The 121,896-nt window shown below is 38.9% G+C and overlaps 4 protein-coding genes across 7 annotated transcripts; 2 read left to right on the top strand and 2 right to left on the bottom strand.

Annotated features, from left to right (window-relative positions):
• Nucleotides 1-2,288: 2,288 nt before the first annotated feature.
• On the top strand, nt 2,289-8,998 carry LOC126767806 (serine protease grass-like). The gene is made up of 5 exons (XM_050485448.1): nt 2,289-2,789; nt 3,146-3,306; nt 7,672-7,997; nt 8,056-8,249; nt 8,336-8,998. Exons 1-5 carry the CDS (start codon nt 2,726-2,728, stop codon nt 8,758-8,760), a joined length of 1,170 nt encoding a protein of 389 aa, XP_050341405.1. The 5' UTR covers nt 2,289-2,725; the 3' UTR covers nt 8,761-8,998.
• A 1,306-nt stretch (nt 8,999-10,304) lies between these two features.
• LOC126767805 (pickpocket protein 19) lies at nt 10,305-13,395 on the top strand. 3 transcript variants are annotated; one of them, XR_007669159.1, is made up of 9 exons: nt 10,305-10,864; nt 10,934-11,047; nt 11,107-11,323; nt 11,379-11,509; nt 11,931-12,319; nt 12,376-12,526; nt 12,620-12,726; nt 12,812-12,986; nt 13,045-13,395. XR_007669159.1 is itself a non-coding variant. In XM_050485446.1 (8 exons), the coding sequence occupies exons 1-8, from the start codon at nt 10,833-10,835 to the stop codon at nt 12,925-12,927; spliced, it is 1,257 nt and encodes a 418-aa protein (XP_050341403.1). In that variant the 5' UTR covers nt 10,305-10,832; the 3' UTR covers nt 12,928-13,395. The 3 variants fall into 3 exon arrangements, 2 of the variants coding, with proteins under 2 accessions (XP_050341403.1, XP_050341404.1); XM_050485446.1 differs by having other exon boundaries at nt 12,812-13,395; XM_050485447.1 differs by having other exon boundaries at nt 10,306-10,868; nt 12,812-13,395.
• A 37-nt stretch (nt 13,396-13,432) lies between these two features.
• LOC126767808 (serine palmitoyltransferase small subunit A) lies at nt 13,433-14,925 on the bottom strand. The gene is made up of 2 exons (XM_050485450.1): nt 14,622-14,925; nt 13,433-14,039 (listed from the first exon to the last, which is right to left on the bottom strand). Exons 1-2 carry the CDS (start codon nt 14,719-14,721, stop codon nt 13,876-13,878), a joined length of 264 nt encoding a protein of 87 aa, XP_050341407.1. The 5' UTR covers nt 14,722-14,925; the 3' UTR covers nt 13,433-13,875.
• Nucleotides 14,926-15,477: 552 nt separating this feature from the next.
• Nucleotides 15,478-112,956, bottom strand: LOC126767798 (protein serrate). 2 transcript variants are annotated; one of them, XM_050485434.1, is made up of 17 exons: nt 112,417-112,956; nt 105,468-106,406; nt 87,037-87,154; nt 86,726-86,907; nt 57,843-57,897; nt 56,190-56,505; nt 43,495-43,628; nt 42,660-42,835; nt 38,552-39,053; nt 30,951-31,529; nt 30,496-30,623; nt 24,537-24,684; nt 24,294-24,419; nt 22,789-22,884; nt 17,984-18,355; nt 17,326-17,921; nt 15,478-17,253 (listed from the first exon to the last, which is right to left on the bottom strand). In XM_050485434.1, the coding sequence occupies exons 2-17, from the start codon at nt 105,564-105,566 to the stop codon at nt 16,450-16,452; spliced, it is 4,431 nt and encodes a 1,476-aa protein (XP_050341391.1). In that variant the 5' UTR covers nt 105,567-106,406; nt 112,417-112,956; the 3' UTR covers nt 15,478-16,449. The 2 variants fall into 2 exon arrangements, with proteins under 2 accessions (XP_050341391.1, XP_050341392.1); XM_050485435.1 differs by having other exon boundaries at nt 112,840-112,956.
• Between the last annotated feature and the right edge of the window lie 8,940 nt (nt 112,957-121,896).

Below are 121,896 nucleotides of genomic sequence, written 5' to 3'. Positions count from 1 at the left end.
CAAGTTAACAGCATAAATTAACGGCATGTTGCCGGAGCAACTGTGGGAATAACGCAACGTATGCCACCCACCCAGCAAGCCGACTCTCGCTTAAATCACCGGTTAATTAGCCAAGAGCGCCAGCGGTGATTTCTGTTAAAGTTCCTATGAGTTTCTTAAGGCCGAATTGATGTTGTCGTTAGATCGTTAGATGAAGATCTGAATGAGTAGACGAGCACAGATTTTCATAGAACTTTCTCACGGAATTGCGAATTGTTTCGTAATTTCAAATTTTGCGTTAAAACTACATGACTAGAGAGCGTTGGTACTTTTTAGTGGATGCGTCAGAAATTAAGTGCCATGCAATCTAGTTAAATTACGGTAAATTGTGATTTCTATTTTACGACGCTTCTTTCGGTAATATCCAAAATCCCCAGCAAACCAGATTGAAATTGCGGTTTTAATTGATGTGAAATCATGCGATATTAATCAAATCAAAACATCAAATTAACGGTTATTTTTACTTATTTATTGCGCTCTAAATAAGTCGAGACAAACTTCGAGTCAGTTTTTGGCAAGCCTTCATCCACAAATCCTAGGAGTGCATTCACTTATTCCATAAATGCATTTTGCACATGTGGGCGTGTGTGTTTGTGTATGACACATGTAAATCCCCTGAAAACTTTTCTTTATTAACATAACAATGCAAATTTTACGACTTCTTTTCTTCTTCTTCTTTATTCTTGCAAGAGAAGATGTACAGGTAGAGATTTACTCTCTACTCATATGTACATACATATGTAACTATATGCGATGACAACAATTGCAAATGAGTAAATGGAGAGCACGGTTTTAAGTTAAAGTATATTCTCTCAGTATTGGAAATCTTCAAGCCAAACAAAAATTTTGAGCTAACGCTCTAAGTCAAAAGCGCCCGTGAGAACTTTTTACATAAAAGGCAAAATCAACCAATCCAAGCCAAAGTAAATCAATCTTAGTTCGTTCATCAAAATTTATTTATATACAAAAAGAAAAATATATAAGGACGTTAATAACCGGTTGTTATTTTTATTTTTGGTATTTTCACTTACAAAACAAACACTTGAGTATAGATTTTGTACCACTTGCTAGGACTCTGGGTCAGAGTGCGGGAAAACCAAGTCGGCAGAGATGATTACATGCACTAAAAAATGAAGACTCAAGTATAATAAACATAAACATGCAGACGCAGGTTGAAGGCGCTTTGATCCATGTTTCCAAATAGGGGTCGATAGCACCCAGCAGTATATTAGACTTTATCAATATGCTTAGGGCTAGATGAGTCTTTGTGATTTAGGAGAGGGCACAATAGATTTAAGGTCGCCGTGCATTCTTCGTTTATCAATCTAATGACAAACATAGAGAACATAACAGTTATTCCCGTTCCGGTCCCCGAAATATACCGAAGACTTTATTTGCAAATACAATGAAAACTTTACAACTTTTTTGGCTATGATGTGATGTGTCGCTCCTTGTCCCTAGCATTCATGTTATTACTTTAAACGTCCAGACATTTTAACCGAGATATGCCGTGGTTAACTAGAAGGAATAAGAGGGTATTATCCATAACCGTCGAGAATTAAAGGCTTATATTTTTTATAACCGTTAGTATATGTTTTGTTAGTATATGTTTATATATATGGTATACCATAGATATCTACCATATTGACTGAGTGTGAGCCTTGAATGTGGGAGCTTCATTCAGTGATTTTGAGTTCACAAAAGTACTTGAAACGCGTTCGGTTTCACGTTCGTGCATTGCTTCTTACCTTTATCGTTATTTCTTATGCAAATCCTTTCAATGTATTCGAGCTTCGGGTAGTCGGGACTTGTTGGAATCTTACATACTTATTGTAGAATTCCAACAAGTGCGCCATTATATAGGAATATGTATTCAAAATCTGTAAACTTTTAAAACCGTTCTTGAAGAATTCGTTTTTTTTATTTATTTCCCGCCCAAAAGTATACTAAATTAATAATAAATTTGCTATAAAGAGTGGTATATGCTAAATAGTGTTAATAAAATATTTTTTTCAAAAATTTAGGAAGTATTTATTATTAATTTTTCTTGCTTAAATTAATCATATTAAATATTTCTGCTTGTTTTGGAAGTACGCTCAAGTTTCCCATCACTGTCGGCAGCGCACTGCAACCTGCTATCAGCAGCTGCAGCGCCGCCGATCCGCCTAATTGAGAGTGAGCGCTTAGAAGAGCGCCGATGTGCGTCGCCGCTTTCAGTTTACTATAAAAGTGCGACTTGAGACGCTGCCAATCTCAAACGCAAAGCAGGCTCGATCATCTCTCAACACAATAGATTCCAAAGTCAGAGCTAGAACAGCTTACAAGCTTCAATTAGCACTAACTAAGCTTAGTTCTTATTGGAACGTCTAGTGAACGCGTCGCACTTCCGCGTGCCTGCAATGAGAGTTTAAGAACATAACAAATTGAAAAAGTTGTGTCGTAAGGAAAGTTATACTTGTGATACTGATCTGCCTTGCACAGTAGTGAATATGCCATAAATGCCAATAAAATTAAGAAATTGCAGACAATAAGAGTAGTGGCGCGTCTTAAAATCTCCTTTAAGTGTGAACTCACGTTCTATTAGCAAGAATCGAGATATATGCACATATACATACATACAGACACTCGCATGCGCTTGTCTCATAAATTTCGAGGAAATTGATTAAGTGAAATACAACAAAGAAAAATGCATTACAACAAAATGTTTGGGCTGCTTTTAGTCGCCACATTGCTGCAGGCGGCGAGCGGACGTAAGTTTTCAAACAAATTCTATATACAAACATATGTATGTACGTACATATGTGCTTTTGTAGCGGTCAGTGCAAGGCAAATCACCCTTGAACATAATCACTGACAAACTGCATTTAATAATAAAAACAAAAAATTAAAATAAATAAATAATAAAAGCTTTGCATTCAAGAAACCTGTCAATGTTGCAGCTAACGAATTTCTCTTCTACTTTCACGCTCAACACAACGCTCCTACACACACACACACGCGCACGCAAACCGGCACTTGACGAACTCGTCGCTGATAATATCTGCGCAAACAATAATCAAACAAACACACACGCACACACATATACCACATGCATAAATAACAACAGAATTTTATTATTCCTGTTTGACACCTTATAACACATACGGACGCTGCGTGCCGATCAAAAAATGTGGCTTCTTCCAGAAACTCTTCGCGCAGTACGGTCTTTCATTGCCACAAAACTATGCAGCGGAATTACTAAGGGCACGTTGTCAAGGCGGACCGGAGGTACGTATAAATACCCTTTGCTGTTCTACGTTAGGGATCGAGAGTGTTTACCGGTTACCATATTAAGCGGTAACTCGTTGCGTCTTTTGATATCGCGCAATCGTGAGCTTCTGTTATGAATTGAATTTTATTAGGTTATGTAATAATAACTGTAATACTAGGAAACATTAAGTTACGAATAGAGAATGACATAATCTAAGTTTAAGTCGAAATAAACGCGTGGCGAAGGAATCAGTTGATGTTTTAACGTATGCGTTGTCTTTGGAGCTCTGATATGGATAAAAGTGTTTCACTGTAGCGCAGAGAACAGAAACAGAACAAAGAAACACTGGATGATATTTTATTTATACATATGGTAGTATAGCCTTGCATGAACGCGAGATAAAAAAGTATTGTATTAAACATTTCTCCAATGGCAACTTCTGTTTATCAGCAAGTCACCAAACGGCTTATGTGTCCAGCGAGACCAATACCAGATAATTTACGCAAATCTTTCAATTTATTGCAAGCTTTGTGCAATTTCCTTGAATTTCTGTGCTGATAAAAAAATTCTGTGGAATTTCATTTTATTTTTTCATTTTGATGCAAGCTTAGTATCAACAAGCCATAAAGTCGAGAATTTAACTAATAATAGCTGTTTAACTAGAATAAAATATTTTTTTTTAATGAAACTGGTCTAGTTTTGTAAAAGTGAAGATAAGCGATCTTATTGAATTTTTTCACAATCAACTTCACACTTAACTGCTTTACCGCTTGTTCATAAAAAAATATAAAATTTTTTGGAATAGTTTTCGTTTGGTGCCCTATTGAAGATGGAAGAACGAAAACAGTATTTTATGCATATTTCACTTTCGAAAGGATGTGTAACAAGAAGATGTGTTAACCGAACACCAATGACAAAATCGGGCTGTTAAATTTCGTTCCGGCAACTTCGATCTTGAGGAAGCACCACGTCCTGGTAGAACCCTTAAAACCGATGTGGATAAAATAAAGTCGTTGGTCGATACAGAAAGTCGAATAACAACTCGAGAGATTGCCGAAAGATTAAGTTTATCTAACGCGATATTTCACAAGCACGTCTAGGATTAGTTGCGACACATGACATATACTTGTAAGTTCCTTCTTACAGAACGAAATTTGCTTCGTCACGCTACGCTACGACTGTGATTTGCTTATCAAACGTGAAAGCAATGCTTAATATTTAAAATGCATTGTTACTGGTGATGAAAAGTGGTTTGTTTAAAAGAATCTAAATCGCAAGGGATCATGGTCTAAAAAGTATGAACCAGCTCAAACCACTTGGAAGAGAAATAGTCAGCGAAAAAGGTTATGTTGTCTGTTTGATGGGATTTTAAAGGGATCGTTAATTTTGAGCAATACCACGATTTATTCTGAAGTGTATTGGGATCAGTTGGACAAATTGAGTGATGCATGATGAACAGAAGGAGTCGGAATTAATCAATAGAAAAGGTGTAGTGTTCCACCAGTGTAATGCGAGACCTTGAAAACTCGCCAAACGCTTTTACAACATGAATGGGATCTACCACATCCACTATCTTTTCCAAACTTGACACCTTCGGGCAATTACTTGTTCCGGTCTCTGGATGGGGGAAATTTCACCTCAAATCAGGACGTCAAAACCCACTTGGACCAGTTTTTTGCCTGCAAGGATCAAAAATGTAATGAGCGTTGAATCAAACTCTTAACCGAAAGATGGCAAAAGACATTGGAACAAAATCAAGAATATTTCATTACAAAAAATGTTTTTAAAAATTAAATAATCGTGTTTAAATTGCACAAAAGAAAACGAAGTTATTTAGTGAACGACCGAATATAACTGCGACTACGGAATACCTAATTGCACTTTACGAGAGAATAGCGTCTACCAGTCGCAGACAATTGTGTATATTACAGAATACTATCAATTATAGTAGGAAGAACAGTACAAGTCAAGAAACTGCTCAGAGGCAGGTGTGTACATTGTTTTGGGAATTTTTTGAGTTTGAGTTCATTGGATATCTTTATGGAAGTTTCTAACTGAAAAACGTATAAAAACCATAATGTGCAAATATATTGTTAACTTTTAAATCTTCGGTGATTTTTTCGAACGTCCAAATGTCAGCACACACACCTTAAAGTTTAAGGTAAAAAAAAAACATAATAATAATGGCATTCCCAAGAGTTTTAGGAAAGCCGCGCTTTTTAATTTTTTGCTAAATTAGTTTGGCAATTTTTGTTTTTGTTTTTTTTTTATGTGCAAGTAAATTCGTCTGTTTCTATGTCTTAAAATAACCTGCATAATATTTATACATTCGGAAAACCCGTTTCTACTTGAATTCAATTCAAAACGAGATGCGAATATGTTTCTTAATTTTTAATTTTAATGTGATAAGCGTGTGCGTTTCGGGCGAGTGTGAAAAAAATTCTCGAATTTACTTGCGTTGCGATAAATGTTTAAGTGAAAAAAGAAAATAATCAACAGCGACAAATTATGAAAATATGTACATACTATACATACTTATGTATGTACATATGCAGATTGAACTTGCTCGTGTGTAACAATTGACTTGCCTTTGAACTCACGGCAAATATTGTTTGTTTCATGAATGAAACGTAGATTCCAAGCTGAGATATCGGCTTTTGGTAACTGGTATTTTGTATTAGATATAAACATACATACACATGTGTATTTATATGGAAACAAACCCAGTTTTAACATTTAGCGGCGTATAATAAATAAATTAAAATTTTTGCGGGCTGCCAAAGATCATCCAACCGCAAGTGCATTGTGAATCCCAGATGAATTTTGAAATAAAATGAATTTCAGTAAAATATAAATATATTTACCTAAAGAAGACTAACGATAAAACTCCCCTTGTATAATGTCGTGGTTTTCGCTACAAGATAACAAGTGACCTCCGTACATGTATGTATGTATAGTATGTCAATTAAATGTTATACGGTGTAAAAAATCAGACGGAAATGAGAGAGAAGTTTGTATATTATTTTGTTAAGAACATGAGGCAGCTGTGTTTCGATATGATCGAAAGTGTACAATATTGCATAAGAGTAATTATTGATGAAACCATAAATGGATGGCAACCTGAAGTTAGGAACTCTTTTATTAGGTAAAATAGTTGCCAGAAAGAATATAATGCTCCGATTTTATCAATTTTTGGCGTCACGACATATTTTAGATATGACACACTACTTATGCAAAATTTTCTTCCGTTAACTTTATTGGTGCTTCATTTATATATTGAAAAGTGAAATGATTATGATCTTTATCATTATGGAATTAATAACTGTGATATATGCAAAGATGACTTGGTTGTCGGTTTCCTCGATTTTCACAGCGCAATATAGGAATTTAGTATCCCTACAAAACTAATACGGCTGTGTAAACTGACGTTGAGCAATACCAAAAGCTCCGTCAGAATCGGAAAGGACCTCTCCGAGCCGTTCGACCCCAAACGAGGTTTCGGACAATGCGATTCCCTTTCGTGCGACTTCTTCAATCTCCTCTTGGAGAAAATAACCGTGCCGTTAGTTCAGTTTTCTCCAAAATGGATAAAGAAGCGAAGCAAATCGGTCTTTTGGTGAACGAGGGCAAGACGAAATATCTCCTGTCATCAAACAAACAGTCGTCGCACTCGCGTCTAGGCTCTCACGTCACTGTTGACAGTCATAACTTCAAAGCGTAGATAATTTCGTCTATTTTGGAACCAGTATCAACACCAGCAACAATGTGGGCCTCGAAATCTAACGCAGAATAACTCTTGCCAACAGATGCCACTTCGGACTGAGTAGGAAATTGATGAACAAAGACCAAACTCGACAAGTCACTCATTATTCCTGTCCTGCTATATGGTGCAGAGGCATGGACGATTACAAGAAGATTTATGGTTCTTTGCCCATTGGCCACGGCGAATACCGCATTCGTTGGAACGATGAACTGTAGGAGATATACGACGACATTGAAATAGTTCAGCGAATTAAAAGACAGCGGCTACGCTGGCTAGGTCAGGTCGTCCGAATGGACGAAAACATTCCAGCTCTGAAAGCATGCGACGCAGTACCCGCCGGGGGGAGCAGAGCAATATAGTTAGAGTACTTATAAGTTTTTTACTAATGGCATTTTGAGGACGAGACATGTGTCCGATTTCGTCCAACTTTATTATGAAGTCAAGAAGCATGTTTACAAAGTGTCATCAAGATATCTTAATTTCTACGGAGAAGCATTGTAGAATTATGTATAAAATTTCGGCGGACATTTACAGTAATACAATATTTTTTTTTATAAATATGACCCATATTTCTTACATAATAAGACCGTACTGATATCTTCGAATTTATGGCTTTCAGATACATATCTGTTGTGATGACAATCTCACGCCATTTCCTTCAGCCACGCCTCCAACCCAGCCCACGCTAACAAATGGCGGCGGCTCCACAAACAATGCTGGGTCAATGGATCCAGCGGGTTTAAATAAATTACGTGAACAAAAATGTGGCAACGCTGGCGGGGAGCGTGTATCGCACGGCGAAGATGTCGATCTGTATGAATTCCCATGGATGGCACTTCTGATTTATGACTCCCCTCAGGACCCCTACAAATGTGGTGGATCATTAATAACCGATAACTTCGTTTTGACTGCTGCGCATTGTATGGTGGGCGTGCCAGGTAGAATGTAAGTTGAATACATTATAATTTTATGAATATACGTAAATGGTATTGTCTCCTTAAAGAATTGGTGTTCGTTTGGGAGAGCTTGATATATCAAAGGCTGAGGACTGCGTAGTAGTGAACTCACGGAGACTTTGCGCTCCGCCGGTGGAAGATGTCGGTGTGGAAAGGACGATTCCCCATCCGGAGTTCAACAATGCACGTAAAACCAATGATGTCGCTTTGGTCAAACTCAACCGTTCGGTGCGATTTCAAAGTAAGTAAATTACAACAATTTCTCTGCATTTTTAAATATTATTTCTTTAAGCACGTAAACACAATTGAAATATTTCCTATCTACAGGACACATCAAACCCATTTGCTTGCCCATCATTCCCGAAGCCGCAGAAATACCCTTGGATAAACGCTTTTTCATAGCGGGTTGGGGTGGCACAGAGAACAGCAGGACATCCAACATCATGCAAAAGGCTCTGGTGCCGTTTAGAACTCGCAGCGAATGCCAAAACATCTTTCGACGAACGCCTATCAATGAAAATCATCTCTGCGCCGGTGGCGATGGACGCATCGACACTTGTAAAGGTGACTCTGGCGGACCACTCTTCTATTTAGCGCCGTATAGCGGACCGCTGAAATCCCTACGCTATGTCCAATACGGCATTGTATCCTTCGGTGGCACGGAGTGTGGCAGCGACAGAAACTCACCGGGCATTTATGCAAATGTGGCACACTTTTTGCCGTGGATAACCAGAAATATTGCTCAACATTAATATTAGTTGCGGATATGTTTAGACTTGTGCAATATTTGTTGTATTATCTTCATGAAAGCAATACTTTTTAGCCATATTTTTCATTATTATTTATGTAATATCTATTTATAAATTATACTATGTGTGAATATAAAAACTTAATGAGATTAGGTTATATAAATATGAAGTGCCCTAAAATTAGCCCAACGTTGGAGCTACAAAAAAATAAACAAGACTAAGTTTTTTTAAATTTAATAAACGTTTTAATTTTTTAAGGCCACTTAGAGGCCACTTAATACCTTATATTATATGTGAAAAATATTGGGTAGTCGAAAAAATTTTTTCGTATTTTGTTTTTAGAAGAACGCCACGGACCCCACCAACGAAATTTGTGAAGTATTAGTTCGTGCGACACAATAATGATTCGCTCGCTTCTGTTCGGGAAATTTCGATGTGAAAGATTCACCTCGCTCTGGTCGACCTATCGTTGAAAAAGTCGATGAATTTATGGAAAAGATTGGCTAAGACCATCACATAAGCAGCCATGACATCGCTAAAGAATTTAACATTCATCATCAAACTGTTTTGAACCATTTGAATTATCTGTGAAAAATTTAATGGACCGAATTAACATCTGCGATTCTTTGCTGAAACGAAATGAAACCGAACCATTTCTGAAATGAATGGTAACAGGAGACGAAAAGTGGATCAAATACAACAATAATGTGCGAAAAAGATCATGGCCTATGCGTGGTGAAGCTCAACAAATGGTCGCAAAGCCAGGATTGACGCCTCGAAAAGTTATGCTGAGTGTTTGGTAGGATTGGACAGGTATCATTCACTATGAGCTGCTCCAGCCTCGTAGAACGATTGATTCTACATTTTACTGTCAACAAGTGATGAGATTGACGCAAGCAATCGAAAAAAACGGTCAGAAGGGATCAACAGAAAGCGCTTCGTCTTCCATCAGGACCACGCTAGACCACATACATCTTTGATGACTCGGCAAAAACTGGGAGAGTTTCGCTGTGAAGTTTTGATGCATCCACCATATAGTCCTGACCTTGCACCATCCGACTACCATTTGTTTCGTTCAATGCAGAACTCCGTTAATGGAGTAAAGTTGGCTTCAAAGAAGCCTGTGAAAATTACTTGTCGCAGTTTTTCGCCCAGAAACTTAAAAAGTTTTACACTGATGGAATAATGTCTCTAGCGGAAAAATGGCAAAAAGTTGTGGACCAAAATGGTACGTATTTGGTTCATTAAAGTTCATTATAAATATAAAAAAAAATAAGTTGGAGTTTGATTAGAAATACGAAAAGACTTTCTCGACTACCAATAATTCTGATTTGGAATTTGATAAGATATAATCGGACTGCAGCGCAGAATGTGGGAAAACTGCGCCCCAAAGCCATCAAAAATTTAACAATTCACGCCGTTGGGTTTTTAAATCTTGAAAAGATACAACAGTGTGGTTCTTATTATACTTCACACTGCAAATCTAAGATTGTTACCACAACAGTCGGATGTACGTAATCGGCACGGACACTAGGATCTACCAAATCTTGTATTCTTTTCTAGCGTATTTAAAATTGGTAATCTTGTATGTGTTGTATGCGGTTTTGAGTTGTCATTTATTAATCTTTATTTCGTCCTCTTCTTCTGTGCTTAAATGTTTTGTAAAATTTTCTGACCGTCAATATTCTGGTAGGTAGTATATTTCCAATTGTAATATCCTTGATTGAAAGTTCTAAAGCCACTGAAACCCAAACACCTTTTCGACCTGGAAAGTCGCTTTTAACACACAACAATAACATAATATGGGTCAAAAAATCAGTTCACTCATAGATCGTTATCAAACGCTTTCAATCAAAGTCGAACAAAAGATGATGGACAAACAAAAGGATATGAAAACAAAGCCTTTTATATGAATGAAATACCAAAAATATGATAGAATATTTGTCACTTTACACTTACACATACATATGTATGTATGTAGAAATATATACACATAAAAGCAGCACGAAATGCTTTAGACATATTTGAACCGTGCCATCCACACTGAGTCCTGCTGGCAGTTACTATGATCGATAATGGCGACTTCGCTGCGTTTAATTCTAAAATAGTCTGTAAAATTATGAAATATTTTTCAAAATAAAAAAACATGTAATATGGTTTCATAATAATTCCACAGTTCATTTCTGTTGCTGTCTTCTTACTACACCCTGCCGTTTCTGGTGAAACTCTGTGTGGGACTTCTTAATAATTTCTTCGCCTCATCCGTATCCTTCAATATGGATACGCTTTTGTAAGTATACATTTATATTTAGTGAATTTTTATGAACACACGCACACCACTTTTCAAAGCATCAACTGGAACACCTCCTTTCCGGCCATTACCGTTTGTGAGATCTACAATGGCGAGAAAATTTGGGACGTGAGCGAGCAGTATTTCGGCGCGAACCACGATCTGCAATTGGACGATTTTGTCGGTGAAGTGGTCTTTTTCCGTGGCACCTGTACCACATGCGATAGATGCGATTATTTGAAATGCCCACAGAACATCACCGAGCTCTTGACACGGGTGCGTATGAGTAACAATTTACTTGACATAAATATTGACCCGACTTTTTCTGCAGTTTCGCGGTAAATGCGCACAGTTGTTGCTCAATTGTAGATATATAAATAAACCGTTCAATTGTTGCGACGAATTTCTGCCGATTCAAACCGAATATGGCATTTGCTTTGCGTTCAACTCGAATCAGGCACGGTAAGTGAACTTTAATATCGTATAAGCTTTGTTCGATTCGCCGGGTGTTGAAGAGCAGCGAATTTAATAAGCAGCTGTATAACTTTTAATTTTCTAATTGCTTTCATCTTTAATTTTTTCGTTGCGAAATTAGACGCTGGCTAGAACGAATATCAAGCTGTGTGTTGAGCTCACTTACAAATATATGTACATATGTGATGATTAACATTTGGTTGAATGATCGCTACTTATGTATATATTATAATAAGTATGTTATATGCGATGAATGATGTTTGGTTGAATGATCGCTACTTATTTATTTTGCCTATGAAATTTCGGTTAGCAACTTTGGAGAATTTTAAGTTTTCACATACATTTTACATTACGAGTTCTCGTATTCCTATATGTACATAAGTATATTTATCGCTTTTTTTCATTGCAGTAAAAGCGCACAAATGCATTTCGCCAGTAGTCGTGAAACCGGTCCTGGCATATTGAAATTTGATGCCTCTGCGGACATTCAGCTGCATATACATCAACCCATTGATATTCCACTTCCCTTCTTTGAGAGTACGATTCGTGAAACAGTGTTGCTTGGCAGCACCAAAGAGATCGTCATCAATGTCATGGAGGTGTATAACCATCCCAGCGTGTATCAACTCACGCTAGATCAGCGTCGGTGCCGCTTCAGCAACGAACCCACAGATTGGGGACTTGAAGTGGGTCTCTATGAGTTCTATAGCTATTCCACTTGTATTGTAGAGTGCGGTCTTAAAGCGCAGCTGGAACATTGCAATTGCAGCAGCCATTTTCTAGCACCTGCAATGAAACGTAAGCCAAATGTCAGGCTTAATAAATATTCTATGTGCTTACCACTCTTATTCCAGCGCAAAGTGGATCTGTGCCCATGTGCGATTATCGCGGCTTGAGTTGTCTCACAAAATATTATGAGGACATACAACTGGAGCGCAAATCGTGTGATTGTATGAGTTCATGTGAAGAACCTGAATACACTATCGTTTACAGTTCGCCGGATGCGTGAGTAACATACTTACTTACGTATACATATATGAATACACCAACAACTGATTAGAGAAGTAATTTAATATCTGTTTCTTTAACTGAACGTAGCGACAGTGAAAGTAGTCTGGAGGTGACACAGGTGCATATCGCACTCATTGATCTACCAACGCAGCGTTATATTCGACGGGTCACCAAGACACCACTGGACTTGTTAAGTGAGTACATAAAAAAAAGTATATCTTGAGCAAGAATTTATAAAAATATGAAGAAAATATTACATATTAAATTTATTTTTTTTAGTTTTAATTGGTGGCATAGTTGGACTTTTCTTTAACGCCTCCATTGTGCGACTCATTGAAGTTATATTTTTAATCAAAGAGTACAACTGGAATGGTTTATGCAGCAGGAACAAATAGGAGCGTATTTATGCACAAAAAAAAAAATTCACAACAATATGCCCTTTGCTTAGCTTAATGTAAAGTGTTGATTAATTCTTTAAGTAATTGCTTATTTCACAACACTATTTATTTTAGAAGTTTCAACATAGCGCTAATTCATTTTGCAATTTCATTAAATGTCACACACTACTAAGTGCATAAGTATGTACATATACACAAAACGACCATAATTCTATGCGTATGAATGAATTAATATCCTAAAGGGGCATGTTAGTGTGACAGCCTAAAAACGGACGATTTTTGAAAATTTAAAAATTGTCGAATCATTGTCTCCGCCTAATCGCTGCAGCAAATTCGTGTGTCTACGAGAAAAACGCGTTTAAAAATAAGTTGGTGGTTGAAACACTATTTGAGTATAACCCACGTAATATGAAAATGTAATTTTTTTAATTTTACACAAACTGTGTCTCATAACGTAAGAAAATTAAATTGTTATATAATTCACCAAATAATATCTCTTAAGTTATTTATAAGTTATGAAATATATTTTTATTGAGCTTTAAATTACGGCTTCTATATAATTGATTGATTACAACCCTTTTGAGATTGGTTTCACCCACAATCCTGTGCGAATATGTTCGAATACGAACAAAATTTTCAGAAATCATTTTAACACTAAATGCGCTTTGCATTACAAAGATTTCATCTAAAGCACCACATTATTAAGTATCACTTTATACACGTTAACATTTTTGAAATTCATTGAGTTCCACATAGTCTCTGTCGATTTTCACCTTAATGTTATGTCTATTATTAGTATTAAACATCATAGTTCATGGAATAAAAATGTAAATTGTTAAAATTGTTAATTATCAATGCTGTTAATAACATTTTGGCCTAAGTAGCGAATTTACACTTAACAAATAAATATTGTGCGTTTTTACTTTGGTCATGTCCCATTCTCTCCTAACTCATACTCATTTTTTGTGTTTGCAATATGGGTGTATACGATGCAGAGCCTTCTTTTTGTGGTAGCGGAGACACAAATTGTAGGAATGTTTCAAAATATGAAGGCAAATACACGAAGCTGGAGAAAATCACCAAACCAAGAGTGAGTATTACAAAACTATCTGAAATGAGAAGAAAGTTTTAATTATTTTATGAGTGGTTGAAGTCTATGTAGGTATATTTTTGAATGTTGTTATATAAATAAGAGTAGAGATTTGCTCAGTGACCTTTGGGCTGGTGGACCCTCACATACTTAACCGACATGGCTATTTTGTTACTTACATTACTTATACCTTTTTCTCAAGTGTTAGAACCACAATCGACTTTTCTGCTGACTAAATTCCACAACTTTAACGATAGTCTTTAATTATGTCTATCTCCTTGGCTAATGTAATGTTTAAACTTGTAGCAGTAGTGAATATCTGCACTCTCACTACACTTCAGATAAATGATTCATCAAATATTTTTTCACTAATCTGTTTGTTTTCATTCAATAATGCTCTGGGTACTTGTTTTATCTACAGTTTTTAACAGAAATCGGTCTGTCTTTGCCAAACAAAGAAACTTAAAGAAAGATTTATGTAGTGAGAACCATTTAGATAACTCTCATCAAATCTTTCCTTGTATTTGATTCCGTTATTTTTTTCCCATTGTAATACTATGTTATTTGTAATTTATAACTAATAATCAACAAATCTACTTACTTATTAGCTTCTTTTCCCATGGTTCAAACATATAAATGCAAGTAACCAATTCGTATTGCATATAAAGACTCAATAAAATATTTTTGAAGAATTTCAGCATTTTTACAACTTTGCTCAATACTTATTCCAGCATTTAAGTTGACTAAATGGGTTGTTTCCTGACGGTGGTCACCTTCTCTTATTAATGTATATAAAACGATATATTTCCCAGCAATCCTTGTTGTAGTTGCTAATTTATTATTTACTTTTGTTCAGCTCAAAGATTTATCAACCAAATTTGCTTTAATATTCAGCTGACGTAAAATGTTGTTATCAGCTGTGGAGTTGCCACATAAGCAATTGGTTTTTTATATGCCAGAAGTTGAGGAATTACAGAGAAATTGCAGGGAAACGGAGAACGGAGGTATTAACCCTGTTATAAATAATGTACAATTTGTTTTGATGAATTTTGTGGAATATTTGAATTATTTTTTACTTGTTAGTTATTGCTTGAAGTAAAAATGCATTAAAATGTATTGAATTAAAAAATATATTATTTTTTTTGTTTTTTTAATAATAATTAAACCTTATTTTTCACATATGGATATGTTTAAGGTTATACTGTATAAAATCGTCTATCATAAAATATTTAACTCTGCTTCGTTATCCATCGTCAAAGCGACGACGCGCCATTTTAAATTCATTTGAAAACAAGTTTTTCCTAATTGTTTTGTTCTGATTTTTCGTAATAAGAATGACGTTCCAGGTTAATGAAAAACAGAATGTTTTTGTTTCACTTTATTCATTGCTTTTTACAAATTTATTTATAAAAGTAATAAAAGTTCTACGGTACAAAATTAAAGAAATTATTCAAAAATAATTACTTATGCCAAAACATCATTTACAAAAGCGAATGTATAATCAATATAAATAATGGCTAACTAAAACTGATAACTACTAATTAAATATTTTATTGCAGCCTAGTTGAGAAACAATATATAACTAACAAACCTAACTAAATATGGAAGCATGAAAAAACTTAAACAAAATCAAATGAAAATATTTTTTAAATGTTAGAAATTATTAAAATGTATGTGGGAATTTTTAAGATCGTGCAAAATATTTTCCTCCTTATTTAACTACATTTTTTTATAAGCACTAATATTTACACACTTTTTTTCAGTAAGTTTAATTATATTTACAACCAACTTAAGTTAAATAGTTTTTCCTGTTAAAATTCTTTATATTTCCTAAAGTATAACTTAATGCAAACGTCATTTATAGGTTAGAATTACAGAATTATCTATTCATTTGTTATTTGTAATTATTTTATTCTTAATATCACACACTGTAGGATTTTCAAACTCAACATTATATGCACTAAACTAACGGCTTATCTTAAATATTTATCTTTTTCCAATAACATTACACTTTTTGTTTACTTCTAAGCTTAACTTGTGATTTAATTTAATTATACTACTTATAAGTTCAACTATTGCATATTGCTAGTTTCGAGTTAAATATGTATTTGCATAAAAATGATTCAAAACAGTCGTAATTCGTAAACAATTTATTAAGTAAACTTTCGGTCGCATGTTCTCGATTATACTGTTACCACCAGCAGCGTTTAGCCAGCTTAAGGACATCTTCTCGATCTGCCTTTGTTGCCCCTATCATCTGACATCTGACGCCTGACGCATAACCACTTCCATGGTTGCCACATTTCGTTGGGCTCCAAAAGTTGGAATATATATATTTAAACCTACAGTTTGCTAGTTAATTCGGTAGATATTCTGAGATCATTGGCTCAAATGCACGATGGCGCCTCTACGGCCACTTTGATCGTGTACTACACCACCACGGTGAGCACGTCCGATTCTTCGTTGGCGGGCGGTGGCATTGATTTACAATTGATTGATCTCTTTCCGAAATCTTTTCGCGGACTGTCCAGCGAACCGACGGTGTTCTTCTTCATATCAGAATTTGGTGTTTTGTGCAGCAAGATTTGCGAGTTGCGCTTTTGAACGTGTGCGTGGTGAAGCTCAGTCTTGCTCGTCGCATTGGTTCTGCTGCCGGTGGCACTTACCTCCAGCTCGCAGTCAAAATTCGATTCCCCGCAATTGGCTGGATAAAGTGGTTGTGAGCGATGCAGCGCTGAGGTGGAAGCAGCTACAAGTGAAGATACCGTCGCTAGTTCGGGTGATGGGTTGAGGCTAAGTTCCATGCCATTGGTGCGCCCTAAAGAACTGGTCGAACCTTTGAGCGGATTTGTGTAGCGACGCAGATTTTCTTCATTTTGTAGATTATTCGATTTTTCCTCTTCGTGACGCGAGACATCCATTGAAGGTGTAAGATTGATGCCCGATGTAGAGCGCGGGTGTAAACGTTGACGCCACATAAGTGTTATAAATACGGCACATCCGATTAGCACGATGAAAATACCGCAAAGAATGCCAATTAGTAGGCTGCTGTGATTACCTTCCGCCACGAGTGCGGTTTCTACCTTGACCTCTAGTATGGAGACCAAAGGCGCGAATTTTGCATTCCGTAACTCTTTGCGGCGTTGCAAACTGTTAATCTGACGGGAGGAGAGTAGCTCGCCGAGTAGGCCGACTGTTATAGGCAATTGCGGATCTGCTAATATGGTGGATGACTAAAGTAAAAATAAATATGAAGTTAGATTACTGAACTACTTCCATTAGTTTCACTTAAGCCTAGTACTTACCACAGTCATTTCGATGGTGTCGTTTGTGCCCATTTTCAGATCGCAAATTATAATCAGCATGGCGTCGTTGCTGTCGGGTGGCGATTTCACCAGTTTTGAGGCCAGCAGAAAGCGTATCACCGAACAAAGTCCCTCAACGGAAGAGCCCTCGCCAACTTGTTGCAAGTCCAGCAGTATAGTAAGGCGTGCGCAGTTTTCATTCAATATTGCTTGGTTTGGCCAACACTCCGGCTTGGCGGGCAGGCGCGGCGGAGCTACACGGCGCGATGGCTCTAACGCACGACAGTCACCACGTACAGCACAGGGCGGCGAGAGACACGCCTCATTCACTGTTGGTACACACACTTCGTGCTGTTTGCATACACCGGACAGATTTGAAGATTTCGTAGCAGCATCCACTTTGAAGCAATTCGGTAAGCCGCACCAGAGATTCGTGCAACGCGAAGTGCCATTCTCGCAGATACAGGCATTGCAGTACTCGTCTGTACTGCCAGAGAGCGCCAGTTCCAGCCAGTCGCCTTGGCTCTGATTCAAGGCATGATAGGGCGAGAGCGTGTTTGTCGAGTTTATGCAAGCAGACTTGGGATCAGAAAGCACTGGAATGAAAAAACATTTTTTTGATACTTTCCTTTTCAATTTACAACAGCTTTTGACTTACATATCTCACAACGCAATCCATGTCGACCCGGTGGACAAATACAAGTGAAGCCACCAATACCGTCAATGCAAGTGGCACCGCCTAAGCAAGGCTGCGGCGAACACTCATTCACATTAATGCGACAATCCGGTCCGGAAAAGCCCTGTGCACACAAACAGCGGAACCAACCGGTGCCTGACTCGCAAGTACCGCCGTTGTGACACGGTTGTCCGCTACATTGGTCGATGGGCTCATCGCAGAAAACGCCATGCCAACCGGGCGTACAACGGCAGTGCGATTGCAGGCCCTTCTCGGTGGAACTAGGGAGGCAAGTTCCACCATTTTGGCACTGACCGCCATAACACTCATTGGCACGTTCCGAGCAACGTTTTCCTGTAATGAAGAAGTAAGATAAATCGGATCAGTTGTGGGTAAAGTTATACAATTTTTAGTCTACAGTAGACTTTCCAAAAATGACCTGAGCTTTCAACTTCAGTTTTTAGGCCGGGGTTTCCAGCGAGGAAATGTATTTTTAGAGTATTCAGTTGCGAATCTTAGAACCAAAAGTTTTTGAAGCGCTGTGATAATTTTTACTTTCGACGGAGTTCGTAAGTGCATGGTTGAATTATTGAAATCTTTTGAAATGTGGAATGAAAAGGGTACCAAGTTGGCTTACATTCCAGAGGTGACAATGGATCATTTTGGACTTAAGCTTTATGCGAAAGCTCTGTGCAAAGTGGGTGCTGATCGGGCTCACAATTGACCTAGCGATAACAAAATTGACTTATTCTTCAGCTCTTTCATGTTCTACCTAAAGAAAATGATCAGCGGAAAGAATATTCATGAAAATGTGTTGCTCTTTAAGTCACCATGAAAGCTTCAGATTTTTAAAGATTCGGTGTGGCGAATTTTCGTTGGAAAATAGGAATTTGATCACCTTATTAGCCATAAGCTAGCTAGTTAGCTCGTTAAAATTGTTGCAACTTGAAACATGATCCTCTGTGAGGCCAAATTATATCAAACATATTTGCATGCTTAAGTATTGACAGTTAATTGCCATCTGCAAATAGTCCGAAATGCATGACATCTAGTAGCCATCTATAGAGCCGAGTCCTTGCTCTCTGCCTCCTTGCGCAATATTAAATGCATAAATTATTTTGCAGCCAGTGTAAATTTACCTTGTTCGCAGGCAATTGAACAAATTCTTTAAATTATTTCTCAGGGCTATAGCCTAACTAACTTTTCGACACCATCGCACTTTGTATGCACGTAAGTTGACCACTGGCCAGCTCATTTGGTGCCATCTCAATTGGCATACACTTGTAGGTACAGAACATTTGCAAACACCGCATCGAACGAATGTACGAACATGCACGCATGCGCCGTGCTCCGTCGCGATATGCATGTGTATCAGCGCTACAAATCGGCGTACAAGAAACGAAATGCAATTTATTACTTCACTGTCACATCCTGCCACCGCCGCTACTGCTGGCTGCCGCTTGCGCTTGCCGCAACTTAGGATGCGCGTTTGTTTAGCTGTAAACTGCCGAGAGTTGGAGGTAAGCGGCGGCCAATGCCGCCAACACCAAACGGCAGCTAGCAGCTACAACCAGCAGCAGGCAGGCAGGCAATGCGGCGAATCGAACACGAAACGGCAATTGGAAACGCGATCTTTGCGTTTCGTATTAATTCGCTTTCAAGTTTAACACAGCCAAACAAGACAACGGATTTGTAAGCGAGCGCATGCGCTCCCAAGCCGCCGAGTTGCGGAGCAGGCGAGTGGAGTTAGTGCGGGCGAAGCAGCAGAAAGCGAACGCGCAGTGCTCTAAGGACGGACAGTTGCCATCGTACACACACACACACGTGCACTGACTGAGAGACAAAACGATATGAGGTTAAATGAATCCGGCGGCGAATGATCCCACCATCAGATAAAAACACTTCACACACGATTAGGAAATTTTAATTAAAATATTTTGTATTTCTGTATTTCTTTTCGTTTTTTTGTTATTGTTTTTATTCGCTTGGTTTGATTTTTGCATGGTGAGGATTTCGGTCGAAAATCGTACACCGATCGGCGCAATCTTAAACACATGTGCATGTGTGTGTATTGAGAACAGCGTCTGCTGAAGGTGCAAATGCAAGTGGCTGCAAGGAAAGGGTCGCTAGGAAATTAGGTCGGAATTTGGCGCACGCAACATTGTTTGCTGTTTGTATTTAGCTCTTGCTGTGATTTATTCTGAACTCGATTTATTATCAAGTAATAGACTTTTCAGTATAATGTAACTGTCGCACTCAAAAAATATGCGAGCCAAACAACGTGCGAATTCTGAATTGGTCCTAATGACTAAATCTCTAAATGGGATATTGGTCGCGATGGGGTTCTGGTAATTGATTTTATAATAGTCCTATTAGCCACGTCTAGACTTTTATGAAAAAAGTACATTCTGATGAATGTAATCAAACCAATTTATTCAGACATCAAAGCTTTCTCCTTGATGGTTTCCCTAAAATACTTTTTTTAGTTTTTACAGCTATAGCGCTGCCTCTAGAATGTAAAAAAGTTTAAATTTCACTTCACTATGGTTGAGTCATTCGTTCAATCAAGGCGAGGCGAGTCGTTCATACGATAACTTCGAAAAAATTGAAGAACTTGTGTGAACTGAAGGCCATCCCAGCCGAAGCTTATAAAAGGTGTGTGGAAAATTGAGCCACGGGAGTTCATGATGAATTAAGGTACATGTCATTAATTTACAAAAAGTAATACTGTATTTCCTTCTACTAGTTGTTAAGATAAGTTAGGTTGGATGGCTGACCAAAGATCGTTTGTGTACTGCTGTATGATGTAGAAAAGATGAGCTCCGGTGTTCGAACTCATAAATTAGCAAAATGCATAGGATCCAATACAAATTTCCATTCTGGTCAGTTCGGTGGAACTGTCCCAAATGCGAGACAGTCAAGACGGAAGTGTTGAGTAGTTTCCACATCATCTTCTCTTTGCAGCTTTTGCAGATGGCGTTCGATAAGATTCCCAACCTTACCGCATGGACGCCAATAAGGCAATTTCCTGCTAAAAGCCTAAAGGGAGAGATCACCAAATCTCTTGCGATCGGTCTTGGCTTTTACGCCAGCGCTTGTAACGATGGTGGCCCAGCGCTGGCCAAGCATCCGCGAAGTCCAGCTATCTAGTAGAACATAAAAGCATACGGGAGCAGCGACCCACGCCCATTCTGCCGATAGTGGTTCTAGGGTGCCTGTTCATACTAGCTCATCAGCTTTGCAATTTCCTGCGATTTCGCTGTGTCCTGGCATCCATACCAGTCTTATCACAAATTCACTTGATGCCATTGATAGCGAGGTTAGGCACTCCTTGGCCAACCCTGAACACACTGTTAATGAGTTCAAGGCTAGTATCGCCACCCTGCTATCTGAGTGGATGGTCACTTCACTGAAGAAGGCTACTCACTGTAGCAGTAAATCTAATGCTAACTTAATGGTTGCAATCTTGGCTTGAAAGACACTACAATAGTCAGGAAGTCTGAAGCTGGAGTTGATAGAGAGCTCCAGACAGTAAACCCCTCCACCAACCTTCTCCGAAGCTTTGACCAAACCGTAAAGAAGCTCACTGCCCCTATCCTCCAATGGCTTCTTCCTACCCACAACTCCCTGGTCAATATACAAGTATATGGGCAGAGAACGAGCCACCAGAGTTCGGTTTGACGACTCTATGATCCAATTGCATGGAGCATGATCCGGTATGAAGTCAAAGTGTGTGAGGATATCCGAATGTTTAAATACGTGTTCTTTTAAGAACCCAGCTTCTCTGAGTCTGATAGCAACTTTCGCAATACACCTTCCCACGATGTCTACGGGCACTATGTGCAAGATGGCGTTAAGTGCCATGGTTGGAGTGGAGCTGAGTTCACAAAACGCGCTGATCAGCGCCACACTTTGAGCGCTAGTCCTTACAAAGGGTCCGTACTTTACCGGAAAGGAATAACCGACTTATTATAATGCTCTACTAAACCATCTGCTTTTGAAATCTTTGCTCACATCACCACCAAGTGTCAGTAATGTTTTAAAAAAATATAAATTTCCATTCAAAGGAAGTAAAAAAAAATAATTGACAATTTCGAACTCACACTTATAACTGAAATGTGTAACCTTAAGTCGCCCATGGCTTCAATATCAATTAGCAAACACATTAATTCAAATTATTTCCCACAACTGTTGCTAATTAATTAAGCGTGAACGCGTTGATCACTGCGCATAATCTGGATCATTTGCATAATCGATTTTAGAGCGTTCTCTGGTAAAGCTCAGTTAAAATACAGTTATTTCAAACATTCATTTATCATACTTATGGCAAAATAGCAAATTCGCTAGAGCATAACCGTCGCCTAATTATGCAAGCAATCGCGTGTGACACAAATATATTATAAATGGAACCTTTCACTTTCAATTAATCAGACCTTCGATATGCTCCAGCCGACTTTGCCGCCTAACTCTTTAAGCGCATGTGTCGACACCCACACGAAGTAAGCGAATATGAGAAATTATTGGCTTTTTACTGCGATCAAACTGAGAGTTTAGGCGATAATTAAAAGTGAGGCATTCCTCTTTGAACTCGCCAATGCTTTTCCATTGAGCTACACTTGCCACAGACACGCTATAGACACTTACATATACCATTCACAACAGAAACAAAAAGTGCATTTCACGCGAATGCCAGCTCATTAATGCCACCACTTCGGAGTAAAGTTTCAACTCTCCCTCACCTCCCCTCCCACACCGCCTACTCAACGCTGGCATGTTTATTTGCTTACCTGTCCAACCAGAAATGCATTCACATGTGAAGTCACCGTCGCCGTCCAGGCAAATTCCACCGTTTCGACAAGGATTTGGCGAGCACTCATTTAGATCTGCAAACAGAAAGCAGAACAGACAAAACAAGAACGTCAGTTGTGCGGCAAAAGCACATAAAAAGAAGACATGAAGACACGTATGTAAACAACGAGACAAGCAAGGACACGAGACGGCACCGCGTTCGTACGAAATTAAGCGATGGACATGGCGAAATGTAGCAAAAAAGTAAAAGCTGCAATGTTGTTGTAAAATATCCACGCTGGCGAGTTAATTGGGTTTGTGGCAGCAATGCAGCGCTGGTGGTGGTGGCTTAGCAGCGGCATTTAGTCGGCATGCAACATCTTCTTCGGCGCTCGGCTCTCGGCAGTGACGTTGCCCATTGTTGTGCGCTGTTATCCTGCGCCACGTCAGTCGCGCGGTCGACTTTGTCAGATAAAGGTTTGTATGTTTGTGTTTGCATGTATGTGTCTATCAGCTTGCTTGGCACCAAGCGGCAGTCAACAAATACGCGCGTTGCGCCCCACCAGCGCCGCCTACTTTTTGCCTTCATCAGCGCTCTGCTGACTCATTTAGTGGCTTGCGTTGAGCTGGCCAAATGAATCTTGAAAATTTTAATTAACATTTTTGTGCTCCAAATACACACAAACATATTTGCATTCGTCTTCGCTTGCGTTTCGCGTGTTAAAAGCGCTCATTTCGGTTAAATCTCAGCACTGCCTAGAATGAAATCGAAGCATGGTATTGCACATACGATCACACATACACATCTCTGCTCCATTTGAAATTCTGTATCGATTTCTGTAGCCTATTTGGTACTCTTCTATTCATCAGTCCCTCAATGAGCCGCTGACAATGTGTGCTACTGCAAAGTGTTGCATTTTTCGCATGCACTGTGCTATTACAGTCTGCTGCAGCCAGCAACTCCGTTGATTTATTAACTCACGAAGGTGCAGACGCTTTCCAGGGAAGTGCAGCATTCAAATAAAGTGCTTCCCATTGTTCTAGGCCGGGCTTCCGCGCCGTCTACCGTGTTTGATTACACCTCAGCTGCCGCCGGTTTATTTCCAGTTTTATTGCTTGACTAAAGTTCTAAACACATCCAGCCTTTCGTCGAATTCACTCTTCAATCAGCCAGCCAGCCAGCACAGCGCGCGATCGCTTACATTCACAGCATTCAAGCGCTTAAACGGTGGGAAAGTATTTTGTTAATGTCTCTGTTGCTGTTTTTTGCTTCGACGTGCTTTTATTATGATTCAATAATGATTAATTTTATATCTGTTTGAGTTCAGCAAACTATTAGCTGTGCAGCTAATTATGGATTTACGATTTTGCGTGTAAAAATAGCAATGGCGCATACTGCTCATAAAGTTCGCTGCTTGAGTCTTTCGTTAATGCAAAAGTTCTTTACAAATGTTGCCGTTTACTTTGTGCTTGTTTTTGTTGTAATTGAAATCGTTCTACTTACTGTGCTCACAGAAGGTGCCCGTGTAGCCCACATGGCATTTGCAGAATGTGCCCACGTCGCCGATCTCGCAAGTGCCGTGCCCGCTGCACGGCAGCGCGTTCATTGTGGCGTTGGCGAAGCAGCCCTCTGCGGGGGAAATTACAAAGTTGATTAATGTCGATATTTGTGCTTAATAATTTCGTATGCAAATGTTCATATTTTATTGTTGTTGTTATTTTTTTTTTTAATTTGCATTTTGCTTACCGTTGCAAGGCGGTTGGGAGCAGAGCGGCCGTATTTGCTCGCAAAGCTTTCCCGCGCGATCGGGCGGGCAGTGACAGTAGTAGCTGCCAGGTGTGTTAAGGCAACGGCCTTGCAGGCATGGCGAGGGTGTGCAGTGATCTTTGGCCTCCTGAAAGTAATCAATTATTTTTTTAATTGTTGTAAAATGCTTATTTTTAATGCAATCATTGAATGCTAATGAGTAATATTATAGTAAAAAATTATTATTATTAACTTGGATTTTTTTTTAATGTTGAAAAAAGACTGAAGCGCTAAGCCTTTCATTATGTAAGAATATTTGACAATTTACAGATATATATATATATATGCCAGATTCCTAATTGGAGCATTTAATTTTGTCAATTATTGTGTCATGTTGAACCGAAAGTACGATTAAAGAGAAAGGCTCAGTGAGTGCCTTGTCGAAAATAGGGAAAGTCACAAGTTTAAAATTATTTTCCAATATTTTTATCTTTCGTTACACTTTAAATGTAAAGTGGTTAAGAGGTTATATCCGTATCCACTTGGAAAAAGAAGTAAATTTTTCGTTTTTAAACTTAGACTTCAGAGAGGCTTAGAAAAATGAAATTATTTTCAAAAATCATGTTTCTTTCATCATTACTATTTATATTGGGCTGTCGAAAAAGTCTTTTCCTATTTTGTCAATAGATATCGTGGCAGTCGTATATCTACGAATCACATGGTGTCATACCATATAGTGATGGAATGGTGAGATTTTAAGCTTCATTTAACCAAAAAAAATTAAGGTCGGGGAAGTTGAAAAAAAGTTACAATTGTTCAAAAATGAGTGAAAATAATGAAGAAATTCGCTATATTTTGAAATTTTTCTTCAAAAAAGCCAATAAAATTTGCGAAGTTTACGGAGATGATGCTGTATCAGTTCGTGTAGCACAACAATGATGCACCTCGCTCTGGTCGACCTATCGTTGAAAAAGTCGATGAAATTATGGAAAAGATTGACCAGGACCCTCACAGGAGCAGTCATGACATCGTTAAGGAACTTAACATTCATCATCAAACGGTTTTGAACCATTTAAAAAAGGCTGGCTACAAAAGGAAGCTCGATGTTTGAGTATCACATGAAGCTGAACAAATGGCCGCAAAACCAGGATTGACGCCTCGAAGGGTTATGCTGAGTGTTTGGTGGAATTGGAAAGGATTCTACATCTGATGAGATTGAAGCAAGCAGTAAAAAAACGGCCAGAACTGATCAACAGAAAGGACTTCGTCTTCCATCAAGACAACGCTAGACCACACACATCTTTGATGACTCGGCAAAAACTGGGAGAGCTTGGTTGGTAAGTTTTTATGCATCCACCATATAGCATTGACCTTGCACCATCGGACTACCATTTGTTTCGTTCAATGCAGAACTCCCTTAATGGAGTAAAGTTGGCTTCAAGAAAAGCCTGGAAAATTGAATTGTGGCAGTTTTTCGCCGAGAAACCAGAAAAGTTTTACACTGATGAAATAATAATTCTAGCGGAAAAATAGCAAAAAGTGGTCGGCCAAAATGGTACATATTTGGTTTACTAGAGTTCATTATAAATATAAAAAAAATAACTTGAAATTTGATTAGAAATACGAAAAAACTTTTTCGACTACCCAATATTATTTCCCATTTAATTTTGTCTTTTGAAATATTTTAAATATAAAGTGCTGTGCAGCTTTTAAGCTGTTACATTCATTCGCAAGAAAAAGTAGATTTTTGTTTTAACCGTAAAGTTCAAAGAGCCTTAGAAAATCGAAATTATTATCTAAAAGCGTGTTCGTTTCATCATTACTAGAATAATATATCTAAGAAGGTCGTGTCAGCCGACTTTGAAAACAGCGTTTCGAGAGAATTACGTTTAAGACCTTGGCATCCAATTACAAACAATTACAAATACGCTCACATCTTCGAAAGTATTTTTCGGACTAACTTCGAATTTTAAAAAAATTTGTTAAAATGTATTTACATTTGTTACATAATAAAAAGAAATGGAATTTTTAAGTGAATATAGCTCCCTGAGTTAAATACTTCCACACAAGTCATACATATATATTTTCCATTTGGCCCAAAGCAGCAACTATCAACAACTTGTGCAGTAAATATGTAAATAGCAGCTGAACTAACGAATGCTATCGATATGACGAGAAAAAGTCCGCACAATCATCATAAAAATATTTTTATTCAACATTTTCTATAAATATTAAAGTCTAACTCACAGTGAAACCACCTGGCGTATGACTAATAGCAGACCGACTCGCAAAATCTTGCTCATTCACTAATGCAACGCTCATTTAAATGCGAGAACGCCCCACACAAATCAGCAGCAAAAAGCAAGTAACCCTAACTACTGCGGCGGTGCCTCATTCCTTAACTTCATTTACGCCGCTTTAACTCAAGATCAATTTACATAAACACATGAAACACATGTATCGATGTGTATCAATATGTATGCAAGCTTAAACAATTCAATGCCAAGCAACTGCATGCACACACACACACACTTCGCCGGCTAATGACGTATTTTTCATTAACTAAAAAATTTATACTCATTTCCTGCTGGAAACACGACCGTCGCGGCGGCCTAGGATGGCTGCCCAGCCAAGCCGCCATAATCCCGGACGACCCAGTTCATCAGACAAACATAAAACCGCTTTCAATGCGCATAAATCTCCACATTTCATTAACACCCCGAAAATGATGAGTTTTAGTTTAAAATTCGGTTAAAAAAAAGAAACACAACAAAAACAAAATAAAGCAAACCAGAAAGAATAATAATAAAAGATCAGAAAACAAATACCAAAGCAGCACAAATTTATACCGTTTATACAATACAACAAATACGAGTGAGTTTAAACTTTTCTAGCAACAACACTAACAACAGTGCTAGCTGCCTGCGAGTAACGAACACGTGAGAAAATCCCAAAAAACTTGCCACAAATATTTCATGCCATCGTGTACTCTTGTTTTTGCCGCTATTTTGTTGTTGTTTTTATCGATTTTTTGTTTCTTTGGAGTTGATTATTTGGTTGGCTGATTCGCCATACTCAGGCGAGTGTATTCGTTACTCGTTCATGTGTTTTATATATTTTCGTATTCTCATCACAATTGATTGCTCGTAATGCGATTAGTGTTAAAAGGCATTAAAGCATCGAATTCATATGACAGACACACCACATACACACGCACACACACACACAGGCGCACAAGTATGAGGAGTTGAATGTGCGCTGACCCAGAGCGCGGTGAGGAGTCTGCGGCGTGTGGCAGTGCTGGGGCTGCCGCCGTTCCGCTTTCGGCGCTACCTGCGGCAATCGAAGACACAGCGGAGAAACCGTTGTTTGCCATTGATCCGCAACACCTCGTCGACCCAGTGCTGGGGAGCTCAGAACGTTGGCTTCAATATTATACAAGTGTGTGTGTGTGTGTCTTTGATTAGACAAAAACGAAAATAAGGCAAAACGGAGTACATAACGAGCCGAAATGCGAGGGAAATAAAAGATTTTCACTGTCATTCGATACTTCGATGCGGCAAGCAGCAGTCGATAATAGCTCAGAACACTCGTAGTTGTAAGAATGCTGCTGTGCTTTATGGAAAAGGAAAAGCGTTCTGCTGCAATGTGCGCCGAGTGTGCTTCTCTAGACAACAAAAGTTTAAATAACTTTACACAGCTATGAAAATGTATTGCTTTGAGGATCTCACAACTTTTCCAGAATATTCTTACTCATTGAGAGATCAATAGATTTCGATATTCAAATTGCCGCCGACTTTAATCCGCCACAATTGCAGGCAACCAAGTGACTCATATATTGGACTTAAAACGCATTAATTTGCTTAAGTCCAGCCACACAATGGAGAGTTGAGCGGAGCTTGAAGACAAATCGCGCAACAAATTATAGTCAAGCATTTGAAATATGCCTTTTCGCTGTGTTCAATGAACTATTAAAGATTACAGTAAAAAGAAAGAATGTTGTTGTGAATGTGCTTGAAGCACCATGCTGCGCTTTTGGCTCTTAAGTAATGGCATTACTTCAATTTGAGTACTTCATTAGGGCTTTGTTTGTTTGAAGTGTTGATAGGTAAATTGCTTACAAGCGAAAGGCAAGTAATTTGAAGAAAAAAAATTGGGAAAAATATAAAAAAAATTGAAAATAAATAGAAAAATGTGAAACAGGGATTTTAGTGCTCAAAAGAAGACAAACGGCTTTCTTAAAAAAAAAAATATTTTGGCAGATAGATTATTTGTCGAAAAATTTGAACATTTAGCAAACCAAAAAATGCATCAAAAATTAAAATTATAGTACTATATCTTTTGTTAGTTGTATTTTGTTATTTTTGTTAATTTTTTAATTTATACATAGTATTTGAAAAATTGAAAAATTTTCTATAAAACTTTTTTTTTACAATGCTAATTTGAATGTAGAATTCTTCTAAGGATAAAAAGTGTCTGAAAAGATTTTTGGGATATTATTCTAAACTGTCTTAATGGGTTATATATAGTTAGAATTTTCAAATATTCGATTATCTTTATTTTATTTTTTTAATATACATATATTTAGGAATATACACAGAAAATCGCACATGATTGCGGTGAATATTTTCGAAGTTACAAGCAAATTTGTAAAGGAGTTTCAGAGTGCTTGGAAGTGCATTCCAAACTTTAAACGCGTTTTTTTCAAAATGTTGTTTTCAAAGTTTGTGACCAAAATTTACTCGAAAAACTGCTTTGCCGATTAGTCGCAAAGTAAACAAAAATTTTTTTCAATGCCAAAAATATAGTTTTTTTTTCAAAAAAGTATTGAAATTGTGGTCAAAAATCGATTTTATTTTTTGAGAAATCGCCATTTTGTCAACAAAAATTTTATTTCACTTATATCCTTCTATTAATTGACATTTAACATTACTTTAACGAAATCGTTTTGGTTTTTTAAGTTCAGCCTATCCAGTTCAGAGATACAGTGGTCACCGCAAAACGTCTTTTTGAGAGGAGTCCCAGAGATCACCTGCAGTTCCTTTCCAAATAAATATTTTTACTAATACTAAGTCTTAAAATATAGTTAAAAGACACCGTAATATGGGTACACATTTTTGAATTAATAAATTTGAAAGTTTTCTTAGAAAAATATTTATTTAAATCTCGATTTTTTATTGGTCTTCTAACTTTATATAACCCCTTAAATCTATGTATTTCCAAAATATTTTTTTGGAATATTGCTGGAAACTTCCTTAAATTTACTTATGTCCCACTAAGAATTGAAATTGTCTGAAAACTTATTTTCTTGAGATTACTCGAAGCTTCCTTAAATCCATTTATGTCCTACTAAGGACTGAACAGAATTAACAAATGAAAATTATAAAAGAAAAATGTAATTAATAACTCTTAAATTGGTATTAATGAACTTATTATTTGTATTAACCAATGTAAAAAGGAATAAAAAATCGAGGATGGGGTTCCAAAAGCTAATGAAAAATGGAGATACTTGTTGAACATTGATTTCCATAAATCAAAATTGATACTACTGATGTACCTTGCGGTATTTTATTTTCTTAAACTATAAAAAAAATATTTTAAAATTATCAAAAATCTACAAAAATTACAGATCAAAAATTATGAAAAAAATTTATGTTATTATATAAAATCAAAATAAAAACTCCAATAAAACCTGCTTTTAATGCAGGTTTTTCAAAAGAAAAAATATTTGCAATCAATCATTCCTACATGCGATTTTGCTTACAACAATTTGTTGTTTTATTTCCGCATCTTTCTAAAAAATATGTCAAGCTGTCATTGCTGCCGCAATCCAAATGCCAAACGCTAATGTTATGAACTCTTCCAGCTCGTTTTGCAACTCAGTGCGCGACATATTTGCAATTTCACAGCCTACTTAAGTTTTTCGCTACAATAACGGTTATATAACAAATTCATTTACCTCGCATAGCGATCCGGAGTAACCCAGCGGACAGATACATTTGAATTTGCCAATCAAGTCCACGCATTCGCCACCATTGCGGCACGGCGAGTTAGCGCATTCGTCTATGTCGGTCTCACAGTCGCGACCTAAAAACCGCCGAAATAAGCAGACAAATATTAAAAGTAATTCAACGGCTAACGGAATTGTATTTACAAAAACTGAAAGCATTCCAAATCATTCTAACAAAGCGTAAAGCCAATCAAAAATAAGTGGCTTGCAGCGCCGCCCAACTCGCAATGCGCTGCCCGTGTATAACCGCGGGCGGCTGCGCGCGGCATTGGACGGACTTTCAAATTATTTGCCACATACTTTATGATTAGCTACGTTTTATGCTCACACACACACGCGCACATATTTATATATATATATATACTGGATATAATTATTGGTGTTTAATAGTGTACGCCACTCACCTGTGAAGCCGGTTGCGCACGCACAATGATAGTCGTTCACCAGATCGATGCAGGTCGCGCCGTTTTTGCACTGTCCCACACAGTCGTCCAGGTTCTGCGCGCACGTCGGCCCACCCCAGCCCTCGAGGCAGACGCACGAAAAGGAGCCGGGCAGGTTGACGCACTGCTGCGCATTTATGCACGGGCCCACTGTGCCGGCCTGCGTCGCGCTCTGCGCTGCTGCCGCTCTAATGACCGTGGCATTGGCTGCAGATGCCGCTTGTGATTGCAGCGCTGCCTTGGCTGCGGCCGTGGCAGCTGTGGACGATGACGCAGCGCTTATGGCGGCAATCAACGCCGCCGAAGAGGTCGCCGATGAAATCGCGTCGGCCAATGTTCCAGCGCCATTGTTTAGATGATGATTGTTGTGGTGGTTGTTGCTGTTCGTTGTTGTTGTTGTATAGTGTACCTCGCATTCGTTTACATCAATTTGACATACATCGCCTGTCCACTCGGGAGGACATTCACAGCGAAAGCCGCCGATTAGATCGATGCAAGTGCCACCGTGTTCGCAGGGACCGCCAGCGCACTCGTCGATATCTAGACGGGGAGGAGGGGTGGAAGAAGCAAACAAGCGAAATGGAGTAAGGCATGAGTTGGAATTTTCTTTTATTTTTCACTATAACTATTTTGTGGTATTCGCTTGATACGAATCGGAGATACAACATTGTCTATTAATGTGCTTTGCTATTGTTATTGTAATTGCTGTTGTTTTTGTAAGTGTATGCCCACATGTAACAGCGTACAAACATAGATTTGTGTATGACCAGCAGATGGACCAGTCGAGCCCGGCGGCTCGCGGTCGGCTGATGCTTGAATGATGTGGCAGCCGTGAGATCTGCGCTGTGGCCAGCGAGGAAGCTGCAAATCAAGTGCTCCTCGAGCATATCGAAACATGTACTGGCGTATGTTGTACACATGTATGTGGGTACAAGCGCTTAAGTATCATGGCAGTGAGACACTTTTATCTGTTGTTGGAAATCGAATGTTTGCATTTGCGCTACTATTTATTTATTTCTGCCATTTGAAGTGTTGTCGCTCGCTCCTTGTGTTATCTTTATTTGTTTAGACTTTTTGTTGCCTGATTCATTTTTTGTCTCTGCGCTGTTGTGGTCGCAAGTAGGCGTGTGTTTACATTTGTTTCCCTTTGTAGTATTACACAATTAAGCATGCTTTGCTCTCTCTCGATTGCGATGTGTGATAGGCAAATTTTGTTGGAATTCACTCAAGTGCGCAGTTGGCGCAACAAAAGACTCAAGACACGAACCTACATTGGTGGGTATGATTTTAGTGGGCAAGTGTATGAAGGGAGGGCATGTTCGTATGTTCATAAATGTGAAACGCATTAAAACTTAAAAAAAGTTGTAACTAAATGTGGTGGTTCATATTTTTATTAATCCCCTGAAATCATGCACGAAAAAATTTTAACTCGCAAAAGAAAATGTTGTGTCTCCGATGTTAAGCATGTGTATAAAGTGTCTGCATCCAGAGCTGAATCGATCTAGTTATGTCTGTCTGTCTATATATACGCGCAGTAAACCTTCAGCTTTTGAGATATCGTTGTGAAAGTTTGCACACGTCTTTTGCTTCACTACGGCTGCCATATAAGCTGACCAACTTAACGCAAGTCCTTCTATGGAATTTTTTTTACTAGATATCTTTACGAAATTCGACATACTAGATAACACTACTCAACAAATCTGAAAAAAAATTTACGATTGATGTGCTAAGCGGTCTGTGTGGTATTTCAGGGGTACTCATTACGAATTTGAGTAAATATTGGTGGTTTGACTCCTACACCCCTTAACTACCACACAAAAACCTACGCGCCAGTCGTTTCTTCTTTTCGTTACGTGGCGCCAATTGGAAACTCCAAGCAAAGCCAGGTTCTTTCTTGGAGGTCTTCCTCTTACATGCAACATGACCAAGCCAGCGCAGCTCTCATCCAAGTCTGTTGCGAATTTTTCATTGGAGACGTTTTTTACATAGAGGGTCTCAAACCCAGCGCATAACCCTGTGAAGTCGATGTTTCGCCTTCTCACTTTAGTTCGCCTTCAAACGGATGTTCTTTGGTTACCCAGAGGAGACTTGGTCTAAGACCGGAAGTCGTGAGCTGCTTGAGCCATATGTAAAAGAATCGTTTCTAGCCACTCCCAAGTGAATGGTAATTAGAGAGCTTTCCTCACTTACGTGAACTTTTACACATGACTCCATCCTCAGTTTTAGCAACCCAAAATTAGCTACAAATCTCTGAACAAATTATTCAAATAAACATTCGAACTACTGATAAAATTCAAGATAAACATCATTTGATGCTGTAAAGGATATCACAGCTTCAATGCAGCCGATTTTAACAAGTTTCCTTGCTTTTAAATGTTATTTTTAAGAAAATTGCAACTTGAATGTCAGAATTACCGTATTATAAATGAGGTAATTTGAGCTGAAGTTGCTGATGTTCAATCAAAGATTGAGATTAGTTAGCTTCTGCTATAATTCCGAAAAAGAACGAAATTCAAGCATATCGACGAAATTTCCTGATTCGAACACAAATCTGCTATGAGGTCTAATTTCAATAACAGAAGAGACTCCAGAAAATTTTAAAAGCTTTAGACGAGGTTCTCGCGCACTTCACATCATTTTCAAGGCAGTTATTGCTATAGAGTCTAGGCATATTACACTCACTTAAAAGTAGTAAAGAGAAATATGAGATCTTGGTTGCAATTTATTATGACATCGTAGCGGTTAACTAAAGTTAAAAAGTCAAAAAATTATTTTCTTTGCTTCCAAGTGAAGTTCACATCGTGTTCCACAGTGTAAATCATACAGAAATTGCAGGAAATATTTTTAATTATGAAAATTTACGTAAATTCCTCAAAACTAATGAGACTGCATACATTTTTTTATAAATAAATCGAAATCTCAGTTGGACATACCACACTCTTATTTGACACTGTGTAGGGCACAAATGCATAAAGATTTACACTTTCCGATTTTATTTGAGCAATTTATTAGCATGACCGCACGAGTAACAATATTCTCTTTTTCCACCGCTGACAATTTCCGAAGTTACAGAAATTCGAAAATTTTTTCATTTTATTTGCGTTGAGCAAATACTCTAAGCATTGTTTCATTTATCATATTTGACTTTGTTGTTTACCCCTGCCTTTGACTTTGCAGTGTGTCGCCGAGCAAATCGAGAAAATCAAAGGGCTGTTTGTGTTTACAGACTCATTGAATGCCACTTACAAAAGTTTACGAACTGAAGCGGCAAGCCGAGCGCGCTTGGCGAACACCTGAACGTAAGGCGGAATTGAAGGCAAACAAAAGCAAGTGTAGCATGCGAGCAGCGATCGTGTGTAGCCGAATGCCACAGTCAACAGCACCGGCAGAGGCCTGAAAGCACGCACGGCGATGCAGCATCAAAGCAATGGAAATGCGACGATGAAGAATAAACACCAAATACCAGCAAACACACTCTAACTACCAACAACAACAACAGAAATGACGAATGTAGTAATAACAACAATGAGACGCAAGTACGCGGGATGAAGCAAAAATGCTTTTAACACCTTCTTGACAAGACCCGCTCATTTGTCATAAGCGCACACACACACGTATACATTCATATATATTTATATTTACATATATATAAATATATTTATAAGCTGAAAGCTGAAACTTGTGCTTGCGTGCGCTTCATTTGCTCAGCCACACATACACACATACTGATACGCATAGCGAAGAAGCGAGTTGTTGCTAAGTATGTGTTTGTATGTAGTTTCATACAAAAAGAGCAAGCTATGTATAGATAAAAGTAAAATGTGTGTTTGTGCTAGAATCTTTCGAGCTATGTGCTTGTGCTCAGCCCACTTGTGATGCTTACAAATCGCTTTAAAAGTCAAATCAACAGACGCGTCGTTTTGTAGTCATTTTGTTGGCACTTTTTGCTACTCGCGAGCAGCATGTTACATTTTCATGTGATTTGTGGCATTACATGCGGCAAATACACGCAAAAAAGGGAACGTGTTTATGTTGTGAAAAAATAATTTACGAACATTTGTGACGGAAGCTACATGGCAGGTTAATTTCTCATTAATTTCGTTTGAAATTCAACAAATTTCAATTACTTGGAAGACAAATCGGCAGTGGCGGAAAATAGCAATAAAATAATTAAACTATCGGCATGAAATTGAAGAGCAGCTTAATTCAGAAATTTGTTAGTGGGAACTTTTTTTACTACTGTCAGAAATTTACAGGTAAAAACAAGAAAAAGCTTTAATAACCTTCACAGATACAAGAAATTCTTTAGAAGGACTTGAATACGGGTTTCAGTGTGTATGGCAGCTATACTATATGTTATATTTGTTCGATTTGAACAATTTCATGGTAGCTATTGGGTAGTCGAAAAAGTATTTTCGTATTTTGTCAAAAGTTGTCGTGCAGTGCTACCAATCACATTGTGTCATACCATATGTTGTTGGGAAGGTGAGACTTTTAGCTTCATTTAACCAAAAAAAATTAAATTCGTGGAAGTTGAAAAAAAGTTACAACTGTTCAAAAATGATTGAAAATAATGAAGGAATTTGCTATATTTTGAAATTTTTGTATAAAAAAGGGAAGAATGCCACGCAAGCCACCAATGAAATTTGTGAAATTTACAGAGACGATGCTGTATCAGTTCGTGTGGCACAACAATGGTTCGCTCGCTTCTGTTCTGGAAATTTCGATGTGAAAGAGGCACCTCGCTCTGATCGACCTATCAAAGAAAAAGTCGATGAATTTATGGAAAAGATTGGCTAAGACCATCACATAAGCAGCCATGACACCGCTAAGGAACTTATCATTCATCATCATACGGTTTTAAACCACTTAAAAAAGTCTGGCTACAAAAAGAACCTCGATGTTTGGGTACCACATGAATTTTCTGTGAAAAATTTAATGGACCGAATTAACATCTGCGATTCTTTACTGAAACGAAATGAAATCGAACCATATCTGATTCGAATGGTAACAGGAGACGAAAAGTGGATCAAATACGACAATAATGTGCGAAAAACATCATGGTCCAATCGTGGTGAAGCTCAACAAATGGCCGCAAAGCCAGGATTGACGCCTCGAAAAGTTATGCTGAGTGTTTGGTGGGATTGGAAAGATATCATACACCATGAGCTGCTCCAGCCTGGTCGAACAATTGATTCTACAATTTACTGTCCACTACTGATGAGATTGAAGCAAGCAATCGAAAAAAACGACCAGAACTGATCATCAGAAAGGGCTTAGTCTTCCATCAGGACCACGCTAGATCACACACATCTTTGATGACTCGACAAAAACTGGGAGAGCTTGGCTGGCAAGTTTTGATGCATCCACCATATAGCCCTGAAGTTGCGATATGGTAGAGAAGCCTATAAAAATTACTTGTCGCAGTTTTTCGCTGAGAAACCAGAAAAGTTTTACACTGATGGAATAATGTCTCTAGCTGAAAAATGGCAAAAAGTGGTCGACCAAAATGGTACATATTTGGTTCGTTATAAATAAAAAAAAATAAGTTGAAACTTGATTAAAAATACGAAAGTGCTTTTTCGACTACCAAAAAGATTTATACCAAACTTTGTGGGTTTGCTTATATTTTTATATAAAATATATGCTAATATTAGACTATTTTCTACATGAAAGTTAATACGTTCTTCAAATTCTCCTAAACAACTAAAAATAACCTAAAAAGTCTGAATGCATGTCATGGAAATGGCCCCTGCAACACATTGAACAATTTCTGTGGAAAATTTTGCGCGTGTAATCTCTTATAATTTGTTATTCATAACGCACATTTTCCTTCCAGTTCATCACAAGGCAATACATCACACCTCAAAATATATGCTTTAAACAACGCTTAAGTTGTTAGCTTGCAACACGACAAAAATCTTAAGTGACCAAAATGTGTTAAGATTTATCTTGATGCAAACACTGATGTTGTTGTTGTTATGTTGCTGTAGCAATGGTCATGTTTGCAGACATATTTCATACTTGTGACACGTTCAGCGTTGTAAGTGATGCATTTCCACCGAACCAAAAGCAACAAGCGCGCCGTTGGGCACAGCGATGTATGCATAGAAGCGCTCAAGCAAATACCCAAGTCAAACAAGAGAAACGCAAAGTTTGTTTGCTGGTTGTGTTATGCTTGAGGAAAAGGCGGTGCGGCAAAGTCACATGTGCGATTGTTACACGGGTCGCATACGTACTACATTAGCGGAGCAATTAGTCATAAGTGGCGGTGCGCAGGTCACTTTTGCATTTCGCTGACACACACTCAGCGTCTCTCTGTGTGTGTGTATACATTTTTCGGTTTCTGCTTTGCAGTGCGCGCATGTGTTTTGTATAGTAACCGCCATTCGTTCAATTCGAAAGTGCGCGCCAGCGTCAGCAAAGTGCATGCGCGCAGATCATTTGAAATCTTATTTTAATGAATTTTGCTTTTCGCATATATTTCATGTGAAATTTTCGACTACATTCACTCGTGACACGAATGCGCGAATAAAGTGTCCAAAAGAAATATCGAACACACTAAATTTTCAGTTGGCCGCGCAGCAAGTTTGTTGCTTAAGTCTTCGGTCGGTTGATCGCGCATATTAAATGTGGCTTTCGAATGGCAATAAAAAATCGATTGGCAATAGCAGCGGGTAGCGCGAGAAATGGAATCGGCGCAAGGCATTAGCATGCGATTAGTAATGGTAACAGGTGTTAGCCGATTTGTACTACATAGTTGCTGTTAATGGGGCATGCAACATTGCAGTTAATCGGCGAACGCAGGTCATGAACGAACGCTGCTGATGCTGTTGGTGGTGAAAGGAAAGCGCTTCGAGCTGAGGACGCGCTTGGACGCAAAGTAAATTATTAAACATTGAAAAGCGTTTGACGGCAACTAGTAGTAATGTGAGCAACAACAACTGCGCAACAAAAGTTGCGAACTAGTTGGACGCACAAACGCGCTTAAATTTTGCATAATTAAAGCGCTACGCATGCGTCAAATGTTCGCAAGCGCTATTAGGCGTCGCATACTCAGCATTTGCTGTGCGGCAATTTGTAGCATGCAGCTCGAACGCAATTACGCGCTTTTCATTAGATGGCATTTTGTTGCATTAATTCAATTTCGCGGCATGGACCGACTGAATGCCCACGTTCCTACACACACACACTCAAGCTTAAACGCAAAATGTTTCTTGTTTTTGTTTGCGCTGAATTTTTGCTACTTTTCCCAATTACCAAGCGTAGCCACAGATTGTTCACCCGATCGCTTGCGATCCGATCGTTCAAGTCAATGCGACTAATAGATGCAATTTAATCGAAGGAAAATAACTCGCCTCGGCCACAACAACAGCAACAACATAAAAAAAACATAAAACAACAACAAAGCAGCAAAGCAAAGTCCACACGTATAAATGTATGAAACATAAATCAAAGCAATGTTGCATACGCGCGCACGCGCACCGAACTCCCAAACGCCGATCGAGCGGCGATCGCCACGGAGCTTACCAATACGTACAAACGCATAGACTGATACTTACTGATTTCACATGATGGTCCCGTCCAGCCGGGCGTGCAGTCGCAAGTGTACTCGCCAACCGGTGGTATCTGTTGCGCCCGATGTCCGATCGAGTGATGCGGCGAGTGCAGCAGATTGCTGGTGCCCGGGCTGCTGCCGCCGTTGCCGCTGTTGGCGTTGCTGTGGTACTGCTGCAGTTGCATGAGCATGGATGTGGCCAGCGCTGGATTAGCGACACCTCCGCCGCCGCCTGGCAGCAATTTGGCCGCCGCGGCAAGTGCACTCATGGCGCTCGTGCTGTTCCCGCGTCCATCACCCGCACCACCACTCGCGCTGCCGCCGCCGCCGCCGCCAACACCACCACCTGCACCAGTCGGTATCGTTGTGGCTGCCGCGCCGCCACTGCTTAATCCTGCCAGTCCTAGCAGTGAGTCGCGGCGGCTAACTGGTTTGCCCATTGCCGAGCTCATGCCGCGCATCGCACGATATGTCGGCAACGTTGTTACGTTCGGGAGTGTTGATTCCTGCACCATGCACGGAACGGTTGGTGGTTCAGATTGTTGCGGATTTAACAGTTGCACGATATGTATGTGTAGATGGGGCGCATGTGTCGATTGTTGTTTTTGTGCACCGTAAAGTGCAGCCATGAAATTGCATAGCATGAAATGGCAACGGAAAATCGTAAAAAAATGCAAAGAAAAGAGAATACAAGAAAATGTGTTATTGAGAAGTGGTCAAATGAGGCAATGTGCATGAAGTAAATTGTAATAAACAGCGTGATGGCATACAAATAAACATTAATATCGCATATTAAGCATATTTTTGTAGCGGTGTGTGTGTTGGTTATACGTTTTCTCACAAACAGCTTTGCTTACTTACATATATTCATACGTAAATATATATCATACATATATTAAGACATGCTCAGATTAGCTTACATGCTCTTATAAGAAACAAAAATTAATAAACTTTGCAGTAGATTGCTACTTTTAGCGACTGTGATGAAACTTCATTCGACATACTATTATTTTTAACTTTCTAGGACAAATAATCGATTATATATATATGAACCTTACGTTTATCTTTGAAATATTTATAACATTGTTCTAAAACTATATTAGCGAAGTTTACCAAGGGATGGCGTTACATAATTATAATTCCATTTTTCCAATATTCCGAACATGTGTTGAAAAGCCAATGTCGATGTGCGTCTTTTTTAGTATTGGGGCCTCGTTCAATTGAGTTATAAATAACAAGATTTTTTTACTAAAAAATTTTGAAATTTGTGCCTAAAAAAGTGTTTTTGCGGGGAGTTCTTTTTCTTTACTTAAATATGAAGAAAATTTTAGCCGAGAGTCATCGTATTTCAGTAGAAATTTACCGCTAACATTCTCTAGCTAAGCGAGTAAGCCAAAAATGGTGCACACAGTTTAAAACCACTGTTTTTGGCTTGAAAGATTAAGAACATTCTGAACAGCCACAAAAGTTTGAAGGTGGGTAAATGGAAGCATTACGTCATGAAGATTATTACAAAACAGAGCTCACAGTATCTTTGGGCGTCACTTAAGCAACCATATCACACGTTTAAAAGCAGCTGGGTACATTCAAAAGCAAAAAAATTGGATGTCATACCTATGAATAGAAATGCAGAGATTGATTTGAGAACGATTTCGCAAGTCAAAAATGCTGCATGGAAACCATAAAATGAAATTATTTTTGCTTCGGATAGTGACTGATTACGAAAACCAATTGCGTTACCACAACCCTAAACCCAAAAAAATTATTTGTGAAATTTAGACAACCAGCTAAATCAACGGCAATGCCGAATATCCGAGACGCTAGGTAATGATCTGTATTTGGTGAGATCACTGGCTCTGTATTGCGAGCCTAAAAAGGGGAAACTAAAGGGTGCCCAAATTAACGTAATATTGAAATTGAATACAGGGTGTCCCGCCATTTATGTAGTAAAGTGTTGACAAATAAAATTAATCGACAGCTGACAGTTTAGGCTTAGTAAAAGTGGAGAGTTACCCGATAGAACAGTGTGTCTTCTTTATTAAACAATATTGTAAAATTTTACCACAATTCGAAAATTTCAGAATATGATCTGAATAGTGTTTTACTTTTGGCACACCCCGTATTAATGAAGAATGCTACCGACATTATCATCAAGTTGAAGCGAGTGATAACCGAAAAACCCCGGGAATTTGCGTTTAGACACTAGACAGTTTTCCATCTTGATAACGCCTGGCCTCATGTTGTAGGACTAGTTAAAAAATGTTTGGAAAACAGCAGCTGAGAAGTTTTCCTTTACCCGCTTTGTACCCAAAATAATTATGCCTTAATTGATTAGATGTGTTCCTAAGATACAGCTCCAAAAACTTAACATTGTTTGCTGGTAGTGACACCTTTGTATAAAACAGCACGTCATTTACCTTAGTCTACGTCTTCTGAATGGCGCCCAAGCGAGGGTTCTTCTGATCCTTACTAAGCATTTGTTAAGCAAACTTCGTTGGAAGAATAGATTTTAAGTCTAGCACAGAGGCCTTAAAAAGTTGCTTTTGCCACTGATTAATTTTTTTCACTTGGATTTCTCTAATCGCATGGAATTCGATCACTTATTCAATTTTCTTCAAACAAATTGTAAGCAAATTTTTTGATAACTTTTTCAAGGTCATAAATAGCTGAGCACCCTATGAATACATATAAAAAATGTTGTTACAAAATGAAATGCCTGAGGTCATAGCAAGCTTTTTATTCAACCTTTAAGCCAATAACGGGTTAATTTATTTCAGATTATTAACTGCAAGTTTTAAGTTAAAAGCTGCCTAGAATAACTTGAAGAACACAGTTTTATTGTGAAAAAAGTAGTTGATTTGATATTAAAATGACCACAATTTTGTCGACTTAGGCACTAACCGAGTAAAATATATGTATATATTACTATATGTGACCTGGTCTAGGTGTCAAAAAAAGGAGAACAATTAATGAGATAACGAAAAACTGAAGATTATTTTTAACAGCTTTTCCCAGAAAATTAGTTTTCGCACGTTAGCCACCTTTTCGTAGACCAGGTCACATATTATTATATTATGCTAGTGGATCCGGTCAGGCGTTGCTGTAGTATATATTTTATACTATTATTCATATAATAAACTATTCAATACGGTGAAAATTTTATTTACGAATAAAGCCGAAAACGTTTTTGTCGGTATAAGAACTCAAGGGATTGTACTTGGGGTTTAATTTTGAATATGTTCATACAAATAAATTTCATTGGAAAAAATAACGTACTTAAGGCTGCTTTCTCAATGTCTGGTTACCAGCCTTTCTGTCCAGTTAATAGAGTTGTTCGCTTAATAGATCGTACTTAATAAACATCAACAAAGTGCTTGTTAATGGAGATGTCCACCTAATAGAGCGTCTATTTAATAGAGCTTTCACTGCATTTTTTATTTAGGAATTGTTTAGACTATCCTATCTTCTAAGTTGTTTCAAGCAGGACACACTGTGCAAAATTTTGCTAAAATCGGTTCAGTAGTTTAGGAGTCCATCACGGACAAACAACGGGACACGTAATTTTTATAAATAATGATATTATATTTCGTCGAGCCTAGGTATCTATTCTGATCTGACTTAGAGTTCTATTACTAATAATGGTTATTATTGTTACTTTTGGAAATCAGCATTAACTTGCACAATGTCTAATGTGTAACTCTGGCATATACCTAATAAAACAGGAAAATGAAATGGAGTGTGGCAATAAGTACGCTCAAGCTAAATGGTAAGTAATCTGTTTAGAAACATATTTTAAAGTACATAGCATAATCATATAGTATATAGTATAATCATAAATAATCTTTCCATTACTTAAATATCACAAACTATTCAATATAAGTTAAAGCATAAAAGCTTACAAGTATTAACAACAAATATACGCATACTAAGTGGATTATTATCCTGCAACAACAGCATTACTCGATACAAGCCTCACATAAGGCAACACACACACGGCCGCATTTCGGATATGCTGTTATAACAAAAACTACTTTGAGGATTTTGATTTTCGGTTTTTTTTTTAGTTCATCTGCTGTTGTTATTGTTATAGTTATAGTTTCTTTGGTACTCACTTTGAGCCTGCAGGTTCCACCGTTTTTGCACGGCTGCGTCGCACACGGTTGCTCCACGATCTCGCAGCGTTCGCCGGACAGACCCTCGGCGCAAGTGCAGTGATATTTATCAGGTGCGGTGTTCTCACAGGTACCGCCGTGCATGCAGGGTTCATGAGTGCCACAGTAATTTAAATCTGCAGCAACGCCAAGCCGTTGCGAGGCAAGGTAAAAATAGAAAATGAGCAAAATAAATAAATTAAGAATGAAGAAAATGTAATAATAAGAAAGCAGCGGCAGCAATGCACAAGCATGTGTGTGCGCATGTGCAGCAGAAAGTATGGCGGGGCAGCAACAGATAGCGAACGATATATTAAACTGCATGGCAAATCGTTGCACGGTCAGCAACAACTACAACTACAAAAACAGAAACAACAACCACATTCAACTACAAATAACCAGCATTTGCGGCTGTAATGCGCAGCGCAGCTGGCTGGCTTTCGCGTCAGCATATGTAGCACATGCAACACATGCAACATATGCAACATGCGTTATTGCCACGGCTAAAACGTGTGATTTGCCATAACTTGCTGTAGCTCCGTTCCCTTCCTCTTTGCTATCAGCATCGATTGTTGTTGTTGTTGTTGCATTCTATGGTGCAATGATTGCTGTGCTACACCGTTGCAATTTAGATGGATTTTCAAGCAATTGAATGCATTACTTGCCAGTTGCTTGCATTGATTTCTGCCACAAACTTTGCTGCCGACCGAGGCAATTTGCAGCGCCACGGCAAACACATGCAACACATGTCGAGTGATGTGCGGCTGTGTGTGTTTGTGAACAACAGTGTACTCACCTTGATCGCAGAGTATGCCTCCCCAATTGGTATCGCACACGCATTTCCAGGCGCTGCCATTACACGAACCGTGCTTGCAACCAGGATACACCATGCACTCGTTGCACAGTGGTCCACGCCAGCCCTGACGACATCTGCAAGAAAAATAGAAGCAAAGAAGAACATGTTAAAGAAAAAGAGAATAGTTGAATTAAGATTTGCTACACGTACAGAGTTATGCGATGCTTGCGCGCGCGCACCTTTGAAGGCCAAGACGCGGCCGATGCGCGCTTAAACGAAAGCCTTAAGCCACAAATGCGACACACATACAAGGGACGGCCCAAGGAGACCATTAATAATGGTGCTGGCGCAGTGAGCAGTGCACCGTGCGCACTGCGCTTAGATGCTACAAAATCGATTAAACGATGTCTTCATGCGTGCAACATTGCGCAGAGCAACAACACGCGGTTGTTGGGGCTGGCAACAACGGACAGCAGTGCCGCGCATTGCCGCGCAGTGGCTTTGCTTTAAATGAGTTGAAAATTAATTAATCTTAACGTGCAACTAAATTAACGAGCAAACGAATCGAATCATGCAACAAATCGCAAAATGAACGCAGGCACCCGCGCGCCCTGTGTGCCGCTTAGCGGCGTTTTGTTACGCTGACTCAGTGCAGTCTCATCTCGCAAATTTGCACTTGGCGCATTCGTTTCGCAGATCGGCTGACGCGCTACACTTGCATAAGCAACGCGCCGACAACAACAACTCGTGCGGGCATCAAGGAAATGCAACACTGTGTCTACAAATCGGCGCAACCGCCGCGCCGCCGGCCATTTGGGGATGACCTCCGAAATATTGTAAGTTATTTATCTGTCTCTGGCGATCGGTATGCGATGGCTCACGCTGCAGCATGCCGCAGGCCGCATGCTTTATGCCTCATACTGCTTGCATGCTGCACACTTGCATATTATTTGAGTGTGGATGTGAGTGTGCAAGTGCCAACGTCGTTCATGGCTTTTTAAAGATTTATTATGTTTAATGTTCTGCGTGCCGCCGTCGTGTTGGGCAAGGATTAACCGCAAAGGTTGTGGCATTTGCGGCGGCAGCGCAGTGCGCGCGGCATGCGGGCAGGCAAATCGAAAATTCTTATCGCTCGGCAACTTTTATATAATTTAATATTGCTTGATTTAAAATTTCCTGCTTTGCACTGATTTATCTTTTAATGCCCTCGCCACAATGCGGCGGCGAATGGGGCTATAAGATTTTTATATAACGAACGACTAAGAAAATGTATTTAAAATGTAATGAAAGCGTTATTAAGAGGAAATACCTTACTTTTGTGGCGAAATTCGTTATTTAAAATGGTTTGATAGCGTTGTAGCCTGTTTTTGGGCTTATCATTCAGATTGATTGCCATAATGACTTGCTAGATGGCGCTGGTGTCAAAGCATTTGTGAAAAATCGTTGAGGAAATGAAGCAATACTTCCAACATTATAATATACATATATAAGAGTTCGAGCTCTAAAACTTTGTTCCTACAAAGATCTGAGCTTCACCTGAGTTTACAGCAGTTTCAGCTGGCTTTGGTGTTACCATATTTTCGTGACAAATACCGAGTTCCATTTATGTAGGCAAAAAATAGTAAGACTTTTGAACCCATTCGACGAAATTTTTTTTCTAGGCTAGTATGACATCATTGCAATTTTACTGCCATCGGAAAGATCAGTAAAAACCATTTTGAAAAGATAATTTTAGTCAGAGAAAAGTGAAAACACGATTGGTTCCAAAATAACTAAATTTTTTCGAAAAAGACTATCGCGGTAACGTCTGTGAAACAATGAAACAAGTATATTGGGCCCAAAGTAGATTTCTTTGATGGGAGCAACACAGATTTTGAAGAATAAATTAAGAATTTTAAAATTATAACCAAAGTCTTACTATTTTTTGCCCACAGCGAGCTTTTGGTAACATTTTGACTAAAAAAATGTTGCAAAACATTAAAAATTGCAAGACTGAGCGCGAACAACTATCTAAATGGGATCTTTCCGAGCCTTAGCGCAAAGCACAGCTGCTTAACCTAATCTAACCTAACCTAAAAATTCTTTTTAAATAATTTCTTTAGGCATTGCAATAGTCTTGTTCCTTAAACGATTTTGTTTTAGTATTGAAAAAATATGTAAATGTAAAAGAGAGATTTGCATGCTAATTGGCCAGACCACTTAAACGTTTCGCAGGCCCATGCAATAGAAAACCATTGTTTTAAATATTTTTTTAGAAAATATGAAAGAAATACGAACAAAGAGAGATATGTACGAAACCACGAAATTAACACCGAATGTATACAAAAAATAACAACAAAAACTTAAAATCGTCTAAAGGTAAATAGAAGACTCAATAGTTTTTAATAGAAAACTCCAACATATTTAGCACCTGAGCACTAACAGTTTCTTTGTCTAGACACCAATTGGTTTGAGAAATAAATTTGCAGCAATTCAGTGCCAGCCCCGGCGTAGTCGCAGCAAGCGCAGATGCTATGCCATAAAAGTGTTGTAAAATAAACACTTGTGGCAAGGGTATGGGTATGGGAAATAAAAAAAAACAAAGTGTATGCAAACACATGAAAAGGCAGCAGCGCAAAGGAGAGTAGGGAAGGCATGGCCATTTGCCGCAGATGAAGTACTTGCTGCATGCAGCGCCGCTTCGTATTTCGCTTTGCCAATCACCAGCAACCATCAGTCAATATATTTTGCACGTGAATGTGGTAAGTATCGTTACTTGGTTAATTAGAAGCTACACGCATGCGTGCAACACACCACAAATGTGCTGGTTCAATGGCTTTGCAGATTGAGCGCGGCCAATATTGTTAGCATGAGTTGAACACTATAGGGCTATATACTAGAAAAATTATACAGTGTTTAAAAAAAAGCAAATAAAATAGTGGAAGTGATGCGTTTTTCAGTTTGGGTCGCTTGCTGGTATCCTGTGAAGGTGGTTGCCAAGTGTCTAAAGTTAATAAGCATTTCCACTTGTGCTGGGCGCTGCAGCCAAACGAATAGTTCGATCTCGGCTTGGTGTGCGTGTATATGTACACAGAAGCACGAAGTTTCAACAACACACACACATACTTCGGGCTCCACTAGGAAGGCTTAGGTACTGCTACTGCTTGAGGCTGGTAGCCACCGAGTGCAACGTTCAGCCACACACAAGTGCACAGAGTTACACTGGAATATTGAAGTGGTGCGCGCTTCGCTTTGCCTTTCACCGATTTACCGCCTTACTGATGCTTGTACAGCGATAGGCGCGCAGATCGCCGCCGCGCTACAACTCAATTAATAACAATTTCTCAGAACAATAAAAATTTCGTACTCAATATGCGCCCAAAATAGGCGAGCACTCGCTTTCTATGCCTGCTCGACATTGCGGCATAACAGCTGGAGTCAGCGCGATTAACTGTGCATTTCGCGCTAAGCCATCGGGAAGGCCAGCAATGAGAATTCTTCGGCAGCAATGAGAGTTAGCTCTTTAGCTTTATTTCTGGACATTTTGTTTTCATTTTTGCCTGTTATTGTCATCGCTGCTCGGCGCAGCTGCTGTTTTATTGTTTCCAGGTGGTTCATACTTTGTTTGCACAGCCCACATACACACACAAACATATATTCAGCTAAAGGCTAGCCACTTAAACACCCGCAGTCTTATCGCTGACAACGAAATTAGTTGGACCTTTGCGATGAACTCAATTTATTTCGACGATCTATTGGGTCCATTAGTTAAATGAGTTGGCTGTTGGTGGTTGTTGTTGGGCCAACTTGGTCTCCTATCGATTGTTGGTGAGCACATTTTGTGTTTACTTGGCCTTGTGTGGTAGTGAGGTGCGCAATTAAGGCTTTTGCTACCACAATCTGAATTGCCGAGGTGTGTTGAAGGTCAAAGCAGCACTGATAGCTGTAGCTGTACTAACGAAAGCTCGACATAGGAAGCTGGGAAGCTAGCAAAAATTAATTGGATGTTACAATTAAAGTCAAAAGTAGTGGAAAAAATGTTTGGGTTTATATATATAACAGCGTTATAACGCTTCAAGAAGTAAGCTGTTATATATCTGAGGACTTGTATGACATGTCGATTGATATAAGATCAAAAAAGGTGATTGGAAACAAATTTAGTCTAGGTGGAGAGCTAATGTTGTCTGAAATTTTGGACCTTCCTGTTGTTTTTGGAAGTTTGTATGACAAAGTACACAACAAGCTTTACTTAGACTGAGTAACATTTACATCACGCAGTTAATATGTCTCATATCTCGATCAATTTGAAGCTTCTAGCGTTATACGTATTGACTTGAGATATCTGACACTTTAAGGTTAAGAAATCCTAGTACCAAGTCTAAAGCGCATATCAAAATTCTTAACTGCCCCGCGTATCTCACTTTTTTTTATAAAATTGCTATGCGGGCTCTTGTATGTGACAATATAATAGAAAATTGTGTATTGAAATATAAATTAGTTCAGCTGCATTGCTTTATTAGCTTTAGGTAACCAAAAGAAGAGTTATCTTACGAAAAACTTTGATATTTTTTAAAATGGAGCAAAAAAGGGTGATCAGACACCTAATCCATTTCTGTTAATTACAACTGTTATCTCTATGAAATTTTTCTATATGTAATTCATGTACGATCACTGTATTTGGTGCCCTTAGGTGCTCACCTGCACTAATTGCCACTTGAATTTGTCCATAAACCCAAATTCCTTGCAAATCCTCTACAAAAACCGTTTTCCTTTTATACCATATTCCAGATTTCACCAAATGTGTGCTAAAATGTGACTGACTGCAATGACCGACACCACTCAAACTTATGTTGCCAACTTTACAGAATAATTACTCAAAATTCGCCAAGGTGTTGTCGAAAACGTGCAGCACTGAAATCTCTCCAACAACTTGCAAGCGAACATGTCGCGAAGGAAAATAAAAAGCAAACGGTAAATAAACACAATGACAGCCGTTATATGGTGTTGACCAAAATATAAAAACCCAATTTGTAAAGCAGTCGCCGGAGCCATCCTCCCGCGGCCGACAGCAACGGCTGCAACAACTGTAAAAACGACCGCAATCTCGGCAACGTGCACGATGCTGCTAGGCACCGCGATGCGCTGCAAAATGCGCCGTGTAAACTCATTTAAAAATCATTTGTTTAGTTCTAAAAAATCTACAGCATCGCCGGTACTTTACTGCCGCCGCCGCACCAACAACAGCATCGTTAACGTCAGCAACTAGCAATCAGCAATCGCTCATCGCCGTCGCGCTAGCTCGCAGTTGCAGGCTGGCAGACCGACCCGTTGGGTAGGCAATCAAAAAGGGAACACACCACTCACGACTGTGTGCCATTTAAGTGCAACAAATCGGCGCTGACCGACTGATTCCAGCCGCAACAACACCACACACAAACACACGTGTATTGTTGCCGTTGTGCTTGCCGCATATTGAGTCGGTTGCAGCGCTGACAAGCCGCTTACAATCGCAACAACCATCAATGCAATTGTAGACACTTTCTTGCCGCCGTTGCCGTCACCGTCGCATGATTGCCGGCCGCATCATTTGTGCATTTGCTCATTTGTTGCAAGCATAATGAAATGCCAACAACTGGGCTAAGTCTAAGTACAATGTGGCGCCTAACTCTGCAGGAGTAGACAGTTTACTAGCTTTGCGCCAGTTTCCAGTGCTTCTCATACATAAAGCCGTTGGCTGAGCATCCGAACACACGCACATACACATAGCCTTAGACATATTTTGTATTCTATTGCTAAGTCAGCGCGATCGCTGTTGTTTGCGCTGTTGCAGCTGCCACATTTCTAGTTAAGAATACAACAATTTAGCCTCTAAATAAATCAATTGATTTTTTAATGAAATCATAAATTACTTTATGTTTAAGCTTTTTGTTGCAAAACTGATTCTCTAGCAAGTAAAACTACTTTTTATTACGATTTGGTGAACATTAAGGTGGCGTGCATTTCTGAAGTTGTGGTTATTGCCAAGTGAGCATACTAGACTTAAGTAGCAGGCTATTTAGTTGTTTTGGGTATTACTTGGACTGTGCTGAAGATGAAGTCTGGAATCAGTTAGAAAAGGCTGCATGTGAGTTATATACATGGACGATCGGACAATGAGCGTGGCAATGCCCATGGGGTGAAAGGGCAGTCTCAGCAAGAATTTGACCAATTTAGATCACATTTTTACAAATAGTACATGGGCGAATTCGGACAGCAACCACATCTGCCGTTCATATGATACCATTCACTTCACAATAAATGAAGAATAAAGCCATCAGCATAGAAACTTCCACCAATAGTGACTCCAAGATGTTGCAATTCTCACCGAAAAATGGTCGAAATCGTACAGGTACTTTTCAAGTCCTCAGATACCGAATTAATGGAGCTGCGCAACTATATCAAACTTTATATAAAAAAATGATGGGAAAATGATAGGAAATGATATTTTCTTTACAAAATGAACCACCGATATCGGACCTCTATAGCATATACTACTATGGGCGAAAAATAGTAATAGTAAATAGTAAAAATGGTGCAAATTATTTAAAGAGGATCGAGAATGCGTTGATGACGAACCACGTCCAACGGCTATCAACATCAACTGATGTTCAACACGTCAATAAAATAAAGGAATTGGTGCTTGTAAATCGTCGATTAACAATCAAAGATCTTACTGGCATCGTTGGAGTAATAGGAGGATCATTTTGAAAGATTAGTTAGATCTAAGAAAAGTTTAAGCTCGATTGTTTCCAAATTCCCTAAACTTTTTTTGCAAAGCAGCGCCGCGTTAACGTCTGCGAAACAATGCTTTCCGACTATCGGGATGTTATGAAACGCATTGTTACTGGCGATGAGTCTTTGATCATCCGAATATCGTGGCCAAGGTTAACCGAAGGCGAAAAACCCACGTCAAAGCAAGTCAAAAATCGAAGTTATGTTGATAGTTATCTTCGATTATCGAGATGTGAAGCACTCCCAATTCCCTCCGACCAGCCAAACTGTTAAAAAGCAATACTATTTGTGTATTATGCGTCGTTTGCACCGAGTCTGCATTGAATCTTCGTAAGTTTTTCGCCAAATTTTTAAACAATATCGTGCCGCAACTACCGTATTCGCCTGGTTTAAGTCCGTGTGACTTCCGGCTATTCAACAGACACAAGCGACCGCTCCAGGAAAATAATATTGAGTCAAACATGAATCACTATGCGCATTGAAGGCCATTCTGAGAATTGAATTTAACAACTGTTTCGAGGACTCGGTCAAGGGGGATTACTTTGAAGGAGACCACATAGATTTTGAAGCATAAGTTTAGAATTTTAAAATTACGAAAAAAGTCTTACTATTTTTTGCTCATAGTAGTAGCTGCTATACAAACAAAACGATCGGAATAAAGTGTTTGGAAAACTTTTTCATTTGACAAGATAACTCTTCGAAACTTGGCTTGCTTTAGATAGTAGGCAATAATGCAGTATCCGTCGAAATTGTTTAGATCAGAAGACTATAGCATAAAGGTCGCATGCAACTGAACGTACGGTATTGAGCTCTTATAGGAATGAATCAAAATTGAATCTTTTGTATTGTTTTTGTATTATAGCTTCGGTGCAGTCAAAGTTAAGGTTTTTTTTGTTAATTGCTCATTATCCTTCCCAGTAGACGATCTTGCCACCTGAGCACAACCGTAAATCCCGTTGTTAAATCGAAAACGTTTAATTTAATTAATTTTTGTGTATCCATTTCAGTGCAAATATAATTAATTTGGCTGATTTTCTCGCCGAAATGGGTCATACATAGTTAAAGTGGAAAAAAAATTAGAGTTTGGCAGCAAAGAGTAGAAGCAATTAACTTTTTCTGCAACCGATTAGAAACGCAGCAACATGTTGCAACAATGATGTGCGAAGTGGCAAGTAATAATTGAAAAGAAATCAAGGTACGAGCGGTAGTAAAACAAAGGAAGCAATATCAAAGTACCGTTAACTCAATAACAGCAACAAATTAAACCATTCATGTCAAAACTCCAGCCAACAACAGCAACAAACAACCAATAAACGAAAACAGCAACTAACAACAACAAACATCGAAATGGAAATAATCAAAAGATTTGCCATGGCTCAAATCGCAACGTTAATATAATAATAGCAGCAATAACAGTAACAACAATAACAACAGTGAGAACAAAACGGCGCTGCAGCAACAACAATGCCAATAGCAAAAGCACCAAAAATATAACAAGTTGCCACACAACGGCGTCAACAGCATTTCCATTCGCGTATTGGCGGATCCGCAGGGTTGCTTCGGCGTTTAGCATACCTGGCGTGCTATTTGCCGCGTGTTGTGCGGCATTTGTTGTGTTTTGCAGTTTTAACTGTTGTTTTCAGCGTTTGCGCAGTCGCAGTCGCAGTCGCACAAAGCCCTTGCTCACTCTTATTTTGTTGTCATTATGTTTTTGTGCATTTTTGTTGTTTTCTAATGTGTCTCGCTGCCATTTCGATTTCTTTTTATTACCGGCTGCCGTTGTAGCTGCCGTTTCGCAGTGGTGGCTGTGGTGGCAACAGCAGCTGCAGGGCATCTCAACGGGCCATCAATGTAAGCGCCCAGCAGTTTTTAGCTGAATCGGGGAATTGGCTGCCACAGGAGCTGTCGATATTTCAGTTGTTGCTGCTTGTGCCGCTGACGCGCACATCCCGCCCCTAGCTGCCTGTGTGTGTGTGTGTTGTTGTTGCATAGCGCAATTCGATGTTTTTGGTGTTGTTCTTGCGCATGCGCAAATTCAACAATAACGAACGAATTCGTCGGTTCGTTCCGCTTCGGTGCTTTCGTTGTTGCTACAGTTACTGTTGCTGCTATTGTTGTTATTATTACAATTGTTGTTGATCATTTGCTGCTCGGCGCTATTACTGCCGCGCGTTGTTGGCATTCACTTGCGTGTTATTTGCCATCGATTTGCTATTGTTGTTGTTGTTGTGCTTTGATTTGCTCAGCGCCGGCGAATGCTGCATCACCACCATGCGCTCGGCTGCGACTGTGATTGGCAATAAGGCAGCCCAGCTGGATGCCCGCACGGTGTGATTAGTTTTTGTTGCTGTTGCCGTTGCTGTTGCACTCACCGTTGCGCTGCAAAAATAATCGGTTTCGTGTGCGCGCCGACCGAGTGGGTGGAGCATTCCGCCTCTTTCAGCAAGCAAATCGTCCAACAACAACAACAACAACAGCAATAACACGTCACTAATAGCGAATTTAATTTGGTTTTTCATTTGTAGTCCACTTGTGGCCAACAAAATGTTGCAACATTAAAGAAAATTGAGTAACGCTGCAATAGCTACAACAACGCCATGCGCTCTTCTACCGCATTCACGTCGGCGCTTCGTAAGGACTCGCAGCAGTCCACCAGCAGCCAGCTGAAAGGTGCAGCAATGCGAAGGCATCGCACTTTTTCCACAAACACGCTTTGTTGTAATTGCATTTGTCTAGTTGTGGCAACTGTCTATAGTTGAAATAGCAGAATGGCGGTGTGTTGCAGTTAGTGTGGCATGCACGATTCAACGTTTGTAGCCAAACTCGAAAATAGTGTAACACAGAATACGTGATTCCGCTCTGGTGGTACTTTCCAACGCCACCAAGCACCCCTCCCCGCCACGCTGCACCGCGTGCCAACTGACGGAAATTTGTAGCGAAATAACAAAAGTTGCGAAAGAACCGAGCTCCAATCGGCAGTTGCGGCTCAAAGTGCTGTTGGCTTGACGCGTTCACATGGCACATGGCGTCGGCGTGGAGGGGAGTGAAGATGCATCTTTTAATCTACAGAATACTTGTTGTTGTGCCGTAAAGGCCAAATGGTCAATGCAACGCCAGTTGCAGTTATGGCGAGTGATTGCTTTGCAGGCCCAAATGATGACTCGCTGCTTCGTGGCTAAGGTTATAATTAATTGGACTTCATCACAATTATTTGTAGTGCATCTTGCAGAGCATAGAAATCTTGGGTTACCTTTAGAAAGGAATAATTCTGTCTCCACAACTAGGCATGACCTTCCATAAAGTTGTGGAGTGAAAGATGGCGCAAATAATGCGCATGTGAGGGGTGGGAGGCAAGGCTTTGCAATAAGTGATGGTGAAGAAAGGCCTTAGAGAGTCATTAAAAGAAGAGTAGCATTAATGAAAATAAAATGTGTAAGATGTTACTGAAGATGAAAGAAAGAAACAAACACAAAAATCTTATAAATTATAAATATTTAAAGGTTCGGGAGGGATCTATAAAACAATAGTCCAATGTATTTAAAAAGAAAGTGTCCTAAAGAATTTAATAAAGTGGAGGAAAGGTAAACCGGGCGCTAAAAATAGGATATACTATAATTGTGTGGAATGTCAGAAAAAATGAAAAAAAAACTTGTTTCAATATTTAAATTAATTTATTTTGTGTTATACCAAATCAAATGTGACCTAGACTGGTTCAATCGATAAAAATGTGCCTAGATTGGTACAACTTTTTGTTTTGTTAGTGTGAACTTTAACTCCCACTGTGTCATTGAATATGTGTTACAAAAACAAATGGAGCAACAAAGTTTGCTTGAAATGTTCAATAGAATCTAGTATTGGGAAGCATTCTTTACGGACAAGTGAAGAGAGCAAGTAAAGGTCATTAAGTCATCGAAATAGTTTTTTTTTTCATACGAGCCCTTCATTTACTTCTGTTAATGACGATTTTATCGAAAAAGTTAAAAGAACAAAGCTTGAAAATCGCCGTGGAGGCATAAGTGATACGAGGTATGACAATTAAGTAATGAGACTGATTCCATAAAAACCATATATTTGAAAATTATTCTACAACTCTGCCATCCACTTCAAAGTAGTCCCCTTGGGCAGCTATACAACGATTCCAGCGTGTTTTCCATGCTTCGTAACATTTCTGGAACGCTTCGACTGGGATGTCCGCGAGTACCCTCGTCACGGCCACCTGGATCTCCGTAATCGACTCAAAATGGGTTCCTTTGACCACCGATTTTGTTCTAGGAAACAAAAAAAGTCAGAGGGTGACATATCGGGCGAATAAGGTGGCTGTTGCAACACGGCGATCCCTTTAGAGGCCAAATACTGGGACACGCTGAGGACGGTGTGGCACGGAGCGTTGTGGTGATTGCGTTTTCGCAATCTTTCGAGTACTTGGCAATAGTAGACTTGATTCACAGTTTTCTCCGGTGGAACGAATTCTTTGTGGACGATTCCACGGCTATCAAAAAGGCAATAACCATAGTTTTCACCTTCGACTTGCTTATGCGAGCTTTTTTCGGGCGGGGGGCGCGCGGAGAAAACCATTTTGAGCCTGGGGACGACTAAGAGCACTATCACCATAAACTCTTACAATTTTAGCGTACGTTTCCGAAGCTGATTCGCCCAATCTGGCGCAAAATTTTATCGCGACGCGTTCCTCTTGATTTCGTTTTTCCATTTTCGTGACGAGCACTACAAACACACGTCTACTCAACTTAACGCAGCAGGCGAACTAAACAAGCTGAAGCGATGGTACATTTATCAATGGAGAGGGGAGGGATGTTGGAAAAAGAGAAAGGGATTTTCAAGGTCACAGGTTTACCACAAGCGCGGCAATAAAATCAGTCTCATTACTTAATTGTCAAACCTCATATAGCTGAGAATCTCAAAATCTCTTATGAATCGCTTCAATATATTTTGGTTAATATATGAAATTTGTATTCGTCCGATTTTTCTCCCTTTTATTTTATCTTTTTTCTTCCTAGATTACCAATTTGGCTCCCTGTGACGGTTTGAAAGCTGTGCCGTTCGATATGGAAATTGTTTCGTTTTATTTTAATTTAATTTAATTTAGTTTAATTTATCTTATTTTATTTTAATTTGTTTATGTTACTTTACTATATTATATTTAATTTAATTTAATTTAGTTTTATTTTAGTTCTATTTTTGGTTTAAATTAACCCACGCGGTCAGAAGAAAGATCATACCGATTTCTAAGATACAAAAGCTGATTGAAATTTGAGAATCTAATTCGTATTTTAAACTTTATATATTTTTAAATCTTATCCTTAAATCTCATTTAATTATAAACTTTCGAAAGTTTGAAAAATTCAATAAAAATCAAACTGATTGCCACAATTTAAAAAAAAAAAAAAAACATTTATGCGTTAATAATGAAATTGAATCTGTAAAGCAATGCTATCTATTTCAAGTATTCATTTCAATAAAAAGGCGACTACTTTCCCATAAAAATAACGTTACGGTAACAGTTAAAAGCATAAATCACACGATGACATTTCCCATATCTCTCTGACACCAAAGAGCTGGGAAGAAATTACAAATAGCAGCAACAATCATAGAAGCATTTCAGCTATTTAGAGATGTGCGAAAAGGCATGCGGAAAACGCATAATGCCACATAATGCCACATAACAGCAGCGCGAGAATAGTGTCGCACAGACACCTAACCCACTTTCCACATGCGGCACGCACAATTTGTTGCAACTATAGCGGTGTGGCAATTAACAATTTCTTATACGCACAACTAACGCTTTACACACCAGCTCAGAGTTCAACTCTATATGTTTATATTTAGTTAAATGTTTGTGTATGTACATGTATGCATATTTATGGTATATGAAAGAAGATTTAATAGAAAATATGAATTATGGTGGCCAACTGGCGTTTGATACTCACTCGCAGCCGCCGGGTTGGTCGCACTTGCCGTGTGTGGGGTCGCAGCCAGGCCGGCAAATCGCCTCCTCGCAGTTGATGCCCTGCCAGCCGGGCAGGCAGAGCTTTTGCCCCTCCACGCCGCAGGTGTAGTGGCCAAATTGATCGTCGCGCGGCCGACAGAAAGTCGTACATGTCGTGTTGTAATACGTAACGGCGCATTGCACTCTGACCCGATATGTAATGCGAGCATTCTTGCCGATGTGATCCAATGTCTTCCATTCGGGCGATGGTAGGATCACGCCCGAAAATGCTGTTTCTTCAATTAACCTCTCCGAGTCTATGATTTGATGAGCCATTGTGTGGCATGGTCGTATGTTGTACACAGTTTGTTGTTGTTGTTGTTGTGGTTGTTCGGTTGCGGTTCCATTACAATGTTGTTTGTTCATTTGGTCGTTGTTTCGTTGTTCGGTTTTCGGTGGCAGCGTTTTCGGTGGTGGTTTGTTGTTGTTGTTGGCGGTGCAACAAATAGTTGAAGTTTATTGTTGTTTTCCAAACATTTTTTGCATTTCCACACAATTTCGTTGTTGTTGTTGTTGTGTGAATCAACGATTGAACGGTCCGCGGCGGCAATGGCGCAAGTTCAAGTAAAGTTACATACGTAGCAACAACAATATCAGCGGCGAAAACACATTAGAAGACAGCCAAAGGTGCATTTTGGTGAATTGCCAGCCCAAAACACACAAACAACACCAACAATGAACACGCCAGCCACCCAACCAAACAACAGCCGCGCCAACAGTCGTATTGAAATGAGACGCAGAACATCGCGGCAGCAACAACAATGGCGACAACAACAATTCGGCGCATTGTACATGGAAAAAGAGAAGAGAAAGAAAGCAAAATAAAAACATTGAAGCGAAATGTAATGAAATGTAGAAAATGTGTTGGTCTCAAGTCAGCTGTCAGCAAGTACGTTGCTTAAGTCTTCTGTTTTTCTGCTTTCAGCACATCCCAGGCAGGTAGGCAACATTTTTTATACGGGATATATGGGTTTATTACTGTTGTTGTTTTTTTACTAATTCAATAGTCAAGCTATTTTCTAGAGTAGTACTTAATATATTCCGTTTTGTTGCCATTACTGTTGTTGTAAATTTCATGTCGAACCCAAGACACTTTGTAAGGTTTTATTGCTAAACGGTTTTATGCTGCCCGTTTGCTGTTGTTGTCATTTGGAGAATTGTCACCGACGCGAACGCGCGCAGTGGGCAAAGTTGTCTAATTAAAACTCCCAAATGACGCCTCGCACTACGACAATTCCATAGCAACAACGATGACAATAATAGCAACAAAAGGCGTCAGCACCAGCCCAGGCGAGAGCTTGCGGCTTTTATTGCCGCCATTCCGCCACAATCAGCAACACCGCCACCAACTTTAATGCCATCGTCGGCAGTGGCGCTTTTGGCTTTAACTATTTCTGCGCTTAAGTTGTTGTTGTTGTTGGTGGTGTTGTTTTTTTTTTGTTTCTTTGTTTGTGAACCATTTAGCCGCTTGTTTTCGCTGGCTAATCGCATTGTCACAAACGCCGCTCGCCAGCGCTGGGGCTAAAGCTCGGTGCCGCTGTTGCTTTGGTGCCTCGGTGTCATGGTGGCATTTAAATAGTTTGCGCATAATTACCTGGGTACGATGTGTTGTACATATCCAACGCCTGCAATATCAGCGTAAACGATTTCTGCAAGTGAAATGACAAAAAAGGCAAAAATTAGAGAAAACAAACAAAACAGAAATTAAATTAAACGAGCGCATAAACGAGCCACGAATAAGTGAATGTAAAAGCGCACAAAAGCTTGTATGTATGTATGCGTGTGTGTGTGTGTTTTACAAGAGCATCCAGGCAGCTTGCACTGGGTTAAACGAGGTTAAATTATTTTGTCAATTTGCTGTTTGTTTCAGCCACATTTTCATGTTTTCGCCGACTACTTTGGCGTTAAGTTGGAATTATTTGCAGCGGTTTCTCTCCGCTTTTCATTGTTCGCGCAGGCGCAGATACAGTAGCCAATTGTAAGTGGTAAGTGACGTTAATTGGCATTTACACAGGTATTTGTGTCTGCGCGAAATCATTGGCAATGTAAGGGAGTTTGTAATTTCGGAACTTGCGGAGGGTTTAGGTTTCAAGCGCGGCAGGTTGGCTTAAATATTTAATTGTAGGTCTCCAATAAGACTCAAAATATGTAGCAATTATTGTAGAAAGTCCAGATAAATATTTAATCTTTGTTAATGTGTATTTATTTGACATTTTAATATTGAAATTTTATAATGAAATGAAGAAAGCGTTCCCATGATTACAAAATTTTAATTTTTTTTTTAATTTTTTAAATTCCTTTTAAGAGAGTTTCTATCAACTCCATATACATAATTTAAAAAATTTAAATTTTATAAGCATGGAAGAGCTTTCTTCATTTCATTATAAATTCTAAAAACCTGTTTGATTTGATTTTTTATTATTACTAATATATATATTTATATATTGGGTAGTCGAAAAGTCTTTTCGTATTTCTAATCAAACTTTTTTTATATGTATTTATAATAATAAATAAATAAACGGATATGTACCAGCACACAAAATAAATATAAAAAATAATAATTTTAAATGTGATTAGAAATACGAAAAGACTTTTTCGACTACCCAATATATTTGCATATACTACCAAGGCGGTTAGTGTCTCCATTCCACACTAGCAATTGGTTATGAAAACGCCTGGGATTTTCAGGGCTGTGCTCGTGAGTGCCATGGGGTAGAGCCGTCGTCAGCAGGTACCTACTTGGCTAAAAAGAAAAGACGTGCTCGGAATTGGGCGTAATCGAACCACTGTCACGCCCAGGGTTTGTCAAATTTGAATGATGGGTGTGGCACCGGCCACGTTGAAGTGAAAATATATATCTCGGTACCTGGGGTAAGTAATATTATCCTAACATTCTTACATTACAGTGTGAAAATGGGCAGAATCGGACCACAATCATACCTACTTCCCATATCTTATTTTTCCTCTTTCCGCTTTGCAAATCAAGAACCAAGGCTTTGAGATTAAACTTTGGGGTATGTCACCTTATGATCAAAAATTATCCAAGTCGGACAAGTACTATACGAGCACTCAGATATCAAATATGTGGACCACAATTTCTATTGCCAACTTTTTACCAAACATGTAAGACAATATGCCAGGCATATGGCTATTGATATACGATATGCGAAAAGATTTATACTAGGCTTTTATCCTTGAAAGTGGCGAGAAATTGGGTGCTTACCCTCGAACTTACCCCTTCCCTACTTGCTCTTCATGACTTTGTGGTCTTTTAAATCTTGAGAAAACCGCTATGGTCTTATTCTTCTTGCAAGCTTCTGGAAATGCCAAATAAACCGTTAAAATTTATTTATTAATCAAAGCGAAATAAAAAACTGTTTTTGAAGAATCTTGCCATATTTTGCTTTACAGCAAAGTATAATCGTGAGAGTACTTTTCATACAAAAAATCATGACACCGCAGAGATAAATAAGATCAAGTTAATCTGACACAAGGAAGAAAAAAAATCGCCATTATAGATGATTATGACTTCTGGATTATGAGATAGCCACAAGCTACGCAAAGTACAAGGTTAAAAAATAATTATATTTTAATCTCTATTATTTCTAGGCAAATTTCAACAGCTTTACACTTCTTTTGCATTCTCAGTGCTTGCAAAAATGTCGACCTATTTGAAAAGCCTAAATTTCAGGTTAAAAAAACGTTCTTAATTTACAGCTTAATTACTTTGTATACTTTAATAATTATGTACCATTTATACATTAGTATTAGCAAAATCATATCTATAAAAATCTATGCTTACAAACAATTTAGAAACAGCAGAAAGCATGAATACAACCAATTTTAATGTTGCCACACCTGCTTGTAGCGCAAGACACAGGCCGAGTACATAAAAGTAGTACAAGACAGAACAACACAGAGCAATAAAATTGAGCGCTTGTAGTAATATTTGTCTAACCACACTTTTGGCTCGTCGAAATCGCGATAAAATATGTAAAACATTCTTCGGCAATCGAGCGAAAACTTGCAGGTTCAAAGCAAACTAGAATTGGAAAGCGATGATAAACGGAAAAATCACAAAAAATATAATAATGATGATGAAGATCACTGCCAAATAGTTGCCCATAGACGGCGGCGAGGTTAGCGGGTGGCAAGGAGACTTGTTGTCTAAGTTGTCATATAGACATTTTACAACCGTGCGACAGCCAACGCAGACGTCGCCGTCACAACCACAATGCCACAACTGCCACGACAGCAAAGCTGCGGATATGCCGGCAGAACGTCTCCCATGCGAGCAATGACGAGCGCCGACGCCGTTGTTGTTTGTTGTTTGCTGATCATAATGCGTGCTGCGTTGACGGCATCTGCATACATACCTGCGCATATGTACGTGTGTATAAATGTGTGGCTGGCAGTGTAGGTACTTTGTTGACGACGAATTGCACACGAAGATTATGCACAGCCAAAGCAATTAAATTTCAACAACGTCGCGCAGCTGGATGCCAGGAAACTCTCATTTAAGTCCAGTCAAACTGGCGGCTAAGCCACGCCGAGTGGGCTGGCGGTGTGCGCGGGGTGGCGCTGACAGTCAGCCAATGGATTTGAAGGCAGATTACAGCCGCGGAGGAATGTCTGGCGGTCTATGCGACAGGCGGGTATCCATTTGACTGCGGCTCGTGAGACGTCCAAAGTCGCTGAAGTCACTGAAGTCGCTTCGATGGCCAGGGAAGTGGTATGCGCGCTTCGAAAGTGATCCACGTAGCGAATCCTAAGTAAATGGGATTTGAGCGGATTTGAAAAATTACTATAAAACGCCGGAGGGGCCGCTTAGAGAAATGCTGATATGCACTTCGTGCGCATAATAATCGCATATAGCTGTGCTGTGTGAGTACGCATAGTTGGCGGCGGCTGTGACTTGCTTTTGGATGCGCGGCAAGGTTCTGATTGCTTTCTTTTCTCCTAATTTAGCGGCCTTTGTGTATTTTTCTACCTTCAGGCTGTCTGCAGGCATACTCGTATATCTGGAAGTAGTTATTGCCGCTGGTTCGTGTAATTGGGCGGCGAGACGCGTGTTCCGTTCATATTGCAATGACAACAACGACAACGTCAGCGTCGACGACGATGATGACAACGAGGTTGTGGCAAGTGCAACACTGCCACGTTTGCAACAGCCGCTGACGTCGTCGTGCCAACATCGTTTCTACGCTGCGGCAACATAACGCGCCACAAGTGGTTTGCATCAATCGGCAATTAAATTAGTTACGATTACGATCGTGTCATGTGCAGTGATGGCGACACGCCAGGCCACGCCAGCCGCTCCGCAACTCTCCGCCATCGGCCTGCTTTGCGAAATGTCGATGCGCTGCGCTTGTATACGAGTATACATATGTATGTACATGGCTGTTGTATATAAGTTATTACTTATTATGTGTGCAACTGATGCAATCGCGTTTTCTCCGGCTGCTGGCGCGTCCCCGCTCCGCCCCTCCTGATTGGTGAGTGATTTTTTGAAAGCGTAATAAATCAAGCACTTGTCTGTTGTATGTTTTTGCTCGTTGTTGCTGTTGTTGATGTTGTTTGTATTGCTGTGGTTGTTTGATATTGTTTGTGTGACACTTTTGCTGTTGTCGTTGACACATTTGACGTTTCATTAGTTCCTCGTTCGCGCAGTTTTGGACGCGCATGGCAGTATCTGTGGCTGACAGTTTGGGTCACTTGGTCAGGCTTCGCGATTTGACGTGGTAAAATTTTCAACTGCAGCAATGCACAGGCATTATCTAGGTGTAGCGCAAGCATTTTCTGCGCATTGTAAGCATTGAAGAGTGGGCATAAATGAATAGCTAAAGATAAATGAGCATAAGCCAATGTTGTAAGGCAAATCATAAATATTTCTATGTGCAAAAACAGTTAAAAATTATGATTTCTTTATATCTTATGCATGGTTGGGTGCTTAGTGGTCGAGGTGGACAAGCACACAATTTCGTAAGAGTTATGTTTTTCTTTTTGCGTTGAGGAAACTTTAAACCTTCATCGGGTAAAAGTCTTTATTTTGTTAAGAAACGAATTCAGTTTCAACAATTTCAAGCTGAAGCTTCAAACAAGAACTTTCCACAAAGAATTTGGCCGAAAATTTGAAAAATTTTTTTAAGAGTTTTTACTCTTAGTAGAGTAAAATTGTGATTTGAACCAGCTAGTCATAAAAATATTGAATACTTTCTTCTAAAATCTCGCACGTTTTTATAATGACCTATATGAGTAGATATTGAGACCAAAAAATTTCGAGTTCGTAGATAGGCGTAATCGAACCACTCCCACGACCTCAAATCGCTATTAACTAAGCACTAAATTAAGATATAAAGTTTTAATTTGGCACAGCGAATCGAAGTAGCAATTTTTTTTAAAAAGTGGGAGTGGACACGCCCTCTAATAGGTTTAATGTACATATCTCCGAAGCCACTAAAGCTACAACAAGCTAATTTATTGAGCTAGAATATTGTAAAAACTCCTACCGACAGTGTGGAAATGGATGAAATCGGAAGATAACCCCGCTCACTCCCCATATAACGGTACTGTTCAAAATTACTTAACGCGCAATGAATCCATAACTAATTACGCCAGAGACATTAAATTTTACCTCCGAGATGGTATGGGTGAGCTTTATAGGAGCCGGTGAGATATTGGACGATTTTTTGTTGAAATACCATATCTCGGGACCGGATCAACCGATTTCGACTAAATTTAGTCGTATTATTTTTCTAACACTCCTCTATGACAGCGCGAAAATAGGCGAAATCGGTCTACAAACACGCCTACTTTCAATATCACACAATTTAAAATTCCATTTGATTCTTTCACTTTCCAGTACTCAAACCAAGAAGCAATTAGTATAACGAAATAAAAATTTGCAGTAATCATTCCCTTAAAATATTGCACCTTTTAAACAAAACTTGTACAAGTCCAACCAAACTGTTCAAGACCCTAGGTGCCGATACTTGTGATCGGAAATATTCGTCAATGTGTAAGATATACAAGGTCTGTCGCAAAAGAAACAGGACTGTTAAAAAAACAAAAAAAAAATTAATATTTTTCAAGAGTTATATTTTTTTATTCAAAGTAGTTTCCTTGTGCTTCGATACAGCGTTTAGCCCGGTCAATTAGCATTTCAAATGAGTGTTTAAGGTCATTTTTCGGAATGCTCTTGAAAATATCGGTCGTCGCCTTTTGGATAGCTGAAATGTCCTGAAACCAGTGTCCTTTCATGGGCAAATGAGGTTATCCAAATAGGTAAAAATCACAGAGTGCCAGATCAGGTGAGTAGGGTGAGTGATTAATGGTTAATATGGAGTTTTTTGTCAAAAATCAGTGACAAGCGTCGACCGATGACACGGCGCATTATCGTGCAACAGGCGCCAGGACCCTGCCTCACGGTATTGTGGTCGAGCACGACGAACGCGTGACAAAAGACGCTTCATAACATCAAGGTAAAACACAGCATTAATCGTTTGGCCAGGTGGGACAAACTCTCGGTGTACAATACCTTCGGAATCGTAAAAACAAACCAGCATTGTCTTTATTTTTGACTTCTGAAGACGACCGACTTCTGATCCTCACAGAGGTCCTCACGACCTTCTTGGAATCGCTTAAACCACTCATGCACATTACTACGGGATAGGCACTGATCACCATAAACTTTTTTCATCATTTGAAATGTTTCAGTAAACGTTTTCCCAAGTTTAAAACAAAATTTAATATTTGCTCTTTGCATTTTAACGACCGATGACCAAAAGCTGCTGTCACTTTTTGATCGATAACATCGATTGTAGTTATCCAATTGCCTTAAAATTTTTACGAAATGTCAACAAGAGATGAAACTTTTTATTTCATGTACCCACCAATAGGTGGCGCCACCAGAAACAGTTATATTTAAAAAGTTCTGTTTCTTTTGCGACAGACCTTGTATATTGAAATTCAGGGATAATCCTTCTCTGACAATGGTATGTCGGTATGTCAAAAATGGGTTAAATCGGACCAATATCTCCCTTAGCCCCATATACCTAATACGTATATAATGATTTTCGAACTTCCTGGTGACTTTATGCTGGATATATCAGCAAATATTTGAGTTATCTCAATGAAATTGGGAGAGCGTGTTTTAATCATGACAGTGTATCTTTGCACCTGAATTGAATAAATTTTAGCGAAAACTTCACCTATCTCCCTTGTAACCATTACCAGGATTATCCAACATCCGGCTGACTTTGCTCCATATGATTAGTGATTGTATGTGAGGTACCTTAATGATAACAGTTAATTTATAATATCGGATCGATACTAACCCAACTCGTATGCCGAATTTTTAGGCCAGTGTATGAGTTGTATTGAGTATATCTATATATAAAACTTCTTAGAATCCGATCCTCTGGTTTATGTTTTACATCTTAAGCTATTTCCCTGGCTTTAATTCTTTCAACTTGCAAGAGTATAATTTTTGGTTACACCTGAACTTAGCCCTCGCTACCTGTTTATTTATCGTTTTGAACCAAAAAACGTCTGTTGTACGAGAAAAGCTTGACCATCAAAAATCTTAATAAAATTTGGCGAGAATATTTCACTGAATCTGTAAATAACAACTGTGAATATGTTGATTCATAGTGTGATTCGGTAAGTGCAGTTAAAGAAAATGCATACCCTAATTGTTAAGTACTCGTAAAATATTGTATGAAGTAAGGTAAACATATTACTCTTAGTAAGAGTCAAGTCTCGCTTAATAAAAAATATTGGTTTCCGGAGCAAATTTTTTTTAGAAATATTCCGAATGTCAGTCTCTATATTTTTAATGATTTTTTTTTTTTTTTTTACTAACATATTATAAGTTATTGGCATAATATTTTCATTCAATTTCAACTTCATTATTATAATTTACATTCGCTGCATATTTTTTCAAAGTAATGCATTTTATTCAACAATAATTTTTTTGTTTACATGATTGTTGCAAACAATCACAATATTTTTCACAAGATTCGTAAAGCCTCGCCTCGCCAACTAATTTATCAGGTTGTTAAAAAGTCAACACCTCGCCGAGCTACACACAAGCACACTACTTTACCAAAGGTGGCCAACAACAACACTGTCAACATTTGTCATGACCACACAAAATTTTTGATTGCCTTTACATGAGAGCGCACATCATCAATCATCCGTTACTGATACTGTTGGCCCAACCAATCGGTGCAGGCAGACACCAGCACAGGCGTCTTCCAACAATGACGCTTTCGAACGCATAAAATAGGTTTCTATAACAATTTCGTTAAACATGCGGTGCAATCAGAAGACGAACGAAAAATCCAAATCATTTAATTGTGCAGCTTGTAAGCAATCACCAGCGTTTGGGAACTTTATAACTCTTCAAAAATTTATTGTATGGTCTTCTTCTTCTGCTCCCTGCTCTAATCAAATGTAGTTGAACGGCAAACCATAAAATTCGGCACATTTGAGTGGGCTGCACTACAAGCTTGTTATCACATTCGTGTAACGCCACCATCAAGCAACACCGGCAACCGATACCAGGCCACAAATACATTTATACATGTGTTTGTTTGTAAGTGTGATGTACAGCATGATTTTGTAGTTTATGCCGAGCGACATGTGTTCTACAGCACAGGAAACTCAGCACCTCACTTGATGGGTCGCTGCAAGAGTCAGCCAGCCTTTGGGAAGATTTTGTTTGTTTGGGCGTCAACACCGAAACGCTTGTAAGTCGCTCGGAATACTCATGCCATAAGCGAATGATTTAACGAGCGAGCGGGTCATGAAATGCAAATTTCCCAAAGTTGTAAATGTAAATTAAACGAAGATTACAATCTCATTCTTCGGGTCGTTAAGGCGTTGCATTTTGGTAGTTAAACGATTTCGAATTAATGTTCGAATAATGCGGCAAACGAGCGTTTGTTTGCCAACCGAAATCGATTTTGAAAAAAATTAACGAAATTGAAACGAATCTCATTAAAAAGCGATCGGTGGGCGTGTCCACAGGTCAGCGCCAATTAAAAAGTGAACACCAACACAATTTATAGCAACACAAACAAAAGCGCTGCGCTCCCCGCACACTCCTAATTGTTGTTAGTGCCGATGACTAAGGTGATTGCTTTTCCCTCAATTTCAGTATTTTTCTCAACGATTTCAAAAACTCACTCACACGCATTTAAATCGCAATTAATTCCAGGCATAAAGCGATCACATAAAGTACGAGACAAAGAGTCGCTTAAAGTTAAGTTAAATTAAATGGGTGCTGTTGTTGTTGTGGAATTAAATGAAACGAATAATGAAATGAAATGACGAAAACACGAATTTCGATTGTAAAGCACACATGCAAAGTTTAATGCTAAATGTTAATGATGCAATTTGCAAGCCAAAGGCGTGCCGCCCAAAGAGAGCACAAACAACAAATGACAACAAAACCGCAAACGCAAACGCAAAAGAACGTAGCGCTGTGGTAGCGTGGAAAAAGTTAAAGAAACAAATGAAAATCGTACTTGAAAGTAATGACTGTATTTGCTTTTGGCAAGCAATCGAGTCTTGGCTTTGAGCTGCAAGCAATGCAGCGCATGCGCAACGCACATAAATAAATCGACTTAAAGACACACATATGTCACGCCTTGTTACACTTTTCTGTGACTTTTCTGTGTGACAATTAAATAAATAAGCAGCAATGGCAATGGAAGTCTTTAACTGCTGGAATTTTAATGAAATGCTGGAGATTTAATACAATAGTATTTTATTGAAAATAAAACTGGAATTACAGTTTGGAATATTCGAAGTTATCAGTTTATTTAGACCTTAGAAAGGAGAATCAAAATGTTTTTTTCGAGATACTGATTCTGGCTTAGATTAGTTTAGATACTCAAGCATATATTTATGAAGCCTTTAAATAATAGTGAAAACGGTGGACCTTTGGTATGCTCAGAATTCCAAAGTATGCATACCTAGGTTTCACTGTTGAGCCAGAAAGACATCGCTGCCACAAATGCTGATTGCTAACAAATGTACTAGGCTCCACAGATTCATGATGAAAGCGGTCAGTGAAACACCGTCCCGTTCATACTCTTTTTTGCGAACTCATCGGCATAACAGCTCCCATATTCGCTGATGTGAACATGCTCCCAAACAGGATAAAGAAATTAATTGGTTCTATTGATAGTGGGGTCATACTATGAAGAAACTCTGAGCTCGAACCAAGCCACCTGGCTTAAACGCTGCCAAAATGGATGGCATCGTTAACGTACTCTTTTCCACGCACGAAAACAGACTCAGTGAACCAGAACAGGCTATAAGACTTTCTGGGGGATTTCCGAACCTTGAGGAACTACAACTGCCGCTGGCAAGCTCAAATCTAACAAATCGAACTTCACAGACGGGATCCCAGCAGTAGTTGTCAAAACAATAAGCGCGGAACGACCCGCAGTACTCTTAAACATTTACAGTGAGAGTCTCGAAGCTGGAATATTTCCTTAAGTTTGGAAAAAAAACAACGACTTGTTCTAATCGGCATATAGAAGTCTCACTGCGTAGATACTCCAAATACAAGCGACTTTAGATGTTCGAAATGCCTTCAATAGAGCGAGATGGGCAAACATAATTGACGCTTCAGAAAAAAATGCCGGATTACCTCAATGCTGTTACGCAAACGACTAAGGATATTGTAAGGACCTAGGCGTAAGACTGGACCTCAGATTAACCTTCTGGGTAATAATTCAGCACGCCGTAGAAGAGGCAGCGAAAATCACCTCCTATATAAGCAGACTAATGCCAAGATAGGAGGGCCACACAAGAGGAGATAAAGCTCTTAGCGTCAACCATAGGGAGCATAAGGTATTCACAGCTTTCTGAACAGTGTCAGGTGATGCAATATAGGTCATGTGACGACAGCGCTCACCAGCAAAAACAAAAAATATTTACACTCCGTGACTAATCCTGATCCCAGGAACGATCTATAATAATGCCGTCACTAATTGAGGCTGAACATTTTCGGCTTATTATTAATTGTTTCAGTTAACCCTAGGCAGCCTTCGACTATCTTGGCGCATTTACTACTATAAGGTAAAATATTATTTTTAAGTTATAATTATAAATAAAAATTTACTCAATAACTCTCAAAGTGAATTCATTCATGCCTAGGATAGGCCATTAATAGTCTACGAAAGTCCATCAAGTTATTAGTTTAACTGCATAAATACATCGCTAATGACTAAATAACCACCACATGCACATATATTTACACACACATGCGCAAGACAGGCACAAAGCCGCGACTTGCGCATCACAAATAGTTGAAGCATTGCGTTTACAATTTATTTTAATGACAGACTTATGCACGAATATTTTGTAAGCTGATATTCTCGTACAATAAATATTCATGGAGTTAATAAAAATACTTTTGCCGCGTTTTTCACTTCGGTTCAAAAATCAATACTGAAAAACTTTGTTGTTTTCTAAGTCACTAAAGCAGAGCTGGACGTGACCGGAAGCAACGACAAGCAACACAGCGGCAAAAGAACAAAAACAACAACAAGTAAGGAAATACTATAAGAAAAAGCTTTATGCAACGTCCGCGCATGCGCTGGACACTCTAGCTAGACAACTGAGGTTTTAGCGCTACAATTACACACACACAGACATACATTTGAAAATACCTCCAGCAACGGTAAGCAGTGGCCAAAAAGACGTATTGAAACGAATTCATCGAATTTATAATTCTGTGCAGGATCCAGCGCATGTAGCGAGCTGACCAGCAGAGCAACGCATGGAGATCAATGCAGTCATCCGGAAATCACAAGCAAAAGGAGTAAAATAAAGCAACCAGAAGTACACCACCAATAAATTCCGATACATTGTAAGTCAAGAACAATAGCAACAAATACAACACATGCAACAAGTACGATATCGGCGGAACGTGTTGTTGCAAAAAGCGTTGAATCGATCGCGCACGATCGCAAAAGCGACAAAGTCGCTCAGCAACGCCGACAACACGACAGGAACAATGCCAGCACAATCTTGCAAACAGTTGTGCATACATACATACACATGTTGCAAGCATGTACCTGCATATGTGTGGCAGCGTACGTGTAAAGTCATGCTAGCGACGTGTTGCCATTTCTTTGTTTTTGTTTTTGCTGTTGTAGCCACTTTCGCCGCAGTGGGATCATGAATATTAAAAAGTTTAAATATGAGTAACGAGTCCTTTGCAAATAAAACGGAAAGCAAGCAAAGAACTACCAAGCTGTGTTCTGTGTTGTTGTACAACGAGCTGAAAGAACAATGCAACAAGTGAAGCGCCATGCACGTGCAAGTGCTGGAAGGTGGCTGCGGTTGTGTGGTGCCAATGCTTAGGCGCTGGGAAGCAATGTGGCGCGGCAGGTCGGCGGTGGTGACTGAAGAAGCGACAGTCTCGGTTACACTGAAAACGTGAAGACGTGAAAAACGAAGTCAGAAATTTATTGTTTTGGCTTTTTGCTCAGCGTCGTCAACTTCTTATGGCGAGTGTAGTATTTTTTAGACTTCAAGTGGAATTTTTGCAAATTTTTTAAATGAAAAAATCGTAAAATATATATTGATATATATAAATACTATTTATAGCTACCATTTGCACTTGCTCTGATCGTCAAATCGTAATTTTATATATCTCGAACTAGATTTGTAGTATTCAGGGCTAACAATTCCTCTACCAAAGCAGGTTGTAATAATTCATTTTATTTACTAATTATTTATAAAATAAAAGTAAAAAATTGTATTGAAAAAGAATAAAATCTGGCGCAGTACTTGGATGGAAAACAATTTGTAATCACTTTTGAGTTTATTTTCCTTGGAATTTTGGACTTAAACGAAGGGTCAATCCGGTCGGACAAAACATCGTAGACGATTGAAAGTTACATCACGACAATGCCCCGGCTAACACGGCCTTTCTTGCGAACAGCTACCTAACCAATGCCTTCCGCAGCCGCCCAGATGTGGCCGCCCGGACATTATTGTTTACTTGCCTGAAAAGGCCGATTAAAGGCAAGCGTTTTGAGACGACAGAGGGGATCCAAGCAGCATGCAGATCGGCTCTCTGAGCGGTGCATGCCTTCCGTGACGCTTAAAAATCGCGCTGACAGCACTGCATCGATGCAAAAGAAGTCTATTTTGAAAGTTTTTAAATTATTGTAACGATTGGTTCAATAAATTTGGACTCAGTCCCATTACTTTCCGAACAAACCCAGTATACATTGTGGGTTCAAAGACCTCAAAGAAGGCCGAGAGATCGTTGGAGGCATGTCTCGTTCTGGACGACCTTCAACCTCTTCAACTGATGAAACTATTAAAAAAAAAATTAAAGATATGGTGCTTGATAATCGTCAGGCAAGTGTTAGAGAGATGGCAAAAGAGCTCGACCTCTTTCGCGAGACCGTTCGAATGATTTTCGCATCTTGCTCGACTCGTCTCGATAAATCTGAATTTTTTCAAAAAGAGTACCGTAAACAGGTCTCTTTGGACATTCTTGATAGTGCGAATTCCGATCTCACATTCATGGAAAGCATTACAACTTCCGATGAGACAATGGCTTAGTCAACAATAATCGAAAAGAAGGGAAAAATAGAGCCGAAACCAAAAAAAAAACACAAAATCAAGGTGATACTCATTGTTTTGTGGTTTGGTGCATCATGAGTTGTTATGGAGGGACGAACGGTCGATATGAAATACCATTTTGTTCCCAAAAATGGCAGGTTAAGGATTACTAACATTAATTTTATTATCTCCTGTACTCTGATTGGGCGAAAATCTGTTAGCTCTTTACTTTTCGTCAAGAGTATACTAAGTAACTTCTGTTTTGTTCTATCCTCTTCGTAATATAGACTTCATTTCGAATTGAGTATGTGCCCGTCAACCTTTCCAAGAATCTTCCTCGCAGCGTATTTTTCTTATAAAGGTAACAACTTTTTCTCTACTCATGAGCAGCTTGTTTCTCTTCGTATTATTTGCATTATTGTTTTTCTCGGTTATTTCGACAACACTTCGCGGTGCTGAGGTTTTGTGTACGCAAATTACACTCGCGTTACAATAATTGGACAAGTTAATATTAGGTTGGGAGGCTCATTTCATTGAAGTCGACTTTTTGTGAGCATTTGTACATTAACAATTACAACAAATAGATAATACTGTATAATTGAAACATGCGCGTAGTATAAATAAGTGCTTAAGGAAAAAGGCGTTAACTGAGTGACGCATGCGCAGACAAACTGAATAGGCAGTTTGAAAAAGATGTGGATGGTGATGAATTAAAAGTGAAGGCTGACGACGTGAAAAAATGTAATTATCAATTAAAGCTGAAGAATGTGGCCAAGCATTAGTTGTAGCTTGTAGCAGCTGGAAGTAATTTAAATGTAAACAAAGCTGCTTAAGACTAGAAGGTAAGGCTTTTGTAAATACACATATACATATACACAAATAAATTAACTATTATTTTAGTTCGTGCTGAATATGGCGTTTTGCCGCTCATTTGTTAAGGAAATTACTTTTTCTTTAATAAAATTACTTAAAATTTTTGGCTTTCAGTTTTTTTTTCATTTAATTGATAAAAATTTAATGGTGAATCAATCAAGCCAACCGGATGTGTTATAATTACTCTTTTATTTACCGTTATTTGATTGGCGACTTTCACTGCAACCGCAGTGACGAACCATTTAAATTGCCGAAACGCTGCTACCATGTAGTCAACAACAACAACAACAACGTTATGTGAAACATCTCCACTCACAAATCATACTAACGGTGCTTCTACAATTCAAACCGAAATCATAGTCAAAAATATCACTTGACAAATATGAATGTCCGAACACACTCGTACACATGTAGTTCGTGTGTAATTGCTCTTTATTGTTGTTTTTACTTACGTTAAACACCGATGTTCATGCGTACGCATGCCGCTGGCAATATTTGTATGAACATAAGTCTCGAGTGGCTTTATGCTGCTGCCGCTGATGATGATGATGATGCTGGTGATTTCCTTAAGAGCTCAACCAGCGAGACCGAAGGCGAGCAGCAACAGCTGCAACAATAATAAAAACAATAAGAAGTGTAACAACATTCACCGCTAACAACGGCATATTGAGGCCAAGTGCTGGTGGCAGGCAAGCAACAGCGACACTTCACATCATCCTCGCGGCTCCAGCAACAACAATATTGACAGCAACTGCTGCAGCAAAAACAACAACCTTACGCACACTAGCACACACCGGTTGTTGTTGTGACTCCCGGTGAAGTGGCTGCTTGAGAAATGGGTTTCCATACCACTTGCTTTTGTTGTACAAGTTGGCAGTGAAGCCACCAGCAACAGTTGCATTGCCTGCTGGACATTTTTTCTTTCCTCCATTTGCATTTTTGATTTCTTTTGACTTTTGCTTGGCTGCCTGGCTGACGAACTTGTTGACGGAATACATGATGACACTTCAGTTTCCAGCACTTGAATTTCGATTGCTGCGCTGCTTCACTGGTAGTTACGCTCTTCGCAGTACTAGCGTTAAGGGTTTTTGCGCTTTTCAAATATGTGTTTTTGAGATTCGACATGCTTTCAATAAGTTGTGGGTGGGGTAAGACAAAATGAGTGAGGAATATTGAAGACGATGCTGACACTCAAATGAAATTCTAACAAGAATCGCATTTCTAACACTTTGAATTCAGTTAAATGACGACGAGATGCCAATCCATTCTGAGAGAGTGGTCGGCACTTTATTGCCCAACTTTCATTCAAGGTTCTGCTGGAAATAAAATGTTGACGAAATATGAGCTTTTCAGAGGCATAATTAACGATATTTGCGACCGAAAACGGAAGACGTGAGCTTTAAGATTTTTGGTTTTAGCTAGACGCCGCATCATGTACTCTGCAGTCCGATCTGTTGCGGACGAAGTACGGCAATCGTGTTGTCAACAATTTCGATGAAGTCAATGGGTCACTTACGGACGTCATAAAGGGTGAAATTAAATAGGCATCAGGTTACTAAGAGAGAAAATAACCAAACCCTCTTCCAAATTCGATTTTTGCAATGTATTTTTCGAAAGCTTTATATGCTCTAAGAAAAGTATTGAAAAAATTCAAAAGTCGATCTTAAAAATCATGGAAGATATGCTAATTGAAAGCGGCTGGCGGCAAACTAGCAGACTATTAAGCGCAAACTGTGCTTTCTGAACAATATTAAGCGATGCTGCTGAAGTAAAAGCCTATTATTCCAGTCATTATAGTAAGTTCACCTCGGAAGTCGATATACCCATTTATATGTCTGTAAATACTTGTATATTGACACCCTAAAGTTGTCTCAAAACCTACATATGGTAGATATTCCCTACCTAATAATGTCAATATACAAGTATTTACAGACATATAAATGGGTGTATCGAATTCCGAGATTCTTACCTAATTTAAGCTTAAATGACTGGACTATATTGACAGACAGGGTGACGAATACAAGCAAGTATACAACAGAATCTATAGGAGCCAAAAGAGAAGAGTGAGTTATAGACGAAACAATATGGAAGCAGCGGTGGCAAACCTCATTCAAAGAACGGTGGGTCCACAGCAGAGAGCTGCATTGGGTGTGTTCGAGCCTGTTCGATCACCCTCATTAAAAATCGAGCACGAGCGAGCGCCGCACTCGGCAGCAATGGGTTCGATCGAGTGGCACACCCGGCAGCTGCTTTCTGTGTGTTCGAGTCTGTTTGATCATACTCTCTTCAAAACGATCACATGCGAGTGTTCACACTCGACACCCGCAGCTAACCCGAAATGTGTTCAACTATTGCCACGGATACTCGGACAGAACACGGGTGTATCACATTTTTCTGAGCAAAAATATGAGAAATTATTAATGTTGTATACACTTTAACAGTCAATATTATTGAAATACAGCATTTAAACTATATGTATGCATGTATCAAAGGAATGATGCATTTTAAAATTTAAAAATATATTTGCATAACCATAACATAAGACCCAGTTAAGAATCAGAGAAGAATAATGATAGTTGCTTTTTTACATGCATACGTGTGTTTCCAAGCAGTGTGACTAGACTGCAATTGCATTTTGTGTTTTGGGAAAAACCAATTAATAAAGAGAGTGGCTAGTGTAGATATACATATGTACATTCATACTTACTTAAATAATCATTGCGCTTGCTATGACCCTTTACATATATTAACAGGTCAGTTAAGTGAAGAAAGTAGGCAAAAATCATTTGCGCCGCTTCAAATTCTGAAAATTTCTGGGAACTCGGACACTCGAGGCTAAACTCGGACACTCGAACATATTGATTCGCAAAACACCCGAACCCAAACAAACACGTATGAACGACACTCGAGTTGTTGTGATCAACACGTTCGTCTGCGCACAGTCGCTAACGAGCAATCCTTCTGTTCGTTCAAAGAAAGCGATACAAGCCGGTTTTGGGTAAGTGTTCGAGTGTGCACGGAAATTGTGTGTCCGTTGCAGATCTCTGGTCCACAGACAGATCCATCCATCCGTAGATAGACAGACGACCTAACCCAAATACTAAGTAGACATGGGTGCTTTGAAGCTACTGGTACAGATTCCAGCACGACTTTAATCCGAATTATCCGACGTATTCAGATTGCTTTGAAGGCTCTAAACATGTATTCTTTTATTGTCCACGCTTTTTAGATACAAGGGAAAAACTTAAAGCTACACTCGGTGATAGTTTTACGGTTTAGTACGCTTTCAGCGATCAATCATGACAAAACTGAGATATGTAGAGCAGATTAGGCGACCGTCAGCCCGTGCCGTAGAGTAGACTTAAATGTCTCATCACTCCCACGAAGTAGTACTTATTCAGGTGGTTCCGTGCGAGAGTTTAGAGTTGGAAGTAGGTTAGGTTTAGCGGGTTGAAATCTTAGCTTTGAAGCTTTGGATGCTTCCCCCTACTTAACAAAAACGTTTTCTGGATACCGTGTTTTTCAAATTGGCGTAAGAGATGCTAATTAGATTATGGACTTAAAGAAAAAAATTTTTAGACTATCTTTAATTTGGTTTCATGAATTTAGCAATCGTAAGATTTTCGTATTTCTGGGAGCGCTGATTATTCGATGGCTCAGAGGTTCAAATTATAGTTTCCTTTGGCACATAGCAAAAGCAATGAAATCTTGCTGGTATGGAGAATGCTTCTTCTTGATGTACACACGTTACAGCGCTTTCTGCAATATTGTCCAACTGGAAGCATTACTACATATAAGATAAATTATAGTGGTAATGTCTTGTAACAAAATAAAAAAAATGGAGGTGAATAAATATGCATAAACTTGCATTTAGTAAAAGAAATCCACAATTGACGGAATGCAACTACTCCGGAAACTTGAAATTGGGACATTAGCCAAGGCTTAGCTAATGAATACAATGAAAACCTTCGAGTAATCTTTAAGAACAACTGTAAAGATCACCATTTCAGACGCAGTGAATTTCCATTGACTTCTTGGCGCACATTAAAGAAAGGTGGCACCAAATTCAGTTGAAACGTTGCGAAATCACGCGGAGTCAACTAAAAAAGTGTTAAAATGGAACGGACTAAATCACAAAACACAACATTTAAGGGAGCATTAAACCATTAACCAACCCAAGCAGCGGCACAAAGTGTGTTTACAACAAATATAAAAGAACAAGAACGAATGCCAAATAAAATGGCAAAAACGTTGCCAAAGCAGCAAATAAAACATTTATGACTTTATTACAAACATTCACACACACAACCATACACATACGAGCACACTATTTAAGCACGCCGAAACATTAACTGAAATGTAGTTATGAAGTGTGGAAAAGCTGAGCTGAAAGAGGGACCTTCAAACTGAAAGCTCGGCGTCGCTGCTGCGACAACAAAAACAAATAAAAAAATGTACACAGCAAAAGCAAAAATAAACAAGTGTACGGCACAGAACAATAGCGCAAACCTAAAAACAATAAACGAAGCAAATAAACAGAAACTGAAACAGAAACAGAAACAGCAAAACGACAGATAAAAAATGAGAATATCAACTTCGGAATAAGTGAGGCAAATAACAACATTTTATTTCATTCATTTAACAGGTACCATTTACTTATGCGCTCAACCGCGAACCGCAACGCCATAAAGCCCACAAGCATGCATATGCATAGGCGACTGTGTGCGCATGCGCGCCAAGCAAAGAGGTGGCGCAGTCGGCAGCCGAATAGGCAGCCAACACTACAACACCGTCGACCACGCCGCAACACACCTCGTTGGCAGCGCCGCTAGCTAGCCGGCCGAATAGCTAGCTGACGAATTGACGAACTGACGCGCTGACATTCGAGGCGAAAACTGTCCGCGCGACCGAAACAGCGAATGCCCAAAGCAACGCGCGTGAAACCAAGAAGCCAAGAAGTTAAGCTCCTATTCAGCCCCGACAAGGCAATATTCCCACGAAACAGGTTGTCTGTCTGTCGCTTATGTGTGCACTACCGCCCCAACGGTGGCCCTCCCGTCACGTTGTGTTCTCCGAACTGCGCCATGCAGCAGCAAAATGTGTTTACCTTTTTCTTTTATTTCACATTTCAGTTTTTTTTTTGCCTGTCCATTCTCGTATTCCAATTGCCCGAACATTTCGTAGTCACTCAGCCGCGTCCCGCACTCGACCGTCATCTTCGTGCATCAGAGCGCAGTAGCAATCAGCAGTCAGTCACTGTGTGTGCTGTTGTTCTCGGTGCGTTCTCGGACGGGCGCCCAGGTGGACAACAGGCCAGGCATGCAGTTTCGTATCGGCACTTGCAACTTGCAATTTTGTGTGCCTCCAACTCAAGTGGAAACTCGTTGTGCGGCTATAAAAGACAACGCATGCGCATGTGCAACTGCCGACACACACAAACAAACACATACATATAAAATATAAATTTTTGCAGTTAGCACTGTTTTGGGTATTTGTACTGCCAGTCGGGCAGCTACGAAGGCAGGCGCATGGGTCCAACAACCGCCACAGTTGCATTGCTGTCGAGCGGCAGTCGAAATGCGTTGACGACTGGTTGTGCGCGATAGCCAAAAGCTATGGGCCACAGACGCTCCAAAGCCGCCACCAACACCTATTTTGAGACACGCCAAAGCGCAGCTCACATACTCGCGCACATGCTCTTGCCATTGTCATCGTATTGGTAGTTACATATTATTCGTTGCTGCTACCAGTGCACTCGTATTATAGTCGCTGCGAAATATGAGTACTAGCCCCGTTTTAATAACTAAGTAGGTGTGTTCGGTGTAACCTTTTTTCTTTTTGGAATTGCTTTAATTTGCTTTTGTACGGCAATAATCAATTGATAGTGAAAATCTGTGTAAATACACATATTAAGAAGATTATTAGTAATCGCATACTATTAGAGTGGATCGCCGCGATCTAATAAGTATTAGAGGTGTTAGATGACAAAGCAAAATGCAGAATTTTCCCTGAAATGATTAAAATTTATTTAGTATTCGATACTTAAATTCAGTTTTTATAATATTTCGCTTCCAAACTAGGTTAGGAGCCATTATCAAAAGGCGTGATCTCTTACCGAAAGGGGCCTTTGGTCTTTATGTGGTCGAGGACTCTGGAAAAGACCACACTGGTCTGGAGAGCGCTCAACGGACGGGGCTCATCAGCATGTGTAGTGAATAATGTTCACTCCAATCAATGAGCTTAACGGCATCTGGCACATAAAGCCCGTGGACATCGTCGGAAGGTGTATGGCTTTGAAAGTTGCTATCAAAAACAGATAATCTGGGTGTCTTAACACTCGGAAATCCTCATACACTTTTACGTCATACCGGATTACTTGGATCATGGAGTCGCCAAACCGAACTCTAGGGGCTCCTTCTTTGCCCATATACGGGCGAGAGAGTTGTGGGTAGGAAAAAGCCGTTGGAGGACAGGTGCTTCTTTACGGACGGGTTCAAACTTTGGGGGCAAGGTTGGTGGAGTGGTTTACTGTCGGGAGCTCTCTATTAACTCCAGCTTCAGATTCCTGACTATTGCAGTGTCTTTCAAGCCATTAAGGTAGCATTAGATGTACTGCTCCAGTGTGCAGCCTTCTTCAGAGAAGTGACCATCCACTCAGATAGCAGAGCGGCGACACTAGCCTTGAACACATTAACAGTGCGTTCAGGGTACTATCTATCAATAGCATTGAGTGTTTTGGAGCTTTTAACAGGCCATTGTTCTATTGGCGTCCATGCTGTAAGGCTGGAAATCTTACCAGACGCCATCTTCAGAAGCTGTATGGAAGAAGTTTAGGTGGAAACAACTCAACACTTCCTTCTTGACGGTACCGTGTTTGGGAGGTCATGCCTTAAACACTTGGGAGCCCATACCTTCAGACATTCCATCCAACTTATATCTTCTGAACATATAAATGAACCCTCACCACCGCTTGCAGGATATTCGCGAAAATTAGATTTCTGGATATTGTGTAGTCATTGAAAAATAAACTTGAATATTATTGAAATACTCTTTAACTAACTAAAAATCACATTCGAATAGTGTTTATAAATAAGAATAATACATATAACAATTGGGTTTTAGTTTTGATCTTTCACTGACTATACAAATATACTGAAAAGCTAGTAATCTGCTAAATTATTTATATAAATCGAGCAATGGCAACATTACCCGAATGTAAAGAAAAGAGAATAGCTAATTTCTACTTTGTATTTACGGTCAAATTTCGTTATATACGAGCGGTTAGTACGGAAGGGCGGTAGGTTATCATTAATTCCGCCACAGGAAGTAGTTCTCAATTCGTTAGAGAGCAGAATTTGGTGTTATTCAGACAAGTTTGTGTGATTTTATCGTTACTCTTCTCAAAGATTTTCTTTCGATAAATTTCCAGGCCAATATCACGAGCTCGACCAAAAAAGAGTTCCTCATCTACAAGTCTCTCTCGTCTCGTCTCGCTCGTCTCGTCTCTCTTCTCAAGTTGTTTCAAATCTTACCCAGTTGTTCCAAGAAGTCTTTCATGAAATATAAAATACAAAAAATAACAGATAAGCATTCTCATACAGAAAGTGCTGAAGAGTACAATAATTTTGAAAATATTCCTCTATTGGATATATTCTTTCTGTAAATTTGGATTTCCGGTTATTTCTTTTACCGTAAAATTTATAGAAATGTTCATTGAAGTAATCTGTGGCATATTTTCAAGTATTTTCAAAGCAATAATTCCTTAATGATTTCATATTTTCAATTGCTAAACTGTTTAGCGTACTTTGTTCAGATTTTTTTTTTACTTTTTCAACAATTTTTAACTTTTATTAGCGCCAAGTATCAAAGAATATTTTTATTCAAGCTTCCATTTTTTTACTGCAAGCAACCAACTGTAGCCATAGCCGTTGCAGTTGGTAATGTTCGACCAGAAAATGCGGTTGCTGGTGTGGCATGAAAAATGGTCCACCGGCAAGTGCTACCACATGCAACATAAGCCGCGTTGGCGACAAATGTGCAACGCGAAGTATTTGAACAGATTTCGCCGCTTAATTGCGCAATTTATTCACTTATCTAATTTATATTTAGACACACCATTCGTTGGCTTTAAAGCGGTGCGCAGACTAAATAAAACAAAGTCACTTGGACAATGCAGCAAGTGGGTTTCTATAGAAAAAAAATGCTATGGAAAATTTTTTATAAAAAAAATAAATTTATATACTCCAACTTTAATATACACACACACATACACTTAAAACAAAAAGTGTGTTATTTATGCAAGTTATTTGCTCCAGTAAGTCACATTTTGAGTTCGAAATGTTGTTATTGTTGTTGACTAAGCAAATAAAAACGCTGAGCTACTAAAGCAAGCCACGAAATGTGGCAAATGCCAGCTCATAAATATGCGACTTGGAGAAACAAACAGTAGCGCTGGCGCATAAAGACCGCAAAAGTTATGAAGCAACTAAAATACGGCCTAGCAACAACAACAACTACGCAGCGTATTGACAAAAAAGTGTGGACAAATCTACAACAATTGTAATTAGAAGCACGGCAAATATGCGCACAGCACACGCACACATAGAAACTTTTGTCACTTGTGTGCGTGTGTGTGTGTGTATGTGTGGTCAAGTACTCGTACGGGTGTTTGGCGCAAAAAGCCTCATGACCAATGGTCGCTGGACCTGGGTCAGTGTTCAGTCGGCGATGAAGTTATAAAAAACAGCAAAGTGTTCTAAATAACAGTGCAAAAAGCGACATAAAACACACGAGCAGACATAAAAACACCTAAAGGTAACGACAGCAACACCAATAGCAACAAAAGCAATAAGAAGAAGACGAAGAAAAACAGTAACAATAATTACAAAAGAGGGCAACAAGTCAACTGTTAAACCGGCCAAAGCCATAATTTCACAAATAAAAAAATAACAACAACAATAACAACAACAATAACAAAACGCTAAAAATAAGCTAGTGTGTGTGGGCAAAAAGTGCGCGCCAAGCGAACGCCAGAAAACACCAACGACGCTGCGTCGAACAGCACCAAGCACCAACTGGAAATTGATGGACACAAGCTAGCCTACAACACTACAACAACATACATGAATACTCAAAAAAGTTTTTGAACAAGAATGTGCTTGTACGCGCTTACAAGCCGTACTTTTTCCACCATTTTTGTTGTTGTTGTTGTTGTTTTTCTTGCTGTTTTTGGTGTATAATTTGAGTAATGAGCCAGCGAAAAATCGCAAATTAAAGTGGCGTAAAAGATTATACAAAATGTAAAATGCCAAAAAGCACACAAACAACAACAAAAACATGTATGTAATGAAATAAAAATGCTGCTCGACGCTGGCAGCTTAAACATGTGAAATACTTATAAATCATTTAAAGGTAGCATGCAGGCATAATAAAGCGCTCCAAGCAACCCAAAAAATACAAGAAAACAAAATATTGAAATAAAAAAAAAATTGAGATAAAAGAATATAGACCAGCATAAACGTCAATTTCGTACGCACATATTTGCATGTGTGTGTTTGTGCGCACTCTTTGGCTCTTCTGCAGTCTTGCTTGTATGAAGACTTCACATAGCACGTCCACTTAATCTGACATGGAATATTAATGCCGCGGATTTGTCTTGGATCTGCCAGCCGACATTTAAATACATAATTAATTCATTTTCTTGGCGCTGACCGCCGTCACAGCTGGCCAGCAGCGGCAGCAGGCTCGGAGATGAGCGCTGTTGAGTGGCGTTTAAGTCCGGGTCCTAGCGATAGTGCGCTGCTAAGCGTTTGCAAATCGGTTGCGCTTACAAGCGTTTAATTTGAGGCATGGCAAATTAATTTATTTTAGAGCATTAAAGGTGATTTGTAAATAAAAGGGAAGGCTGACCCATTTGGACTTGTCGTTACAAATATGTATGTATATAGGTCCTGATCATAGCTGAGGGTATTTGAGGTTTGTGAGCTATAAAAGAACATTTTGATTAAAAAATACTGGCAAGAGTTGAGTTATGGCTTTAATCAAATCAATGGAGCAAATGCATGCTCTGGAATAGATGTTTATATTGATCAAAAACAATTTTAAGGCCGGTCTCAAGGGTAAAACTTTTTTTTACCGATTTTTAAACATTTTTGTGGGTTACTTGGGTTTACAGGTTTCAAAAAATCAAACTTTTTATTGGCTAATTAAATTCTACGCCATCTCTAGAATATTGTCCTAAATTTTCAAGTTGATCCGAGTAATAGTTTTGGAGATGCAGCCTTGAGAACTTGTGCGCTCGAAGCTTGCTATGCTAACTGCGCCGTCTTTGAAAGCGTGTTTCTCGAAACTGTGTTTTTGAAGTTGGTTGGCAAGATTTCTCGCGAACTACTCAACCGATCTTCAGAAAATTTTACAAAGGTCTTTTAGATACAATTCCTAAAGACTTGGAAGAAACATTTTTTTAATTAAAATTTTGTAAAAATGTCTGGCAAATATCCAATTTTCAGTTTTTTTCCTTCGTCAAAGTTCTATGTTAAGATTTTAACTAAAACACGTGTTTTTTTTTACTTTAGATGATCCTGTAAGGGGTTATCCTGCCAACGCGGGAGTTTCTTTTTTCCGAAGGGTCACCGGAAATGGCGACCCAATTTTAAAATATTTTTAAAATATTTCTTTCTAAATACTTCAGAGTTTTCTAATAAAAAATTTAATTTTTTATTTGAGAAAAAAATTGTTGTGAAAAGATTGTTTTTTTCCCCCAGGGAACCCGTATAACTTCCATATTTTTTTCGTTCCAATTGCGCAGAGAAGCAGCTCAGCAAAACTTAAGACGCAAAATTTAAGTAAGTTTGATCAGATTTCCTAGTTTGAATAATAATTTTTCATTATTCCCTGAACAGAGTATATTAACTCCGCAATGAAGTTCATAACGACCAAAAGGAAGCTTCGGAGTCTCTAAGTAGTATATGTATAATATATGACCAGGTGGCGAGCGGTGTCCCTTTAAATAATTCCGCTTGACGTTCTGTATTTATGTGAAAGAGTTCCTCAGTTTTTGAGATATCGTTCAGAAATATTGTTTTAGACTAACTTCAAATAAAATACTACTTCTTTTTGGAGTTGATGATCTTTGCTAAGTAGCTAGAAATATGAAAATAAACCCTTAAACCACTGCAATAACAATTTAAGTGTTTTGGTAGGTCGCCTTTGGTCTTCTACGGTCCTATTGAGCCACTAAACTTTCAAGTTATAGTCAGCGATCTGAGATTGTAGGTAAGTTAATGAATAGAGATATCTCTGCTGCTCTCAAAATATTTGACCTTGCGATTTTGGTTGTTTATTTCCACCTCGCCCTTCGCAATCTATACTACATCGCCGATATGCCAGCTGAATCTGCAATCTACGCGTATCTCGAAATATATTCCCAATATTTGTTTTTTAAAGTACTATGTAAATTAAGTACGAAACATTGTCACGCTACAACTCCAGAAATAACCACTTTAAGAACAGGCACATTCTCAAGGTTTTCTTAAATTTGTATCGATGTTTTAGAAACTAAGTGTCAAGAATGTCCAAATTGTTTATTTTCTGATTATTGTTAAACGAATACAAATTTATTTTAAAATTATTATCGAACGAATCATAAAATATTCAAAAGAAAATTAAATTTATTTTCCAGCGCCTGCTTGCGGCTGCTCCGTTTGCTTGTTAACGAACGAATGCCTCTCACTCGATTACACTGTCTGTGACATAATGTTCAGCGTTTTTAGAGTTCAGGGGATGCATATAAATCACGTAATGTATACATATGTACATCCATATTTATAAATACATAGATTTAGATTTAAGGTCACTAAGCAGCACTGAAGGTATTCCAAAGGTTCAAGTATCAACTTCAGTCATAAGTTTGTCTTATAGTGCCTTAATTTTATGTAAAGTATATATTAATAAAGAAGAAGAAGATATATTAATAAACTAAATAAATTAAGTAATAATAGCAAAAACTAGATTTGGCATTTTTGCTGCTTCTTCTGAAACAAATTAGTTTGGGCTTATTGTTCGGAGATGTGTAATCCACATTATAAATCGCCAGTACTTAAGTAGATGGTCATATATGTAAATATATATGTGGCACTCCACAAATCGGCTTTAACGTATTTGCATACTGATCTCTATGTACATACACGAGTACACCTTATCCGCGAGGCATGTTTTTGCACGCCGCTCCCACCGACACATACAAATTTACATATGTAGGTACATACATTTGTAGAAGCAGCTAAAGCGCTCATAAAATATACAATAATTTTCAACGGCTGTTAGTAATAAAAAAATTGAAATATGCGCAAGAAATGCCACAGACTGCGTATGCGCCTGTGTGTGTGTGCGTATGGACTAGGAAATGAATGATGTGCGTTTAAAACCCAGAAAATATGTATCTAACACGCGAAAGGAGCAAGAAGAATTGGACTTTTTTGGTAGTTCAGCAAAAACTAGTAATTTTAATTGCTTTTTCTTACTTAAGACACGGCGTTGATGTTGCTCTGGCGTTGCTCGAACCGAATAACTGGCTGCTATACATAACTGAAGCTATGAAGTTTGTAAATAAATACGTGAGTAATTGCTGTCCGGTATTAGTAGTTGTAGCCTCATTTGTTGGGCCAACATTGCTGGACGCACAATATGGGCGAATTAATCCGTTTTAATTTGATTTTGTTGCCTTTTGCCTTTACCCATGCTGCCGCAGCGGAGCAGCACAGCTTATTCCATTCAAATTACTAACTGATGAGTCAACGTTTTTTATGCTCAACTTTTGTATGGTTTCTCGCAACGAAAAGTGGTAGTCGCGGTGTGGCATGCAGAAATATAAGAATTCATATCGCCATGAGTGTGCACTTTATGTTTTTGTTTGGGTGGATATAAATGTTTGTTGTTTCACAGTTTTGATTTGAGTTTTCATCATATTGTTCGGGGCATTAGAAATTAAACCGCGATGCGTGAAAGTGGTTTATTACAGTTTTTTTTACAAATTTCCTGTGTAATGCTTTCGAAATATAAAAGAGTTCCCTACCAATTTTAAAGGAGTTGAGGTAAAGTATTTCTTTCGCGTAAAAAAAATATAAAATATTTTTGATTTAATAAAACTTTTTATGTACATAATTGATAAAAATATGAAACTGTTTTGCAGTTGAAATTCAATTCACTTTTTTCGCACCAAACTCAATCAAATAAAAATCGTACAATGCAGAAATAAATAAAAAAAAATATGGAACGAACTCATAATTAATCAGCTGAATAAATTGGGCAAGCCTTTAAAGCAACTGAGGTACGTAAAAGAAACAAAAATAAAAATAGAAGTGGAAAAATGTAACAGACAGACAATTTAATTGCACGTCGTTCTGTAAATTTTTGCGCACTTTCAAATTTTTTTTAAGTTTATAATTTTTTCAATATTTTTTCAATATTTCTTCAAGTATACAATGATTGACGGGGTTGCAAAATGAAGTGTATTTTAAAACTTTCAGAACCAGTTAGTTTCTATGAAAAACTGCCAGTCTACCAAAACCTTCTTATGCTCGCTAGGTTTGTTCTTGTACGCTAAGGCTAGATTCACACTCGAAGACTTTAGTCAGCCAAACCGCGTTTTTTTAGGAGAGGGGGCGACCAGAAAAACAAATGAAATGAGTCGAAGCAGCTCAAGTAGCCGCCAGAATCGAGAGTGGCCCTTGCACAGCTTCTTTCTGAATACTGTAGCAGGTTAAATTCCTTCTAATCCAGAATCGATCCGGATATATCATCAAATATACAACCAGCAGGCAACGACTCCACACATGACACTAACAACTTTTTGCATGGCTATGGTCCGGCTCCGTCGAAACAGCATGTTTCCTGGGACTGCGGTTGGATGACCTCGATGACAACTTATCTCAACCTTACCATCCTAACGGGGACTATGTAACCATTACAACAACAACAAGAAGCCGAGTCGCTCGTGTTCTGAAGCAAAGCGTGTTCTTGCTCGTAACATCGCTACAAAACTCGGCATTTCATTTCCTCTTTGATTTCCTTGCATGCTTGCAATATATTGTATATTTACAATATGTTCGGAAGCTTATCTTTTGTATCTAGATAATCTAAAATATTATCGGGCACCGCATAAATGAAGTATTCAAGAATTTGAGAATATAATATGAAAAGAAATGCTGAAAATTTACCGACTCGTCTTGCCAGAGTAAATGTACATAATGGAAAACCCCAAAACAGAAGTTCTCGTTAATGATCTACAAAACATTTCGTGTATAAACTCGGTATAAGCAAGAAATTTAGATGAAAAAGCAACTACAAAGTTATCCACATAATTAAATCTAAAAAAAGTGTGTGTGGGTACCTCATCAGAGCCCATAACACACTTCTATTTTATCGCCACGTGACCGACTTATAAATATGTGCTAGTTACTTGTTCGATTCGACACTCTCCAAGTCTCTAGAATGCTATTTGCTAACACTTATTAACCACCTATACTATATTTGTATCTCACACTTATGAAGCGTAAGCTTATTCATGTACTTTTTTTCACAACAATTTCAAGCCTTAGTTCAAAATATCCGAAATGTATCCGGTTGAAATTGTGACGTTTATTTAATCAACGAATTTTTCGGTTATATAATTGTTTCCTCTCTTATCAGAAAACACATGCAAACATTAAAAATAAACAGGCTTAAGATTTGGAGTGTGCCAAAGGAAAAAAAACATGAGTGTAAAAACAAAAACAAACATAAAATTGGCAGCACTTGCAACCAGTACAAAAGTAAAATATTATCACCATTAAATTAACTGTACATATATTGCACGTACTAAAAACACAGCAAACACAGCATCACAATGACCTTCAGCATTTAATACTGTGGACACACATACTCCACACAAATTTTTAGGCAAGTCATTATAATTTTATCACTCATTCCACATAAATACTAACATAATTGAAGCGCTTTACTCACCGTCCAACGAAACGTGAATGGCAGCACAATCGCACTCATTCCCGGCTCACTCAGCACGAAGCTGGAGCCGCCCAAAATGCCTGTGGTTTTGTTGCCGAACGAGCAGCCCGTCGTTATGCTGGGCGGCGAACTCTGGTACTCCTTGAGGCACAGGCGAAAGGCAGTGGAACATGGCGGACAACCTAAAACACCCAAATCGAACTCAATTAAATGGAAATGTGCGTATTTACTAATATACTTATAATAATAGATGACAATATAATGTAAGGTAACATATGAGGTTATAAACTGTGAAGGGCGAATGCGCTTACCCGTCGTTTTTGTACTTCTTATCTCTAGAGGAACACCACAGCAATAGCCCGTCAGTAGGTGGCTATTTGTATTTGAAATTTCTAGTATTTCTAATTCAAAGTTACCAGCAGCTGATATCTGTAAAGAGGGGAAAAGTAGAAGAAGTTGTTGAATATGTGAAATCACTGCTAGTTTTAATAATAAAATGTCATAAAAAGGCTTTTGATGTATATATTTTATCATTGTAATAAATAGACTAAAAGCATATACATATATATGTACATATATAATTACACTAACCGATAAAAAATAGTTTAAGTCATAATTTAAAAAAAATTATTTCTATGTTTTCTGAAGTTAGCCTATCGAAATACTTTCGAAATTCGAAATTAGGGTTATTCTAAAACTCTATTACTTCGCCTAGGGATTAATTCGATCATTTGCAGTTACTGTTTGGTATTAAATTCGAATCTTCGACAAAAAAATTATATTTAAGCATACTGCCCCGACTTTGAAATAACAATTTTGGGTTAAAACGAATAGCAAACATTTGTTTTCCGAAGGCTCGCCAATAAAAAAGCTATTTTCTCGCTATAAAACCTACTTCTAACTGTGTGTTGTCTTTATACGCTCAAGGGTTTTCTGGATGACGTTTCAGAAGTTGCAAATATAAAACTGCAAATGTAAGTACTGATAAACTTCATCGGAAGCACTGGATGGTACACAGAGGGGGCAATAGAGTGGGGAAATATTAGTGCCGGTGGTATCACAATGGGCTTCCTAAAGGCCTAGGTGTGTCGTCAGACAGCTATTTTTTCACTTCACCCAGCTGGAATTACTGTCGTCAGACAGCCACTCTCAAGAGTACTCCTCTAGGAATCAGTCGGAAATATTAGCTAAATAATTTTGCAACAAAATCGGTTCTATATAATTGGAATGGGTTCTGATGTGCATTCGTCCAAGCATTACAATATGAACATAATACCGCAAATCCTTTAAAAATAATTTACGCTGCCACAACAACAACAATATACCGAAACTATGCCTAAGCATGTAATTTATCGACTATCGTCATACTAATTAAGCTATAAAAGCGCTAACAAATTGAGTATTTACATGGGAATCGAGTTAAAATTCCAACAACAAGAAAGCGAACATATAAACAAACGTTGGAAAGCTCTCATAAAACGAATCTTGAGATATTAGACAATATTAGATAAAGCAGCGGCAACAATAAGCAACATGCGGCGATTTAATTAAAACAAAAACAATAACAAAAGCGCATGGGAAAACGAAAGAAACGAAACAGTAAGATGTGTGGAAAATGGCATTCGCCACAGTCTGGTCCACTGGCGACCTCCTATGCGCCACTAGAGTGGCCACCAAATGCGGCGAACGCTGAGCGTAAAGTGAAGCGCTGAGAATGGACGGTATGGCGCTATTGAAATATTTAGCCAAAAATTTATTGAAAAAACAACTTACATTAATTATGAAAAAGGCAAATTTTATTACGATCTATTTATGACTACGCCAAAGGCGGAATTTGAAAGTATAACAAAGCGCGTTTCCTAAAGTATACTATAAGTAAGTATGTATGTATATGCAAAATCGCACGAATATCGCGTTGTGCCAAGCAAATTTGATTGTTTTCGTTGGCAACCGCTTGTGGAACGCAACAACAAGCGCACCCATATTTGTTGCATATTTCATAGCGAACTGCGTGCCTCTGTGTAACAATCAGCCTTTAAATAGCGTTATGCACAACAACAAAGATAGCAATCAGCATATTTTGTTTGCTTTTTATTTCTATGAGAAAAATTCGTTGCTACAAAAAATACGATTTAATTAAACAAGGTATCCAGCAGCTCAAACAACTTATAACTCATTACAGCGGCAGTCAGGCGCACAGCATCCAGCAGCCCGCAGCCAGAATGAAAGCATATAAAACACATTTAAATAAGAAAAATTACTTGAGGTGCAAGTACCCGGCGCATGAGGCTGGGCATCATCAGCATGGATTTGCGGCATGCAACGCCAAAATGCACGCCGCAACGGCGGTCGCTACCCAATTTGAGGTAAGCAGATTACACTTATTCAACAAGTACGTACACAATAAAGACAAATCAAATGAAATGAGCTCCTGCAGATAAGGTAATCAAATTTTTCTTGCATCTCATGTCATTTCGTGCGCTCACTTAGACGGCGCGCCGCACACCTTTGCTGCGTGAATGCGTGTTCTATGTGGATTTCTACTAACGAGCTTCGCAACTGCCTTGGGGAAGAAGCGCAGTAGCTGCCAGCTAAGCAATAGAAGTAAGCTGACTTTTAGAGTTCAATATCAAATAGGCTCGAGTTTTTTGGATTTTGAGATTATTGCTTTACAAAACAAGTACGTAATACCCTTCACAGGTGCTTTCGTATTATACCAAATATATATGTGTAAGTAAATTTTAAAATGTAATCGGCCAACGGTGCGCTATTCTGAGGAAAAATTTAAGGCTTTCATTTTCACCCAAAAGCCACATAAATTTCATTTTGGGGAAAAATTGTTCGGTATTTAATGAAAAAGGTTTAATTTTATGAAGATCTTGTCAAAAAAAAATTTTTCTTCTTTTCTTGGGTTTTCATCGAACAGTTTGTATGACAGCTATTTCTCTAAGAGTTCAATATGGGCGGTTCCAAGAAATGAGCAGCTTCTTAGGGAGATAAGAGTGTATGCAAAATTTCAGATCGATATCTCAAAAACTGAGGGACTAATTCGTATGTAGATAGACCGGCCTATGGTCAGGGCTAAGTTAACTCAATTCGTCGCGCTGATCAGTTAAAGGGTTACATGGGTTTAGGGGTTTCGAAAATTATTTATTATTATCTTATTAAATTCTGCAACACCTCTAGAATATGACCCCAAAATTTCAAGTTGATCGGAGTAATAGTATCGGAGATACAGCCTTGAGAACTTGTGCGCTCAAGGCTAGGTGGGCTAAGTGCGCAGTCTTTAAACGCGTTTTTTTCGAAACTGTGGTTTTGAGGTCGATTGTCAAAATTTCACGAGAACTACTCGATCTTCATGAAATTTTACACAGGTATTTGAGATACAATTCTCAAAGACTTGGACGAAGAATTTTTTTCGATTACAACTATTTGAAAAAAAGTTTCGAAAAATTTTATTTTTTTTTAAAAATACTATCTGCCAAAAATCCAATTTTCAGTTTTTTTCATTAATCTAAGTTCTAGGACAAGGTTTTGTTTTAAACACGTATTTTTACTACTTTAGATGATGCTGTAAGAAGTTATCGTACTAACGAGGTTTCATCTTTTTTCTGAGGGGTTACCGGAAATAGCATCGCAATATCCGAATATAAAAATTTTTTTTCCAAAAATTTCGAAAATTCCTTGTTAATAGTGTATGTTTGTAACAATTAAAAATACTAATATAAAAACATATTTTTTGTTAGAGAAAATTTGTTGAAGAAATCTGTTTTTTACCCCAGGAAACCGATGTAACCCCTTAATATATAGTATACCTTACCAAATATATGTATCCTTGAATGGTACTTAACACTTAATTTAATCCAGTAAGCCAGAAACTGATTTTAAGAAGATTCAGTTCTAGCCTCGACCTCTTTCTTTGATTTCAAATTTTAGGAATATACTGTTTTATATTGAATTTTAGATTTTTTAGTCAGCTCGAAATTTCGGTAAACATTGCTTCAAGGTGAGATTGCATCATATTTGTGTTAAAGCATATTTTCTAATGGGCATAATGTTAAGTTTTTGAGCCGTTTTAATTCAAATTAAAACCATTGAACTTAAAACGCTAAGAAATTGTGAAAAATATATTTATGATACATATGCCTATGTCCAAAAATAAAATTTAAAATAATGTCCAACAGAAAAGATGTCACAAACTACCCAAAACCTGTTGAGGAATATATTTTAATATCCTTTTTTATATATATTTAATTACAATACCTGAATATATCGCCGAAGAGCAGGCAATCAGCAAGAAATGTATTTATTTGCAAACAAACTCTTACAAAAAATTTCAATCACTTAATCAGTTAATAAAAAGAATTATTTAAATTTCACAAGCAAAAGCTTAAATGCACTTATGCCCATTTATGAAATATTTACAATTACAATTAATTGCATATTTCCACTTTGAGCAGTTGAGATAAATTGTAGAAGCAGGCGCATTCCATTCTAGTGGGATTAGCAACATGCAGCCATTAGAGGCATTACACTTTAAATACAAATACTAACAGCCATACGCACACATACACACACATGCAGAGGAGCCGACGCTGCCGCGCAAACAAAAAGGTAGCGCCAACCCAACGGAGACGCCACATGAGCTCGCTGCAATTACAAATGGCATTGGTTGGCAACACCGGCAGCAACAGCAACAACAACCAACATGGTCTTAAGCACCACAACTGATGCTCTGCACAATTCCGCCATATGTGCCGAAAGCACTGCGCACACATTATCATGACTCCTGCAATTGAAGACGACGATTATATCTTTCACACGCCACATCTAATATCTTCGAGCTTCCAGTGCGCGCACTGCGCCTGCCCGCCAGCCGCGCAATTGCCACCTCTAATACAAAACATAAAATGTGCAATTTAGTAGCTGGCGGCTGAGCGGCAGCAGCAACAACAGCAATAACATGTAGCATGGCACATATTAGTTTGGCAATTGAAATGTAAATGGTAATACGAACAACTCGACAACTCGGAACAAGCGGCCACAACTACCGCGCCATTGTCGTCCGGCGCTGGAGTGCCGGTATTGCAGTTGCCAGTTTCTGCCGTTTGTGCGCGCATATCTCACTTAATTTAAACGGTGCGTAATTCGACTGCAATCCCAGGGTTTGCAGCAACGCGCCGAGCATGCGTGCCTGTGTGCGTACGAGGAGCGCTGATTTCGCCTGTTGTCGCTACGCGCCGGCAAGTCGTGATTGTACGGGCACTGCAGCGCGGATGACACATTTAATTGACCAACGGTGAGCGGCTTGCTGAAATGTTTATTGACCATCAATTCGGAAATTAGCTTATAAAGCGGAATTTTTATATAGTAATAATCGTAGTTTAATGAGGCGGTGCGACGTTATTTCTCGGAAAATATGAATGGCGCTGCGATCAGGCATATTCGCGCACATTTATTCGTGCATATGTGCATATGTATGTAAATATGGGAAGCGCCTTGATTTGAGTTTGCGCATGCGCGTGCACTGCATATTCCAGTCATTTAATTTATGCGTTGTAAAGTTTGTACTCCGCACAATTTGCAATCAATAAACGCCGGTAATGAGTGATGCGTGTAATGTCGGTACGCCTTTGGGCAAAGAGGCGTGCATGACTAATGAAATATAAATTTTGCGATTTTGCTAAGTATAACTGTCACGGTGCGTACGTGAAATATCTAATGCAGGAAGCTTTCCACTTGGGAATCTTCTAGTTTGTGGGTTGCAAAAATTTTGAGACATTTGTTTGCTGGTTATGTTGAAAATTAGAAATGTACATTTCAAGATCGTAAGCTTAATTGTACTTAACCTCAAAATGTGAGACTCTTATAGAATTGTCCGCCATAAATTGGAACTTTCTATTTACAGCTATAAGGAGTGTATAAACTTAGGAAGAGGAAATTAGCAACTATTTCTTGTTGGTTTTAATGATTTTTACAAAATAAGTATATGTTACATAAAAAGTTAATAAAAAATATTAAAAAAAAAAATGTAACAGAAACAGAAAATTAAAAAACAAATACTTAAAAAAAATTTTAACAGAAGCGTGTTTTTAACAAAAAAAATATATTTTTTACAACAATAAATAGTTTTTAACAAAAAATGTTTTTTATTAAAAAAAATGTTTTTTACAAAAAAAATGTTTTTACAAAAATAATAATTTTTTACATAAACTAACAGCAAAAGTTTATTACAAAAAATGATAATTTTTATAAAAGATTATTGAAATGTGCGCTCCAACAAAAATATCTTTTGATTTCTTGATTAGTTCTTAAAACTACTACTTATTAAGTTTCATTTACAAGTCTAACATTTTCTTTCTAAAATTTTTAAAATTCTTTTATTAAAAATTAATTTTTTTCAAAGTCGTTAAAAAAGTTAGAGTAAACAATTCGGCTTCACTAGCTCAATCTAAAACGGAATTAGTGTTAAAGTAGTCGCGAAGAACTGAAAGGACTTGAAACTGTCATTGGACAGTTGTTTTTATGCGTTACTTAATCGGTTACCTGTTTCTCTACGGCTCCATATTTTCAATAATATTGTTTCATATAAGAAATGAAATATTTGGTTCTAACTTTTAACTCTTCTAAAGGTACATATTTTATAAAGATTTTGCGAAATTTTCAAAAAAATATTGAAAACTTGGTCATTATGACGTCATTTCCGGCTGCCCTTCGAAAAAATGTGGATCCGTGTTGACAGCAGAATATCTTATGAGATAAACCGAAGTAAAAAAAAAAAAAAACGAAATACGTGTTTTAATTAAAACCATAAGCCAAGTATTGGACGAATGAAGGAACAAAGAAGTGAAAATTGTGATTTTAGCTGACATTCTTACAAAGTTTGTTGACATTTTTTTTTAATAGTTGTCTTTGAACAAGAAACTCCTTCCTACAAGAATTTGCAAATTGCATCTCGAAGATTTGTGTAAAATTTGATTAAGATCGATATATTAATTCGCGAGAAGTCTTGACAACCAACTATGAAAACACAGTTTTAAGTGACGATATAGCTGAACTCGAACGTGCAACTTTTCTAGGCTGTATCCCCAAAACTGTTACATAAATCAACTTCATGATTTAGGACAGTATTTTAGAGATGATGCAAAACTCAATAGGACAAAAATTGATAGATTTTTTGTTGCCATGAAACCCATGTAACCACTTAAACCTTTGGACACCTCAGAAACCCTAAACTCCACCGAATATCCTGATTAATTTTATATATTCAGCAAACTTACCGTTATAACAAAAATTAATCTGACGTAGCACAATTTAAATTACCAGTATTTACTGGACCAATAATCACATGTGACAACGGTAATTGATACCGCAGCAACGGCAACCAAATCGCCCCAAATCCATCACTAATGAAATAGTCGAAAAACCGCGTATGCAAAGTACGCCAAAGAGCATTCCTATGTCAGTTGACATTGCAGTTGTAATGCAAGTGGAAATGGCGAAAATTCTCCGCAGCAAGGAGTTAACATTGACAGATAAACAAAAGCAAAAACAAACGCTAAGAAATATCATTTACATACTTGTCCACCGCAAACGTTGATTGCCACTTGGCGCTGTCAGTGCTGGTTTTGAGCAATTTTCGCAAGACACACAACCCACAATCGCTACTGAAAATTCCAATTTACGTGAACGCAAACCACAAAGTTGACATACGAAATAGCCGCCGTGTTTTCGTAGGCCTCATCATCATCCGTATCAGTCAGTGTATCAGTTGAAGCATTAAAATGGCTTTGACAACGCCTGACTCGGCCGCCACTGACCAAGTGACCAACCGACTGCCCGACCAATCAGCAGATCAACTGATCAACCGATCGCCCGATCACTTGTTCGCTCGATCGCTCCTACGTTAAGCTCGACCAGCGATTGTTGGCAATTGAGTGCGCATTTACATGTCGCCGGCCGACAAGCGTCACCAACTGCCAGCAGTCAACCGCCAACAACCAACTGCCACAACCGCCAACAACCAACTGCCATTGCCACAGGCCCGCAACTTTTTCCACAACAACGCACACAGCACATCAACATTCAAATGGCGGCGTGATCGCGCAACAAGTGCATGTCAGCGCGAACAACAACCACATGGCAGCACACAACGCGCAACGCAAGAATTAAATGTATCCTCCGTTGCGCGCAGCTTTAGGGATCTGTTTGCGCGCTCAGACGAACGTACGCTGCCGCCACAGGCTGTTTGCAACGTCATTCGGTGCGCAGCACATCACAACTCATCTCGGCCAACCTCATTCACGTAGCGCATGCAGTTTTTGTGGCGGTCGTGCGGTTGTTGTTGTTGGTAGTCGCGTCCACCGCGGCATATGTACGAGTATCGGCTGCGCAATCAACGGCCGTTTATCGCTTCACTTGTCTGTCCGCTTTTTTATCTGCCATTTTGACTTGGCCGTGATTTTGTACTTCGCGGGCACGTTTGAGGCCTTTTCGGTCAAGATGCGCCTTGCACCACTTGCGCTCCTCATTTCCGCTTCATCATCTACATCTGCGCATCTTCGCCTTCGGCTGCGTAGCTACCAACTTTTTTTTTTATTCATATGATTTCAGTGCTGATGATGCGCTCGATTCAGTTCGATCTGGAGCGAACTCTATTGCTGCTGTTGTTGTTGTTATTCCAGTGAAGAGCACTAAGTCGGCCGTTTTTATATGCTTCGTTTTTGCTTTTTTCTGGTAACTTCTTTCTTGAGTGCAATGATTCTACAGTTTTTCCAGCTACGGAAGCTGCTTTTATATTTGTTGTTGTGGTTTTTTGTTTTCATTGCTGCAACTGTTGTTGGCGGCCGCGCTCAGGTGTTCACAACGCACGTAACTTGCGGCAGCACATTTTCATTGTTATTGTTGTTCTTTTCACAACTCGCTTTTTTGTTTTTGTTGTGCTGTTGCTGTTGTTGCCATTGCTTTTCAACAGAAAATACAGAAAATATTCCCAGATTCCCACCTGTGCGATCGGCCGGCACCGCAATGCGTTCAATGGCTTTTTGCCTCCACCATCGACCTTCTTCTTTTTCTTCTGCAGCGCGCCCGGAGAAAGGGGACCACCTCTCTGCGCCACAAATATATTTTCACAAACATGTGTCTGTATGTGTGTTTGATTCCGTGCACGAGCATAAAACGATTGATAGCATTAACGATCATCAATCGACGACTTGAACATTAACAAACAAACAAGCAGGCGCGTGTACATATGTATGTACACAGTGTTTTCATGTTGGTATGTGTGTTCGCAGGCCTGCGTATGAATATGAAAACAGTGCCGTACAAGCTTGCGCGCTTAAATACACATGTTTGTATGTAATTCAGTATTAATTTGTGTAAGCCTTGTGAATGTGGATTATGTCGTGCCACAGTGGGTCCATAAATAAACCATAAAGAAATCGCTTGGTATTATAGAATCGTCTTGAGAGCAAGAAATCACAATTTTTAACAAAATACTTCCGTAAATGAGCATCTGAAAAGGCTTGACTGTAAGTGATAGGTTTTTATAGTACTTCACGTAGCATTTTTGAAGTTCTTGTGGGTTATGTGAAAGATGCACCTCGCTCTGGTAGAGCTCTCGTTGAAAAAGTAGATGGCATTACGGATAAGATAGACCAGGACCATCACATAAGCTGCCATGACATCGCTAAGTAACTTAACATTCATCAACAAACCATTTGAACCATTTAAAAATGCTGGCTACAAAAAGAAGCTCGATGTTTGGGTAGCACATGAGTTGTCCGTGAAAAATTTAATGGACCGAGTTAACATCTGCGATTATTTGCTGAAACGAAGTGAAATCGAACCATATCTGATCCGAATGGTAACAGGAGACGAAAAGTGGATCAACTACGCCTATAATGTGCGAAAAAGATTATGGTCCAAGCGTGGTGAAGTTCAACAAATGGTCGCAAAGCCAGGATTGACGCCTCGAAAGGTTTTGCTGAGTGTTTGGTGGGATTGGAAAGAATCATCCACTGTGAGCTGCGCCAGCCTCGTCGAACGATTGATTCTACATTTTACTATCAACAACTGATGAGATTGAAGCAAACAATCGAAAAAAGAGGGCAGAACTGATCAACAGAAAGGGCTTTGTCTTCCATCAGGACAACGCTAGACCACACACATCTTTGATGACTCGGCAAAAACTGGGAGAGCTTGGCTGGGAAGTTTTGATGCATCCACCATATAGCCCTGACCTTGCACCATCGGACTACCATTTGTTTTTTTCAATGGGGTGAAGTTGGCTTCAAGAGAAGCCTGTGAAAATTACTTGTCGCAGTTTTTCGCCGAGAAATCAGAAAAGTTTTACACAACTCATTTTATACCGCAACCACGAAACTTGAACTTTCAAGATTAATGAAATATATATTTTAGTTTCGGGCTATTGTGTTAAGTGTACTTTTGGAACGAACGAAGAATGAGAGACCCTATAAAAATATGTATTTGAGTGTATATATGTAAGTGTCCGGCTATTTTTCCGACTGTCCATCACGTCGTTCTCTTCCCAAGAACCTGGTAAGTTGTCCACACATGGCATGCCAGTAAATAATTTCAAACACTTTACTTTTAAATGGCATGTGCCATTTGGTACACTTTCGATCACTGTGCATGAATTGTTTTTATCGAGTCATTTGCTAGCAGCGCTTTGGACTTTTTGCAATCATTAAGACGGCTGTTCTTGTCTCGTTTTTCTTCGGCTCTTTCCATTATTTACCTGTGCGCATGCATAGCTGAACGTTCAATTTGCTTCGTACGATCGATCGATCGATCGTTTATTGCGATTTGCGACGGCAACTTGCAACTTACAATGTGCAATGTGTAACGCAACACGGCTGCGTTGGCTGCGACGCCACACGTTGGCATCTTGATTGGTGAATGTGGTGTTGTTGCGCGCGAAACCGGTTCGCCGGCATAACATTATGCGCACGAGTGCCGGCCAATGCTCCGCAAAGTTCAGCACATTGCGACGAGACTGCGTCTTCACCTCCCCACATATACACAGTTGCTGTTGGCACATCTTCTACTCGTCGATTTGGCCTTTTTTGCGACTCATCTTCGACTGTGGACATCTGTTGCAGTGCTGGCGCACCGGCACTTTCCTTCGATTATTCATTAAATCGCTGCGACTCAGCCGCTTCATTGCAGTCATCCTTGCTAGGCAGCACCACATCATTACCGCCAGAAATGCGACAATGCCGCCGACACCGACGCCGCTGCCAGTACCTCGCCGCTTGTTTGTTGATGTTGTCGTTGTTATTGCCGATACTCCACCTTGGCGCGCGCGTCTGTGCTCCAAGTTGTTGCTGCAACATGTGTGCCACGCCGCTTCCCCCAACTGTCGAGTGCTGAGTGCGACTATCAGCGCGGCGTCCGCATTCAAAGCTAAATCGTGCTTCGGAGCCGCGGAAGAGTTGAGCTCGTGTTGAATTTTATTAATGAATGTCATGTACCCCAGTCAGTCAGCAGTCATCGCACTCGTCGCCGCCGTCGCCGCCGTCGCCGTCTTCTTGGTAAACGGATGAGTTATTAGCCGCCAAGCGATAGTCGCTTGCCGCAAAACTCGCGTTGCAATATTTTCAAATCGAAGCGCATGCCGCGTGCGTTGGCAGCCGCCACATTGAGTAGCCGAAAATACTGGCCTTCGGTATCACACAGGCAGGTGTTTGTGTGTGTGTCTGCGGATGAGTGCCAGTGTCTTGTTAATGTCCTCAAGTGGAGTTCGCTGTAAATGCTTAGTGGTGGCGCGTTTTCTGGCCTATTGGCGGTTGCAGGTCCCTTCTGCGTTTATCAATGACACCTTTGACATGGTTGCGTCTAATGTATTCTGGCATTCAATCTTGGTATGTGTCGCTAGGGACCACAAAATCAACAAACACCCTGTTAATGACACTTTTTACACCGTTGCAGATAATAGAAAAAGAAAACGGGAAATATACATCCTAATATGTGGTAAATATTTTCGTTGTAAAGGGAGGGCTTTTAGATTCAAAGCATTTTCTCAATTGTCTTTCGCCGATCGGCTAAACTTTAACCAAAACTTGACAAATTGTTTTTGAGTTTCAAAGCCGATATCTTTAAACCCCTCACCCAGACAGTTCAACGACGTAGGTGTATCAAATCCATGGCAACTCCTCTGTCTTCAAGCTTTACAAAAACTTTCTTTCTTAAATTAGTCTCTCATTGAATTTTTGAATTTCAATTCGAAAGTTTCCTAATAGACCAATAGACTGTGGGAAGAGAACAGCATTGGCAGCAGGCAGCAGAAATGCGCCATTCCAAGCTACTTCTGGGAGGATACAGCCTTGGAAAGTTTAAGGTAATTATCAACCTAACCCGATACAAATTCCCTGTCCGAGACAAATTAGTGTGTCCGCTCTATACAGAGAACTGTAGGTTTCTGAAGCACTTGTCCAACACGGGTATAGTCTCATGTGCAAACTGTCGGCTTTGGGACATGGAACAAGAAACTCACAAACACCTGATTCCCCAGAAATTTTTAGATGCAGGCTCAAAGCCCTAGGTTCTCTACGTTCCATCAACTCAATGGCGTCCAGCAGGCTCCTGGAATTGTTCAGAATTCTTGACATTTGTGACCATATGTGATACAGGAGAAGGCACAATACACCATAAGTCGCAGTGCAAAACCTCAAATCTCTATCTATCTGGCTAATAGATCTGAGAACTTCAAACTTAAAAAAGAAACATACATATGTAAGCCATTGAATAAAAAATCTTGACATTTGACACAGATTAGCAACAATTGTCGCTTCACTGCACTCTCAATTGATTAAATCAAAAGAAGATCTCCGCACCAACGTACACAATGCAAAGCCAAAGTTTTGCCAGAACTTTTTATTTATTTTCACAAAGGCGATCAAGCAAGCAGCTGGTAAAAGCTCAAACCAAAAGATATCCGCAAATAAACATCAAATATCTTCAAGCATAACAAAAACACAAACAAAACCAATGAACGGGAACTTGCAACATACCAATGCAGTCAACGTTCGAAGAGCTCCAAAGAGCGAGCAGAGCCGAAGTGGACGTAGGAAAATGCGAACGAACGCTGCAGACGAAAAAGAATTCTTTAATGGTTAGGATTTTCGACTAATGAAGATAATTTATTATGAGATTCCGTTTAATTAAACCGAGATAAGTGGCGGCGTCGGCGGCGGAGGCGCTGGCGGATGCCAATGGAGGTGGCTGGCTGTTGTATTGGCGGCAGAACCAAAACAAAAGCGAGAAGCGCAAGCAAAAGTGAGTGCGGCAACGAACGAGTACCACAAAACTATTTATTACACACATACATATATTTATGTATGGTTACAATGTGTTGTACTCTCCAGCCCTTTTCAGCACCTTGTGTGTCTGCGAGCCAAGTTTTTTCAAATAACATTTTAACCAAATATTACGGTCCAATGGCTATCGAGGCTTCAACGGCGGCCGTTTTGTTTCTCAACCGCTTCCTTTTTTACACTTTTCGGTCTGATTTGATTTTTATTTCTCGGTTTTATGTTTTGTTTTAACTGCGTGTTGCTCCTTTTAACGACGCTGTAGTCCGCGTTCAGCTTGTTGCGGCCAATCAGTCGGCAGTTTTGTTAATTTCCCATCAAAAGTCAGCAGATTGCGCGTTAAGATCAACAGCAACAAGATCGACGAAACGAAAATAAATTGAATCATGATCAAAATAAAGAATTGAGGGAAGTAAAACAACAAACAAAATAATCGGTGATGCAAATACCGCTGTTCGTGGTCTGCTGGAGTGAATAGAAAGGACAAGAAAATGAACGTTAGAGCGAGTTAATTTACAGAGAGCCAAAAAAAAAAAAACGAAAAGTCCCGGATGCGATATCGGAGGCCTCAAAAGCTGACGGAGAAATTTTTAGAATTCATCAAAGATAAACTTCGCTTTAAAAATCGGTTTTAGATCCACAGTCTCTTAAGCAAATTCGATCCAAATGATCCGTAAAACATTTCTTTAGTAGTCGAAAAAGTCTTTTATCAATAGATGTCGTTGCAATCAAATATCTTCAAAAGTCGCATTGTGTCAATTATGGAAAAGATTGACCAGGACTGTCACATAAGCAGCCATGACATCGCTAAGGAACTTAACATTCATCATCAAACGGGTTTGAATCATTTAAAAAAGGCTAGCTACAAAAAGAAGCTCGATGTTTGGGTACCACATGAATTGTCTGTGAAAAATTTAATGGACCGAATTCAGCGATTCTTTGCTGAAACGAAATGAAACTGAACCTTATCTGATCCGAATGGTGACAGGAGACGAAAAGTGAATCAACTACGACAATAATGTGCGAAAAATATCATAGTTCAAGCGTGATGAAGCTCAACAAATGGTCGCAAAGCCAGGCCACACACATCTTTGATGACTCGGCAAAAATGGGAGAGCTTTGATGCCCTGACCTTGCACCATCGGACTACTATTTGTATCGGTCAACGCAGAACTCCCTTAATGAAGTAAAGTTGGCTTAAAGAGAAGCCTGTGAAAATTACTTGTCGCAGTTTTTAGCCAAGACTTCAGAAAAGTTTTACACTGATGGAATAATGTCTCTAGCGGCAAAATGGCAAAAAGTGGTCGACCAAAATGGTACATATTTGGTTCATCATTCATTATAAATATAAAAAAAAGAATAAGCTGAAGCTTGATTAGAAATACGAAAAGGCTTTTTCGACTACCAAATATTTACATATAACTTTCCTTGAATATATTTTGTTTTCAAAAATGGTTCATGCATTCATTTAGTTTCCCTGTGAACAGTCTGCTGATTACGTAATCAAGTATTACACGTCTCTCTTTAGCATAACTAATAAGGCAGCACGCCTCTTGACGACTCACGCTACGTCAAACTGAACGCCAAACCTCAGGAAGCAATGTCCGTAAGTTATGCGCATGCCCACCAAGCTCGTCTTTAGAAGCATACGTACACAATTAAAACTGTGAAGCGTTGTTATTAATGTCGGTGGGCCTCCAAATAAGCAACCAACTAGACATAAAAATGTAAAATCATTTAATTTAATTAAGGACCGCCCCCAGCAACACCGGAATGTGGCGCAGCCAGCGAGTCGAGCATACGCCGAACTGATTATGCAACAAGCAGGTATACACGTGTATGTGGGGCCTGCATTCATTTATGTTGCAGGGCAGCTAAAAACCACACCAAAACAAGCAATAAATAAATACTCGGACATTATCGTTATCGCCTTTATGAAACCCTTTCGTTCTAGATTGTAGACTTTCGTCTATTAACATTGAATATTTTGTAACTTAATAAACGCTTTAATCCGCTTGGCGTCAGAGGAAGCCGCACACACACATACATTGGAGTTTTGTGTAGTCAGTTTAGAGTGAAAAATGTCTTGCGGCCGCTAATGAGAAATGTTTTGCTTAGAATGAGACGAATCAGCGACAGTCGGTGGCAGTAGTGGCGGTTGGTGGCAGGCTGTGAACTCCCTGGAGGCTGCAACACTTTGCTGTGCTGCATGAGATAGCGTGTGGTCACATGCACACACATACACACACCCTGTTGCATAACTTTGCCTGCTTCCCCACTTAATCCACAACAAATGTGAGTCATCAATTTTATTGCCTCATTTTTGGTGGGATAAGAATTTTTAGTGGCACATCAGCGCCAGCGAAGTAACCACAGTCCAGGTAAGCCTGTTTATACATATGTGCGTGTGTGAGCGTTTTGTTGTGCCTATGTAGAAGTAGATTTATTGCTGGTATTTAATTCTGAATTTTAAACAATTTACTACAGCGGCGTGGCGCAGTGGATTGATGCTTAATTGATTGCAACTGCAACATAAAAATCAGGGAAACACACAAACAACAACAGCCACATATAGTTAAATGTGTGGTTCGTGGAAAATAGTAGCGGGCTAGCCGATAAGTCCTGAGATTGAACGGAACAGAAGCAATAAAAAGTGGCAAGACTGCGTCTAGGCCCTTTCCCAGGAAACGCTTATCGCTCAACAAGTCTCGATTGTGTTCAATTAGTGTTCATTATGTTGCACGAGTACAAAGTGCGCATTTATTGCTTTATAAAAATGCAGTTGAAGGCATAAATTTGATTAGTTTATTTAATGTCGGTAATAAATTTGAGAGCTAAAGACTAACTACTAAAATGTTTATGTTTTACACGAAAAGACACTAAATTTAAGATATAAGCATTCAAGTGTATAGGGTATAGATGTGTTAGGTGAAATTTTATTTTATTTAAAACGAAACTCTCATGAAAGAAATTAAATCAAGCCGAAGCTAGGCACACGTGCAGCTGCTTATCCATAAAAAAATTTAAATGAATAACTAAAAAAGAAAGAAAACACAAAAACTGCAGCTGCACCAAAGCCATAATACAACCATATATTGTGAGTTGATCCAAACAATTTCTACGGAGATTGCATCAGTGCATTAGACAGCAAACCTTGCCAAATTTTTTAAAGATATTTCCTCAAATGAAAAAGCTTTCCGAACAAGCGCTTTCTGCCGATTCGTTTAGTTTGTCTGGCCGCTTTATGCTTTTATGCTATAGTGGTTCGTTATGGTCAGTTTCGACATAAGTGAGCCCACTCTCCAAATAACGGTTTTGTTAAAAGCTACTAAAAGTGCGATAAATCTATAAATATGTGGGTCAGAGACATAGAATTTTACACCCGAGATGACACGAAAGAGCTTGTGGGAGCCGATGCCATCATTGGGCGATAAGCGCGGCACCGCCCACAATCAGATGAAAACCCATATCTCAGGTCCTACCAGACCGATTTCAACCAAATTCGGTAGATATCCTAACATTCCTGTATCATTGTGAAAATGGTCGAATTTAAACAAGAATAAGGCCTATTTCTCATTTAACATAACTTTAAATTCCATCTGTTCTGATCTTTTACTTTTATCCAATTCAGGACCAAAACTATACCAGCTCCCATATACAAATATGAGAATCATAGTTGTTCTGTTAAACTTTTCTAACAATTTCTAGTAGGCTTTCATAACAAAAGTGGGTTTAATCGGTTCAAAAATTCCATCAGGCCTCATATAACTGGTAGAAAGATTTTCGAACTTCTGGACATTAATCATTTCTAATAACAGTGCATCTTTATGCCTAAAATGAAAGTGTTTCCTCGGCTTTGTTCCTAACAAGTCGCAAGAGTATTTTATGTAAAAGACTCGAATAAAAAAGAAACATACATACAAATCTACAAAGACGAATCTTTACTTTTTAACCACAACTTTACCAAATTTGACTTTTTATCTGTTCAACCCATAGAACAGCTATTTTTGGTTAAGAGGACAGTAGGGTAATCTTCTTTCAAAAATTCTTGTTTTTGCATTTTCTGTTCTCTTATACCCTTAGAATTAATATAGAAACCCACTTTACCATTGGAAGGTTTCGAAAAAGACGCAAAAATAATAATAACGCTCGATGTTCGGAGGGTTCGGAGTGCACACCTCAAACTTTAAACGTGTTTTTCTCAAAACACACTTTTTTAAACTGGCGGACATGATTCCGGTCGAACTAAATACTAAACTAATTTGCCTGGCTATCGTCCAAATGAGATTAATAATTTTTTATAATATATTGACAATGTTATGACAAAATTTATGTAAAAAACATGGGATAAAACGTTAATTACTTTTTTATTTATCAACATTTTTTCATGATTGTAGGGACGATAACCAATCACATACTTTTTAAGAATAAATTGAGTTTTTGTGTTTCAGTTGATCAAAACATGAGAAATCCTGAAAAAAACGCATCTCATTCACCGAGCCATTTCTGCGAAAGATGTCAACAAAAAATCCCAAAAAAATTTGTTTATACACTCCATGATATACCTCATGATATGTGAAAAAAGTACTATTGTAGAATTAAAATTTCCTTAAAAAATTGTCAAAAAAACAGGCCAGGTTACCCTACTGTCCCCTTATTGCATACTATATAGTCAATTTTGCCGAAGCAATAAATTGCTTGCTTGCCAAATTTTTAAACGAAATAAATATTGCAAACCTTGGAGAAAATGAAAATAATTTTAAAGAAGAAGTAAGTCGTAAGCGGAAATATAGAAAATTACCCTTTATTTTTGTTAATTCTAACTCACCAAGCAACTGTAGAATCAGTAGGTAACATCAGATTAAGACAACACAAGTTTATAGCACGTCTAAAAGTGTTATCAGGATGTAATTAGAATTAATTGCTATTCTTACACTATTCATCCCAGATCACATATGACATACATTGAGCACAAAAAATTCCAACTGAGTTACCCTGAGATGAAACTCTGACTCAAGATTTCTAAGACCTACATGAAGACAAATACAATAGACTTAGCAATGAATGACTTGGCGTTATAAGGTGTTCAGAAAGTCCAACAGCTGCCATTGGTGCTGTTTGTGAAAGGGTTATACTAGAAATTAAATTTTTAAAATTATTGACAGAAATATTTGTCAAAGTAAAAATAATAAATTTTAGCATATGCTTCCGTTTTTCTTTTTTTAATTTTTACTTTAGACTTAATACTGATATATACTATCCTATCTTCTAAGTTGCATCAAACTAGACACAGTGTGCTGAATTTTCCGAAAATCAGTTCCGTACCTTAGGAGTTTATCCCGGACAAAACTGAACAAGTCATTTTTATATATAAAGCTGTATAATAATAATAAACATTTTCTACTGACCTTTTGTATGAGAGCGAGCAGAATGTATATGCTGAGTGCGGTCACTGTGTCGCTGTGCCGCATTTTCCGGCGGAAGTGTTTCGTGAACATACTGTACATATTTCTGGAATCACTGGAGTTTTCACTTGAAACGTGCTTCGAGTGAAGCTGTCAGCGATTGCAATTGAAGGCAACCTCCTTGCAAATTATATGGTTTAAACAGCAGCCACTCTAAAAACTCAAAAAAGCACTTGCTACCGTTATTTGCGTAATTACGCACTTTCGTTGCACTTTCACTGAGAGTGTCGTTGCTGTTTTTTTTTTTGCTTTTTCGAATCACTTTTTCGTCATTGCAGTGAATTTGTTTTGCTTTTATTTACTATTATTATTTGTTTGCTTTATGGCTTCATTTGAAACGATCTTATCAACAGCATTGTTCTACAATATTTCACTAGTATTGTTGTTATGGTTTTTGTTGTAATAATTTTTATTCAACTTTACATTCGCACACACACACACTGATGCGGATTTATGTAATTTTTTTTATTAAACATGTTGGCCACTCAGTATTGTTGTTCTATGCAATACAATGCCTTTGCGCATACACACACACATGCACGTATATTTGTACGCCGCTATGTTTGTATGCGTATGCTGTGTAGTATGTATTGTATTCGCATTTATCGTTGTTACTTTTTTCGTTTATTTTGATTTTTTTGTCACTGCTTGTTGTCGTTGCCAGAGCTGCCACATTGCGTGATTGTTGTTTGTTGTTGTTATTGTAATTGTGTTGCTGATTGTATTATGTTCTCGCTGTCGCAGCTGATTATAAATCCAATCGTTTAGCGAGCTGCTCCTACACATACACCACTGCAGTCACACACACTTGCGCACACAACAACAAGTGTATGTATGTATGTTTGGCTGTGTACGCGCGTACATTCATATGTTTATTAGCATCTATCGAATTAAAAAGAAATAAATCTCAGTTTTAGTGTTGGGTGCCTTTATTATTCCAGAAGTAGCCGAAAGATTGCGCGAAAGCCGGCGGTGGAAAGCACAAGTGCGCGATTAAGCAGGAATGCTTACATATATATAAGTATATATTATATATACATATATGTGCGTGTGTTTGTTTGCATGTTTTCATTCAAAAAAATTATTTGTTAAGTAACTCACATTCTAGCAAAAAAGTTAATCTTTTCGAGCGGAGGATGGCGTTAAATAATAAAAATGTGAATATGTGTTTGTGTGGAGTGTGTATGTGTGCGGCAATTTGCCGATTGCACCGAATGAACCGTTTAGCTTTCAAATTATGAATGAGATGGCACTAAACATTCAAAATATGTTCTTTACGCTTAAGCTGAGTGCGTTCAGTGCGAATAATGGCTTTAAAAAATACAAAAACAAGAAAAAAGACTGACTCAGGCTACATAGAAGCTATAATAGCCTTCACAGGTGCATTCCTTATAACATAATAGGCTGTAAAGTGATCTGTAACTTGATTTTTTTGGTGAGTTTGTGTGGCAGCTATATGCTATAGTGGTCCGATTTTGGCAGTAACGTCATATGAACAGCTTCTAGGTGAGGAAAGAGTGGTTGCAAAGTTTCACATGAACGGACATGGCTACTCAACTCGCCTTGTTGATCATTTATATATGTATATATGTATATATTTATTTCACAGGCTCTGCGACGTTTCTTCCTAGCGCTTTACACTTCGACTGCTTTTTGGACATAAGAAAGCTTCTCAAAAAATCTATTAGCACAATCAATATGAAAATTCTCCCTAAAAATACTCATTGCATGCTCCACGCGACTATACTTCATGAACTTCAGAGCAAAGAGCTTCGGAATTCACCTTCTACAGAAAAATACATATGTATTTTATTAGCACGCACCTCTCTGAGAGACCACAGAAGTTTTTATACGAACGATTTTTAAAGTTCTTCCACCACATAAACTAAACCATAGTGGCCACAACTTGTCACATATGTATATGTACAAATGTATGTACCTCTAAAACCACAAAGAACTAAAGTGCAATACCACAGCCACTGTGACGTTTTTATACCGACACTTCATCCTTCTTGCACGACCCGAAAACCGACAGCCTGTAAGCAACAACCACCGACCACTAGACTCATGCTAGCCAGGCCACTGCAGAGCGTTGCAAGGCAACCGCATAATGCAAATGCAATTCAATTAAAGCTCATTAAATTTACAATGAAACTGACAACAACAACAACAGCAGCAAAGTCAACAATAACCGCAAATACGTCACAACGAAGAAGACACAGCCGCACAAATGTGATATGAGCAGCGCGACAACAAGTGCTGGCAATAGCTGAACAGTGAAGCTCAACAGCCTCGATGCCACACACACACACACAAACACACATGCGCCAATGTGTAGGAATGAATGAATGAGCGAATGAGTGATTACGCTGCGAACGATGCCACGCCGCGGCTTGAACCAGCCTGGCTGAGAACATCAACCGCAAAGCGCTTGCGCACACTTAAACACCAACACACACACGCACACTCAAAGCGATGCGCGTTGATTGGGAGTCACTGCCAATAAATAATGCAACCGCAAACGACAACATGCTGCAGGCGCGCACCGCAAATGGCGCGTCCGTGGCTGCAGTAAATCCGGTATTGCCGGCCTAGGCACCGTCTAATGCGTGTACTGTGGTTGCTGCCACAAGTGCTTAAGTGCAACGCGTATCAATTTGCATAATGCCAATGCAACGCTGCGTCGTGTATTGAGCCGGTATCGATTTTCCTTTAATGCCAATCAACACCAGCCGCCCACAGGGAGACGCGCGCCTGCCTCGCGCTGCCCGCTCAACGAACATTTTATGTAAATATTTTACGCATCGACGCCCTCCCAGTCGCCCTCATTAGGCGAAGTGTTAATTGCTGCGTAACATGCACACCGACTTGCGCAGCGAAGATGCGTCGTGTTAATTAATTAACTTTGCAAATTCTTTGACTTATCACTTGGCTTGCGCGCCTGGCTGGAAGATTGTGAGAAAGTGACATGCGCTTTTTTGCATCTACTACTATTTTAACGCTTCCTTTTTATACGTTTTGCACACTGACACATACACAGTACTCCATTTGAAGCTGCGTTGAGACGCTGCCGGCAGCGACGTTGGCCGTGCAGTTGCAGTGACCGGAAATTACGTTGCTCGCGCCATATTCCCTACAATTTCATGATCCATTTTGCTGTTGTTGTTGCCGCATTTGCAACATAAAGCATCGCACTTGCCGTCGTTGTTGTTGCCGTCCATGTTGTTGCTGTACGCAGGCGAGTTGGCGCGCCAGTCGCGGATTGCCCGCGGGAATTGATCTCCAGTGTCCGCAGAGAACACATAAATGCATGTCATTCGTTGTTGTGCTAACAAATGCGCACACAAACAAGCACATGTGTGCATATGTCAGCCCATATGTACATAGATACATTCATATGTATGTATGTGAATGCTTTTGTGCGCATGTAAATACAAATATGATTATCATCCGCGTTGTGTACTAATTCTGCAGCGCATCATATTTGCTGCCATTGTTGGTGTTGCTGCTGTTTTTGTATTTTTGTTGCTGTCACAAGGTTCCCAAGTGTGGGAGTTTTTCAGTAGGCATTTCAATTAAATTCCTTCGACTTTTATTGCACTTTTTATGAGTTTTTAATTTTTCATGGTTGATTATTTCTTACAAATGCTCGCTTATGTGAAGCGATGTGAGAGAATTTTTAAGGTCATGTCCGGCATGCTGCTGCAACAGGATAAATTTAGCGCAATTGTTAATGAATGAATGAAGGAGCAAATCAAACAGTGAGCCCTGGCATAATCAAACTGCCTGCCTGCCATAGAATTTTATTAGATTTTAATATTGATTATTATTGGTTTGTAAGTTTTGGAGCTTAAGCACAGATTTCTTTTCATACTATAGCTGTACGTTGTGACGAAAAAGCACCCAGAAATTATAAATAAATTCCTCGAAATGACATTTCGAAAAAATGTATGTAAAAATGTGTACTTAAAAATGAAACGCATTTTTGTTCTATCCTGAAATTTTCAAAAATAGTACGATATTAATCGAATTTAAAGAAAACACCAAATGAATACCATCGATCAACCATCGTATTCACCAAATTTGGCTACGTGTTATTTTTTTGTTGTGCCCCAAACTGAAATTGTCGCTCCGTGGAACCCGTTTTTAGTTGATCGAAGAGATAAAACAAAATTCGTTGAGGGAACTGAAGGCTATTCCAAAAAGTGCTTATGAAAAATAGTTCGAGGACTGAAAAGTCGTTGGCGTCATAGGCGTACTACATCTGGCGGTGATTGCTTTGAAGGCGACGAGATAAATATCCATGAATAATAGAATATTTTGTTTTTATTATCAATTTCCAGGTACTTTTTTGTCACAATGTGTAGCGAATCAGTTTAAATTTCAAAATAAAGTACTGAGTTAAGACAACTGAGTTTTAGATTATATTCATTGCTCAAAGGCTTCACTTGCCTGCTAGGTTTCTTTCAAATTTGTTGGAATTAAAAAGGACAACAGTTTTTTTTTCGAAGTAAATGTTTTCATGCGCTTATAAGTCTGAATTACCAAGTTTTTAAGGTTTCAAAAAGAGTTAGATCGAGAAACTTAAAGTGATACCAATCTCATTTCGATTTCGAATTTTCGAATTTGAGCAGAGATTAATTCATAACATAATTAGTCTAAGCCAACCAAGAGATATTATGGTATCACTTGTTGAAAATTTAGTCCCAATATATTTCACGATCCACTTGAAATGAATGCTGATGGGGTACCCTAGTCCAATTATTAATAGACAAGGCTAGTTTAGAATATTAGCAAACAAAGCTAGTTTACATTAAGTTTAGTGATATCTAATATCGACTGCTAAAGAAATTCAGAGAGTCTACTGTAGTTTGATCTCATGTACCAGCAAAGCCTTTTGAATCCATAACAACTTATATATCAAACTAATATTTGAATAAAAATATACAAAAAAGTAAAAAGTCGGTTTACAATTAATAGACTCATGTATAAGGAACACCCTGAGTATTTTCAGAATTATTCTTTATCGCACTCCAAACTTTAACTATAATTTAATTTATTTGTATATTATAAACCCTCTGCTATGGAATTTATATTTATTAGACTTATGAAGGTATTCGCCGCCGAGTTTCACAACCATTGAAAAATTTCCCAATCGATATTTTGCCTATGTGGTGCGCTAATTTATTGCAAACAAAAAAATAAAAAAAACGTTATAGTTAAACATATTTTGTTTCAAAATAATTCTTAGGTCACATTTGTAAATTTTCAGTTTCTTTTTTTTTTGTAACTTTTGTGAAATATATCGTCCCCAAAAGTGCAAAACTACGTATCATGAAAAAAATCAAAATTGAGCTTTTTATTGCTTACGATTCACTATAACTTATTATATATGTATGTATGTATGCATAACATTTTAAGCCTCCTCCACAGATATAACCAATACATAACTATTTTATAACCAATACATAACCATTTTATAACCGATATATAACGATTTTATAACCAATATATAACCGTTTTATAACCAAAACTCAAATTTTGTTGCAATATGAATGGTTTTTATTATATCGTTTTTTCTTCGCCTGCAAACTTATGAAAAGTGAGTTACGTTTCTTTGCATTTCAGGTGACGATATACAATTTGAGTCGTTTTTTTAGCGTTAGCCTCAAAAGTGTTTAACAGTAGTTAGAAAAATATCAGCTCGGCCTCTGCTGTCTATAAAAGAAATCATTTTTAAAATGAATTGAGAAAGAATTTAAATTCCCAAACTTTTTCTAAAATTTTGTGCCACAACATCGCGTCAACATTTATGTATTTTTGCTATCCACAGCTTTCGCTTCAATTTATGCAGCACTTTGTAGCTTACTTTTTAATTTCTCTATTGTGTGCCTTTTATCGGGGCTTATCAGGCGTTTAGCTGCACAAAAGCACATACAAACACATGCCAACTCATATGTTATTATGCTCGAACTTGTGCATGGCGTGTAATTATGGCAATTGTATAGTATGTATGTATGTATGCTGGCACTTTCGTTTGCATTGGCACAGCAACTAATTGAGAAACATAAGTATATCAATGTGCTGTTCTAATTTTCTTAAATATTTTATCACACAAATTTTGTCGAGCTTTTTTCTTGTTAGAAATGCAACGCTTCCGCTTTCAATTATACACTTTTGTTGTAAAATGATAAGCTTTATATAGATCATTGCAGAGCAAACTTTGCAGGAAATTATAGCTTTGATTTAATAAATGTACATTTTTGTTGGTTTGAAATATATTTTCAGTTCGTGTGGCAAGTTTTTGACTTAGTTGCGATTTTTTGTAGAAAAAAACATAGAAATTGCTTAAACTCATTTTTGTATGTAATCCAACAACAATTTTTTAAACAAGTGTAAAAATTTATGATTGTACGTTGCGTTATGACGGGTAGTGAGTCCCCTAGATATTTTTCTAGATCTAATAGGATCTTCACATAATTGTGTACCGAAGTCGTTTTTCAGTTTACTATTCATTAAAATTCAGTTTTTGTTTTTTATTTTTTACCTGGCAGCATTTTTAATACCGTTTTGTATCCAAAAACTCAAAAGTATCTACAAACTGTTTCTACTCGAAAAGTGGCGTTTTAGTCGCCAATTTCACAATACGCCAGCACACACATGTTCCAATCAGCCGCACACACGCACACTGCATACATACATACATACGCACACACAAACTCAACTGCTCATCAGCGCATGAATCGTTCAACTGATTCAACTGCTTGCCGCAAACACTTTACCTCGCGCACCACCTCGCCGGCGCACAAAATCAAGAAAAAAAAATAAAAGTTTGCTTTTTTGTTGTTATTGTGCAGATTTCCCTATCAGCGCGCCTGTAGCCGGCACTTACTCAATGTTGTGACATTTTCATTCAACGAACACCGCAAACACCGTCGTTCCGAAATCCGCGCACAGCCCACAATATCCAATTGATTTGTGTTTGTCGCTATTGTTGTTGTTGTTTTGTACTTTAATTCATACGCATACGCGGTCACAACGCACAATTGCGGATTTCACTGCACTGGTTCACTGTTCGCACTTTTTTACAATTTTCAATATTCAATTATTATCTTCTTCCTCTGCTTTGTTGCAGCAGCACTTGCAACAAATGAGGAACGAGGAACTTGTGCACTTGTCGTGCCGCAGGCGAATGCAATATAAATGCAACGTGCAAATCGCCACACTTTGTTATCAACGCGATTTATTTACGCATGTGTGCGTGTATATACATTTACATTCGTTTGTGATCGCTTGTATGTTCGTGTGAGCTCACGTGTGTTTTCTGTTTTCGTTTGTGTACTTGTGTCTGTTGCACTGTGCGCCCAAGTCACTGCTACTGCTGCCACTACCGCCACGCGTTTAACCGTACAGCGTTCAAAAGCAGACCGACTCCGTTTACAGCTCGAAGGCAAATAACACCCGTCCCACGGTAATAAAATATAGCCACCAGCATCTTGTCCAGTTGGAACGGCCGCACACCAATTGGCGGCATTGTCGGTTAGTGGTGGTTCGACTGCAACATGCAACATGCGACATCGAGCTGAATGCCGCTCTGGCATTAAAGAGAGCGCGCGCTGAAGAGCATGAGTACGCAAGAGAGTCCCTGATGTTTGATAAACAAATCGGATCAGTGGAATTATTGCTAATATGCATTCGGCTGCACATAGAATATGCTAAAACAAATAAGTAATTATCATTCCAGTAAAAGTAATGAAAACAAAATTACATTTTTTATATGTTTTGAAGGCTTAGAGTAAAATAAGCGCTGACAGTTCTTCTCACTCTTACTCTTGCCATGAAATTCTCTTCGTTTTGACTTGTTAATGACTTCTTTTTGGGCGGAGCAAACGATTAATGCGCGCGCGCAGCTTCTATGATAGAAAGATTATAATAAAAGCCGTTTTTGTTATTTAGTGTCAAAAGAACACTCAACTCGTTTAAAATTTCGTCTTGCTCGTTAGAGCAACAAAATTAGGAAAATAAATATTCGAAACATTATCTTATTACTCATATGACCAAGGCTGTCGTCGTTTAAGAAATTTATGTCAAAGCTCTGAAAGTTTGATCATTCACCTACGATTCTCCAACTTATTGGGTATGGTGTCAAGTTCTATATTCAGGAATCTAATATAATATCGAAACGTTGTTTCTAAAGCATTTTACCACAAAGAAATGGCGAAAGCCTCTCAACTAAAATACCTGTGATAATACATCGTTTCTAGGACCAAAAAAAGCTCCATAGGTAGTAAGATAAGTCGATACGAAGTTCCTACCTGGTCCGAACAATTATCATCTCTAATTAGTACACAAAATTCACAACGAGTGGCGCGCGTATTAAACAACTCTGCATTTGTTTATTAACTTGCACGACCAATAAAAAGTAACAAACTAGTTACTCTTAAAACTCTCACAACAATCACCAAGCTCTCTCTCTCCAATGTTCGAAGTCTCTACTCCACAACCAGTGAGTACCAACAACAACCACCACCACCACCACCACCCAGTGCCGGCGCCGTACGTGAATGTTGTGCGAGTCGTGGAAAACACGTTTCATTCATAAGCGCATCAGAGATGGTAAACGATTGTGGCAGCAAACAGTAGCCGACAATAAAACAACAAACGCCTGAGGGGAATTCGCGTTGCGCTGATTGGTCGGTCCGCAAATGATGAAGCGAATGCAAACAAATACAAAAACACTAAACGTTTTATCTGTTTGTTGTTGCATTTGTCGTTGCTTCCTCTTGAATGCGCTGCAACTCGGCGCTGACTCAGAGTGGGCGCGCAGTTTGCTAACGATGGGAGCGCTATGTAGTTATGGCCCACGGCGTAACGGTGTTGCGGCCGCCGTTATGAAGTGCTAACTTCTTTGAATGCTCGCATTTATTATTGCAGTGGTTTTTATGAAGCTTTTAACTGGAGCTTGGTTTGCGTTTATTAGTACCGGTAGGTAGATATTGCTATTTATGTTCGAGATAATATGTTTTGCAATGAAAAAGAGTACTACTACGTATATGAATGGAACACTTTTACAGGCGTATTGTAGAAACTTTCTGCGAGCCATTAGATAAATAAGTGAACAGTGCTATAAAAATTATTTCTAGAAATAAAAGTACTTAAAGAAGCAATATTTATATATTTTTATCAAAAGTTTTCTAAATATTATTATATAGTCTTATCCTGATTTCAGTAACAAATATTTGCGCATTAATAGACAAGAAGACGTCGGGAAGTCTTAATATTTGCCTAACTGCCTGACTTACTCTTCAATCTATCATCGAAGAAAATATCTTTTCGCTTCCTTTTCTTCTTTACTACAGCGTTATTACCGAGTTAGCGACTGCGCGCCAGTTGTTTCTTCATTTCGATATTTGATGCTATTTGAGATATCAAGTGTAGCCAGATCCTTCTCCACTTGAGTGGTGGTCTTCTTCTTCCTTTGCTAACTCATCGTTCTATCGACTGTGGTACTCCCCGTTTCCAATGCGCAAAAGACCATAAATGTTTCGAAAAACTTTTCTCTAGAACACTCCCAAGGCTGACTCATCAGATGATGACGTTGTGCATGCCTCCGTACCATATAAAAGGACGGTAATGATGAGGGACTTCTAGAGTTTGCTTTTTTTGGTCGGGAAAGGGCTTTACTTTTCAATTGCCTACTCAGTTCAAAGTGGCACTTGTTGGCAAAAGTGATTTTGCATTGGATTCCAGGGATGATATTGTTGCTGGTGTTGAGGTTTGTTCCAAGAAAGTTATGATTGTCAACAGAGGCGCGCAATCCAAAACACGTGCGGAATTACTGTTTTCGTGATGACAAGGAAAGCAGGATTAACGACACTGGTCGATTGTAGATGTTCGCTGCTAAGGTCCAGGCAGTTTAGTGACGGTGAGCTTCATTCTTTCGCACACTACGCTCAACAAGAACTTATATGCGATATTAAGAAGACTTGTGAGTTCTTCGCTGCCGTGTTTGAATAACTTGGCCGGCAATCCATCGCTCCCTGCCTGCTGCTGTACAGAGGCGGTTGCGTATGTTAGGTCCTCGGAGCGTATGCACGTCAAAGATACTGGAGACTTATAATCCATCTATCACAACATGATCGATCTGGTTGCGAACTTTTCGATTTGGAGACAGTAGCTTGAAGAATTTGCTTGTGCTATAAACTAGTACTACAGATAACCATATTTCAAGCCCCTGCGAAGTCGATAAGCCATAACAAAATTGATCACATTGATCACCCGCACTAAATACCACAAATTTACAAGCAAAACGCTGAGCCTATAAATCACTCTGAGAACAATATGAATGCATAAAGCTCACCGCACTCACACCGGCTGCTAAAACAATTGTAAACATGGAAATGGAAAAATTGCCGACGCGGACTGAAATGGATTGAAAACAATGCAGAACTTTTCGCAGACTCAAGCATTACTCAGCAGCGAATCGGCGAAGCTCCTGTGTGGCATAAGAATAGAAAAGTGCAACCATTGTCAATTATAACCAACTAGTGGGTATATAAATCAAAACAGATGCGACCGAATCGGCAAGTAAAGCAAATAAAGGGTCAGAAGGCGTAAAAACCTCAAAATTGCATTTCAGGAGTCTCGGCAGCGCATCGCTTGTGACTAAAACTGGGGAATAGCACACAGCACAAAAAGCAAAATGCAACAAAGTAGAAATAAATGCAGTGTTTGTCAAGTATGTAACGGTTTTGTTGCTTGACTGCTGCTTATAAAATATTTTGCTGCTTGACTGCTGCAAGCTTCGAGCAAACAATGCACCACAAAAGACTTAAGCAACGAACTCGACCAAATTCACATGCGCAATGCTTACAATATATAAGAATAATACCAATACATATATATATATATGTATGTGAATATTTCATGTGTTTGCTCATATCTACACATGTGAATTATGAAAATTTGAATTGAAAACTCCCACTCCCGGTCTCCATATACTTTTTATTATTTTCGTGCTCAAAGCATGCCTCGCTTCTTGCTTGACTCCAACGAAACTTCTTTTTGTTTATTGATTTTAGTCATATGCTGAAAAAATAATATAGAAAAAGCGTTTGCCAGAAACTGTAAGCCAGTCTGAATGACAACAACAACTCAGCGCTTGGTCGGCGGCAAGTACAAGTATTTATGGATATGAAAGGAGATATGTTTGCATGTGTATGGCTAGCATGTTGTGGCTTGTTACATGTTGTTACTTGACTTGTTTGACAATAGATAAAACAAATTGACTTTTTGTTGTGCCAAAAATGTCGACTTGTCATTTTACACGGTTTAGACAGTTAGCGGAAGAAGACACCCGCAGCACAGTGGTGCCAATTGGAACTGTTTAGTAAAGAAATGTGGCTTGTTCTGGCGATATAACTGATCTTGAAGGCGATACAATTAATCAGAAATCATTAAGTTCAAGTTCATGTATCAATTTGAAAATATTCTCTGAAATTTTGAAGTTGAGCCGACAATTAGTTTCGGAGAAACCAGCTTCTTTGTAAGAACTTTTTACTCAGTATTATCGGCTCTCAAATTCTAAGCAAACTTTTCTCGAAGTGTTACTTGCTGAGTCGGTGGGGAAAGTTTCTCTGAATTGGTTGGACTGATGAACTTCAAATTTCACACAACGTTCTAGGATATATTGGGTAGTCGAAAAAATCTTTTCGTATTTCTACTTCTTCAACTTTTTTTATGTTTATAACGAACTTTAATGAACCAAATATCTACCATTTACCATAACCACTTTTTGTCATCTTTCCGCTGGTTTCTCGGCGAAAAACTGCAGCAAATAGTTTTCAGAGGCTTCTCTTTAAGCCAACTCTACTCCATTAAGAGAGTTCTGCATTGGCCGAAACGAATGGTTGTCCGATGGTGCAAAGTCAGCGCTATATGGTGGATGCATCAAAACTTGCCAGCCAAACTCTAACAGGTTTTACCGAGTCATCAAAGATGCGTGTGGTCTAGCGAAATGACTTTTTCGACTACCCAATATTTGTCGGGCATTGATCGAAGGAATAAGATTTCTGATAATGAAGCGTACATTTTTTCACCAGAAACGACTATTTTTGGGAAAGATGTTATTTTGTCAAAAATTACAATTTTGACCAGACCTTCGATCTCTATTTGAATTCATCCATAGTATTAACAATTCCTTTTTGGTTTCTGGATCATACATTATTGAACCTTTAAGTCCACTGTATTATGTTCCCAAAAAACACTTACTCACCTGATTCCCTCTGTGACTCATCCCTCATTTGGCGCAAGATTTATATACCATATTCATACTCCAAAGAAAAAATATGGAAAAATTACAAAAAAAATAAGAAGAAAATGCAACTGCAAGTAATAACAAGAACAATGACAGGAATTACAATTGCGCCAACTTTCTGCAATAACAAACGAAAACATGAAACATGGCAACAAATAACAATTGGCAAAAAGCGCAGCCGCCGAACCAGAAAAATAATAATGCAATAACTAATAAGCTGCAGACGTGCAACGGTTCAGTGTGCCACAAAGCCGATCAGTGCAGCAGCGCGCAGCAAATATGGGCAAAATAAGACTCCCCCACTCTCTAAATAAAACGAGCAGCACCGTGAAATACAAAAACAAAAGCTAACACACACACACTGCCACCAATACAAAGGCAAGCGGTTGACTTCAATGAGACAATGGCGCAACAGACGCTTGCACGCAAAGCAACGACACTGACTGTTGCCACAAGGAAGCAATGACAATGCACACTGTTCTTGCTAGAAACTGCTGGACCGACTGCAGCTAGCTGGTCTAGTTGCTGCCCACTAAAGGTTCTGTGATTATTTTTCCACTCGTACTATTTTATTGCGGCCTGCACTGGCGGGGAACCTCATAAATAATGTGTGTAGAAGGCGTGTAAAGCGCTCGGACTTTAGTGGTTACCACTTAAAAAGGTGAACAGAGACACTTTGTTGCTGCGGCATGCCACAATTAACCAAACTGCAACAATGCGCGCTGTACTCACCACTCAAACCGACATGTATACATTAAACTATACACAATTATGCATATTAATGCCAATCAACACAGTTAGTCTAGTCAAATCTCCGCTCAATTGACTCCAATGTACTCGTATCTCGTGCATCTGCACTTATGCGGAGAGGTCATCAATAACAAATACAAAACGCCCGCCAGCGCTAACAAGCCATCTTGCCGATTCGCAGGTGTCACAGATGCCACATAATTGCCGCTACTAAATTTGGTGGCAAATGCGGCAATTTACGAAGCCTACCGCGCTCCACCGCTCGCCGACAGGCTGCGTTGGTGTCTTTGTCTTCGCCACCACCAACGGTTGTCTTGTCATCGCCGGCTGGTGTTGGCATTGTTATTGTCACAGTATTCCCCACTGTTCTCGACGCCTTCTGCGCTTTATTTAGCATATTCCGCTCATTCATCGTGCTGCCTCCTCTTTTGTTGCGCCGTCCACATTAGCATAGCGTAATTCATATCTTAAATCTGCTTACACAAACAGGCATACGTCTCTACATATACCATGACACACACACACACACACACACAAACGCGCGGTATACAAATGAGCGCGCATGCGTCCGGCTATTTGTAAGCTTAAACGCTGTGTCGCGTAGGTGTCTGCCCCATTGTCGATCGGCCGAACGTGCCACCACGATCACTTTCAGCGCTTGTTTTCTTCTACTTTTTGCTTTGTTTTCTGTTTTTTGTCACACCACTTGCTTTCCCGACGTCTTCTTCAGCACTTTGGCTGACTGCTTCGCTCGCCAGCGTGCATTCCTATGTGTTGACAAGCATAATTTGAATATTTATTGCCGCTAAATGAGTTATTAACACCTCTTTATGCTATTTTGTACACAATTATGACTCTGATACACATGTAGCCTCGTCGTTGGTGTTTTTCGGTTCACCTGTCACGGCGTATTGTAATCATAGATGATTGACTTGTTTCGCGTGTGAGTGGCATAAGAAAGCCATAATACATTTAATATGGTTTTATGAGCTTTAAGATTACACGAACGACGCGGGCCGTTCGGCGCACGAAGACGTATAGGACTGTATGTAAAATACGAGATGTTAATCACTCTTTTATTTTAAGTGATTTAAAATTAGAATTGCGAGCATCGCATGACAAACATTAAGCATACATATATCTGAATATACAGATACGAATTGAAGCTTAAATGGTTTTTTTTTTTTTTGTCTATTAAAACGATTTTTTTTCTTCTTAGTACTATTAGTAAGTTGTTGTTAACTCGGCTATAATCGCGTAAGCGGTGTCTACGCCAATAAAGAAGAAGAAGACTATTAGTCAGACCAAACACCTCCAAACATCCTTAAGACATTTATGCTGAGCTTTTATGGAAAAAATGCATTTCCTTGCCGGTGTAAGGTTTTTAATGTCTATAACTTATACGGCTCTTCAATCCAGGGCTTAAAACAAGAGATCATTCAAGAAGCTGCTTGGACATACTTGGATGTAGCGTACATCTCAGTCTAAAATGGACTTATTAGTATATGATTATTAGTACAAGAAAACACGTTAACTTCGGCTGCACCGAAGCTATAATAGCCTTCACAGGTGCATTCCTTATCACTACTACATATACTTATATAAATCTGAAAACGTAGCCGATCAACATCCAAAATGTTTGGTAGTTCTTTATTGTTGTTTGATACTTGTATAAGTAACATTCAAGTCAAACTAAGTCTTCTTAATAAAAAGGTCGATTATGAAGATCTCTGTCTGGATTGATAATATGTTCAAAGATTGTGGCATTGTTGCTAATCCATGTTGAATTTCGTAAAGACATATTATCAAAGTATAAAGTTTTCCATGCAAGAACTTGATAGTTAAGTTTGTATGACAACCATATTCTATAGAAGTCCGACAAATGAACAGCCGTGTGGAGCGAAAAGTACGTTTGCGATATATGTATATATATATATATATATTTTATAGAATAAGACTCTGGTAGACAGACGTACCAGTCTCAATGCACAATGCGTAACATCAACTCATAGAACCACTCCATTGGCAGCTGTTAAACTAGTGCTAAACCTGCCATCAGCAGATCTCTTCGCTGAAAACTGCGCGGCAAAATCGATGGGGCAACTACTGGCTGTTTACGTATAGAACTTTCGGGCATATATCGATAGACAATGGCGGTTTGGTAAGTACCGACTACATGCTCCCTCTTTTCAATCGAAAAAGAAGGTTCAACATAGAAAAAGATTTTTTTTTATAGTACGAGGAAGCATCGAAAGCCGGAGTGCGGGACTTTAATCCGCTAAGCCTAATTTACTCCCACCTTATGTCTCTCCCACGGGACCACTGGACAAAGTATTACTTCATGATAGAAAAAGATGGTTGGCGTAAAGATTTGTTAGCTGTGCGCCACACATTAAATAGCTATAAGAATGACTAAAAAAAATGGAAGAAGGAGTTTGAGCGATGATATACTGTTTAGAGTTCGATATTGAGCTCCTGAACGCTAAAGCATATTTCAAGCTAACCTTTATGCATCAGCAGACAACTCTACAGTCAACATCAACGTAGGCAGCCATGCAGCAATCAAGGCAGTAACGACGGTTCGCTATAGGTCAGAAGTGTCTTGGATCACATGGCGTAGAGAGTGTCGCCAAGAACAAACGATTTCCAGTTCGCAGAGGCATCGATCTGTACGGCTATTACCCGATAACAAGACCGGCAGTGGTAAATCCATGCATTGCCTGTTTGACGAGCTGGACAAAAGTATGCAAGTGGGGCTAAAATTCAATGGAATGATCTTTCCGGAAGCAGAACTACAAATGTTTTGTGCAGAGCGATAGATAAAAATTACACAAACACTCACTCTTAATAGAGACTGTAGGACCATGATTGGAATACTCCTGGTCGCCGTCCATTCTGTAGAATGGGGCTGACAGATCGAGATGACTGCAGGAAATGTCAAGCGCAAGGCACAATGGAACATCCCTTGTGTACACTTGTTCCACACTAGAAAGGCAACGTTAAAAACACTCGGGGCCCTCCCGCTATGATTCACTGAAAGAGGTATCTATAATGAGGCCGCAGAATCTGCTGAAATTCGAGAGTCCACAAGAAACCGAGGCGTATTTGCTATGGTAATCAAGGAAAGTAAATTAACTACCGGTACATTACCCGACAGCAATAATAGCGATGAAAAGTTTAGCAATTTACACGCCTTCCGATTGAAATTAAGTATACTATTTAAGTCATCCACAAAAGGGTCATGGCCATACCATCATTCTAGGTCACAATGTTTCGATTATTTGTGCTAAAAATGTACTTGTGGTC

This window comes from Bactrocera neohumeralis, chromosome 2 (assembly GCF_024586455.1).
Source record: "Bactrocera neohumeralis isolate Rockhampton chromosome 2, APGP_CSIRO_Bneo_wtdbg2-racon-allhic-juicebox.fasta_v2, whole genome shotgun sequence".
Taxonomy (NCBI): Eukaryota; Metazoa; Arthropoda; class Insecta; order Diptera; family Tephritidae; genus Bactrocera; species Bactrocera neohumeralis.
This window is presented reverse-complemented; position numbering and strand designations above follow the sequence as displayed.

Bases quoted from the DNA above. Each gene is read 5' to 3' on its own strand.
- LOC126767806 (XM_050485448.1), top strand. From the start codon at position 2,726: ATGCATTACAACAAAATGTTTGGGCTGCTTTTAGTCGCCACATTGCTG. The intron at 7,998-8,055 runs GTAAGTTGAATA...GTCTCCTTAAAG, and splicing joins GTGGGCGTGCCAGGTAGAAT to AATTGGTGTTCGTTTGGGAG. The intron at 8,250-8,335 runs GTAAGTAAATTA...TCCTATCTACAG, and splicing joins CCGTTCGGTGCGATTTCAAA to GACACATCAAACCCATTTGC.
- LOC126767805 (XM_050485446.1), top strand. From the start codon at position 10,833: ATGGCGACTTCGCTGCGTTTAATTCTAAAATA. The intron at 11,510-11,930 runs GTAAGTGAACTT...TTTTCATTGCAG, and splicing joins TTCAACTCGAATCAGGCACG to TAAAAGCGCACAAATGCATT. The intron at 12,727-12,811 runs GTGAGTACATAA...TATTTTTTTTAG, and splicing joins GACACCACTGGACTTGTTAA to TTTTAATTGGTGGCATAGTT.
- LOC126767798 (XM_050485434.1), bottom strand. From the start codon at position 105,566: ATGTACAGTATGTTCACGAAACACTTCCGCCGGAAAATGCGGCACAGC. The intron at 87,155-105,467 runs GTCAGTAGAAAA...CCCTCTTTACAG, and splicing joins TGCTCGCTCTCATACAAAAG to ATATCAGCTGCTGGTAACTT. The intron at 24,685-30,495 runs GTAAATGAATTT...GATTACTTTCAG, and splicing joins ACTCCGGATCGCTATGCGAG to GAGGCCAAAGATCACTGCAC.
- LOC126767808 (XM_050485450.1), bottom strand. From the start codon at position 14,721: ATGCTGAAATTCTTCAAAAATATTTTATTGAGTCTTTATATGCAATAC. The intron at 14,040-14,621 runs GTAAGTAGATTT...TTCTCATTTCAG, and splicing joins ATGGGAAAAGAAGCTAATAA to ATAGTTTTGTAATACTCACT.